This window comes from Choloepus didactylus, chromosome 8, assembly GCF_015220235.1.
Source record: "Choloepus didactylus isolate mChoDid1 chromosome 8, mChoDid1.pri, whole genome shotgun sequence".
In the NCBI taxonomy this organism is placed as follows: domain Eukaryota; kingdom Metazoa; phylum Chordata; class Mammalia; order Pilosa; family Megalonychidae; genus Choloepus; species Choloepus didactylus.
This window is the reverse complement of record NC_051314.1, coordinates 124,808,765-124,916,876: the sequence shown is the minus strand read 5'-3', so window position 1 is coordinate 124,916,876 and position 108,112 is coordinate 124,808,765. Positions and strand designations below refer to the sequence as shown.

The following is a 108,112-nucleotide window of genomic DNA, read 5'->3' as shown; positions in this document are numbered from 1 at the left end:
TTTCTTCTATTTCTTTCCAATCTTTGTCTGATTACTTCATCTACTTCATGTACTTGTTTTAAAATACCATTTTGATTTTTGTAACTTCCCCAATTTATATTTATAATGAATAACTCTCCTCTGAGCTCCAATTTCATCATACAGTTGCTTAGTAGACATTTCAATTTTCACACATCCAATGTTAAACAAATTTTTAAAAGGTGAAACCATCTCCCCCCAAAATGATCTAAAGACATGAACAAACTATTTCTAAGAAAATGAATACAAATTTATTACATGTAAAAGGTAACTAACTTTATATGTAATTAATGAAATGCAGAAAAGATTGAGATACCATTTTTTGCTCCTTAGAGTGGATATTTTAAAGTATAATAATACCCAGTGCTGGCAAGGATTTAGGGAATCTAGCATGTTTATACACTGTTGGTAGACATGAACTTTGGCACAAAATTTTTAGGTGGCAACATAATGTTATTCTATTACAAGTTATTAACATGCATATTGCTTAGTTGACCAATTCCATGTTGCCTATTTATCCTGTGACTGTAATTGCACAAGTATGCAAAGGGAAGGATGTTCCTGGGTCTCTACCCATCTAATCAGCCAGATCCCTAATTTGACATAGCCTTTGGCTTCTAGCTTTGGAGGCTAAATACCCGAATGTCTACTGATAGGGCACTTCTGGCCTCCCTAGGTTTGTATTCATCAGCAGTGATCATTAATCACATATGTGAGTATATTCAATCAATGTCAATAATAGAACTGTATCATTCATTTGGATTTATTGTGCTCATATCTATACATCTGTTTAAATATAATCAAGCATTCAGGATATAACTTGAGTTGAAAATTCTCTTCATGTGATTTAGATGTTGAAATATTGTGGGAGAGATGCATAAATCTCTACGTGTTGTTAAAAGGGCAAAATGCTACAATAATGTCAATTGCAAAATGTTAAATTTTTATACAAAAATAATCATTAAAATTTTATTTAAATAGCTTTTATTATAATGAAATAATTTTTATGCCAGTTTGGATATATTATGCCCCCCGGAACACCATGTTCTTTAAGGCAGTCTTGTGGGGGCCAATGTATTAGTGTTGATTAGGTTGGAATCTTTGGATTAGATTATTCCATGGTGATTTGACCCACCCAATTGTGGGTAATAACTTTAATTAGATTATTTGCATGGAGGTGTGGCCCCACCCATTCAGGGTGGATGTTGATTACTTTCCTGGAGTACTATAAAAATTGCCACACAGGCTGAGACACCTGCTGATACCGATGCTTAGACAAGCTTGGAGATGCTGACAGAAGGACATTTCGCTAGGAGATGAAGCCCAAAGTCTGCCCTGGGATATTCTAAGACAGGACCTCCAGGCACTTAGAGAGAAATGACCTGGGAGAAAGAACCAAGAACACACAGGAGCTGAGAGAGAAGCTGGAACATAACCCAGGATCAGCAGATGCCAGTCATGTGCCTTCCCAGCTAACAGAGGTTATCTGGATGCCAATGGCCTTTCTTCAGTGAAGGTATACTCATGATTATGCCTGGGTTTGGACACTTCTATGGCTATAGAACTGTAAATTTGTAACTTAACAAATACCCTTTATACAAGCCAATCCATTTCTGGTATTTTGCATAAAGGCATCATTAGCACACAGGAACAGTTTTTAAGACATCCTTTATTTTAAAATTGTAAAATTAATAGGGAAAGAGATTGACGTAAATTGCTAATGTTAAAAGGCAGTGCATAATGCATAATGAAGACATAATGCTGAGTGAAATAAGTCAGACACAAAAGGAGAGATATTGTATGATACCACTGATGTGAACTCTATGAAAAATGTAAAATAAGTGACTAAAATTGTAGGATATAGGGGACCTAGAGATAGTCAGCCCTAGGGAAGGGGAACAATAATCTAATAAAAACAGACAAGATATTGAAGGTGATCTTAATGATACAGGAATGCTCAGTTGTGACTCTGGTTCTTTTGGTACGGTAGGAGCATATTGGAAGGAAAGAAGTTAATTCAGGATATTTGTTTTTCCCATTGTTTTGCTTTGTTTATTTTTGGAAATGTTTTTTTTTATTTGATAAAGTTAATTTCCTTAAAATAAAAAAGAGATTGCAGTTCCTGGATAGATTTAATAAGTTCATTTGTAAACATTTTTACAAATGTAAATAATAACACAATTCTAATATTTTATTATGTTATAATGCTCATCTTTATAGAATAACTCTAACTATGTGGCATAATAATCTCTAAGAATGAAATAAGTTATTGGTTTAGTTATTTAATTTCTATTTAAGTCAAATTCTTTTAAGATAAAATGTATTTGGGAATTCTTCACATCATATGGTGATGCATTAGAGCAGAATATCAATGTTGCTACTTCAAAATTTCATAAGGCCAAAAATCTCAAAGTCTTTTAGAACAATATTCATGGTAAATCATTATGGATCCAGGGAGAATATTTTAATTAAAGACTATGAATAAGAAAGGGTTAAAGAAAAATGAAATTTCCCAAATTATCTTAAGTCTCTACTCCTCCTCAATTAAAAGCCATTGTTTATTTTGTGTGAAAAAAATGACAGCTTAGTGATAACAGGAACAATTGATCAGTCTAAATGCTGAGAATTATCGTTCCTATAGTGTAATGTCATTATTTTACATTTGACTCTGAAGGTTTATAATACATATCACAATTAAAAAATATCCTCAGACAAGATTACAGGTTTACTTTTGTATCATAGAAGTTATTCTATGATGACAGATACAGCCGAGTATCGACTTTAACATTTGGCCCATAAGTCATTGAGCCAAAAGATTTGCACCTGTAAGTATGTATAAAGGTACCTATTGCCTCTTTTGTAAGAGAGAGAAAAACCTAGAAATGACTGAAATGTCCTTCAGAAGCGATGGAATTATAAGCCAGGAAAAAAAAAATCTAAATAATAGAGTTAAGAAAATATGTTGATGATATAAAGATCATTTTCAAAACATAAAAGTATGTATCATATGATACTATTTGTATAGAAATGAATAGGCAATACATCATATATACTGCACCCATAGAGACCTAGAAAATATCTCAAAGCATATATAAGAAATCATTATGTCTGATAGACTTTAGAAAAGTGCATTTTAGATAGATGGGAAGATTTTTACTTCCGATATTCTTCTCATATTTTTAATCATAAAAATATTAATTTTACAATTTCTGAGGTAAGTAAATAAAAGACATATTATGACTGGGAAATATTATCAATTTATTATTAATAATATATCATTGCATCAAAATACTATACAATTGTTAATACTGATTATTGCTAATTGGACATAATTAACAAATAATTGGTTGCATTAATTAAAATTTACCATGTAATTATTCATTTAACTCATCCATTAAATAATTTCACTATTCTTATTTGTCAAATGCCATTAGATATTATTGAACATCTTAAATATGGGTGTTTAATAACATATGCATACATAATTTTGAAGCAATGTTTAATAAATCTATAAGCCTGTCAAATGCAGGATGCAGAAGAAATTGGACAATATGTGGAAATAATTAAAAGTCTCTTTGAAAATATATGCTTACACATGGAAGGTCTGGAAATGATGGAGTATTGGGTTTAGTAGGGAAACTTATTCTTCCTGAGCCCTGTGAATTTATATCAACTGAGGGCAATTTGGTCTTCTTAAGTATCTTTAAGGAAGGAGATGGCACAATACTATGTCTAAGTAACTCCCCTGAGAAACATTGCATTCAAAGGGGTAGTAGAAATTTCTTCTTCTGTCATTCAAATCAATTTCTTGATTCAATAAATTGATTGTCCATGAATGGTCAAAACGTTAATGATTTATGGGCTGACAGATTAAAGCAGCACGTTACTATGAAAGGAGACAAGGAATTAATTTAGATGTGATATTTTTACATAGGAGTAGCAGGTTAAAGGAGGATTACTCACTACAAATTCAAGCCACTCACCTCCTCAACAATCACAGTTTCCAGAATGTCTTTTGACTTTTTAAGTTTTTAACATAGGGCCTGCCATGTGTTCTCTGGTCTCCTAGCACTGGATTGGGTAATCTTATATATGGACTAGGTTATAGCAGAAAAGTGGCTCTTTTTAGTCTTTAACCCACCTTCACATTTTTTCCCACATAGTATTACATGGTGAAATTTTGATTTATAAAAGTCTTAACTGAGGAGGTCACTGCAGAATCCTATTGGTGAGTACAGTTATGCTTTTTCCATCCATCATGTTTCAATCCCAGAGAGCTAATTCATTTCCTTGACAGGAAACATGATTCATTCAAATTGTTCCAAAACTTGTACTGGAATTATTCAATTCAGTGGCTTTGATAGCCTTTGAACTTCCCAGCTTCCTGCAAATCTCAGAGACCTCATCCATGTCCCAGCTGTTATAGCACATCATCGTCCCCACTTCTCCTGGAACTTCACCTCCACACTCCCAGTGCACCTATTTTTGCATCTGCTACATTCAGGTCCTTTACTGTTCCTCTCGCAACCATTAGTCAAGACAGCAGTTGTTCAAGGTCACAAGAGCAAATAGAGAATTTCTATTCTTTAGATTACTTATCTATCCTTCAACGCATTTCTGGATCCATTCATGGTGCAATAGGAAAATGCTATTTCGTAGGCCTTTAAATGTAAATGTCAGCATTATAGTCTTCAAATTAAGCAATGACATAAACTCAGAAAAGCTAAGTATCACAATGCTGTATGCTATCTTTATTTTACAGCAGGTAATTTTTGTAGATGGCAATTTATATAATTTCCATGGAGTACACACAATTTAAATAACATATAAAACTTTTTTATATGGATGAGCTACATAATTTTCTCCCAAAGCCTAAGGTCAACAGGGAGGCTGGTAGTGGATATCTGAGCATGAATAGAACAAATGTAAGTAATTTAACATCTATTTCACACATACATGGAGTATAAAAAATTTTTAAGCACTATCTGAAACCTGACTGATACACATGTACTCAAATGGAAATTAAAATGTAGATATTTTCTATCATAAAATAACCTTTTTCTTGGTCTACAATACAAAAAAAGTTTCAGCTGCCTCCTGAAAGAATTTTCACCTACCAGCTGAAATAATTTCCGGATGAGAATATTTCAACTGTTATAATAACATATTCCACATGTTAAAAAAACTATGTAAAAACAAGAAGATATAAAAGAGAACCTCAATAGATATCTAGAGATGAAAACTACAAATGAGAATAAAAAAATATAGGGTATGGGATGCATAGCACAGCAGACATTGGAGAAGAAAATATTTTTGAAGTTGAATACATAGCAACAGAGACTATTCAAAATGAAACAAAAATTAAAGAATATTAAATGATCGCCAGTGAGCTGTGGGACAACATCAAGCAATCTAATATGTATGTTTTTGGCATCCCTAAAAAGTTAGAGGACATTTTAAGAAATAAGGGTTCAAAATTTTCTAAAAGTGATGAAAATGACAAACCCACAAATCCAAGAATGTCCACAAACACAAGCACAAGAAACATGAACAAAATTCCAACAAAAGTCATTATAATAAATTGCTCAAATCCAGTGATAAAGAGGAAATTTTAAAAACAGTTTGAGAAAAGGCAGTATGTACGGAGGAACAAAGATGAGGGTGTTTTGGAACTCTAGGTATCTGTGTGACACCTGAGACTCAGAGCCAGAGTTTGGCAGCTATGACCATTATCATAACCCCATACAGCAGCTGTTAAAGAAGCTGAAAAAGAGATGAGTTCAATTAGAAATATGAATGAAATGGACTTGGTAAGGACAAAGTTAAACCAGACTAAAGGGTAAAGGATGATTTGACTGTGTTCTAAAATTTTAAATTCTGTGTGAGACAAAAGGAAGAGATGTTCATTTCATGGAAAAATCTATATTTTCTGTAGCATACTATAGAATGTGACTTATGTATGGTCAGTTTATTCAAACACCATAATTGATAGGGAATCTTGAATAGAGAGTGAAATCTGATTTGGTTTCACAGGTGATTGTGAAGCCCCAGTACATCACAGAGAAATTTGAGCAGAGAATAAAAAAGAAATTGAAAAGCTCCCTAGAGGGACTTGGGAAAAATGTGGAAGTTTTGAACCTACCTGCCTGGGGAATTCCTCATGATCTCACAAGCGTTGGAGATTTTGGTAGGTGGAGCCGTCTTGAACTTGGGGCTTGCCTTTATGAAGCTTGTTACTGAAAAGGAGAGTGTGAGCTTAATTGTAATTTTTCCTTAGTGTCATGCCCAGAGAACCACTTTTGTTGCTTAGATGTAGCCTCTCTCTCTAGGACAACTTGGCAGGTTTACTTTTTGCCCTCCCTGCTCTGTGTGATAGGATTCTCAGGGGATGTTTTGATGTTTTGGGTGTTCTTCTTTACTTTTATATTTACATCCTTTACATCCTTCCTTTCTTTTTTTTTTTGGAGCAAGAAAATGTTCAAAAATGGATTGGGGTGGTGAATGCACAACTCTATGATGATAAGGTCAACTATTGATTGTACACAACTTTGGATGATTGCATTATAAGTGAATACATCTCAATAAAATTATATTAAAATAGACTAAATTATTCAACTTTATTGAACCCATCACCAGAGAATAGTGTACCATGTGACTGTTTATCTGAAAGTTGATTTCATCAACCATTTCAGTGCATTTAAGGATTGGAGTTGTAGTTATCCAAGAAGAATCTGTGTAAAGTCCTACTTCCTTAGGTTTTGACCCCTATGTTCTAAATGAAAAACTGAGAAGTTCTTATGTAACATTTATGAATGGAATGTCTGTCTGCCTAAACTAAAAGGGACAAAGAACAAACTGAAGGAAATAATCACTTCAAGGGCAAAACCATGGAAGCTGAGGTCTTGATTGAACACATCTTCTCGGATAATGTTAATGGGCCCACCCATGTGTGTGGAGAGGGTGAGTCTGCACCATTGCTAAGAGAGAGCAGCCTTCTGCTCCATTGTTCAGGAAGAGTGCTGCCAACCAATGCTCTGAAAGGGTGGAGCCTTTGACCAGATGATAGAGAGTCTGGAAAGCAGCCCAGCGCTCTGAGATGGTGGGGCCTGTGCCCCAGCATTTGTGCAGAACCATCCAGAAGCTTGGAGAGGGTGGAGCCTTCACTCAATTGTTCCAGGAGGACATGGCCACTGGGCCAGTTCTTGGAAGGGGTGGGGCTGTGATTCCATTAGGCTCGGAGGACAAAACATCATCCATAGATGACGCTCAGACTTAGAAATATAAAGGTGTATGTCCTGTTGGATTTCAAAATTGTTTGGGAGCCACAACCCCAGTTTTCCTTCCAATTTCACCCAATAGGAATGGGAATGTATATCCTATGTATGTCTCTCCATTTTAAATTAGAAGCAGATAACTTGATCACTAGGGTCCACAGACAGGGGAATTGACCCCAGAACAGACACCTGTATAACAGATTTTGATGAGCCTTTGTGCTAAGCACTGGTTCTGGATGCTTGAAATGACTTAAGGCTTTGGGGACATTGTGATTGAATGAATGCATTTAGCAGGTAGAAAGAAAGTGTTTTTATGGACCAGAGGGTGGGGTGGTGGTTTGAAGCTGTATGTACCCAGAAAAATATGGTTTTAAATCTAACCCATTCCTGTGGGAGTGAAACCACTATTAGTAGGGACTTTTGTTGAGGATATTTCAGTAGATTAAGGTCTTAATCCTCCATCAGTATGTGCCTTATTCCTATTATTGGAGTCCTTTATGAGAGAATGGAATTCAGACTGAGAGAGAGAAAGCCACAGAGGTAAGAAGTTGAACTTGGACGAGAAATGAGAAACCATGAGATGATGCCTTGTGCCTTGCCATGGGACAAAGGACTCCAGAATCACCATTACCAGCCCCAGAATGCCACATTCTTAGGGGAGAAAACAACACCTTAAGGATGCCTTGATTTTTTTCATTTTTCAGGGATGAAAACCATCAGCAAATAAATTCCCATTGTAAAGCTGAAACCAATCTATGGTATTTGCTTAGGCAGACTAAGAAACTAAAACTAGATTAAAATATTGTAGGTGATATGTATCACTAGTGTGGAGAGGTAGAAGACAAAGTGTTTGAAAAATCTGACTATATTACTAAGCAACTCTCTTCAAATAATGTTGGGATCCTCTCAGTAAGTCCACTTTCTCTAGCTATGTGATGGGCATCCTCAGTGATAAAGCTTTGTCATTTTCCTGAGTTGCTCCATTACTTTCCCTCAGGACTTTACTTAAACTTTGATCAATGAATTTGACCAGAACCCATGGATTAATACAGAATACAATATACAAAACACAGAGCTCAAATTTTTATTTGACTTTGTCTATAAAACTAGTTTAATGAGGAAGGATCAAATATCACTGATTCTTTCTACCACAAGAACCTATAATTCTATAAAATATAATTTTAATTAAATGTGAAGCAAATAACCAGAGTAAGATGAACAGAAAGGAAACATATTTTTGAGTGCCTAGTTTGTTTTCACATACATGATTCCATTTAATCCTTACTCTAATTTTTTGTTAGTCCTTAATCTATTACATGTTGATAGAGGTGAGAAAATTGTGACTAAGTGGACATTCTAATTGATCAAAATGAAAGGAAGTGTCAACCAGGAGAGGTACTTAGTGTGAATATTTTTCTGTCAGATCACAGAGATTTTTCAACTATGAGTTGCTGTCTCCAACGATAATGACGACACTTTATGTAACAGCAATTTTCATGGTTTTAGAAATGCATTTAATTCATGAAACATCTTGACTCTTTGTTTCCATATTATTGCTCATTTCATAGCAATGATGCAGCTTGAATATTAAACCTTTTGCCTTTGGGAAGGAACTTGTCCAAGTAATTTTTTTCTTGAATTCTTATCTGATCTCAGTAGAATCACACAGCATTTGGGAAGAAATATACAACCCAGTAAGCCAGCACTGGAAGCCGAGATTGAGAAGGTTTCCAAAGCCACCATGGCCTTGCCTTTGGTGCTCAGATATGTGGGTATGAAAGAAATCCACACACTGCAGAAAACCACCATGCTGAATGTGATCATTTTTGCCTCATTGAAAGTGTCTGGCAGCCTTCTGGCCAGAAAAGCAATTGTCAAGCTCATTAATGCCAGAAAACCCAAGTAACCCAGTACACAGTAGAAGGCGGTAGTGGATCCCTCATTACACTTAAGGATGATTTGTCCAAACTCAGATTGTGTGTCCATGTCGGGGAAAGGGGGAGAGGTTCCCAGCCAGAATGCACAGATACATATTTGTAAGAGGGAGCCAATATAGACTATAGCATTTGAGAACTGGGTCACCTTGGACATATGTAATGTGTTTCCTGGTTTGATGGCTTTGAAGGCCACAATGACAATGAAGGTCTTTGCTAAAACAGCAGAAACAGCCACAGAAAATATAACTACAAAGAATGTTTGTCTCAGAATACAAGTGACTGAGTTAGGCTGACCAATAAACATCAAGGAGGAGAGAAAACAAAACTTTAAGGTGACAAGTAGGAGGTAACTTAGATTTCGGTTATTTGCTCTGACAATGGGTGTGTCTTGATATCGAATAAAAAGTCCTAAAATCAGAGCTGTGAGGAGAGACAAACTAATGGCCATAGACACCAGAACAACTCCTAGGGAATCTTCATAAGACAAAAAAGTCATAATTTTAGGGTTGCATTGATCTCTCTGTTTATTTGGATATTGGTCTTCAGGACATTTGACACATTGATCCATATCTGAAAGGAACACAATTTTATTTATTACATTCCATCAAGCCATTGCCCTTACATGAGTACAAAACAAGTATTTATTGAACAAAACAATATGTGCATTTGGAATGCAATGTACCCATTTTTTTTTCATTGACCCAAAACATTTAAAATGAAGACCTTTCTTCATGGGTTAGGAATCATCTATTATGGATTTGAATCCATAGAAAATACAAAAAGGGGGACTTGAATTGAACACTGAAAGAGCTAAGAATTTACAAAATGATGCTGAAGGAAAAAAAAAGTGTAGGAAAAATGGTATTCAATAAGTTACAAAAGGAACAGGGAACATATTCTGAGGCTTCTAGGCTTTAACTATGGAAAGAACAGCAAATAAATGGTCTTAAAATTTTTGAGTATCTTTGATTAAGATACTATGGTAGGTACTTCATTTTAAGTTATAATTTGATTTTGATCACAATTTTATAAGGCATTTAGCACTACTTAAGTGTTTAGAGTAAAGCACAAAACAGAAAAAAGAAAAAAGAAAATTGCATTTTAAAGGGAAATGTTTTGAAATTTAAACATTAAAAAGTGAAATATAAATTTGTATTTATTATGGTAAGACTTCATCACTCTGAATGATACTCAAATATAGCACATTTTTAATCAGAGAAAAACAATTACATTTTCAATGTGTGTTTAAATTGCACAAAAATTTTATCAAAATAATTGAAGTAATGTTGACCATTTTAATGAGATTAATATCTTTTTTAAAAGACTGGTATGAATCAATTGATTTTTTTTCATTTTTATTGAGATTGTTCAGATACCATACAATTATCCAAAGATCCAAAGTGTACAATCACTTGCCCCTGGGTACTCTCATACAGCTGTGCATCCATCACCACACTTAATTTTTGTTCAATTTTTAGAAACTTTTCATTACTCCAGACAAGAAATAAAGTAAAAGATGAAAAAAGAAAAAAAGAAAAGGAAACTCTAATCCTCCCCTATCCCTAACCAACCCTCCTCAATTGTTGACTCGTAGTATTGGTATATTATATTTGTTACTGCTTATGAAAGAACGTTGAAATACTACTAACTGTAGTATATAGTTTGCAATAGGCATATATTTCTTCCCTATATGCCCCTCTATTATTAACTGCTAATTGTATTGTCATACATTTGTTCTGGTTCATGGAAGCGATTTCTAGTATTCGTACAGTTGATCATGGACATTGCCCACCATAGGATTCAGTTTTATACATTCCCATCTTTTGACCTCCAACTTTCCTTCTGGTGACATATATGACTCTGAGCGTCCCCTTTCCACCTCATTCACACACCATTCGGCACTGTTAGTTGTTCTCACATCTTGCTACCAACACCCCTGTTCATTTCCAAACATTTAAGTTCATCCTAGTTGAACATTCTGCTCATACTAAGCAAACACTCCCCATTCTTAAGCCTCGTCCTGTATCTTGGTACCTTATATTTCATGTCTATGAGTTTACATATTATAATTAGTTCCTATCAGTGAGACCCTGCAATAATTGTCCTTATGTGTCTGGCTTATTTCCCTCAGTATATTGCCCTCGAGGTTTTGTCATCAACCCATTTTTTTTTTAACATGGTTTTGTTCACTTACCATACATTCCATCCTAAGTAAATAATCGATGGTTCTCTGTATGGTCATATATTTATGTGTTCACCACCTTCACCACTATCTATATAAGGGCATCTTCATTTTTTCCACAAGGCAGGAGGGAGAGTCGAAGGTAGAGAAGCAAAAGAAAGAGGAAAAAAAATGACAGCTAGGAAGCAGCAAAAGAAAAATAACCTTAAATCAAAGTAGAGTAAAGAATCAGACAATACCACCAATGTCAACTGTCTAACATGCCTCCTCTATCCCCCTTCTTATCTACATTGACCTTGTTATATCACCTTTGTTACATTAAAGGAAGCACAATACAATGATTCTATTAGTTACAGTCCCTAGTTTATGTTGATTGCATCCCTCCCCCAATGCCTCCCCATTTTTAACACCTTGCAAGGTTGACATTTGCTTGTTCTCCCTCGTAAAAGAACATATTTGTACATTTTATCACAATTGTTGAATACTCTAGATTTCACCAGGTTACACAGTCCCAGTCTTTATCTTTCCTCCTTTTTTGTGGTGTCTCACATGCTCCCCACCTTCCTCTCTCAGCTGTATTCATAATTATCTTTGTTCAGTGTACTTACATTGTTGTGCTACCATTTCCCAAAATTGTGTTCCAAACCACGCACTCCTGTCTTCTATCACTCTGCAGTGCTTCCTTTAGTATTTCCTTTAGGGCGGGTGTCTTGTTCACAAAGTCTCTCATTGTCTGTTTGTCAGAAAATATTTTGAGCTCTCCCTCATATTTGAAGGACAGCTTTGCTGGATATAGGATTCTTGGTTGGTGGTTTTTCTCTTTCAGTATCTTAAATATATCACTCCACTTCCTTCTTGCCTCCATGGTTTCTGCTGAGAGATCCGCACGTAGTCTTATTAAGCTTCCTTTGTATGTAATGGATCACTTTTCTCTTGCTGCTTTCAGGATTCTCTCTTTGTCTTTGACATTTGATAATGTGATTATTAAGTGTCTTGGCGTAGGCCTATTCAGATCTCTTCTGTTTGGAGTACGCTGAGCTTCTTGGATCTGTAATTTTATGTCTTTCATAAAAGATGGGAAATTTTCATTAATTATTTCCTCTATTATTGCTTTTCCCCCTTTTCCCTTCTCTTCTCCTTCTGGGACACCAATGATATGTACATTATTGTACTTTGTTTCATCCTTGAGTTCCCGAAGATGTTGCTTGTATTTTTTATTCTTTTCTCCATCTGCTCCTTTGCATGTAGGCTTTCAGGTGTTTTGTTCTCCAGTCCCTGAGTGTTTTCTTCTGCCTCTTGAGATCTGCTGTTGTATGTTTCCATTGTGTCTTTCATCTCTTGTGTTGTGCCTTTCATTTCCATAGATTCTACTAGTTGTTTTTTTGAACTTTCAATTTCTGCCTTATATATGCCCAGTGTTGCCTTTACAGCCTCTATCTCTTTTGCAATATCTTCTCTAAACTTTTTGAATTGATTTAGCATTAGTTGTTTAAATTCCTGTATCTCAGTTGAAGTGTACGTTTGTTCCTTTGACTGGGCCATAACTTTGTTTTTCTTAGTGTAGGTTGTAATTTTCTGTTGTCTAGGCATGGTTTCCTTGGTTATCCAAATCAGTTTTTCCCAGACCAGAACAGGCTCAGGTCCCAGAGGGAAGAAATATTCAGTATCTGGTTTCCCTTAGGGTGTGTCTTAGAAAATTGCTCCACCCTGTGATACCTCAGGTCACTGTGCTTTTCTGCCCAGCAGGTGATGCCTGTTAGCCTATAACTCTTGACTGATGTGAGGAGGTATGGCCGTGTTCCCCCAGGCTCTGGGGTCTGGTTCTTAATGGAAAGAGCCCCACTCCTTTTCTCTTAGAGAAGACAGACCCCTCAGGTGGAGGTCATTAGCATTTCAATGGTCTCGCTCTCTGCTTGTGCTGTCTCCACCCTTCCCAGAGTCACAGCTCTGGAAACTGAAAGTGACTGGGGCTTTCTCCACTGAGCTGAAAAAGAAACAGATAGTCCCCTTCAGACCTAGTCCAAGGTGACCCTCCGGCTCTCCAAGGTCAGTCGTCACCCAAAGCCTCTGTTTTTTGGGGATTCATATCTGTAGTGAGCAGTTCACCCTTGCTGAGCTCTATTTGCTTGCTGGGAGAGAGCTTCTCTCTGGCACCACGAGGCTTTGCAGCTCAGGCTATGGGGGAGGGGATCTCGCAACTTGGATCCGCAGGTTTTACTTATGGATTTTATGCTGTGTTCTTGGGCATTCCTCCCAATTCAGGTTGGTGTATGATGAGTGGACGGTCTCGTTTGTCCCCCCGCAGTTATGTTGTTTCTGTTTTTTTGTTGTTGTTCCAGGAGGACTACTTAGCTTCCACTCCTCTCTATGCCGCCATCTTGCCCAGCCCCCATCAATTGATTTTTGATACAACCACTTGTGTTTATAAAATACTTGCTAGTATTTTATAAAAACTTACAATATTGGGTATTGGTGCCATACATTCTTCATCTTGCTTTCTTATGTATTCCTTTAGCATAAGCTTCTAGATACTGGGGATTCCAACAAGAGAACAGAGGAAATCTAAATTCATGATAGGGGTAAGGAGAAGCAGGATCACTGGACAGAGTTTATCAGTAGGAGGTTAAAGATGCATTAATAAGCATAGCTAAGAATATAAACCTGTGTGCCATAATTAGAAGTCTGACTTTAATTTAAAACATGTATGGAGAGCTCTTGTTGGAGTTTAAATAGAGTAATAACATTAGATTTGCATTTTTCAAAGATACTCTAGCTTTATTGCAGTACTTTGGATCTGAGAGAACATGACTAGAGGAAGACATTTAGGATTCTCTTTAACTATGGGGAAGCTATTTTTACCATTACAAAAATAGAGAATAGAAAGTGAGGAAAAAGCAGTTCCACATTGTTTACACTTGTCTGAGTTGGGAGCTTTAGTGAATGGACAGTGAGGCAATTCATTGAGGAATCAATGATGAGGAAGATTAGGGTAGGAGTGGACAAGGGGCACATTGGGTTGGAGGAAAATGAGGTGCTGTGTTGTTATTTGCTGCATCATCCCAATTGAGGTGTCTATACTTGGCTGAATCTCAAAAGGGAAATATAAACTGAAAATTTAGGAATGAACAGTCTGTAGAAGGTGGTTGAATTCCTGGAAATCAATCAAATATTAAGAGCCTTGGAAGTTAATTCTCTAAACCTTATTCTTCTTTGAATCTCTCTGAAATGCTAGAAATGTCTCCTGATTCAATAAAATTATGAGACAATCATGGAATGTGGAATAAAATATTCCCAGAAAAACATGTTCATAACCTACATCTTTTCCTGTGAGTGTGAGCCCATTTTAAAGTGAACCTCTTGGAAATGCTATTTTTATTTAAGATGTGGCCTCTGTGAATAAGGTTGGGCCTTAATTCATAATTACTGGAAGTTTTAGGTCACAAAGCCACATGAAGAAAGAAGGAGCTGGAAGTCAGCGGAACCTGGAGGTGGAAGAAAGGACTTTTCGACGTCCACTGCCATTCAGTGGGAAAGCCAGGGATCAAGGATCACAGGCAGCCAGACCCAGAATGCCACAGTCCTTGGGGAACTTGCTGGTGGCTTGATTTGGGCCTCTAGCCTCATAACCATGAGCCTTGCATTCCTGCTGTTTAACCCATTCCATTGTTTTTACTTTTTTTGCAGCTGTGAAACAAAAATAATTGGTAATAAAGCAAGTTTCCTATTTTAATTACCTCTGGTTTCTATAATTCAATTAGCTCATATCTAATCCAAGTTATTTATTACTATCCTTAAATCTCAATAGCCTCTGTAGTGGAAACAGAGATGCACTACCCAGATTCTATTCTGGATGGACTTGTCAGTAGCCTCAAGCTGTGAGCTCTTCCAGGTTTGTCTCAGTTGCAAAGAGTCACCTTCCTGGAGAGAAAACTCTTACCAGAGCAGCCCAGAGTAAATGACTTATTACAAAAGGACCATAATGTTCTGGACATTTTTGCCCACCACAGGACAACTCTGAAGGGCCATATATGTACCAATGTTCCTCCTGGAGTTGGCACAGGCTTTGTCAGAAATGCTTCACTGATTTACTCCCCTCCAACCCCTTCAATAGAACTGGGTCCTAGTAAATTTTCTGTATGCCAAACTTGATTTCAGCACCTGCTTCTAAAGAACCCAACTTGTGAAATTCCTCTAATTTCTGATTCTGTCTAATCCAGGTTCCATATTAGCCATACAATGGTTTTTAAGGTGAATCTTACCAAGACCCTGTTCTTACTGACTTCCAAGATCATCTCGCCTCTGTCTATGTATCTAATATTGAATAGAGACATTCCTCCACTCCTTCTTTCAGGCCTCTCAAAATTCATGTACTTTTCATTTACATGAAGCCTGTTTTTCTGCATGAGATTATGGGTAAATGTTTGTTCCTTGCCTGGAACTATTTCTGCTGTCCTTTTTAGAAGCTGGTTCTATTTCATCACTGACACCTCAGTTTAAATTAAATCTATATAAAAATGTCTTCTTTTAACACTCTTATCTACATTAGGTATCGCATGTTAATTCACTATCATAAGATTGCCATGGTTACTATCTGGCACATATCAAAATTTACAAGTACATATAAATGTTTTTTATGCATTTGATATTTACTGCCTTTAAAGGACTAGATGTTGCATGAAGGAAGACGTCATGTCTCTTTTGACAATTACTGTGTGCCCACATTTAACACAGTTACTACAGCTAGGGATTGCATAATGAATACTTATAAATGAATAAATATATTGGCATATGACTCTAAAATTTACTCTCCACTCTCTCAAATTATCCTAAGGAATTTTTTAATGCCAGAAAATCTGTATGCACGAGGAGACCTGAAGTGAGTTCAATCCATCTGCGAGAAACATTGTCAAAATTCTGAAAATAGTTTGCATTAAAAACGCCAATTGTGCATTGGACCAACTAATGCAAAGTTATTACCTGTAAGCTGTAGGACACATAAATCTGAAAATTAACTGCAATGCTGTCAGATAAAATTGATTAACACCACCAGAGGAGTAATTGAAATGGGGTGTTGATTCAGAGGTGGTCAGTGGAGGAAATCTCTTTCTCATGAGATTTTCTCAGAGAAGACACCCAAGTACAGGACTCACAGATGGGGAATCCTACAGAAGGGTTTGTCACACTTCCAAATCAGGAAGGCAATGGATAGTTTAGTGATCCAGTAAGAAGAAAAAGATACAGAGCCAAAAATAATAAATAGAAAATATGAATAAGATTAAAGAAGTAGGTACAAATGTGTCAGTAATGAAATTTTGCAATCCATTAGAATCTTTAAAACAACAAAATTTGCAAAATACACACCTAAAATATATGAAAGAAAATTTTTGGGATAGTGTTGAGGAAATTTGTATACTGAAACTCTATGTCATTATGATGCCATCCTTGCTCATAAAACAGCAATAAGGAATAAGCATTGCAGTCAGTAATAATAGAATATTAAAAGAGAAGGCAAAAAACAAAAACAAAAACAAAAAACACAAAACAACCAGTCTCATAAACAAATATTAATGGACCAGGATCAAAAGTAAATACAAAGTTCTGAGTGGAGAAAAGTCACACACCCACTTAACCTTAAGGTCCAGCTAATTGAAGGATTGCCCAGGAAAGTGATCAACACAAGATGAGGAAGCCTGAGAGCTCCATCTGTTATGTGAAGAAAAGATGTGCATGAAACCAGAGTTTGCTGTGAACTAAAGGTTGGGAGGTAAAAGTCATAACACCAAGACTATTGCTGGGTCAGTTTAGCTGCCAAATCTAAAACATCCTCAATATAATATTCTCAATATCACTATGGGGCAGAAACTCCACTTACACCTTCAGAAAATCTGGCTGTGGACCAGGGTTTAGGAGTCCAGGTAAAGGCAATTACAAAGTCACCTTCTAATGTACTTACAGGCACGCTGATTTAGTCTCAGCTTATTGAAGTTGTCCCAGTATCTTTTTTTCCATTGCTTCTGTAGAGAATTGTACTGTCAGCATAAAAATTGTCCTTTTATATGTGGTATTTTTGTTGTCTGAATGCTTTTAAAAGCTTTTTCTTTTTTCTTTTTGAGACTGTGCACTTAACAGTAGTCTCTCTTGGTAAGACATTTCCTTTATTAATCCTATTTAGAATATTCCAATTTCCATATAAATATTTAAGTATTTCATCAACTCACTAAAATATTCTCTTATTATTCCTTCTAATATTGAGGAAGTCAGCATCCTCTCCTTTTGAGTGTCCAGATTTTCTCATTCATCCAGCTCACCTATTAGCCTTTCATCACCTTGCCTATGGATAGTGGATCATGGGTAATTTTTTCAATTATTCTGGGCACCAAATCTCATTTCAGGGCTCTCCAATCTGGTGCTAATCTGCTTGTGGACTTTTCTTTTTAAATACTTTTATCTTTCATTTATATAAAAGCTTTTATGAAAATATATTTCAAGTATATATGATATTCTTTGAATATCTGAATTTAAAAATGTTTTATACAAAGTTATTTTATATTTTGTATTGGATTATTTCATGTCAGTTGTTGAGAATCCTGGGGGCTGATTTGAGGATGCTTTCTTCCAGAGAGAATTGACATTTGTTTTTATAGATACCCAGGAGGTGCCACCAACTTGAACCAATTCAGGAACCTTCCAGGTTCACCTGGAAGTCTACAAAGGTCCTCTGCAGCATGGCTTCAGTTACAGACCCTCCTATGGGAAGGGCTCCGGCTGCTGCACGGGACTCTGCAACCAGAACGGTTTGCTCATTTGATGTAGCAGACACATCAGGACGGAAGCTCAGCACTACAAGGGGAGGGGGTGCTGGGAAAACTGCCTCCCTCCCCTGCTATGGAGAAACTAAGGTGTGACGGACCCATCAAGAGAGGTTGTGAATGGCCTGTCTGCTAAAGGTGAATCAAGAAAAAGAGCAGAGATAGCCCCAGAGTACTGCTGAGGACCTCATTGATTTCCATAACCAGTTTGATGAGAATTTTTCAAAATTTACTGTTGAAGTTCCAAGGGTTAACCAAAGCCATCCTCAAGCCCTAACCATCTTTCTCTAGGCATCCTTGCTCACTATCCAAATTCAAGAAAAAAGGAGAAAAGATTGTAAGGACAGACTATTACTCAAATCTTCACAACAGCTACTTAGATTTTGGAAAATTCTAAAAAAAGAAAAACACGTGAAAGTTCTGTGCTAGGTGTTAATGAGTGGGATTCTACATGGAACTGTAATTTCTCTATTATTTTTCTGTAAATCTACAACTTCCTTCAAAAGAAGATTATGTATTTGAAAACTTCTATATTAATGGCTTAATTAAAACTGTTTACTAAAAGGAATAATCCTAATATTGACCTATTTATAAAGAGTAAATTGGAAAAGGAAAACTGTATGACATTATTTTTAAAATTTAAGACTTTTGAAAAAATATTTTTAAAAAGGGTATGGAAGATTCAGAAATTACAGGAACAATAAAGCTAGAGAATGATAAGCAAATGGCATAAAATTGACAGATTTAGAGGTGGGAATTGTTGACACCTGGGCTATTTTTTCTACAATTTCCTCAGGAATTTCTTGCTTTCCATTGGCTGATAGGTCAATAACAGATGTTGATATTTCAGGTTAGATTTGTTCCATGCTCCTTGACGTTCCCATACACTGATGAAAAAAAGGCAAAAAAAAAAAAAAAAATGTGTTTTTTTTACTTTCTCCTGATGCTCCTATAAACTCAGTGGAGAGAGACCTGCTGTGCAACCTAAGGATTAGCCTATTGTGTACTCTGGATAGTCTTTGTGAAACTCATTGAAATAAAAGGCATATGATTTGGTTACTATGTGTCTTCTAAAAACTACTGGTATGGCCAAGAGTGACAGGCTCATACCTTGCTTGAAAAATGCCCCTGGCTAAAACAAGCCAATACATCAGTTTGAACCCTAGAGAATAATGATACTGGTTGAATTTTGATGTATAACAACCATAAAAGTAGCTCTTCTAAAATTCAAGCCACAGCCATATGTAAGACTATATTCCAAGGGGCAGGGGAAGATGGTGGAGTGGTGAAGCAAAGATTTTTGTCTCTCCTCTAAAGCAGCTGGTAATTACCCAAGAACTATATGAAAGTGTTTTCAGGGTCTCCAGTAACCAGTCACATATGAGACGCAAGTTTGGAATTGGAGGAAAAGCTGAGATTCCAGTGAACATTGTGAGTTCCCCCAACCAGGGGTCTGGCATCCCTCTCACCCAGACCCCACAGACTATCTTGCTGCTGCCTCCCTAAAAGGAAAAAAAAAAAAAAACAAAAAAAAAACAACAATCTGCTGAGGACAAAAAGGTAGGCTCAACCCAGCCTCAACTGCAGAATTAATTAACAAATTAATTAACTAATTTTTGGAGCTGCAGGTTCTAAAGAAGGGCTGGGCTGTGAGAAGAGGGGGCACACAAAAGCAGGCACTCATTCCCAGGCTCCAAAAAAGCCCTTTTTTCTCCCTACATTTTGTCCCTTCTCCCTTCTCACTGACTCCTTATATTTTTGCATTTTAATAGCCCCTGGTGGGGGTGGAATTGAAGCTGTTGGAGAATAATTATCAGACAATAACCCAAAGTACATCTTTAAATGCTCTATTCTGACACTGACAAAACTTCCAGGCTGGGAAAAGACTTTTAAAAGGGACTCCTTTTTTTTTCTTTTTTCTTTTCTTTTTTTTTTAATCTAAAAGTAACATATGTGGTCATTTTCCATCAGAAAGCCCAAGTTGAACGACTAGGATAGGGTTGGGGGGAGACAGAGTACCCAGAATATCTCTGAATTCCAGATTCACTTCTGAAGATGGTCTCCACTCCTGTCTTTAATTGGCAACTCAGGCTGCCCAAGAATTTAGCTGGAGCTGCCCAAGGAGGAGAGGGAAGAAGGGAATAGTGCCCTTGAGAGACAATTGGATTTCCTAGGATTCAGAGAGTGGAGGGAGGTGCAGCTCAACTGGCAGCCCTCCTTCTGGAAACTCAGACCCTAGGGGCTGGAATTCAGATTCTGGCTTCAGTCAGCCACAGCCCTGACAGGATAAGAGTCATCAGGAGAACTAAAGAGCTGCAGGCTGGCAAGCACCACCTGCTGGACAGGTGAGGAAAAGCACCAACTCTAGAGGCCTCATAAGAGGCTCTCATTCTCAGGAAAAGTCCATACACACCCCATGAGACCTGGGCCTCTGTACACTGGGAAAATCTGAATGGGGTCAAACATATCTGAGGAGACCCTTTCGCAAAAAAGGCTACAAAGAGGCAGGGCAAGAAACAGAGAAAACAAGAGGTGAAAAATTCTGATCAACTAAATAGAACCTAAGTTAGAGGTCTACAATAAGTTGAACTGAACAACAGAGTTAGAGAACAAAGCCAATCAACAAGAAACCCTAGCTGAAAGAGAGAAAATGAACTCCAGAATAAACTAATCAAGAAAATCAGATGCCTAGATAACTTAACATAACAAACCATACTAGGAAACATTAAAATATGGGGCAGCCAAAGGGACAAACTAATAGTTCAACTGAGATACAGGAATTGAGGCAGCTAAGGCTAAATCAATTCAATGAACTGAAAGAAGATATAGCAAAAGAGATGAAGGATATAAAGAAGACACTGGATGACCATAAAGAAGAATTCATAAATTTGAAAAAAAAATTGGCAGAACTCATGGGAATGAAGGCCACAATGGAGGAGATGAAAAAGACACTGGAGGGACACAACGGTAGATTTGAACAGGCAGAGGAAAGGATCAGTGAACTGGAAGACAAGACATTTGAATTCATACACACAACTGAACAGATGGTGAAAGAAAAGGGAAAAATATGAGCAGGGACTTAGGGAACTGAGTGACAACATGAAACACATGAATATACATGTTATGGGTATCCCAGAGGGGGAAAAGAGGGGAAAAGGGGAAGAAAGAATAATGGAAGAAATATCCACTGAAAATTTCCCAATTCTTATAAAAGACAGAAATTTAGAGATTCAAGAAGTACAGAATACCCTAAACAGAATAGATCCCAATAGACCTACTCCAAAACACTTACTGATCAGATTGTCCAATGTCAAAGGCAAAGAGAATTCTGAAAGCAGCAAGAGAAAAGCAATCCATCACATACAAGGGAAGCTCAATAAGACTATGTATAGAGTTCTCTACAGAAACCACAGAGTTGAGAAGACAGTGGCATAGTATATTTAAGATACTGAAAGAGAAAAACTGCCAACCAAGAATTCTATATCTGGCAAAACTGTCCTTCAAAAATGACGGATAGATTAAAATATTTTCAGACAGACACTGAGAGAGTCTGTGAATAAGAGACCAGTGCTACAAGAAATACTAAAGGGAATGCTACACGCTGATAGGAAGACAAGAGAGAGAGAGTTGGAGAAGAGTACAGAATGAAGATTATCAGGAAAGGTAAAAGGAGAGAGAGGAAAAAATAAGATATGGCATATAAATTCTAAAAGACAAAATGGTAGAAAGAAGTACTGCCCTTACAGTAATAACACTAAGTGTAAATGGATTAAACTCCCCAATAAAAAGACACAGACTGGCAGAATGGACTTAAAAAAAAGGACCCATTTATATGCTGTCTTCAAGAAACTCACTTTAGACACAAGGACAAAAATAGACTGAAAGTGAAAGATTGGAAAAAGATATTTCATGCAAACAACAACCAGAAAAAAACAAAAATCAAAAAAAAATGGGAGTAGCTATAATATCAGACAAATTAGACCTCAAAAGTAAAAAAATTAAAAGAGACAAAGGAAGACACTATATATTAATAAAAGGGTCAATTCATCAAGAAAACATAACAATCATAAACATTTATGCACCAAGCCAGAATGCCCCAAAATTCATGAGGCAAACACCGAGATCCCTGAAAGGAAAAGTAGACGCCTCTACAATAATAATTGGAGACTTCAATACACCGCTTTCATCACTGGATAGAACATCTTGACAGAGGATCAATAAAGAAACAGAGATGTTGAATTGTACAATAAATGAACTAGACTTGAGAGACATTTATAGAACACTACACCCAACAACAGCAGGATACACTATTTTCTCAAGTGCTCATGGAACATTCTCTAGGATAGACCATATTTTGGGTCACAACACAAGTGTCAACAAATTTAAAAATATTTATATTATACAAAACACTGAGACCATAATGAAATGAAGTTGGAAATAAATAAAAGGCACAAGGTCGTAAAATCCACAAACATATGGAGGCTAAACAACACTCCTCTTAGAAAACCAGTGAGTAAAGGAGGAAATTACAAGAGAAATTAGTAAATACCTTGAGGCAAATGACAATAAAAAAACAACATATCAAAACTTATGGGGTGCAGCAAAGGCAGTGTTGAGGGAAATTTATTGCCTTAAATGCCTTTATTAAAAGAAAAGAGAGAGCAAAAATTGAAGAATTAACTGTTCACCTGGAGGAATTAGAGAAAGAACAGCAAACTAACACCAAGCAACAGAAGGGAAGAAATGACAAAGATCAGAGCAGAAATAAATGCAACTGAGAACAGGAAAACAATAGAGAGAATCAACAAAACCAGAAGTTGGTTCTTTGAGAAAATCAATAAAATTGATAGACTGCTGGCTAGGCTAACAGAAAAAAAAAAAAAAAAGGAAGAGAGTGGATGCAAATAAATGCAATCAGAAATGGGAAAGGAGACATAACTACTGACCCTCCAGAAATTAAGGAGATAATGAGAAGATAATATAAGCAACTATATGCTAATAAACTAGACAACTTAGACAAATGGACAACTTCCTGGAAAAGCAAAAACAACCAACATTGACCCAAGAAGAAATAGATGACCTCAACAAACCAATCACAAGTAAAGAAATTGAGTCAGTCAACAAAAAGTTCCCAAAAAGGAAAAGCCCAGGACCAGCTGGCTTCACATGTGAATTCTACCAAGCATTCAAGAAGAATTAGTACCAATCCTGCTCAAACTCTTCAAAAAATTGAAGAAGGGGGAAAGCTACCTAACATTCTATGAAGCCAAAATCACCTTATACCAAAATCAAAGATACTACAAAGAAAGAAAATTATAGACCAATCTCTTCAATGAATATAGATGCAAAAATTCTCAACAAAATATTGCAAATCAAATCCAGCAGCACATTAAAAGAATTATACATAAAAACCAGGTGGGATTTATTCTGGTTATGCAAGGCAGCTTCCACATGAGTAAATCAATTAATGTAATACATCACATCAATAAATCAAAACAGAAGAACTAAATGATCATCATGATAGATGCAGAAAGGGCATTTAACAAAATTCAACATCCTTTCTTGATGAAAACACTTCAAAGGATAGGAATAGAAGGAAACTTCTTCAATGTGATAAAGGTAATATATGAAAAACCCACAGCTAACATCATACTCAATGGGGAGAGACTGAAAGCTTTCCCTCTAAGATCAGGAACAAGACAGGGATGCCCACTGCCCACTGTCAGCACTGTTATTCAACATTGTGCTGCAAGTGCTAGCTAGAGCAATTAGGCAAGAAAAAGAAATAAAAGGCATCCAAACTGGAGAGGAAGAAGTAAAACTTTCACTATTTGCAGATGAAACGATCCTATAAGCAGAAAATCCAGAAAAATCTATAGCAAAGCTACTAGAACTAGTCAGTGAATACAGCATAGTGGTTGGGTATAAGATTAACATGCAAAAATCTGTAGTATACCTATACACAAGTAATGTGCAACAAGAAGAGGAAATCAAGAAAAAAATTCCATTTACAATGGCAAGCAAAAGAATCAAGTATTTAGGAATAAACTTAACCAAGGACACAAAAGACCTTTACACAGAAAACTATAAGAAACTACTAAAAGAAATCGAACAGGACCTAAAAAAAAAAAGGAAGAACATAGCATGTTCATGCATTAGAAGACTAAATATAGTTAAAATGGCATTTTACCTAAACTGATTTATAGATTCAATGCAATAACAATTAAAAACCCAACAACTTACTTTACAGAAATAGAAAAACCAGTAACCAAATTTATTTGGAAGGGCAAGGTGCCCCAAATAGCCAAAAATATCTTGAGAAAGAGGAACGAAATGGGAGGTCTCACACCGCCTGACATTGAGGCATATACAAAGCCACAGTGCTCAAAACAGCATGGAGGAGGGGCAAGATGGCGGCATAGAGAAGAGTGGAAGCTAAGTAGTCCCCCTGGAACAACTACAAAAAACCAGAAACAACTAGTAAATAATCCAGAATAACTGCAGGGGGACAAACGAGACCATCCACTCATCATACACCAACCTGAATTGGGAGGAATGCCTGAGAACACAGGATAAAATCTGTAAGTAAAACCTGTGGAACCAAGTCATGGGACCCCCGCCCCCATAGCCTGAGCTGCAAAGCCTCATGGTGCCAGAGAGAAGCTCTCTCCCAGCAAGTGAATATAGCTCAGCTGAGCTCCAACTGGGGTTTTAAGTAACGAGTGTGAACTGCTCACTACAGGTACACATCCCCAAAAAACAGACAGAGGCTTTGGGTGACAACTGACCTGGGAGAGCTGGAGGGTTGCCTTGGACTGGGTCTGTAGGGGACTATCTGTTTCTTTTTTGGCTCAGTGGAGAAAGCCCCAGTCATTTTCAGTTTCCAGGGCTGTGAAGTGGAGAAGGGTGGAGACAGCACAAGCAGAGAGAGAGACCATTGAAATGCTAATGACCTCCACCTGAGGGGTCTGTCTTGTCTAGGAGGAAAGGGGTGGGGCCCTTTCAATTCAGAACCAGACCCCAGAGCCTGGGGGAACATGGACACACCTCCTCACACCAGTCAAGAATTATAGGCTAACAGGCGTCACCTGCTGGGCAGAAAAGCACAGTGACCCGAGGCATCAAAGGGTGGAGCAATTTTCTAAGACACACCCTCAGGGAAACTAGATACTGAATATTTCTTCCCTGTGGGACCTGAGCCTGTTCTGGTCTGGGAAAACCGGATTTGGATAACCACGGAAACCATGCCTAGACAACAGAAAATTACAACCTACACTAAGAAAAACAAAGTTATGGCCCAGTCAAAGGAACAAACGTACACTTCAACTGAGATACAGGAATTTAAGCAACTAATGCTAAATCAAATAAAAAAGTTTAGAGAAGATATTGCAAAAGAGATAGAGGCTGTAAAGGAAGCACTGGGCATGTATACGGCAGAAATCAAAAGTTCAAAAAAACAACTAGTAGAATCTATGGAAATGAGAGGCACAACACAAGAAATGAAAGACACAATGGAAACATACAACAGCAGATCTCAAGAGGCAGAAGAAAACACTCAGGAACTGGAGAACAAAACACCTGAAAGCCTACACGCAAAGGAGCAGATGGAGAAAAGAATGAAAAAATATGAGCATTGTCTCTGGAAACTCAAGGATGAAACAAAGTACAATAATGTACATATCATTGTTGTCCCAGAATTAGAAGAGAAGGGAAAGGGGGCAGAAGCAATAATAGAGGAAATAATTAATGAAAATTTCCCATCTCTTATGAAAGACATAAAATTACAAATCCAAGAAGCACAGCATACTCCAAACAGAAGAGATATGAATAGGCCTACACCAAGACACTTAATAATCAGATTATCAAATGTCAAAGACAAAGAGAGGCCTCCGCCGCCGCTCCGTGGGCAGCTACTACTACTGCTGGGCTGGGCTGGGCTGGGCTGGACGGGTTGCGCCGGAGCTCGCCTGCACAGATCAGCTTCAAAGAGAGGAGAAAAGCCACGCTCCTCTGACCAAGCCGTACGAGCTAAGTGTGTCTGAAAAACACAGCCAGCCCTCCGATGGCCAGCAACAACACCGCCAGCATAGCACAAGCCAGGAAGCTGGTAGAACAGCTGAAGATGGAAGCCAACATAGATAGGATAAAGGTATCCAAGGCAGCTGCAGATTTGATGGCCTATTGTGAAGCTCATGCCAAGGAAGATCCCCTCCTGACTCCAGTTCCAGCTTCAGAAAACCCATTTAGGGAGAAGAAGTTCTTCTGTGCCATCCTTTAAGTCTTTAAGAGGCACCTGAAGAGCCTCAGGGCTCCTGGGACACTGATGTAGAGTTTTTAGCGAAGTGGACGCCTTTCTAGTCCACAGCATTTAAAGAGAGGGAGGAGAACCATCCTGGAAACTCCAGGCCATGCATGTTTAAAGAACTGGTCCCCTTTAGGAGACTGAAAGCTGATCCACATCATGAGTTAAAAGATCTGATATCTGCATAACTGCCTGGAGGAGGGGAATATGTAAAGTAAAATTGGTGTCACTTCTTTTCTGCTACCCCCCCCCCCAAAAAAAACCCTTATGTTTCTGCTTCATATTTAAGAAAATAAAAACTAAAACAGACAGCTGTACTGAATTAAGATATGTATGGCCTTCTTGGAATGAATATTGTCTTTAGAATACCCTGTGATAAACTAAATTGTCCAGTGTAGCCACAGTTTGGTTAAATGGCATTGATGTTTAGTCTTGTGCCTTTCTTTTCTTTTTTTCCTTTTCCTATCCCTCCTCTCCCAACCCTGCCCTCTCCCCCCATTAGACTAGTACAAAGATAAGGCTGGACTTGTCTGTAAGACCAAACTCCAAGGATGAGCATCCAAATGCTTAGGGAGATGTTCCTACGATGTCTCCTCATGGTAGTAAAAAAAGAAAATGCCAGTTTTCTGTGTGTTCTTATCACTATTCCTAACATTTGTATATGATAGCCTTGATTCTGCAAGTAAAAGTAAATAATGTGTTGTGACTGGTGCTTTCATATATTTGTGATAATTTTTGAGTAATACTGCATGAAATTGTCCCTATGTTACATCCATTCAGAAGTTTTGTTGTTTTATTGTAATGCTGGGAGAAGAAACTAGAGAGAAAAGAAGCTGGAGAGAAAAACTCAATATTTTGAAGACAGAGATTACTTCAGAGCCTTAGCCATGCCCAAAATATCTCCTAGATAACTACTGTGTAAATGCCTCTTCAAAATGTTTTTCAGAATCCAAACCATTTTGGTTTTATCCAGGATTCGGGGCAGCACAGATCCCACCAAGCATGAGAGGTGAAGAGTCACCATCATTGGGAAGTGCTTTTGCCAAAGTGTATAAGCAAGTTGCTTCTTCTTTCCCTGAATCACGGAAGTCCTAGATTGAAAGAACGCTTTCTGCTATTCTTAACAAGAAAACTGTAGCCCTCCTTTGTTGACGTGTCGGGAGAAGTAATCCCATGGCTCCAGAGAAGGCAACCAATTCTTAGAACTCCAGCAGATGAGCCACCACATCCGATTACCCACTGTTTGGGTAGCAGGTTCAGCCCCTGCGGCCACTCCTCCAGGAAAGGATTCCGGCTTTTTTCCACTGAGATGGTCTTTGTTTTTCACTCACCAAATTTTTCAATGGGGTCTTTTTGGTTTTGGTTTTGTTCTCCACCTTGTTTGTTAGTGTTTCTAAGTCTTTATTTGCAACTTCCTTGCAGCTAGACCTCTCTCTTCCTCGGCTATGATATTGAGAGTGCTTTTTCATTGCAGCTCATCAGTAATGATGATTCATCCATCAGTAATGGGGGGGAAAGGGGGTGCTGAAAGCCTTTATCACTTCTTTCTCTGTCGTTCTCAGTCAAGAGAGAGTCTTTTGTACATCCTCTTCTACCTTCCAAATGATTTTATTATCTTGTCTCTCTCCATTCTCTTCCTCCTATTTGTTTTATTTTGTTTTTAAGTATGGAGAGGGAGGGAAAGAGAAGATACGAGGACAGATTTTGAAACATTCTTAGTAAATGTTTCCTTAGCTCCTTTTAAGACATGCTGGTGAAAAGTATAATACATCCAATTAAAGCTCACGTCTGGGATGGAACAAAGGAGAGACTGAAACATTTGTGAAATGTGTGGCACTTATGTAAAGAGACTTCTGTTCAAACCTTAGGATTTTGCTACAGTCAGTGGGACGCTGATAAAGATTTAGTAGGAAAAACGACATTAAACAACAATATTGTACAATTAGCTTAGTAATACTGTGGAATCAGCTAAAACCTTAACACATTTTAAAAATGAGCCAAAACTTGAATATGTGGTCACATAAAAGCAAATGTGAATAAAGAACTCTTTAGTGGTGATTAAGGTGCCATTATAAACTCAGATGATTTTCATAATCCACACCATTTATTTTTTCTCAGAAGCACTTTTTCTATTCCCATGTAAATCTCGATCTTTGGAGCAATTAAAGTGGAATTAAAATTTTCAGGAAGCATTATGAGTCTGGTAATTAAAAGTTAAGGAAGTTCCAAACTGCATGTGAGCATATTTATAAAACAGAAGAAAAGGCATAAAATACACAGCCCATTTGAAATTAAATTTAAGGAAAATGGTTTGGCTTTTTTTAATAATTTCACATCCTACATTATGGCATCGTTATTGCATTATACTACCAGAGACTTTATATGAGTTTGGCTTACTGGTATTTTTTACTTATTAAGAGGAAAAGTCTTCTTTTGATTACTTATTTCTCTAAAGAGCTTTAATTCCTTTAGAAATTCAGCATTTTCACTAGCATAATTTTATCTTAAGGGGTAACTAATAGGAAAACTCAGCTTAATCATTCAAGGCCCTAATTCCTGTATATAATGTATGAATAGTAATGAAAATCTGCCATGGATTTAGTTAATAGATAGTAACAATAACCTACATAGTTAGAATGCGGATTCTATAAAGAAAAAATAATCTTGCATCATCCTCAGTATACTCCAGTTTCAAATGTTTTTATCCAACTTTAAACCAAATACTATTTAATTTAAATCAGAGGATCCAAATAAATACTTTGATCTGGGTCTGACTTTGCTAATAAAATTTAAAAGTGATTGCCTACAAAGAAAAATTTAACAATAAAAACCTTCTCTTTGTATATAATATATTCACATAAGCAATTTTGAGAAAACCAAGCATGCTGTCTTAGGGGATTTTTATACTTTTTTTTTTTTTTTAGTTTTTTTAAATTTTACTTTTGCTTCTAGCTGCTCCTGGTAATGGTGAATTGTTACATATACATTTTTCAGCCCAAGAACTGTTACAGTTTTCCTATTTAAAATCTATACAGTGTGGCTTTCAAGGAGGGAGATACAGAAATGTTAAAGCAGGAAAACCTGAATGTGATGTGCACATTTTCATCCCACATGGACAATGTATTTGTTTTAATAAATGGAATTTTCAGATTCAAAAAAAAAAAAAAAAAAAACAAAGACAAAGAGAGAATCCTGAAAGCAGCAAGAGAAAAGCGATCCATTACATACAAAGGAAGCTTAATAAGGCTATGTGCGGATCTCTCAGCTTCTGCTGAAGAGGCAAGAAGGAAGTGGTGTGATATATTTAAGATACTGAAAGAGAAAAACCACCAACCAAGAATCCTGTATCCAGCAAAGCTGTCCTTCGAATATGAGGGAGAGCTCAAAATATTTTCTGACAAACAGACAATGAGAGACTTTGTGAACAAGACATCTGTCCTACAGGAAATACTAAAGGGAGAACTACAGGTTGATAGAAGACAGGAGTGTGTGGTTTGGAACACAATTTGGGGAGATGGTAGCACAACAATGTAAGTACACTGAACAAAGGTAACTATGAATACGGTTGAGAGAGGAAGGTTGGGAGCATGTGAGACACCACAAGAAAGGAGGAAAGATAAAGACTGGGACTGTGTAACTTGGTGAAATCTAGAGTATTCAACAATTGTGATAAAATGTACAAATATGTTCTTTTACGAGGGAGAACAAGCAAATGTAAACCTTGAAAGGTGTTAAAAATGGGGAGGCACTGGGGGAGGGATGCAATCAACATAAATTAGAGATTGTAACTAATAAAAAGAAAAACAAAACAGCATGGTACTGCCATAAGGACAGATATATTGACCAATGGAAGTGAATTGAGTGTTCAGAAGTAGACCCTCACATCTACAGACAATTGATCTTTGATAAGGCAGTCAAGCCAAAGCAACTGGGACAGAGCAGCCTTTTCAATAAATGGTGTTTGGAGAACTGGATATCCATTTCCAAAAGAATGAAAGAGGATGTCTATCTCACACCCTACACAAAAATTAACTTGAAATGGATCAAAGACCTAAACATTGGCACCAAAACCATAAGACTCTTGGAAGAAAATGTAGGGCAATATCTTAAATATCTTGTTATAGGAGGTGGTTTCCTAGACTCACACCTAAGGCACGAGCAACCAAAGAACAAATAGAAAAATGGGATCTCCTCAAAATTAAACACTTTTGTACAGCAAAGGACTTTGTCAGGGAAGTAAAAAGTCAACCTACACAATGGGAGATGATATTTGGAAACTACATATGAGAAAAGGGTTTAATATCCCAAATATATAAAGGAATCCTACAACTCAACAACAGAAAGACAACCCAATTAAAGAATGGGCAAAGGACATGGACAGACACTTTTCTGAAGAGGAAATTCAAATGGCTCAAAAGCATATGAAAAAATGCTCAACTTCACTGGCTATCAGAGAAATGCAAATCAAAACCACAATGAGATATCATCTCACACCTACCAGAATGGCCATTATCCAAAAAACAGAAAATGACAAGTGCTGGAGAGGATGTGGAGAAAGAGGCACACTTATTCATTGTTGGTGGGAATGTAGAATGGGCAACCACTCTGGAAGACAGTGTGGAGTTTCCTCAGGAAGCTAAATATAGATTTGCCATATGACCCAGCTATTCCATTACTGGGTATATACTCAGAGGAACTGAAGCTTAATACACAAACAGACAATTGTAAACCAATGTTTATTGCAGCATTATTCACAATTGCCAAGAGATGGAAACAGCCCAAATGTCCATCAAAGGACAAGTGGATAAATAAACTGTGGTATATACACATGATGGAATATTATGCAGCTGTAAGACAGAACAAAGACATGGATCATGTAATAATGTGGATGAACCTTGAGGACATTATGCTGAGTGAAGTTAGCCAGAAACAAAAGGACAGATTCTGTATGGTCTCACTAATATGAACAGACATTAATGAACAAACTTTGGGAGTTAAATGCTGACAACACAGGTGACCAGGAGATAGAAAGAGGACAGAGATCGGCCATTTGATGCTGAAGGACTAAAGAATGTTTAAGATTGATTGCATAGATCCAGAAATAGATAGCATAATACTGTGTGATGGTAGCACAGTATTGTAAGTACACTGAACAAAGATGTCTGTGAGTAAAGCTGAAAGAGGTGGGATAGGAGAATGTATGACAACAGAGGTAAAGATAGATGATAAAGACTGGTACTGTATAATGTGGCAAAAAATGGAGTGGCCAATGACTGTTACTAAATATACAAATATAAAAATGTTTTTGCATGTGGGAAAGCAAATGAACGTCAAACACGTAGAAATTTGAAAAAGGGATAGTATTCAGGAAAAAACATAATCAAAGCAAACTGGAGTCTATGGTCAACAGTAACATTGTAATATACCTCCATTAAATGTAACAGAGGCAATATGCCAATGCTAAATGTATATGAGAGGGGGATATAGGGGAGTAATATGGGATTCTTGGTAGTGGTGTTATTTGCTGTCCTTAGTAGTATATTGTATTGTATGACACATTATTTTTCTTTTTATCATTTCTTCTTATTGCTAAAAAAAAAAAAAACAATTTTTCTTGTAGTAATCAGTATGTTCAAGTGCTGATTGTGGTGATAAATGTGCAACTTTATGATGATACTATGAACAACTGATTGTACACTGTGGATAAATGTATGGTATGTGAATATAACTCTATAAAATTGTAGGAAAATATATATATAGGAGTAAAAGTGTTGGAGAAAACATGGTGAGAGGGATGATGCCTCACCAATATGGACTAACTACAATGTGTAAACTCAGAATTGAATCTTAGAACATAGCCTAACGTGGACACAATAATTGTAATAGTCCCTAGATTGTAAGCTCTTACAGCAGTTAACTCTATCCCTAAATTGTAAGGCCTATCTCTAAACTTTGAGATGCTGATCCCCTAGCGTATAACCTGATTGGTCTCTGGAACAATGCATATCTCTGAGACACCTGAAACTCAGAGCTAGAGATCGGCAGATATGAATGTCAGTATTAGTGCATACAGCCACTGTCAAAAAAAAAAAAAAAAAAAAAAAAAGCTGAAAAAGAGCCCAGACTTCAATTAGTGATATGAATGAAGCAGGTCTGGTTAAGACCAGGGCAAGCCAGGCCAAAGGATAAAGGTTGAACCTGATTGTGTTTTAAAACTTCAACTTCCATATGAGACCAAGGGAATAGATATCTATTTGGAACAGGATCTAAATTTTCTAAACGGTACAACTCTACAGTCGATTTGTTCAAACACCACAATTGCATGGAACTTTGAATAGGAAGTGAGATACGGTAGGTTAGTATAGGCTGGAGTGAAATAGTGACACATCCTAGAGTAATTTGGGCAGATAATAAAAAATATATTTACAGCCTCCCCCTCCCCAGTCCTGAGGATCTGGGGGAAGGTGCAGATGTGTTGGACATCCTCACCTGGACTGGTGTTGAGGTTGTCACAAACATTGGGACTGGCGGTTTGATGTGCTGAGCCCTCAAGCATGGGACTTGCCCTTATGAAGCTCATTACCACAAAGGAGAGTCTAAACATGTATGTAATGGTGCCTAAGAGTCTCCCCCTGAGTACCTCTTTGTTGCTCAGATGTGGCCCTCTCTCTCTCTAACTGAGCCATCTCAACAGGTGAACTCGCTGTCCTCCCCTCTACGTGGGACCCGACTCCCAGGGGTGTAAATCTCCCTGGCAACTCAGAGTATGACTCCCGGGGATGAATGTGGACCCAGCATCGTGGGACTGAGAGTATCTTCTTGACCAAAAGGGGGATGCACAATGAGATGAAATAGTTTCAGTGGCTGAGAGATTCCAAATGGAGTCGAGAGGTCACTCTGGTGGACATTCTTATGCACTATATAGATAACACCTCTTAGGCTTTAATGTATTGGAACAGCTAGAATTAAATACCTGAAACTACCAAACTCCAACCCAGCAGTCTGGACTCCTGAAGACAATTATATAATAATGTAGATTACAAGGGGTGACAGTGTGATTGTGAAGACCTTGTGGATCACACCCCCTTTATCTAGTGTATGGATGAGTGGAGGAATGGGGATAAAAACTAAAGGACAAATGAGGTGGGATGGGGGGATGATTTGGGTGTTCTTTTTTCACTTTTATTTTTTATTCTTGTTCTGGTTCTTTCTGATATAAGGAAAATGTTCAGAGATAGATTGTGGTGATAAACGCATAACTATGTTATCATACTGTGGACAGTGGATTGTATATCATGGATGATTGTATGGTGTGTGAATGTATTTCAATAAAACTGAATTTAATAATAAAAAAAAAGAAATAAAGCATTAAAACAATAATAATAATAAAAAAAAAGCAACCAGCTTGCAAAAGGACTTTGGCATACAGCCTGCTCCTAAGTTTGAGACTGCCCAGTTGGTGGTGAATAACAACACCTACAATAATAAAAGCAGCAACTACTCCCAGGTAACTGGCAGATGCTGTAAGTACACATTGTGTCTGTTCTTCCTGGATGAATAAACTGTGGTTCATCTCAAAAAAAAAAAAAAAAAAAAAGGAAAAAGGAAAATAGTCTAAAATTCTTTAAGTCCAACTTTTTATAATCCTCTGTCAAGACAGGACCATAAGGCAAGCTTATAAAGAATATCTTAGAGGCAAAATAAAAAAATAAATCCCTTTTATCTCAAAAAAAAGGAAATATTTTAAATAACCCATTGTTAGTCAAACCTCCACAACTTAAAACATCAAAAAGGCTCAAAAATAAAAATCCCCTAAACCTAGCCTCTGAGCCCACCAAACCTATAGCAAATAAAAATATAAAAAGTAAAAAAATCCATGTCCCTTTTCTATAACAAACTTAAGACAGTGTAAAAAAAACAACTGAGGTTTCCAGAGGATGGCAGATTAAGAGAGAATGGGCAAAAAAAAACTCCATGAAAAATACTAGATAAAAGACAGAAAGTGCTCCAGAACACCAGATCCAGTGATGCACCAGCTGGACAAGATCTGCTAAATCCATAGTGTGATGGTTGGGTTCATGTGTCAACTTGGCCAGGTGATAGTACCCAGCTGTCTGGTCAAGCAAACACAATTGCCACAAGGACGTTTGTTGCTGGTTGATAAACCAACAGGCTGGTTTATTAAATTACCAGTCAATTAGATGCAGCTGTGACTGATGACTCACTGAAGGGTGTGCCATCCACACTGAGAGAATGCAATTGGCTGGATTTAATCCAATTAATCAGTTGAAGACTTATAAGCAAGAGAGATAGAGGACCTTCACTTCTTCTTCAGCTGCCCAGTGAAGTGTTTCCTGAGGAGTTTGTTGAAGTCGCCAATTTGTTTCCTGAGGAGTTCATTGAACACGTTTGTTGAAGATCCCAGTTCATTTCCTGAGGAGTTCATCGAAGTTCCCAGTTCATTTCCTGAGTTCACTGAACATCTTCATTGGAGTTGCCAGTTTGCTGACTGCCTTACAGAATATGGACTCGTGCATACGCACAGTTATGTGAGTCACTTTTATTCCTAGATATCTCTCATTGATTCTGTTTCCCTAGAGAACCCTAACTAATACACATAGGACCATGCACTTGGTGAAACCAGGAGTCTGCATTCTGAAACAAGTGAGTGAGCCTGCCAGAGAACCAGCAGCCACGCTGCAGTCTAGGGAAACCGGGAGTTGGCTTTGGAGATAGTTTTGTTTTAAAAACCCAAAAGCAGCTGCAGATCTGGCAGTGAGAGCTGCACAGTGAAGTGCAGCAGGAACTGCTTCCCCACAACCTGTGGGCATGCCTCAATATCCGGCATGGACTTAGGTTTCTGCACACCTACAGCTAATTGTCTTAGAGCTAGGAAGGTGGAGGTCAGTGAAAAGGGGAAAATAACCACGCCCCATACAGCCATCTTCCCAGCAGGCTGGTAACATTCCTGCCAGGCACTGCAGCCCAGAGCTGTGCCGCATAACCCAGCATGGTGAGAAGTGTTTCCAGCAACACACACACATGCCTCAATATCCAGCATGTATGATAGTCTTTTGCACACCTGCAGCTAATTGTCCTGAATTTAGGAAGGCAGAGGTGTGTGAAAAGGGGGAAATTAACATATTCCATGGAGCCACTCTTTCAGTGAGATGAATGAAAATGAGAACACAACATATGCAAACCTATGCAATGCAGCAATAGTAGTACTGAGGGGGAAATTCAAGGCTCTAAATGCATACTTTAAAAAGGAAAAAGGAGCAAAAATCAAAGAACTAATGGAGCAACTGAAGAAGCTAAAACTTCCCTTGGGGGACAGCAGAGCCCTAGGAGGGCATGGTTTGGAAGAGGGACCCACTTGAAAGTCACAGGGACCATACACCAATACCAGGGACTTGTGGGTCAGTGGCAGAAACAAACTGTGGCAAGACTGAACTGAAGATTTAGACTTCTGCAACAGCTTTAAATCTCCAGGAACACCTGGGAGTTTTGATTATTATAGCTGCACTCCCTTCCTAACCACTCAGACACATCCCAAATTCAGGGTGGGCAGCACCAACAACACATGGAAACTTGGTGCACCAATTGGACCCCCATAAGATTCAGATCCCCACTCAACACAAAGACAAAGTTGGGGAGAATTGGCTTGCGGGGAATAAGTAGCTTGTGGATGCCACCTGCTGGCTATTAGAGAAAGTGTACTCCACCAAGCAATAGATCTGACAAATTAGAGATAAGTGTTTGAATAAGTCAACATATCCTAAAAGAACCCTATCAAGTTAAGCAAGTGCCAAGAGGCCAAAAACAGAAAATTTTAAAGCACATGAAGAAACAAGAAGATATGGATAACCAAAACTCAAACACCCAAGTCAAAGGACCAGAGGAGACACAGTACTCAGAGTAATTAATCAAAGAACTAAATACAAACAATGAGAGCATGGCACAGGATATAAAGGCCATGAAGAAGACCCTAGAAGAGCATAAAGAAGAATTTGCAAGAGTAAATAAAAAAAATAGATGATCTTATGGAAATAAAAGAAACTGTTGACCAAATTAAAAAGATTCTGGATAATCACAGTACTAGATTAGAGGAAGCTGAACAGCAAATCAGTAACCTCAAAGAGGGCAGAACAAAAAGTGAAAGAACAAAAGAAAGAATGGGGAAAAACATTGAAAAAATCAAACTGGACCTCAGGGATATAATGGACCATATAAACGTCCAAATATTAGAGTCATTGGTGTTCCAGAAGGGGAAGAGAAGGGTAAAGGTCTAGGAAGAGTATTCAAAGAAATTGTTGGAGAAAACATACCAAACCTTCTAAACAACATAAATACACAAATCATAAATGCCCAGTGAACTCCAAACACAATGAATCTAAATAAACCCACTCCAAGACATATTCTGATTAGATTGTCAAATGCTGAAGAAAAGGGGAAAGTTATGAAAGCAGCAAGAGAAAATCAATTCACCAATTACAAAGGAAACAGCATAAGACTAAGTACTGAATACTCAGTGGCCACCATAAAGACGAGAAAGCAGTGGCATGACATTTAAGATTCTGAAAGAGAAAAATTGCCAATCGAGAATTCTTTATCCAGCAAAGCTCTCCTTCAAATTTGAGGGAGATCTTAAATTTTTCACAGACAAACAAATGTGAGAGAATTTTCTCACAAGAGACCTGCCCTACTTGAGATACTAAAGGGAACCCTTCCAACAGAGAAACAAAGAAAGAAGAGAGAGAGATGGAGAAAGGTTCAGTAATAAAGAGATTCAGTATGGGTACATTAAAGGACATTAAGAGAGGGGGAAAAGTATACTTGACAAACATAAATCAAAGGATAGGATGGCTGATTCAAGAAATGCCTTCACAGTAATAATACTGAATGTAATTGATTAAGCACCCCAATTAAAAAATATAGATTGGCAGAATTGATCAAAAAATATGAACTATCAATATGCTGCACACAAGAGACTCATCTTAGACATAGGGACACAAATAAATTGAAAGTGAAAGGATGGAAAAAATATTCCATGCAAGCTACAGCCAAAAGAAAGCAGGAGTAGCGATATTAATCTCAGATAAAACAGACTTTAAATGCAAGGATGTTATGAGAGACAAAGAAGACACTACACACTAATAAAAGGGACAATTCAACAAGAAGGAATAACAATCATAAATGTTTATACACCCAATCCAGGTGCCCCAAACTACATGAGACAAAAACTGGCAAAACTAAAGGAAGCAATTGGTGTTTCCACAATAATTGTGGGAGACTTCAATGCATCACTCTCTCCTATAGATAGATCAACCACACAGAAGTCCAATAAGGAAACTGAAAACCTAAACAATTTGATAAATGAATTTGAATTAACAGACATATGTAGAAAATTACATCCAAAACCACCAGGATACACATTTTTCTCTAGCATTCACAGAACTTTCTCCAGAATAGATCATATGCTGGGACATAAAACAAGCCTCAATAGATTAAAAAAAAAAATGAAGTTATTCAAAGCACATTCTCTGATCACACTGGAATACAATTAGAAGTTAATAACTATCAGAGACTTAGAAAATTCAAAAATACCTGGAGGATAAACAACACACTCCTAAACAATCAAAGGGTTAAAGAAGAAATAGCAAGAGAAATTTCTAAGTATATAGAGATGAATGAAAATGAGAACACAACATATCAAAACCTATGCAATGCAGCAATAGTAGTACTGAGGGGGAAATTCAAGGCTCTAAATGCATACTTTAAAAAGGAAAAAGGAGCAAAAATCAAAGAACTAATGGAGAAACTGAAGAAGCTAAAAAATGAACAGCAAACTAATCCTAAACCAAGTAGAAGAAAAGAAATAACAAGGATTAAAGCAGAAATAAATGACACAGAGAACAAAAAAACAACAGAGAGAATAAATAACATCAAATGTTGGTTCTTTGAGAAGATCAACAAGATTGACAAGCTAGACTGACAAAATCAAAAAGAGAGTAGAACCAAATAAAATACTGAATGAGAGAGGCAACATTACTGTGGATCCTGAAGAAATTAAAATTATAAGAGGGCACATGAACAACTGTATGCCAACAAACTAGGTAATGTAGAGGAAATGGACAATTTCCTGGAAACACATGAACAAGCTAGACTGACCAGAGAAGAAATAGAAGACCTCAACCAAACAATCACAAATAAAGAGATCCAATCAGTCATCAAAAAGCTTCCCACAAATAAATGCCCAGGGCCAGATGGCTTCATAGGGGAATTCTACCAAACTTTCCAAAAAGAACTGACACCAATCTCACTTAAACTCTTTCAAAACATTGAAGAAAATGGAGCACTACCTAACAGATTTTATGAAGCTAACGTCACGCTATTACCAAAACAAGGCAAAGATGCTACAAGAAAGGAAAACTACAGGCCTATCTCCCTAATGAATATAGATGCAAAAATTCTCAACAAAATACTTGCAAATTGAATCCAAAGACACATTAAAAAAAACATACACCATGACCAAGTGGGGTTCATTCTAGGCATGCAAGGATGGTTCAACATAAGAAAATCAATCAATATATTACAACACAGTAAAAAATCAAAAGAGAAAAATCAAATTATCATCTCAATAGATGCTGAAAAAGCATTCAACAAAATCCAACACCACTTCTTGATAGAAACACTTCAAAAGGTAGGAATTGTAGGAAATGTCCTCAATATGATAAAGAGCATATATGAGAAACCCACAGCCAGCATAGTACTCAATGGTGAGAGACTGAAAGCCTTCCCTCTAAGATCAGGAACAAGAGAAGGATGCAACATTGTGCTAAAAGTTCAAGCCAGGGCAATCTGGCAAGACAAAGAAATAAAAGGCAGGCAAATTTGAAAGGAAGAAGTAAAGCTGTCATTATTTGCATATGATATGATCTTATATCTGGAAAACCCTGAGAAATCGATGGCACAGCTACTAGAGCTAATAAACAAATTTAGCAAAATAGCAGGACAAAAGATTAATGCACATTAGTCAGTAATGTTTCTATATACTAGAAATGACTGAAATGAAGAGACACTCAAGAAAGAGAAAGCATTTTCAATAGCAACTAAAAAAATCAAGTACCTAGGAATAAACTTAACCAAAGATGTAAAAGACCTATACAAAGAAAACTACATAACTCTACTAAAAGAAATAGACAGGGACTTTAAAAGATGGAAAAATATTCCATGTTCATGGATAGGAAGGCTACATGTCATTAAGATGTCAATTCTACCCAAACTCATCTACAGATTCAATGCAATCCCAATCAAAATTCTAACAACCTACTTTGCAGCGTTGGAAAAGAGAGTTATCCAATTTATTTGGAAAGTACGACACCTCAAATTGCTAAAAACACTCTAAAAAAGAAAAATGAAGTGGGGGGACTAACACTCCCTGGCTTTGAAGCTTATTATAAAGCCACAATAGTCAAAACAGCGTGGTTCTGGCACAAAGATAGACATACTGATCAATGGAATCAAATTGAGAATTCAGAGATAGACCCCCAGATCTATTGTCAACTCATCTTTGATAAGGCCCCCAAAGCCACTGAACTGGGACATAGTCTTTTCAACAAATGGGGCTGGGAGAGTTGGATATCCATATCCAAAAGAATGAAAGAGGACCCCTACTTCACACCCTACACAAAAATTAACTCAAAATGGGTTAAAGACTTCTACATAAGAGACAGTATCATAAACCTCCTAGAAGATAATGCAGGGTAACATCTTCATGACCTTGTATTAGGAGGTCACTTCCTAGACCTTACACCCAAAGCACAAGCAACAAAAGAAAAAATAGATAAACGGGAACCCCACAAACTTAGAAGTTTCTGTACCTCAAAGGAATTTGTCAAAAAGGTGAAGAGGCAGCCAACTCAATGGGAAAAAAATCTTTGGAAACCATGTATCTGATAAAAGACTGATATCTTGTACATATAAAGAAATCCTACATTTCAATGATAATAGTACAGACAGCCCAACTATAAAATAGGTAAAAGATAAGAAAAGACAGTTCTCTGAAGAGGAAATACAAATGGCCAAAAAAACAGGTGAAAAAAATGTTCAGCTTCACTAGCTGTTAGAGAGATAAAAATTAAGACCACAATGAGATACCATCTCACACCAATTAGAACGGCTGCCATTAAACAAACAGGAAACTACAAACTCTAGAGAGGATGTGGAGAAATTGGAACTCATTCCTTGTTGGTGGGACTGTATAATGGTTCAGCCACTCTGGAAGACAGTCTGGCAGTTTCTTAGAAAACTAGATATAGAGTTACCCTTCGATCCAGCAATTGCACTTCTTGGTATATACCCAGAAGATCTGAATGCAGTGCCTCGAACAGACACCTGCTTGCCAATGTTCATAGCAGCAATATGCTCAATTGCCAAGAGATGGAAACAACCCAAATGTCCTTCAACAGATGAGTGGATAAATAAAATATGATATATAACCACGATGGAAAACTATGTGGCAGTAAGAAGGAACGATGTCATGAAACATGACAACATGGATGAACCTTGAAGACATAATGCAGAGCAAAATAAGCTGGGCACAAAAAGAGAAATATTATATGCTACCACTAATGTCAACATTGAAAAATGTAAAATAAATGGTTTATAATGTAGAATATAGGGGACCTAGTGATAGATAACAATTAGTGACAGGGAAACAATAACCTAATAAAAACAGATAAGTTATTGTGGGTAAATTTAATGTTCTGGGAATGCTCAGGAATGACTACGGTTTGTTAGTTTCTGGTGGGTATGGTAGGAACAAGTTCATAGAAATGTTGTTATCTTAGGTAATCTGTCTTTTATATTCCTTTGCTGGGTTATAGTCTATATAATTTCTTGGGGTAGAGTAGGAATATGTTGAAAGTAATGTAGTCATTTTAGGTTAGTTGTCTTTTTCTTATTCCCTTGTTTTGTTTTTTTTTGAAATTTTTTATTGTATGTTTTTTAAAAATTTTTTATATAGTTAATAGTTAATTTAAAAAAATGAAAAAACTATAAATGTAAAGTAGCCTGTTGTCTAAAAAAAAAAACTGAAAAACTTTCTGAAAACTCCAAATTTATAAAAATGTTCAAAAATCTAGTCTTAACTTTTAAGTTTACTTAAAAACATTCAAGTTATTCTTTCCTCCTGCTGCCCTTCTGAGGAAATGTGAAAAATCTGAGCAAAGGTCCAAGAACATGCAAATAAATTGCAAAGAAAAGAGCCCACATGATACAGGGCTGGAACTGAAGCAGTCCCTAGCACAAACCCTGTCTAAAACTATCAGAGGGAAAAACAAAATTTGAAAGCAAGGGACCATATAATTACTTGCCTACCAAAAAGGATTTAAAAATGTATTATTCAGCCTGTAAACATTTACCAATATAAACCCAGACTCTGAGGGGAAAAAAAAAAGTCCTATTAAAAACCTAGTTTATAGGACAGTCATCTTCATACATTTAAAAAAAAAAAAAAAAAAGAACTGCAACAAATGTCCTCAAAACCTCAAACACCTGTAAATAACTTTATAAATACTGACTTTTCTGCCTTTAACAACTGGGACCAGACTGCAGAGGAGGAGAGAGCAAGGAGGGACCAAAATGAGGCAAGGCTCATAGCTTTAACTTTAAAGGGTAATTAGCCACCTCAAGGTCACTCAGAGGCAGACGCCACCTGAAACCTGTCATCAATGGATAAAGACAAGGCATTGGAAAGGAGAGTGCCCCCAGGGACAAAAAAACAAAACAAAACAAAACAAAACAAAAAAAACTTTCAGGGCCCTGTCCATGGTGCAGGAAGCCAGAACACTGGGCCCAAGAGTACACTGAGCTCCCAAGGGGGAGTGAGGCCTCTCCAAAAGCCCTGTTGGCTGCCCCTAACCAGGATTAAAGGAGCCTGCAACAAATAATTCCCTGGATCTCACAAATAACGTCAAGATCATCAAGCCCCAGGTGTCTCTTGACATGGTGGATAAGCCTGTTAATTTTTAAAAATAAAATGGAAGCCACCTATTCTGTCTTACACTCTCACTCTGGCCCTCTTTCCTCTAAAACCTATCCCATAGTTGGAATAAATAAAAAGCCTCAGACTCAAGCTCAAATCCAAGTAATAAGCTGTCCACCAAAGCAAAAACATAAAAATACCATTGCAAGTACAGTAGCATTAAGTATAGCTGCAAAACGCCATAAAAATCAACAAAGGTCCATAAACAGTCTAGCAAAGTTTATTTTCTTCTCTTTGCTGCTCTGTGCTATCCTCATACTCCTTTTAACTCTTTTAATACTAATCTTGTATTTTTTTGCTCCTGGGACCCTGCCTCGTATGGCTCCTAGTAAATTTCATTGCAGAATTGTCCAGGCCACAATGAACCGTGCTGTCATTGATGTGATTCTCATTCAGGAAGCTCATCACTACCAGACTGCCACAAGATTATGGTAGGGACATCTCTACACCCCTGGTCAACAGGAATCAGATATGGAAAATGGATCCTTGCCCCAGGCCCCCAGCAAAATATAATAAAAGGAGTCTTCAATGTTAGGTCTGGGCCCTGGGACCCTCCCCTATTTCCCTGTTTTGCAAAACCAGGCTGCAGATCAGACCATGCCTCGCATTGCTGTCCCCTCCCTTTCCCCATTTTTGTGCCACTTTCTTTGTTCTCACCCATCACTGAACCCCCTCCCTTTCCCTCACAAATTTATTCCCTCCCTCACCTCTCCTGTTCAAAGCACAAACCAGGCATTGCCAAAGTTACAAGAAAAACTATGTGTAACCCCCATTGGCCAAAGTTCACATACCTTACACCATGTAACCTCCTGATTGGCAAAAAGCCCTATAAAAAGGAATCCCACAACCAACTGCATGCTTTCCCCTCGGAGCAGCCTTTCTGCTGGTGGGGACCATCCTGAGGCTTCTCTCAAATGAAACAATTCTTTGTTACCTGCCCAGATGGCTTTGTTGCCCATCTTTTGAACCAAACTACCTTACAGGAGATGTCTAAATTTCTTCATTTTTGCTTCTAAAAAAATCCAATATTTGTTTTAAAAAAAAAATTTCCTTGAGGGTTTTTAGATTCTCCTATTTTATCTAGTTAATTACAAAAAAAAGAAAATTTTTACAAATTTGCTCTATCATAGGGATCTTTAACTATTCAAAATGTAGATTTGATGGCAGCCTCCAAAACTGAACACAATACAGCACTGGAAAATTGGCTTTATTACAATTCCTTGCTGCACAGGGGCACATAACTGGCTAAAACAAAATTACAGTATTGCCCAACTGAAATACAATATTTAAGAAGTCTGATGGCAGCTAAAGGTCACAAAATGTTACTGTCTAAGCATCATCCCAGTTTCTAGATAAAAATGGCCTATTTCTGTTCACTTTATATATTTGATAATGTTTACTGATTGTCATTTACTTAAAATAAAGTGACCTGCTTAAGGCCTCCTTTGCTGTAATAATGTAAAGAAATTTTTAAACTTACATTTTGTCTAAAATTAAGCTTACTTAAACACAGTTAATAACAGTTACTTAAGGTACAATTCTTGGTTCTACACTTAAAGTAAATATATAAATATAATTAAAATGTGTTTGATGTCTGTCGTAGAAAAGGCCAAATTTTAAAAATAAGTGATTCTTGTATTTAATAAAACCAATATATCTCCTGACAATTTGATAATTGATTGTTAAAGGATTTATAACTTGTGTTGTCAGATATCAGTAATCCACCATAGGATTCACACAGGGCAAATAATAACAAGAAAAACAGGTTAATCAAACTCCAAAAAAGTTTACTGGCTAAGATCAACAATCTACTAGATTAAAATGGCCTCGAGCTTTACCACCAGGCTTGTTAAAACTTAGAGCAACCCCTGAAAGCAAACATAAGATCTGTCGCTTTGATCTTGGGTTTGACAATGCCCATGAATTTGGGTCTGACATGAGGTTCTGTGCCTGGTTTAACTAAATCTTCTCATAATCATGTTCAGTACTTAGAAGGGCCTCTCTCTTCCCTCAAAACCTTGAGATTTGAAAGACCTTTCAGAAGAAGTCTACCACCTTTATTGACCCAGAGTTTTTGTCTCCATAAAGCTGCTCAGGAAGAGAGGAGGGCTGTCACCTCACTGAGAGAGACCCTTTCACGTGCTTCTGATCACCCAGACAGCTGAAACAAACACAAAACCCAACTCAAGCAGATTCATACTTCCCCGTAAAGCCAATGCCACAAGTAGTCTAGACAATAGCTCCCACAAAAGACTTAAAATCTAACATTCCTTGAATATGTGATATTAGTAACAGATTCAAGTAAAGAAAAAATACTCTAACGAGCTAATTACTAATCTCATAGCCTACCTTGCTGTCCTATTTACAGTAATGGTGATTTCAATTACTTTAAAAATCACATTTTACTAAAAGAGAAACATACACTTTGTTAAAATTTATATATAGAATGCATAAAACAGATTAACGCAAGAAAAAGAAATCCTACAAAACTATGGCAATGCCTATAAATCTGGACCTGAGACCATATCTTGTGCCTTGTTTAACTAAATCTAACAATAATAAGTCAGCTCCAAGATATCATCACTAGTTCAAAATTGCTAGATTGTTTATAGTTTAAAAAACAATTAGGTGCTGTGATGATGACTTTAGGTAAAGAGATACATAGATGGTGAAAAAAAGATCTAGTTAATAGACCAAAAGCCTGACATTTACAGATAAAGACGGCAAGAGACAGGTCTAATGCCATTAAAATCATGTTAAAATACAAGTTCTCTCCAGTCCCAAAATTAGATATTTTTTTAAAGATGCCTTTATTCATAAAGATTTAATACACTGTTACAGTAATATAAAAATGCAATCAGACTGATTTAAAAAAACATGGCCCATAAGAGTGCTTTGTCACTGAGATTTAAAACAATTAAAACATTTAACACTAAGAGTTCAATCACTATCCATAAGAAATCTCATAAATAAGACTGACACAAGATAATGAACATGGGTGTCTTAGTCTCACATCTAAAATTTTTTTGTGAAAGATAAAACAATTACTAAAGGGCCCAAACTACCAAATAAATGTGATATTGCTTATGTGATTGAAACCCCCCCAAAAGGACACTGGAGGACTTAAAAAAAAAAAAACTTTTTATTAAAAGTTTAAGTTATCACTTTCCAGAATTAAGCTATTGCAACTTTTTTCGGTTATATTAGGTAAAATTTTATGAAAAGCCACAAAATAATGTGACTATCTAATCACTTAAAAACATAAGCTATGTATCACAACAGCTTATAAAATTAACGAATGACAAAAATTTGCACATTACTAATCAAAAACCTAATTTAATCTCTCACCACTAGTATGATATATTTAAAGGCAATGCCCCTAAAAAATATTAAATAAAATTTTAAATTCACCCTATTGCAATCCTGTAGATTTTACCATACACTTGCTATTTGTGTAAACAGCTGTAATCTGTCCCCAAAAAGGTAGAGACAACAATGAAAACAATTAAAAAATTGTCATGATGGTAATTTATGGTAACAAAAAGAGCATTGTAGGGGTAAATACAAATCAAAACACTCAATATTTAGTTCCCTCATACAAAAAAGGAAATCAGATAGCCTCCTTTCTTCACTCTTAGAGCATTTAGAAAACTTGACATTTTAAATCCTTTCTCAAACCTTTGAGGTGAACATAGATCATTTTAAAAGCTAGAGACATATGTAAACTTTACAACCCAAAGTGTCTTTCTCAAAGACCTGAGAGCCAACTCTCTGAAATGTAAATATTAATGATGAAAACCTTCTTATTTTCACATTTTAATGAAAGTTTAATCAAGGCATCTGGCTCCAAATTTTAAGTATTTTCATATCATAGATATATGAGAAGGTTTTTATTTCTTTGGATAGAGGCAACTGGCAAACACAAAGACCACCCCAATTACAAGGAAAATTGTTTTCTTCTTCTAACTTTGTAGAGATTTCTGTGTAAAAAAAAAAAAAAGTTGTTTTTAATTATACTTCCCCAAAACGATGCAACAGGGAAAGGAGGGAATATGTTTTAAATAAAAACTGCTGCAAGAGTCATCATAATTTTATAATGAAAAAGTATTGAATCATCCAGTAAATATTTATTTATTAATTTAACAATTGTTTAGGAGGTTTCTCCTATGAACTGCAAATGCTTCTCAAATACTGTGACTGTGGAGTACCAAATGATGAGTGATGTATCAGACATCATTGTCACTGGAGTTTGATGATTTTTAAAACCATCTAAATGCTATAAAAACATTTGACCCAAACTCTGATTTGACACAGACCTAGAATTTGTCTCAGCTGTCTTCCTTAGCGGCATAACTTTGTCAACTTATAAAATCTCTGAGAAGTTCAGTTTCTCCATTCACAAAATGGGCATTAAATAAATGTACTACACAGTTTTTGGTATATAAAAGGTGCTCAGTAAATGTTAGTTGGGGTTATACTGTAACAACAGCAAAGAAATTAGGGAAAAGTAGAAGGTGAAAAGAGAAGAACCTGCATGCAGTGCAGATTTCTGAAGACAGCAGAAATCAAGAAGTTAAAAGAAAGCATTGAGAACTGGTAGGTACACATATCCTTAGGATTGCTCAAGCCATTTCTCACTGTGTACCATTCCTACATTCAGAATAAGTAACAGAATCACCTGCCTGTTTTATTTGCAATCTCCCCATCTGGACAGGGAACACCATCATAACAACAAAATTGTTTCCCTTCATGAGTTGCTTTCCTGGATCCAAGTGAACACATTAGACTGCAAACAGCAGAGGGAGTCTGCTTAAGAGGGAAAAGAAGGGATAAAGCAGCTCCAAAAGCAAATTCAGTAATGACATATAGCTGGGAGATATTATTATAAGTCATAAGGGGTGAGCCAGTTTGAATGTATTATGTCCTCCAAAACGTCATTATCTTTGATGCAATCTTGTGTGGGCAGACATATTAGTGTTGATTAGATTGCAATTCTTTGATTGAGTGTTTCCAGGGAGATGCAACCCACCCAACTGTAGCTGAAAACTCTGATTGGATAATTTCCATGGAGGCGTGGCCCTGCCCATTCAGCATGGGCCTTGATTAGTTTACTAGATCACTATATAAGCTCAGACAGAAGGAGCAAGCTTGTTACAGCCAAGAGGGACACTTTGAAGAATGCACAGGAGCTGACAGAGGAACTACAGTTTATAGAGACATTTTGGAGATGGCCTTTGAAAGCAGACTTTAACTCCAGAGAAGCTAAAAGAGGACAAACACCCCAAGAGCAACTGAGAGTGATATTTTGGAGAGAAACTGCAGCCTAGAGATGAACGTCCTGGGAGAAAGCCATATTGAAACCAGAATTCCGGAGCAGATGCCAGCCACATGCTTTCCCAGCTAACAGAGGTTTTCCGGACACCATTGGCCATCCTCCAGTGAAGGTACCTGATTGTTGATGACTTACCTTGGACACTTTATGGCCTTAAGACTATAACTTTGTAACCAAATAAACCCACTTTATAAAAGCCAATCCATTTCTGGTATTTTGCATAATGAGCAGCATTAGCAACCCAGAACAAGGGGGTAAGATTGGTTACAAAATTTATGAGTTAGCAGAATTTCTGAGTACCAGAGAGCCATAATCAAGAATACTTGAACCTTTGGAAGAGGTTTAATTATCAATGTTCTCCCAGTGACCATTATATTCATCTCAAATAGGACTCAGAAAGGCCTAATCTTTCTGTCATAATAATGAGCAGGAATTAAGAAAAATGTGTGTATAACAGGTTAATTTAAATGTTCAAACAATCAAACTATTATGTCCAATTGCTGACTCAAATGTTTATCACAAAGCACTCATTTCCTTTTTTTCACATCAGTCATTCCTGCTGATCTATCTACTCTATAAAATTGCCGATGTTCATTTGTCTTGTTATGTGGACTACAGATCTATGTGACCATTACAAGGACATTGTGCTCAAAGCTTTCAAATAATTCAGAATACATAGTATTCAAAGTGATTCTGAGCCCAGGAATTTCCAATACCTGCTCTTAGAGCAAAAGTCAAATTAACTTGGGTCTCTGCCTAGTGGAATTCAAAGGAAGCTTATATTTTAATGCTACACACCAGGCATACGTCTTTTTAAAAATAACACTGTGGTGCCTGTTAAGATTCTTACCTCATTGTAGTATTCAGCCCACATTATCTGGTCATCATTTAAGGAAAAGTGCCAAACGTTGTGAAATTCAAAGATGAACTCTCCAACTTTTACTTGAGCTTCTGTATCATTCTGCAAAGACTGATCGTTCAAGATGTCAAACTTGGTTGATGAAATTCTCTCATTCACAACTTTCTCCTTAACAATAATTCTTTCAAGTTGATGTTTCTGCAGGAATTAATGGAGCTATAGGCAAAATAGAATTCCAAAATATGCAAGGTATTGAAAACTGAATGAACCTTATTCTCCAATTACCTTCTCTTCCTTTAAATATATGTTCCAAAAAAATTCTTCTGTGGTAGTTTATCAAACATGTATAAAGAGCTTAATATGTACCGACATTGTTGTATATGCTTAAATATATTAACTTACATAGTTCTTATAAAATCTATGAGTTAGTTATTAATATTATCCTCATTTTACAAATGAGCAATCTGAAATGCCCAAGGCCACAGAGTAGAAATTGTTGAAACCAGAATTCTCGAGTAATAGGTGCTAATTGTTAAAGGGCAACTGTAAATATGGATGAAAGTTTTTAACTATCTATAATAGCTGTTCAAGAGAAATATTCTTATTCTTTCAAAAACATAAATAACTTGAGGAATAAGATAAAGAAGGTTAATAAAAATAAGATTTTATATTATTTTTAAGAATATAAAGTGTAAGCCTTTGAAGTCATGTGCATTTTCAGGTTTCTGTTGTGCTAGAACAAAAGAAAATTTTTTTCATATACTGTAATATTGTGTGCTTCTGTAAAACCCAAAAGAATCAAGTAAAGAGATTTAGAAAAGATACGCATATTAGGGGAGGAGACATCAACATGGTGATGTAAACATCCACTGGAAAATTCTCCACTCTGAATCAAGTAATAAAAGGATATTCCCACTTTTTTGGATTTCTGTAGTATGATTGAGACTCCAGAAACACTGAATCAAAGAAAAAGAAAAACAAGCACCAAAATCAGGTAGGAGATTTGTATACGGACCTGCTACTCCGGACTCCTGTCCCTCATTTGTCCTTTGCAACTTGTGAGTCTCACCGAGGCAGCATGTCCCATGTTCCTCCTGCTGCAGATGCAGATCACAGAGCCACTCACAGCAGCGAGTTAGAGCCCCACACATAGCCAGGCACAGAGACCCAAGTCAGCACAGACTCACAGTAGAAAACAAGCAGCTGAGGAGTGCCACACACTAAAGTGCTCCCAAGGTAAAAGGAGTCTGCAGCTGAACTGTTGGTAAGAGGTGCACACACTCAGTCCAGATCCTTTTTGCTGGACCACCTAAACAGACTTTTCTTGATTGACACCACCAGGCTCCCTTGGGTGGGATGCCCCAATGGGGTAAAACTGGAAGCAAAAAAGGATCATGGAGCAATAAAAAATAAGGGAAAAATTGAAAAAAAAATAGCTGTTTATATTTACAAAAATCCTGCTGGGATTTAGTTCTAAAATTCCATTTACTTCTTATTTATAGTTTTTATTTGTCTGTTGAGAGCTCTTTCTGTTCATTTTAAGTGTGCTTGCTCTTTCCTCATGGACTAGCTTACAAACCTTATTCTGAAGTCTTCACCTAAAAATTCCAACATCTGGATCATTTCAAGTTTGGTGTTGAGAATTAGTCACATTTTCTTGACTCTGTGTGTTCAGTCATTTTGGGTAGTATCCTAGACATTTTGAATTACAAGATTTTTAAATCCTGTACAGGTATCCTCTGCAGATTTGTTGGGTTGATTTTAAGAGGCAGTTAACCCAGTAAGATTCAGACCACAAGCTCTGTCTGTTTTTTTCTGTGCTGGAGGGTCCAATATCAATTCAGTTTTCAAAGTTTTTTCTATACTGTTTGTGTTCACCCTTCACATGCCCCAATAAAGACTTAATGTGGGAATGGGATGTGGAAATCTGCCACTATCATAGTTCATTCTTGAAACCTTTGTTATGCCTCCTTGGGTCTGTTTTATATTCAGAAGATGGGGAAAGAGCTTCCTAGGACTTGTTTTGGTACATTCACAGACTTATGGAAGCTCTTTCTACAGTTTCCTCTTGTCTTGTAATTTTACCTACATTATCTGACTCCCAGGGCTTTCTGTTCTCATTTCTTCTTTCCAAAAAGATGAATTTCTATCAGAGTTTTAGATTCCCACAGTGCTTCACAGTTCTGTGCTGATGTAGTCATTTTTGGTTGATCCAGAGGTTTTTGTCAGTTCTTTGGAACTTTCTACGTAGATATTCATGTCATGTGTGAACAAGAAGTTTATTTCTTCCTTTCCAGTCTATATATCATGTATTTCCTTTGCTTGTCTTATTGCATTAGCTAGGATTTATGGTATGCTGTGGGATAGAGGTTTGAGAGAAGACATCCTTACCACCTAAGATATCAGGACATCCTTGTTCCTGATTTTAGGTGGAAAGCATCCATTTCTCACCATAAAGTATGATATTAGCTATAGTTTTTTTTTCATAGATGTTCTTTATCAAGAGGAGGAAGCCCCTCTCTATTCCTAGTTTACTGATAGTTTTTAAGCATGAATGGGTGTTAGATTGCATCAAATGCTTTTCCATCATCTATTAATATGATCATATAATTTTTCTACTTTAGACTGTGGTTATGATTGATTATATTAATTGATTTCCCAAACATAAGCCAACCTTGCATACCTGGAATAAATTCCACTTCTTCATGGTGTATGATTATTTTTATACCTTGTTGGATTTGATGTGCTCCTATTTTATTGATGATTTTTGATGATTTTTGGATGATTTTTGATATGATGATTTTTGTTCATGGGAGGGACCTTAGTTTTCTTTTCTTGTAATGGTCTTTATCTTGTTTTGGTGTTAGGGTAATATTGCCCTCAGAGAATGAATTATGATGTGCTCCATCTGCTTTTAATTTCAGAAGAAATTGTAGAGAATTGCTATCGTTTCTTCCTTATATGTTTGGTGGAATCCACCAGTGAAGCTATCTGAATCTGTTGCTTTTCTTTTTGGAAGACTAGTGATTTTGATTGAATTTTTCTAATACATTTGAACCTATTCAGATGATCTATTTCTCTTTGTGTGAGTTTTGGTAGATTGTGTCTTTCGTGGAATTGTTTTATTTTATATGAGTTATCAGATTTGGTGGACATAGAGATGTTCTTAAAATTCTGTTATTATCCCCTAATGTCATGGAACTGGTAGTGATATCCCCTCATTTCTCAAATTAATAATATGTGTCTGCTCTCATTTTTCTTTATTACCCTTAATAAGGGTTTACCAATTTTATTAATCTTTTCAAAAAATCAGTTATAATTTTATTGATTTTATGTAGTTTTTATGTTTTCAATTCATTGAGTTCTCATCTGATTTTTTGCAATTTACTACTTCTGCTTGCTTTTTGTTTATATTTCTTTTTTTCTATACTCTCCTAAATTTGAATTTTAGATTATTGATTTTAGACCATCTCCTTTTGTAATATATGCATTTAGTGCAATAAATTTCCTTCTAGTCCTCAAATTCACACTTCCCATTAAGGTTGATCAATGTATTTTTTATTTTAATATATTTCATAATGATTTTCAAATTCCTTTTTAGACTTGTACATACAATATTTTTTATTTAATACACAGCTATTTGGGGACTTTCCAGCTCTTTTCTTTTTTCATTTTTTTTTCATTTTTTTTTATTATTCATTTTATTGAGATATATTCACATACCACGCAGTCATACAAAACAAATCGTACATTTGATTGTTCACAGTACCATTACATAGTTGTACATTCATCACCAAAATCAATCCCCAACGCCCTCATTACCACACACACAAAAATAATCAGAATAATAATTAAAGTGAAAAGGAGCAACTAAAGTAAAAAAGAACACTGGGCGCTCTTGTCTGTTTGTTTGTTTCCTTCCCCCACCTTTCCACTCATCCATCCACAAACTAGACAAACGGGAGTGTGATCCCTATGGCCCCGCCAATCCCACTGTCCCCCCTCATAAGCCACATTTTTATACAATTGTCTTCAAGATTCATGGGTTCTGGGTTGTAGTTTGATAGTTTCAGGTATCCACCACCAGCTACCCCAATTCATTAGAACCTAAAAAGGGTTGTCTAAAGTGTGCGTAAGAGTGCCCACCAGAGTGACCTCTCGGCTCCTTTTGGAATCTCTCTGCCACTGAAGCTTATTTCATTTCCTTTCACATCCCCCCCAGCTCTCTTTCTGGTATTAATATTTAGTTTAGCTCCATTTTGATGAGATTGTATGATTTTTAAATATGATTTCTATTTTTAAAACCCCACTACTTGGTATGTACTTGGAAGAACTGAAAGCAAGAACATGAATAGACATTTGCACACTGGTGCTTGTGGCAGCAGTATTCACCATTTATGGAATGGAGGCAGCCTAGGCTACATCCATGGAAGGGCTAACTGTGGTGTATTCACACAATGGAATATTGAGTGGCTGCAAGAAGGAATGAAGTCCTGAAGCATGAAAGTAGTTGAATGAACTTGAAGACATTATGTTGAGTGAAATAAGCCAGAAATGAAAGGACAAATGTTATTAGGCCCCACTAAAATAAATTAACTATAATGAGCAAATGCTGAGAATTGAATTTGAGAACATGGATATCAGAGGATAGAACGTGGACAGAGATTGGGCAATCAATGATACAGGAGTGCAGAGTGTTCAATGAGGCTTGCTGTAAAGGTTCCCAGATTGTAAACTATTACAGCAGTCACATGTATTCCTGAGTTTAGACTGCTGGTGTTGCCAGATCCCAGTTGGCAGCCAAGGTGAGCTCTGGTGCAGGCTCATTTTCTTCTCTCAAGAAAGAATTCAAGGACAAGAGGAGTAGTAGCAAGCAGTAAAGTTTACTTGAAAAGCCGGCACGTACAGGGGAATAGCAAAGTTTGGTGTTACAGTTTGCTAATGCTGCCTTCTTGCAAAACACCAGAAATGGATTGGCTTTTATAAAGGGGCTTTATTTGGTTACACAGTTACAGTCTTAAGGCCATAAAGTGTCCAAGCTAAGGCATCAACCATTGGGTACCTTCACTGAAGGATGACCAATGGCATCTAGAAAGCCTCTGTTAGCTGGGAAGGCACATGGCTGGCATCTACTCCAGATTCTGGTTTCAAAAGGGCTTTCTCCCAGTACATTCCTCTCTAGGCTGCAGCTCCTCAAAAATGTCACTCTTAGTTGCTCTTGGGGCATTTGTCCTCTCTTAGCTTCTCCGGAGCAAAAGTCTGCTTTCAAAGGCCACCTCCAAAAAGGCCGCAGCTCCTCTCTCAGCTCCTTTGCATTCTTCAAAGTGTCCCTCTTGGCTGTAGCAAGCTCGCTCCTTCTGTCTGAGCTTATATAGTGCTCTAATAAACTAATCAAGGCCCATGCTGACTGGCCAGGGCCACACCTCTGTGGAAATTATCCAATCAGAGTTATCACCCACAGCTGGGTGGGTCAAATCTCCATGGAAACTCTCAAAGAATTACAATCTAATCAACACCAATACATCTGCCCACACAAGATTGCATCAAAGATAATGGTGTTTTGGGGGACTTAATACATTCAAACTGGCACAGTTGGTAAGAAGGAGCACATAAAGCTTGAGAGGTCAGTGCAGTGTGCCCCAAGAGAGGGACTGCACTAGGTTCAGCTGTGTCCAGGTTTTATATGTTAGCCTGTTTCTATGCTTTAGGCCAGGATCAGGGGTGGACATTTCCATTCTCCCCCACACTGGCTTAACCCCTCCTTTTCCTCCATCTGTCTATCTCAGCTGATTCTGGGAATTAGTGTCTGATTCTCCTATCCAGCCCCTCTTTTCTGCTCTCCATCTGGCTATCTCAACTATGGCTTGATGCTGACCCTCCTTTTGAGCTGACTGATGCCCCTGGCCTGCCCAGAGTACCCTATTCTAGCCTGCCTCACTAGTTAAGAGATGTTTATTTAGTATAAAATTTATATTTTCTGTAGCACACTTCCCAATATAACCTGTATAGTCAGTTTATTTAAACAACATTGTTGCATGGAACCTAGAGTGGGGAATGAGATCTTGTTATTCTGTACAGGTTAAAGTGATACCCCAATACACTCCAGAATATTTTGGGCAGAAAATAAAAAAGCTAAGCCTACTTATAATTCTACCTAAGAGTCATCCCCAGAGAACCTCTTTTGTTTCAGATGTGGCTTCTCTCTCTCATCCAACTCTGCAAATAAACTCACTACACCCCCTCCCCCCCAATATGAGACATGACTCCCAGGAGTGTAAGTTTCCCTGGAAATGTGGGACATGACTCCAGGGATGAGCCTGGCCCTGGCATCATGGGATTAAGAATGCCTTCTTGACCAAAAGTGGGGAAAAGAAATGAAACACAATAAAGTTTCAGTGGTGAAGAGATTTGAAGTAGAGTTGAGAGGTCAATTTGGAGGTTAATGTTAGATCCCAGATGAAGAAACTAACATGTAAAAGCAGTTTCTAACTCAGGGGCCCCACAGCTTATCTCACAAGAAAACAGGTGCCCCATAGACTAAAGAATGAAGGCTGTTTAAAGCTGTTCAAGGCCATCCCAGTGGCCCCTTAAAGGCGGGTAAGACAAGGTCAGAGATGCCCATGAAATAAACAACCAAGAAGGCCTGCTCTCCCTAGTTAGATAATGCAGCTGCTTTCCTAAAAAGAATATTGTCTCAGAATCCTAGCAACCAATCAGCCCAAAACTAGATGAGAGCTCACCCAGTCGAGGCACAGAACATCACAGCAGACACCGTACCCAACGTGGGTTCCTTTTTTCCCTTAAAGAATGCTGCTCTCAGATAGAGAGCGGGAGCCATTATCTTTTTCTTCTTTTCTGCTGGCTCCCACCTGTTTTCTTCCTCTAATAAATCTTAAACTTTATACTTGGACTTTGACTCGCTGCATTCATTGTATGAATTCTTGAATGGCTCCGAACCTAACAGTTAATACTTTCCATTATATAGATATTCCTTTTAAGTTTCTAGTGTATTAGAATAGCTGGAAGGAAACACCAGAATCTATTGAATGGTAATCCAGTAAACTTGATTCTTGATGATAATTGTATAACTATATAGCTTTTATCATGTGACCATGTGATAGTGAAAACCTGATGACTGACACTCCCTTTAACCAGTGTTTGGGCAGATGAGTAATAAAGTAATGACAAAAACATAAATAAAATAAGGGGGATAAGAGTTATGGGATGGTTTGGGTATTCTTTTATATTTTTATATTTTTCTTTATTTTGGAGTTATGAAAATGTTCTAAAATTGACTGTAGATACAAATGTACAACTATACGATGATACTGTGAACAACTGTATATGTTGGATGGATTATATGTGAGTATATCTCAATGGAATTGCGTTAAAGTGAACTATTGATCAACACAATAACATGGATGAATTTCACATGCACTATGCTAAATGAAAGCAGACAGAATCAAAGGCTACGTGCAGCATAGGACTCCATATATTTTGGCATTTTTTAGCAGGCAAGACCATAGAAACTGAGAAATAAAATTGTTGCCAGGGGTCCTGAGTAGGGGGAGCATTCGAGTACAAAGGGATTGCCTGAAGAAATCTGGGATGGGGTGACGGTAGGGTTCTGTATCTTGATTGTGTTGGTGGAGAGGAGACATGACATGACTCTCTGCATTTGTCAAAAGACAGTGAACTGTATATTATAAAGAATCAACTTTTCCGAGAAATTAATAATTAAATTTAAAAATCTTTAAATTTAAAATATCTTTTAAAATTTTCCTACTTGGGCCTGAAGCATTAGTGTATACTCTGCAGGAATCCAAAAGAATACTTGCTTTATAAATAAATAAATGAATGAATGAATGAATAAATAAATAAATAAAATACTTTTAACAAATGAAACCTGATAGACTTTACCAAAAGCAGCTGTGCATTAAGGATGTAAAGGGAGAAGAACCTTGATCATAATACTGCAGTGAGCTCCTTTATGGCTCTGAACTGCCATAGAAACTTTGGTCTGTTTCCACCCACCTCAGGGATACCACCTCCCACCTCAGGGCCCCCCTCAGCTGTGACTCCTCCCTACCCACAGAGAGCAGCCAGAAACAGTGACTGCCCATCTGTTTATCCCAGCCCTCTCAGTCTGCACCATGATTGGCAAGCAGGGGCAGCACTTCAAACAGCTTTCTTGCTTTGCAGGAGCTTCTACGTTAGCTCCGGCTGAAGCACCAGATGCTAAAGTGAGGATGGTGATTATCACTGGACTTCAAGAGGCTCAATTTGAGGCTCAGTGAAGAATTTATGGAAAAATTAAAGAATAAAACTTTGTTAGTCCTAAAGAAGGGGTGAAACTTGAAGCTTATATCAGAGTGCCGTCCTTCGTTGCTGGCAGAGTTATTGGAAAAGGAGGCAAAATGCTGAAGGAGCTCCAGAATTTTTCAAGTGCAGAAGTTTTTGTTCATTGTGACCAGATACCTGGTGTGAATGACCAAGTGGTTGTCAAAATAACTGGTCACTTTTATGCTTGCCATTTTGCCCAGAGAAAATTTCAGGAAATTCTGACTTAGGTAAAGCAGCACCAACAGCAGAAGGCTCTGCAAAGTGGACTGCCTCAATCAAGAGGGAGGTAAAGCCTCAGGACACAGCTCACCACAGAGGCAGATGCCAAACCAAAGACAGATGCTTAACCAACAGACAGGGGCTGAACCCCATCCGGAAACATATGCACGAGTTTTTACCGAGCCAGTCATTCCTTTGAGGACCTGGCAACTTGTGTATGACACCCAGCTTTAAAAAAAAAGTAAAATAAGGGGCATAGGAAAGAGAACAACTCTGTACTTTCCTTTTTTTTAATTCACACAGTGCAAAAATATTCTATTTTTTTTCTTAATGTTGTGCCAGTAATGCCAGAGATTGGTTTAATGATGCATTCACTAAATTATTCAAATAAATAAATAAAAATGCATTGCCCCTAAGTCCAATTGTCAAAATTGGATCAGAATAGAATTATCATAGGAACTTAAATGTTAAGCCATTAGCATAGAAAAACTGTTCTTGGCTTTATTTTTATCTAACACTAAAATGAATAACCTAAGGGAAATGCTGAATGGTATTGTCACGGGTATTAAACATGCATTTTTATTCTACTACCTCAAGTATCCAGTAATGCAATGAAAAACAATTTTTTTTGAAAACTTTACGTACTTATAAAGAAAAAAGTCCAAATTTTATTAAAAAAATAAAATTTCATCAGCTCCCAGCTACCAGGCAAATAACTGAGGAAAGAATTTTACTTCTGGCTGGTGACAGTAAACATAGAAAATAATTTCATGCTTTTTTCAAGGCTTTTCATAAAGTTATTCTTTGGAATATCCCATAAATGTTCAAAACAATGGAGCAGTGCCTATATTTGGAGAATAGCAATACCGTTTATTTTTGTTTATGGTAGGGAAAGTTTTTGATAGTACTTGTCCCAGTTTGGGTGTATTATGTCCTACCAAACACCATTATCTTTGATGCAATCTTGTGGGGACAGACATATTAGTGTTGATTAGGTTGGAATCCTTTGATTGAGTGATTCCATGGAGATGTGACTCAATCAACTGTGAGTGATTGGATAATTTCCATGGAGGTGTTAACCCACCCCTTCAGGATGGGTATTAATTAAATCACTGGAGTTGTATAAAAGAGTTCACAAACAGAAGGACCTCAGAGCAACTGAGAGTGACATTTTGAAGAGGAGCTGCAGCTAAGAGAGGACAAACTACCCCAAGAGCAGCATTTTGGAGAAAGCCATTTTGAAACGCAACCTGGGAGTAAGTAGATGCCAGCGATGTACCTTCTGAGAGTTGCCAATGGCCATCCATCAGTAAAGGTACCCTATTGTTTATGTCTTACCTTGTCATTTTATGGCCTTAAGACTGCAACTTTGTGTGGCAACCCGTGGCCTGAGAAAAACAGGCCTGCAGATCTTTGGTGCACAGCAGTCTGCATGACCTAGGCAGCTAAATGTTTAACCTATTGTCTTTCTAAGCCAGTAAATTTAAAAAAGGGTAAATTGACCTTAAAATGTAACTTTATGCAAGCAGGCAGGAAGTGAGAGGCTCTTGAGTCTCACAAAAAGAGCAAAATGTAATTGTTCAAGTGTTATTCTAGTCCTTCCTACACAACCCCCCAGGTCAGAATGACCTATTCCTGCATCTACGCTCCCCCCACCCTTAGGAAGGCCTTTGTCTTAAACCCTTATAAAAGGCCTTCTGTCCCTTTTGTATGGCTCGGTTGTCCTTTTTACATCGCTCAGTCGTGTTCCCTGTAAACGTGATGCCTGCCCGGTCTGAGAGAGCTGTCATGATCTTTCCACGACTTCTCACCCTGTAAGTAAGCCCTGAATAAAAGTTCATGTATCAGAAAATGCTTATTGTCTTCTTTGGCCTTTGCACTGGCATGGCCCTCATGGGCTATGACACTTTGTAACCAAATAACCCACCTTTAAAAAAGCCAATCCATTTCTGGTGTTTTGCAAAACAGCAGCATTAGCAAACCAAAACAGTTAGTGTTAATTCTTCTTGGAATGATGTAATAGAGCAAAGTCATGCAAGCGTATTTGGAATGGCTAGCTTAAACGGCTTCAGGAGACTTGAGTATTATTGTTTGGCTGTATGATTGAATGCATAAATGCTTTGTGCTTTTTTACTTTCACCACTTAAAGATAGTGCATCAATGAAGAGATGAAGCCCTAATGGACTTTAAACTGGCAAAAAGCAAGCTTCGGCTTGTCTTACAGGATGCTTACTTTGCCAATACACTTCAGCCAGTTGGTCTACACTTTGAGTAAGCCCCCAAATAAATGCTTTATGAGGACAACACAGGGGCAGTCAAAGACGGTGTGCCTGTTTTCAGAGGCAACACCAGGCTATATCTATGTGTGACAGGTACTGTCATGGGCCTCAATATGCTATTTTGAAGATTTTTAAAAAATGATAACAAATCAAGAAAAATGAAAGCCACCTAAGATATTTTACATTCAGTGAAGCAACATTTCTGTGTACTCTGCAATCAGGTTTGAAAATATGTCAAAAGGATGGACATATAGGACAACAATTTTTGGAATATATTTGAAAGACTGTGATAACACATTTGACCTCTGATACTGAACCCTGTTTGCCCAGGCCCTCATTGATGGCAAAGCCTGCTATGGACAAGTGTGTGGGTGAGGATGTTCTCTGTGGCCATGGGCTCTCCCAATTGTTTCTGTGTCACTTTGGTTCATGAGATGATCACAGTCATGTTGACACTGAACTGAAGGGCAGATATAATAACACTTTTATAAAATTAATTTTGCTTCATTGGTATTCCAAGATAAATTTCTACAGACTAGGTAAGTGTTTGTGAAGATTAGTATACCAGTTAGATATTTTGAAAATGGTTTGAAATGTTTTCTTACATACTTTCAGAAAACCAGTTTATTTTGTAGTTTTAGCCAAAAAGTGCCCTCTTTTTTGTCACTGAACTCACATGTCACTCATAATCTGTTTTCATACAATGAATTAAAATTGCTAAAAAATCATGGACAGGCTTTTATGGTTGGATTTCAGGTGAGAAGTATTTGAGCCAGAGCTCTTCCTTAGTGTTTGATTTTTCCAATATGTATTTTTTTAGTACACATAGTTGCTACATTTATATCTGCTGTTTTAAATTCTGTCATATTTCACTTCTAACTTTTTATTGTGGCAAGTTATGTCTTACTTTCAATTAGGCCTTGGCAATTTGAAGTATCTGGTAATAGCTAGGAAATAATTCTGTAATCAACTTTTGTGCTATGTATGGATCATTTCTCAGCTATAACATGTCCCCAACACAGCTTCATTTTCTAGAGGCCTTATGCAGAATAAAGGTTTTCATCATCAGGTGCAAAAAAAAAAAAAAAACCACAAAGACTGAGGGCTTGGCTGAGGGGACAAAAATCACAATTTTATGTTGTTCCTTCCTGCTCAGGCATTTCATTTTTTTCCTATCCAGGGAAGGAAAACTCATGAGAAACTGAAGCAGTGCAAAAGCCAAATGCAACGTCTCTCTGGGTCACACACTCAGAACTTTCCCATCACTGTGAAACATGCTTATTTCTTACTGATTTCAGAAGCAATTACACTGCAATCCTGCAGGAAAGAGCTATTTCACATTCTTCCCATTTCACCATTTTTTTTTTAAACACAACGTCTGAAGGGTTTTGAACCCCTGTGAAAATGTTATAATAGAATGCCATAGATGAGAAATTTTCTTGTAATCTTAACTGGTTTCTGCAATTTCCAGGGGAAGAGGCAGTAAATTTTTGGTTGAAGGGAAAATCAAGTGTCAGTGTTTTCAGGAAAAGGAAAAATATATGTCTTGTAAGGAGTGTCGGGTGTTGACTTAGAAATTAAAGGCAGGGAATGTTATTATAACTCAATGTTCCATCAGAAAAATAAGGAGAGAAAAAGAGTAACTTAAGGTAGATGAAAGTTCCTATATAAATGTTCTGTCTGACCTCAATCCTATAGAACCACAGCTTATGTATGTTTGTCTCCTGTGGGACCATTTGGAAGGAAAAATAGATGCATTGATTCATCAAGTGCCCTTTTCTGAGAAGTAAATGGAATTCTGAGAAGAAAATGGAATCATCATGAATATGAACTTGCTAAGTTGAACTGATAAAAAATGAGGAAGGAAAATCATGTTTCCTACTATTCTGCTACAGTATTTTAAAGATCATTCATGTTACTTTCATTGTACAAAAACACCTTTTAAATTTAGAATCATATTAGAAGTTTATAGTTAACTGCATAGCCCTATAAATCCTCTTCCCAGTATGTGATCAGCATTATATTTCAGAACTTTTGTCTGCTTGCTTTTATTTTTAACATGGAAAAATACTTCGATTTTTTTTTTTATTTTATTTTTCTCTTATTTCAGTCTCTTTGAAATGTTGCCAAGACCCTGGCCCTACCAAGATGGTGGAGTGAGATGCTCAAGGGCTCCATCCCCCACAGAAACTTTGAACAACCACTAAAAATTGGCAAAAACATCTTTCTCAAAACTCTGGAATATAATTAAAGAGTTGAAGTAATAGTTCTGAATCAAGGAAAAGGCAATTAAAAAATGGTAGGATGGAGAATAAGAACCCTTGCACATTGTGGGTGGGAAAATAAAACGGTGTAACCACTGTGGAAAACAGGTTATTTCTCAGATAACTATGTATAGAATTACCATATGATCCAACAATGCTACTTCTAGGTATATACCTAAAAGGACTGAAAGCAACTTCTTGACTAGATGTTTGCACACTGATGTTCATAAAGGCATTTTTCACAGCTGCCAAATGATGGAGGCTGCTCAAGTGTCCATCAACAGATGAATGGATAAACAAAATATGGTGTATATGCACAATGGAATATTATTCAGCTGAAAAAAGGAATGGAGTTCTGATACATGTGACAACATCAATAAACTCTGAAGATGTCATATTGAGTGAAATAAGCCAGACACAAAAGGAGAAATATTTTTTGATCTCACTGATATGAAATAATTACAATAAGCAAAGTCATAGTGAGAAACCAGAATATAGGTTTTCAGGAGCCGGGGTGGGCATAGGCAATGGGAAGTTAAGTCCTAAAATGTACAAGGCTCCTATAAGGAATGATGGGAATGTTCTGGTAATGGGTGGGGGTTAATTGAATGCTAATTAAACACAATTAACAGCATCAAAATATATATCTGAATATGATTAAAAGGAGAAATTTTAGATTGTATATATTGTACCAGAATAAAAATTTAAAGAATATCCATGGAACTTTACTACACAGTCAACCCTAAGTTAAACCATGGATGTTTTAACTAATAGTACAATAATAAAAATGTGTTATCATCAATTGTGACAGATATTCCACACCAATGCAAGGTGTTGGTGGTGAGGTGGTATATGTGAATCCTGGATTCTACATGTATTAGTTAGGGTTATCTAGGGAAACAGAACCAAAAAGAGACATCTATAAATAATAAGATTTTATAAAAGTGCCTCATGCAACCATGAACGCACTCCAAAATTCCATAGTGCAGGATGAATGAGTCCAAATTCTGTAGGGCAGGCAGCAACCTGGCAACTCCAATGAAGGTGTTCAATGAACTCCTCAGGAGACACTGGCTAGCCAAAAAAGAAGTGAAGGTCCTCTCTCTTTCTCCCTTAAAAGTCTTCAACTGATTGTATTAAATCCAGCTGATTGAATTCTCTCATTGTGGAAGACACACCCTTCATTGATGTAATCAGTAACAGATGCAGGAGCAATTGATTACAAAGGGGCCCACAGGAATTTTTTGTGTGTGGTGAAACTGTTCTATACAATGATTATGATGGTATTTACATGAGTATATGCATTTGTCAAGTTTCACAGAACTGTGCACTAAAAAAAAAAGTGAACTTTAAATTATACATTAAATCAAAGTGTGAAAAAAATAAAACAATAAAGCCTTCAGAAGAAAATATAGGAGAACATCTTCATGATTTTGGAATAGGTAGTTTTCTTAAATAGGACACAAAAACCACTAGCTTCAAATGAAATTTAAAAATTTCCACAGTAATTAAAATTAAGAATCTCTATCCATCAAATGCCACTCTTAAGAGAGTAGAAAAGCATCATTCAGCGTGGGAGAAGATATTAACAATTCACATCTCTACAAAGGACTCATATCCAGAATATATTAAAAGTTGCTACAGTTCAACAATTTAATAGAAAAATGGGCCAAAATCTTGAAGTACCTTTGATGATCTTCAAATGGTTAATGAGCAATTTGAAATTGCTCAACTTCATTAATCATTAAGGAAATGCAAATTAAACTCATAATTGGTTACAACAACACAAACAGTATAATGGTTAAAATGACAAATTCCTGATAATACCAAGCATTGGGGATGATGCAGAACAAACTGATATCTTATTCTTTGCTTGCGGGAGTGTAACTAATACATAAAATACAAGTACAAAATATTCCTAACAATACTATGCATAATAAACAAACACTGGAAAATACAGCATTAAAATGAGTAAATAAATGAGGTATATTTGCATGATGTAATTCAATAAGGCAACAAAAAGGAGAAACTACTATGCTCAACAGTATTACAGAGGAATGTCACAAATATATATATAAAACAAAAACTTCAGACACAAAATATTACATAATTTATGATTCCATTTATTTAAATTTCCAGAGAAGGAAAAACTAATTTATATTGTTACATGTCTGGATATTGGTTATGCTGGGGGATGCTAAAGCTTTGTTCTTTCCTTGATCTTGAAGACAATAGCTTGAGGGTGTTCAGTTTGTGGAATTTAAAGGACTGAACAATATGACTTAAGTTTGCCTGCATTTCTACTTCAAAAATAAGTTCAAAGTGTACTAAAAGAAATGGGAAAATAATTTTAAATTATCCAAAATGTTACAAGGGATCCTGGGAATATTGCATTCTGATTGCATCCTGTCTCCTGTCCAATTATAATTTTGCTGCGTTCAGCTCTCCTAGGTTGAGCAGCAGCAGGAATCACCAAGTCAACAGGGCCTTGGCAGTACAAGCAGGGGTTCACAGAGATACAGTTCATGCAAACCTTTCACTTCTCTCTGCCAGGTGAGACTTGATCTTCAGAGAGCTCTAGGACAAGGATTAAGCACAGTGAGTTCTAGAAAGCTCTTGACTTCCAAGTATATATATGAAGCTGGGGGTGAAAGAATGCTGCTCTCTGTGGGTCTGGCTTGACTCCTGGACTTCCAAAGATTTGGAGAAGAGTGTTGCCAATTGGGCTTCTCAGAAGCAAATGCTGAGACAGAATTGAGGGTCAAAATTATTATCAGGGAGAAACACCTCTTAAAGGAAGCTGGGGTGGGTAAGAGTTGAAGAAAGAAGTCAAACTGTGATGCAGGCCCCACAGAGCCTTGGTCACCTGGTGGGGAGCACTAAGGCAGCTGTTGGCTGTCGGCAGATTGCAATTGTTCTAACAATATCTTTCTAGTTTATAGAAGGGAATACTGAGTTATGCAAACCACATAGGGCGAAATAAATTATAGGGGAAAAAACACTCTTTACACTATCAAATCAGTAATTAAACACAAGAACAGACTCATTCATTTTTCTATACTCAAAACTGTGTTTGATGTTCAAGACAACTGTGAATCAATGAACATTTGAGCTGAGCGGCATGATGTAATGCAAACAAGAAATTCAAGCTGTTCTCTCAGTAGACAGCAATCATAAAAACTGATCCATCCATCCTCATTGGGTAATCAGAAACAAGTTTTCAGTCTGGGGATTAACTTTGGAAAAGTAGGCTTTGGGAGGAGGCTGAAATGACACTAATCATTTCAGTTAACCTGTCTCAGATAGGCATATTGCAGAGGGAAGTGGTAAAGACTTACCTTGAGCACATTTAAACAGATACCTACAGGAGTTCCATGACAGTTGGAACTGTACTGTTGGCTGGAGTGGGTTGATTGGCACAGGTTGGTACATAGATTAAAAAAAGAAGAAATAACACTGAGAGTTTGTGATAACAGTAATCAGGAGAGATAGCTATGCAGAGGGCTTAATAAAGTTTAGAAAGAGGTTAGTAAATTAAAGGGGGTGAGAAAGAGACCGATCAAGGAAAATTAGAAGCATTTAGTAAATGAAAAAATGATAAAAAAATATAATGAAATGGGTATATTTCCTTGGATAGTCTCCTGAACTTCCATTGGAGCACTCCAATCACCTAAGACATTGAGTACCCTCATAGAAGCACCTACTCTGAACATCGTGCTGAATTCTTTCCTGGATCAAAGCCTATTACTTCGTGTTCCTTTTCTTCAGGAAAATATTCTAACAGAATATGGCGTGATAAGATAAATAAGATAAATTACATTTGTCAGTGATCTCTGACTACTTCTTTAAACTATGACTCTTGAAACAGCTAAAATATATAGCTTTTTAAGAATACCATTTAGTGCCAGTTAATTCAAGAAATGTCAAACAAAGGAGGAAGAGAAAAAAAACTTTTTTTTATCAATAGTATTTTTCCTCATTTGTTTCCTTCTTCCTGTGAGGAAAAGAAGTTAGTAAAAAAAAAAAGAGAGAGAGAGAAAGAAAGAAAGCAAGTTCACAAGTGTCTAGAGTCTAGAGTAAAGAAGAATGGAAGTGAAATATCCTTAATTAATAATACTAACATTGTTTAATAATACATTGTTTAATAGCACAGAATTTTCACCTTTCTGTATTTGACTTTGACTTCATGATGATGTTGAACTAGGTGCTATCTCCATCATGGAATTCAGCTTGTTTCTTTCTTTTTAGATATAAAAAGGGATTTATATGTAGTAGAGTAGGCCTGCTCTATTACCCATGATATAAAATTATTTTCTTTGCCTATTTCCTCTACTTGGTGTTAGAAGAAACATGACACAAAGCAAAGTTGGACAAATTACTGATAGACCCAAAGAGAAGGATTATATTCAGAAAGAGCATCAGAAAGTTATTTTTGAGCAAGATAATCTGCTGAAGAAATTGAAGAGGGATCACATATCTTGAAGTCCTTTCTTTTCATAGCTGATTATGTACAAAGTATTATGGTACCACTGCTTCCCCAAAAGCGTCACAGTTTCTTATAATAATTTGCAGAGAAATAAAAGGGGCTCTCCAGTAAAATTGTTTATAAAAGTCAGAGAAATTTGAAATAAGATGGCACCATGTATTCTCCCTCTTTTTCTCTTGTCCAGTCTGCTATGATCTTTATTGCTATACTCAGATTTGTCAGGTAAGAGGATTTTGTACTTCTCTTCCAGTGTAGCTGACTATGCCACAATCTTTGTTTCTTTATCCCCCTTTCTGACAAATGAACTCCATATCTCTCATTTTAATTCTTCCTTTCCCATTTACACTGAAAACAATAGAGACTGTGTAAGTGTACTAAAAGTCAGTCATTATTTCCTCATGATGCCACTTTACTTTTGCCTTTGTAGCTTCCAAAAATGCCTGACTTGTCAATGGGGGGTATGGTCCCTGCCATACTGAAGATGATCAAGGACCCCACAAACTTCTACATTGGACGGCCACTGTGGTTCAGTCTTATAGGACTTTATGTTTCGGTTGTGTACGTAGTGCAAAGCACCTGGATACACCTGTACCAGGACTTCCAGTGCCATGGGAATATCTCTCAAGCTTGCCTAGCAGAGTGCTATGAAAACCACTTCACCACATCTGTAGTAGGAGTTTGGTATGTGGTTGGCTTCGTCTTTTCTTCCGTCTTCTTTGTGATGGAGTTTTCTGTCTCTCAGAGTCTTCATAAGCAGACCAAGAAGTTTAAGAAGCAATCTTTAGATGAAGAAAAGCCCAATGACACTATTGTTTTTAAAGAAGATCATGTAGAGGTGAAAAAGGAGATAATTTTTTACTTATCCCAGGAAAGGCCTCTGTTGGCAATGTATCTTGTCTACTTTCTGGTACAATTATCTATACAGGTGATATTCTTCGTCATCCTTCTTCACTATCACCTACCACTCATTAGAAAACCCATTTGGTGCAGTACCCACATGTGTTGTGGGCCCTATCCATGCGTGGTCATGGGGACACAGGAGAAGATGATGTCCATCATACTTCTGGCTACACTCTCAGTGGTTATCATGACTCTCTGTGTATTGTTCTTCCTGTACACCATTAATGCATACATACTCAAGGGGCGCACTCTGTCTGAGAAATACAAGAGTGCTGTGTAAGCCTGACATCAGCCCTGATTCTCATCAAATTTTACAATATATGGAATAAAGGCTTATTGTGGTCTTATATTGCAGCAAATCAGTTCATCCATATTTCCTGTCCCCAGAAGATTCCTTTCTTAGGAAAATAAAACTCGGAAGTTTTTATGAGCAATCAATTTATTTCCAAAGGGGAAAATTGGAATAGGCTTCAGAATATTCTAAAGTGTGGAATCTTCAGCCATTTTACTACAACTAGTTTTGATATCCCATTGCAATAAAATTTTAAGGGCTGTTCTTTACCATTTAATTGATTAGTAATTTAAAATTACGTTTAAGAGAATTTACATAATGAGAAAATTTTTTAGAGGAAGGGGTAGAATGGAAAATTAAAAATGTTCAAACACTATAGCTTCTCTGGTATACTAGTTACTACTGACATTGTCTTTAAAATAATATACTTCCTGCTTAAGGAAATCTCAATGTAAATGTTTATCAAAGAATGTTTATTCCAAATATTGTATATATGTCAAGAAGATAAATACATAGGAAAAAATGAAACAGTGTGTTCTCAGAACTTCAAAGGTAATGATTGACTTTAGACATGGATTAAGGGAGGGGGAAGAAAGAAAGCAAAAGAAGTAAATACAGGTAAAGCCTCTCACTAGTCTTCCTTCCTTTTAGAGAGCATTTCTTAAGATAAACAATCATAGAATTATCCCTGCTTCCTGACAACATCCATCTACAGCAAATCCCCAATTCCTTAAACTCCAAAAAATAAAAAATAAAAAAACACGCTCAAATCCTATAATAAATCCTTTCCAACACCTTCTTTCTGAGATACCCCAGAGTTCCCCTTGGTGTGCATTTTCTCCCTCTGCAAAGAGAAATAAACAATGTGGTTTAACTACAGATGTGTTCCTGGTAGTCTTAGGATGGATGACTTTGACAACAGGCAGCAAGGCAAGTTGAGACAGATTTAAGAATAGAGAGAATGTGTAAATTAAGCAAGGTAAGCTCTTGAGGCTTCAGTTCCCTCATTTGTAAAACAAGAACAATAGAAATAATTTTTTTTACATGGTTGGATTGAGGATGAAATGAAATAATACATGAGTATCCGTTAGTATATTCTGGCTGTAAAAAACAGAATACCTAAGTAAAATTGGCATTTAAAATAGGGGTCAACATTTCTATCACATAACAACTTTAGTCTTAGATGGCCCAAAGATTTGTTGAGTGCCTTGTAGATTTCAAGGAATTCAAACTCCTCCCACCTTTCTGCTCTAACTTCCCCACTGCGCTGTCAGTGCTATGTCCTGATGGTGCACACAGGTGTCTTCAAAAGCATGAAGAAAGGAGGAAAGCAGCCTGCCCTTGCATATCTCTGTTTAGGGCAAGAAGAACACACTTTTCCCGAATTTCTACCAGCAGACCTCCCCGTGTCTCCCTGAGAGGCTGTCTTGTGCAGTTAACAGCTTGGACTCCAGAGCTAAACTGCCTGGTCCTGGCTCTGCCCCTGACTACCTATGGGCCCTGGACAAATGACTTTGTCAATCTAAGTCTCAGCTTTTCACCTGCAAAATGGGAATAATATGGTATATTATATTATATTGTATTGTATAAGGTTTAAATAACAAATACATGTAAAGATCTTAGGATAGTGTCAGACCAACAGTAAGTGAGTGTAAGTGCTAACTCTCATGATGTACTGTGTCACATCAACATTCACACTTAAGCTGGGAAGGAAAATGTCTGTCCTTTTTAGCCTCTATCCAAGAAGGCAGGCTGGAATCACAAAGCAGAAATGGGAATGAAAAGGCTCCTGTCCAGGCTACCAATAGCATCTGCCACTAAACATAAGAGTTTTGAAGAGTCCTTGGCACAGGGAAAGATCTCAAAAAATAATTTCCATTATTTGCATAACATTCTGCCCTGATTGAGTGCCAACTACTCTGAAATAAATGATCATCTAATAAAAAGATCCCCAAATCCAACAACATTAATGTGTACCTTCCTTGCAAGGCCAGCTGCAATTTTACTCCACCCTAAAGACTCCTCAGACTCCAGTGACAACAATCAGATGCGGGAGGTTACACTACATATAGGACTGTTTGGGGCAGGGGTTTACTCCCATGGTGTGGAGGTACATTCTTTCCATGTGTTTATTTCCCATCTGTATATCATATTTTTGCGTGGTGTCTTATTCAAAGTTTTACTCATTTTTAACTGCATTATTTTTTCTTACTGAGTTCTGAGGGTTCTTTCCATATTCTGGATAAAAAATGTGTAATCAAATATGAGATTTGGAAATATTTTCTCGTAGTCTGTGACTTCTCTTTTCTTTCCCTTAATAGCATCATTTGAAGAGAAAATATTAATTGAATTCCTCCTTTTGAGGTTGCTGAGATGTAGAAAAGAACACAACTTTGGATTGCTTATACAATGATACCCAGGTTTTTTTTAAGTACAAAAATAAAGTTCCGTACTTAAAAGTTACATATACAGTTTTATACAGTTGTAAAAATTTCTAAAAGCACCCACTGTATTTCTTTGATCCTGTCTTTTCATCCATATGCACATTTATTAAGCATTTATTTTCCCCTAAAAAGCTACTTTTAAACCTAGACAATATACCTAACAGGTATTGTCACCTTAGATTCAAGAACATACAATAGTTGAGATAATTTTTTTTTTTTTACTTCAGTAATACCTTCTTCCTTATATACAACTTCTTCAGACTCTCCTATATTCCTAGTGATCTTGGAGTGGAAAACATGCCATATTATTGACATGATCCACTCTTTTCTATTATTTTTTTAGGGAACCACAAATACATAGTGCAGTTTTTTATTTGCCTCAGAGCAGTCTGAATGAATTAAGCCTGCATCCCAGGTCTTACATGTGTCTAATGTACTTGCAAGTGAAAATTAAAAGATTAAATCAAGCATTTGTTTTTTTTACCACAAAACCATTTTAAATGATTTTGATAGAAGCTAAGTTACGTAACTGCCTTGGCATCATAAAAGACCCAATTTGTCTTTCTTTTAATAGGCAACGTCTTTTTCAATGTTTAAAAAGTGCCTCTAGCAACAGTAACAGAACACTAAGAAATGTATGATAGAAAACAATTATGATGTATATAGAAATGTAATAAACATTTACTTCAAATAAATGCATGCTCATGTTCTGTATTTAAAGAATTGTATTGAGCAGTAACTGTATCTCAGTATTCAGTGGTATAATTTGTAAGTGCCATGAGGAAGAGATCGTATCTGTCTTGTTTATTTCTGCATTGCCAGCACCCAGCACAGTGCATGGTATATAGTGGGTGCTTCATATAGATTATTAAATGTACAGATGAATACATAGTGTGACTAAAAAAAACAGTGAATTTAACTGCATGCTAGCTCAAAGGCAAACATTGTACAGATCTGCTTTATAGACAATTTTATTATAGAATGCTAAAGGGAAATGACGGAACATCCAAAAAAATTCCTGCAGGAATGATAATTTTGCATATATGACAAAATATCACCATATATGCCAAAATGCAATATATTATCAAAGAATTCTGAAACTATCATTTCCATTTTGGATTAAGAATAATATAGCCCTAAGACAGGAGGTATTGGTCCACACACAGCAGCTGTCCAATGCTCTTTTCTCAGTTGAGATGCCTTATATAGAACCATAGGTAAACAAAATTTTGAGCCATTCCACTATTCCCACTGCTCTGATAACTGAGAAACAAGTTGTAGGTAATGTCTCTTGGTCTAATTGGTCAACTTCTATACCATCTACCACAAATGGAGGAAGCTCCAGGGCCTTCTGGTAATAATGGATTGCAAGATGAATCAGCACCAAATGGGGAAAGCCATGTCCCAAATTGTAAAATGATTCCAGGCAAGGCCCACGTAGGCTGAGGTATCGATTAAGAAAGGAAATGCCAGGTGCAATATGAGCATGTCTCCTTAACACATACTTCTGAGATGCCATGTGAATAGAGGTTAAGCCTATTCAGAGGCTATAGAGAGGTTTATGGGGATGGAAGCAAAAGGCTTGAACATCCTGTCCAAAAACATGCTTAGATCTATGAGATGAATGCATTGTGTCCATCTGAGACACAGAGGGCATGATTATCTGGTTTTTCAAAATTTAATGAAGACAGAAGCAATGATCTTGTACATCTTACAAGTGAATAGTAACTTGATTGAAAATGTTCCAGACCCAATTTTTATTGACATTTTCCATCACCATTATCCTGATATAGTTATATGCTTTCTGAAATTTTTGTCTAGAATTGCAGAAGAGAGCAAACAATTCTAGTTCATTGCATTTTTGCCTGTCATCATAAAATGAATAATATTCCAATGAAGAATCCACATGTAACTCAGCCTTTTGAAATTGGGATAGATCACGCAAGGAGTATATGGCCTTCAACAGAAGGTTCCACCAGTCATCTTCTGTCAAGACACTTATAAGTATAGCAAATACTGCTTTTGCATCACTATTTGCTGTCTCTTGATCTCTTGTTCATTGTTGTCTGATATTTTGCACCTTGACATTTTAATTTGTTAAAGATGAGTCTCTCCAGATTTGGAACTTGATATCAAACAGAATTGGGCTCTATTCATTGTTACCATTAAAAGCATGACCAACATGGTAAGTAAGGTATGCACATAACCACACATTTTGCCTTGTGAAAACAACAGAGAAGAACAATGAAGCAGTAACTTCAATTACAGCTATGTAGCATTTGCATCCTGTGCTAAAGCATCTGGATCATTCATTGATTCCAGAGCTTCCAGACTTTCTCAGATAGACCTGGCTGCTGCTGAAGAGTAAAATTTGAAATTCTTGCATCCTAATGGAGGGGAGCCAGATCAACCACTTGCCATAGCTTTCTGCAACAAGATCCATATAGCCTAAGACCTTTAAACATTCTGCATGTCAAAGCCAAAGTAATGCAACACTGTATCTTTTCAGAGCAGATTAGTGCACTAAGGAGGGGAAGTGCAGAATGATATTCACCATCATCCATAAAATGTACAAGACAGACCATCAGTTTCACTGTGATATCTACTGGCACTCCATCAGGTGTACCGCAGGTGATAATGTCACAAGCTTTATTCTTTTCTGCAGGGTTTTTTTTCTTTTTTTTTTTTCACCAGCACAGTACCATAAAAATATGTAATTACCTCCAGAGATTTTTCATAAGGCTTTTTGAAATGTAGAACTCAGCTGCTCTGTCAACATCAAGGCCTTGGTGTTTTGAAAGCTTTTTCGATAATGTTAATAACTAAAGTGAGTTCATTGGGTTCATTGTAACTCTGCCATATCTCTAGCCAATTGTATAAAATATTTTTCATCATATGTAGACAAAAGGTTTGAAATGTGTCTAGAACCATCCATTGCCATTTTATGATCTCCCATCTGTTCATAAAGGCTCCCACAGGTAACAGACATAAGTAATTTCATGTCTAAGGGCTTTTGTATAGCAAAAAATAGCCTGCTTAAAATTGTCTTGCTCTAGAGACATTTCTGACATTATAGCCCATTCTTCTGTGTCACTGTGGTTTAAACGTGCAGCATCACGTTTTGATTTATTTGCAATCATTTATCCATGTCACCTATGATGGTTAGATTTATGTGTCAACTTGGCCAGGTGATGGTGCCCAGGTGTCTGTCTCCACTGGCCTAACCGTTACTGCAAGGATATTTGTGGGTGGGTAATAAACCAGAAAGCTGGTTTATTAAATCACCGGTCAATTGATTACTCCTGTGACTGATTACATCAATAAAGGGTGTGTCTTCCACAATGAGAGGATTCAGTCATCTGGATTTAATCCAATCTGTTGAAGACTTTTAAGGAAGAGATAGAGAGACAGGACCTTCACTTCTTCTTCAGCTAGCCAGCAAAGCATTTCCTGAGTTCATTGAACACCTTCATCGGAGTTGCCTGTTTGCTGCCTGAGGAGTTCATCCAACACCTTTATCTGAGTTGCCAGTTTGCTGCCTGCCCTACAGAATTTGGACTTGTGCATCCCCACAGTTGCGTGACACTTATATAAAATCTTATATTTACAGATATCTCCTATTGATTCTGTCTCCCTAGAGAACCTTAACTAATATATCACCTTTATCCTCATATATCATGGCAAGAGTAGAGAATGGCTCATAAGCCAGAGGAGCTTGTCTTATGATTTCCATGTATTTCAAAATCTCCTCCTTGCATTTTCCTCAAGCAAAGTGAATGTTGACTGAACCCATGAGACCACTCAGAGCTCTGGAAAGTTTACTTCAAGACCATTTCTCTTTCATTATTTTCTTACTTTCATAACTGAGAACCATCTCCAATACAAACACATCATCAGTAGTGGGTTGTTCAGGTGTTTCTACCTCCTCTTCCTCTTCTTTCTCTTCTTCCTCTTCCTCTTCATTCTCAGAAAGCATGGAAGCAAAGGCCTGGCTCCATCTGACATTTCTCCTTCATTCACATCCTTGTTTTGAGATTTGGTAGAGTCAATCCCCGATGATAATGGAAATTCAGTCATTGGATTTTCTTCAAGTGATAACTTTCCTTTTTCCTGAAGACTTTTCTTCTCATAGGTTTCTCTTTCTTCTCTATAACTTCTGTACTCCTCAAAGTAGATTTTGCCTTCCAGGGAATCTGCAGGGTCCGACCATGTAGTACTGGAAATCATGACAGGGCTCAGGTATATTTTTTAAGTCTTTTCTTCCCCGATGATGACTGATGATGTGATAAAAAGGTTCCTACTGCTAAGGCTCCTTTTGTGGCTTTATTTTTGAGGAGACACCATGATGCGAGGGGAAGATGTTTCAGATCATCTTAATGATTAACAAAGAGTGGATTCTTCAGAAAGAAGTGAACAATAAGAATAAAGAAGATGCAAAAGTCCTGAGACCGTTAATCTGGGTGAAAGTATTCAGATGGTTGATTACAAATGGTATAAAACTCTAAGCACCCAGATTTTGGTCTCTAATGCCATGCTCTGACAGAAGAAATCAGGGTATGTTGAAGAAATGGATGATTCCAGAATTGGGGCAGAAAACATGGAAGATGAGCCTAAAACATGTTAGAGTTCCAGAAAGTAAGAAAGTGCTTAAATAAAAAGCCCCAATGATGTGAGTATGTCAGAGAGACATAAGAGCCAACCAAAAGAGCTCCCAATGGGCAAAGCTGTACCAACATGAACAACAAAATAAATAATGTAGTACTGGATTGTAATCCAAAGTATAAAATAAATGTCCATGAATCTCTATTGATATAAATAAACAACTGAATAAATAAATTAATGGGACGGAATAGACAAATCTCTCCTATAGAACAATTCCAAATAATATATACAGATACTCCATCCTTGAGCAGGTGGAAAAAAAAATTCCCATTTGTTATGTGTGCACAATGCATAGTGGCTTCCTCCAAAAAAGCTCCAGTAAGGAACAGGAGAGAAAAGACTAACTTAAGAGTGGGCAGATCTGATAAACACTACTTTAGACATGATCAAGATTAACAACAGTAGTGATAAGTCATATCAATGGTATGTACCTGTGATATGCTGAGAACGGCACTTTACCTCTTTGGTCTACTTCCCCAAAACTCATAACCCTGGTCTAATCATGAGGCAAGCATCAGACTAATCCCAGTTGAAGGATGTTGTGCTTCATGTTCAATTATCTTTTCTTCAGCAATGTCAAATCTGCTCTAATGATATCCTACATATTTTTCGTGTATATCTTGAAACTGAACTTGGGTCTTTCTATATGTTCCATTGTATCTTCTCTATATGCTCTTGTTTTATGTTGCTGTCTTGAAAATATGGAATATATTTAAAATAGTATTTTTAGTTTCCTGGTCTACTAATTCTATTATCTGTATTATTTCTGGCTCTGATTCCATTGATTAATTTTTTTCCTCATCATATGCATGCGTGCTAAACTTTTATTAGTGCCAGATACTATAAATTTTATATTCTTGGATATTGAATATTTTTGTATCATTTAAATAATTTTGATCTTTGTACTGGGATAAAATTAAATTAATTTGAGGACAGCTTGGTCTATGTAAGGCTTTCTTTTAGGCTGTATTAGGCATGATTATTGCTCCTGGAATATTCTCCTATTATCAAAATCTACTCTTCCTTGAGGATTGACTTTGAGTCCTACTTCTTCCATGAGACTTTAACTTATCATAATCTCCTTCTCTTTTACAGTCATGGCAATGATTTTGGTTCTAGCTCTTCGGAACCTATAAACTGTCTTGCAGTGTGTTATAACAAGAAAATATATTTGGAAAAGAGCAGGAAATTGGAATAAAAAATATTTTTCTATCATGTACAAGCTGGATGACTTAGAGCAGGTCTTTTATCCTCTCTGGTCCTAATCTTGGCAATATGTAAAATGTTGAGCTACTATCAAGAGCCTCTTTGAGTTTCTTACATAATTTCCAGCAACCTGGTTTATCTCATGGACGCCAGGGAAGACCGGAAGCCAGCATCCATATATACCATTCCCAGGCTCTTTCTATATTTATTCTTTATAAGTGAAAAGCACAGGTTTGGTTTTACTTTGATTCCATAGTCTCCCTAGTATCTACGACTTTGAAATGCAGAAGATCTCTGCATCAACATTACTGAATCCTGCTTCAACAGCATTTCTCCAGCTTCTGGGGTTTTGCCTTAACCCTCAGTTCCCAACATTTGGAAATTGGATAGTTTCTATTAATGGCAAGCAGAGGCATAATCCAGAAAGGAGTGACTAATACAGTGATAGAATTTAGATGTGGAAAGAGTCTGGAATAGCATATCACAATCCTTATTTTCTGCCTGAAAAATCTAACTCCCTGAAAGATGAAGTCACTGACCTAACATTTCACTAGAGGCAGTGTAGAAGGTGGGGAGCAGGGGATAAGGTTTCTTGATAAAAAATTGGGGAATTTTGTCTACATTTCTGGTATCTGCCAAATCATTTAAAATTTCTAGATTTCAAGTTCTTAATTTATAAAGAAAAAATAATAATGCCTTCCTAAATCAAAATAGCTACTGAGTTATTCCATTACTTTTATCTGTCACCTCCATGTCTAGCTAGTGGTAAGTGACAAATTTAAAAAAAGAATGTAGATCTCATGACTTTTATTTCTTTTTCTATTGTGTCTCTCAAATCAATTTAAGGATAAAGATAAATGCCTTTTTTTTTTTTTTTTTTTACTTTATTTGTGTCCTATCATGTATTTCTTAATTTCCTTCCCTTCATTTTTACTGGGCAATTTTGTTCACTAAATTCACACTCTACCACTTAGTTTCCAGATGCTAAAAAGAAGCTTAATTTTTACCTTTAGATTATATGTTCTCTTGAGTGGAGAGATGAAAGTAAAAGAAAGAAAATGTTTTTTGTGTCTTTTAAATAAACATTCTGTTCTTTTCTCCACAGAGGAAGCTATACCCCAGCAAGTCTCTCTGTTCCAGTTGTCCCCTGTTGAAGAAACCATTTCCCAACACCTAGAATTACTCTGGTAGGTGAAAAGAAATATAATTAGAAGTCTCAACAACAATGGTGTTAGTTATAACTCTGTGTCTTTTATTCATAGGTAAAGCTCTTTAGAAGCAGAAATGCTTACAGGTTTACTGAAAATTGATCTCTTAGAGTCATGTATGAGTTCAGCATATGAGGAGACAGGAAATGCACCATGTATGAGAGGATCAGACTTTAACTAAAGCAATATGAGTTGATATGTCCTGAAGCACATTTCGCAGAGGAACCTTTATTTCCTACCAACCTATCAGTTGAGTGATGTTCTTACCACATCATGGAGTAGCCTTTAGTGGTCCTACCCTAAAAGGTCCAGGTGTAGCTCTGTGTGTCTCTAACAGTCAAGGACACCTCAGCATAGTCACTGGACACAGGTCTGGAAGGAACAGGACATGCCATACTTAGGTTCTGATTTACAGAATCATGTGGAAGGTAGAGAATTAGAGCATTGGGTGTTGCCTCAAAGCACAGAGCTTGCACATTCAAGAGTCATTATAAAGGCATAGAACAGAAATAGAAAATCCCCATCCAGGACTAGGAAAACACATACTAGCAAACATAATGGGAGCAGTGGCAAACTTTAGTGTACCACTCAAACTTTAGCAACATAATGACTGTGCCTCTTAGAATTTATTTTAACACTGTGCTGAAACTGATGCAAGAGTTGACACTTCTAACAGGGCCTGTGATTTCCACTATCACTTTGGTCTCTTTATTTCTCCCTGTCACCTTCAGGTAAATATTATAGTCCTTAGGAAGTTACTGCCCTTGGGTTTTGTACCTGGCTCCAATTAGAATTGTGACTGTGGATGAAAACTGTGTTTGGAATATTCCAGTTCACTAGAGTGAGGCAGCTGCACATGGCAAGTAGGAGGCCAGGAGACAGTTCAGAGTGGGAATTCCAACCTCTTCCTTCAAGTGTCAACAAGTTCTGTCTGGGTAATGCCTAAATTTCAAATTAATGCCTGGGGATTAATAAAGAATGAATTCAAAAGGCCATACAAGTTAAAGGCTAAAAATTTGTTTGAACCATCAAACTTAAGACATGCAATTATTGAGTAAATTCAGTCAAACAATGGTCATTCCTATACATAGAAAAATCTGGCAAACACTTATTAGACTAAATGATTCAACCTTACTGAATCAATCCCCAGAGAATATTGTACCACATGACAGTTTAACTGAAAATTGATCCAGTCTGGCCAGCATCCCAGTGCTCTGAGAGGGTAGGGCCTGTCCACAGTGATTGCAGAGAATCGGGTCACCATCCAGGTGTTTGGAGAGGGTAGAGCCGTCACCCCAGTGTTTAGGGAGAATTTGGCCACTGTCAGGCTCTTGGAAGGTGTGGACCTGTTGCTCCATCAGGCTAAGAGGAAAAGCATCATGTGATAGATGACTCTCAGACCCAGAAATTTAATGGAGTATGTCCTACTGGGTTTCAGAATTGCTTGGAACCCATGACTTCTGTTTCCCTTCCAGTGTCTCCCTACAGGAATTGGAGTGTTTATCCTATTCATGTCCCTCCATTGTATATGAAAAGCAGATAACTTGCTCTCTAGGTTTCTTAGCTCCACAGATGAAGGGGGCTTTGCCCCAGGACAGACCACACCTGTGACAGCTTTTGATGAGACTTTGTACTAAGCCTTGTTTCTGAATTGACTTAAGGCTTCTAGGATGTTTTGATGAAATGAGTGCATTTTTCATGTAGAAAGTACATGTCTTTTTAGGGCCAGAGAGTAGAGTGTGGTGGTTTGAAGGTGTATCCACCCCAGAAAAATATGTTTTTAAATCTAACCCAGTCCTGAGGAAGTGAACCCATTATAATCAGGAACATTTGAGGAGGATACTTCGGTAAGTTATGAACTTAACTCTCAATCAGCATGAGTCTTAATCCTATTACTGGAGTCCTTTATGAGAAAATGACATTGAGACTTTGAGAGAGAGAGAAAGCCACAGGAGGCAAGAAGCTGAACCTGGAAGAGAAAAGAGAAACCATGAGACGAGTCCTTGTTCTTTTCATGTGACAAACAAAGGACTCCAGAATCACTGGCAGGCATCCACAGAATGTCACACTCTTAGGAGAGACAGCAGTGAGGATGCCTCAATTTTGCCATTTTTCAGGAGTCAAAACCATGAGCAAAGAAATTCCCATTGTTTAAGTTGAACCATTCCATGGTATTTGCCTGGGCAGCCTGAGATACTAAAATAGTAATTTAACATAATGTAGGTGGTATCATGTTTCATTAGTGAGGAGAGGTAGAAGACAAAGTGTTTGAAAAATCTGTCTATATTAGAAAGCAACTCTCTTTAAATAAGTGTGGGATCCTATGTCAGTAAGTCCAGTTTCTCTAGCTATGTGATGGACACCCTCAGTGATAAGGCTCCGTCTTTTCCCTGAGTTGCTCCATTTGTCTCCCTCAGGAATTTACCTAAGCTTTGAACTATGAGATTCACCAGAGCCCATGGAAGAGGACAGAATATTATTTTCATAGCTCAGAGATCAAATTTTTATATCATTTCCTCTATAAAAGTAGTTCAGTGAGGGAGAATCAGAGATCACTGATGTTTTCTACCACTAGAACCTATAATTCTGTAAACATTAATTTTTACTTACATATGAAGCAAATAAAAACCAGAGTAAGATGAAGAGAAAGGAAACACATTTTTGAGTGCCCATTATTATTTCTTTTAATCATTTTTATATCCTTGTCTGAACTGTTAATTTACTACATGTTGTTAGAGATATGAAAATTGTGATTCAACGAAACACTAATTGAACAAAATGAAATTCAGCATCGGCCTGGAGTGGTGCTAAATTTGAACATTTTTCTCTCTGAATGCAGAGCTTTTATGCACTATGAAGTGCTGTCTCCAACAATAATGGTACTCCTTCTTAAAAGAGTCATTATCATTGTTTTACTGAAATGCATTTATCTCATGCTACATCTTGAATTTTTGTTTTATTATTGGCTGTTTCATAGCAATGATGCAGTTTAAACATTAGTTGCTTTGCCTTTGGGAAGGGATTTTTCCAAGTAATTTTTTTTTCTTGAATTCCTATCTGATCTCAATAGAATCACATAGATTTGGGGAAGAAATATACAACCCAATAAGCCAGCACTGGAAGCCAAGATTGAAAATGTTTCCAAAACCACCATTGCTTTGCCTTTGGTGTTCAGGTAGGTGGGTATGAAAGAAATCCACACACTGCAGAAAACCACCATGCTGAATGTGATCACATTTGCTTCATTGAAAGTGTCTGGCAGCCATCTGGCCAGGAAAGCAATTGTCAAGCTCAGTAATGCCAGAAAGCCCAAGTAACCCAGAACACAGTAGAAGGCAGTAGTGAACCCCTCATTACACTGAAGGATGATTTGACCAAAGTCAGATTGTGTGTCTGTGTCGGGGAAAGGGGGACAGGTTCCCAGCCAGAATGCACAGATATAAACTTGTATGAGGGAGCCAGTATAGACTATAGCATTTGAGAATTGGGTCACCTTCCATACATGTAATGTGTTTCCTGGGTTGATGGCTTTGAAGGCCACAACTACAATGAAGGTCTTTGCTAAAACAGCAGAAACAGCCACAGAAAATATAACCCCAAAGAATGTTTGTCTCAGGATGCAGGTTACTGAGTTGGGCTGACCAATAAATGTCAAGGAGGAGAGGAAACAGAGCATAAGGCAACAAAGTGAAGGTAACTTCGATTTCAGTACTTTGATCTGATAATGGAAGTGTCTCGATAGTGAATAAATAGTCCTAAAATCAGAGCAGTGAGGAAAGAGAAAGTAAGGGCCGTAGAGACCAGAACAACTCCTAGGGAATCTTCATGAGACAAAAAATTTATAATTTTCGGGAGTCTTCGATCTCTCTGTTTATTTGGACATTTGTCTTAAGGACAATTGACACATTGATTCATATCTGAAAGGGATAGAGCTTGGTTTATCACATTCCATCAACCCATTCCCCTTATATGGGTAAAAAACAAATATATCTTGAACAGAAACATATGCAAATTGTGAATGCAATGTACCCAATTTCATACCTTGAACCAAAACATTTAAAAATTAAGACCTTCCTTCATGAGTTAGGAATCATCCATTATACATTTGAATCCATAAAAATACATAAAGGGGGAGTTGAATGGAACTCTGAAAGAGCCAAGAATTTAGAAAATGATGTTGAAGGAAAAACACACTGCATGAAAAGGGGCATTTGATAAGTTTATGAAAGGAAGAGGGAATATATTCTGAGGATTCTAGGCTTTACTTTTGGAAAGAATAGCAAATAAATGGTGCAAACATTTATGAGTTCTATGTTTCAGGAACTACGGTATGTGCTTCTTTTAAGTTATAATTTGATTTTGATAATTTTACAAGGGTTTTGCATTATTTTAGTGTTTACATTAAAGAAGAAAACTGAAAGGAAGAAAAGAAGACATTATATTTTTTAGAGGCAATTATTTTGAAGAACTTTCAAACTGAAAACAGTGAAATGTAAATTTGTTTCCGTTATGCTTTGAAGGAGATTCAAATATGGCTCATTTTTAATCAGAAAGATAACTATATATTCAATGTGGGCTTAAATGCTACAAAAATGTTACCAAAAATATTGAAGAAATACCGATAATTTTAATGAAGTTAATGCCTATTTTGAAAGAGTGATATGAAGTATATCTCTTTAGGAGCAACAACTTATGTACCATCATTTAAAAAATTACTAGTATAGGGTGTGAGTGCCATACATTCTCCATCTTGCTTTCTTACATATTCCTTCAGCATAAACATCAAGACACTGGGGTTTCCAACAAAAGAACACAGGAAATCTAACTTCTGGCAGGGGGAAGGTGGAGCAGGATTAGTAGACAGAGTATATCAATGGAAAGTGATAGATGCTTTAATAGGCACAGAAGAAATACAAGGAGCTAATGAAAAGGCTGTGTGCCATAATAACAAGTCTGACATTACATAAAAAGATGCATGGAGAGCTCTGGTTGGAGTGTAAATTGAGTAGTAATATCAGATTTGCATTTTTGAAAGAACATTCTAGCTTCATTGGAGTCCTTTGGATCTGAGACAGCGTGACTAGAGGAAGATATTTAAAGATGTTCTTTAAATGTAGGGAAGGTATTTTCTATTGCAAAAATAAAGAATGGAGAGTGAGGAAAAAGCAGTTACACATTATTTATAGTTGTCTGACTTGGGAACCTTAGTGAATGGACAGTGCAGCAAATCACTGATGAATCAATGATGAGGAAGAGCAGGGTAGGAGTGGACAAGAGGCACATTGGATTGGTAGAAAATGAGGTGCTGTGTTGTTGGTATTGGCTGCATCATCACAATTGAGATGCTTATAATTAGGTGGATCTCCGAACAAAAACGTAAGTGAAAATTTAGGAATCATTGATCTGTAGAAGGTAGTTGAAGTCCTGGAAATCAATCAGATATTATGAGCCTTTGAAGTTAATTCCCTAAACCTTATTCTTCTTTGAATCCCTCCAAAATGCTAGCAATATCTCTTAATCCAATAAAATTATAAGAGAATTGTAGTAGGTAGAATTATATACACAAAGCAAAAAACATCTTCTTAATATATGTCCATTCCTTTGGGTGTGAATCCATTGTAAAGAAGACCTTTAGAAGATGTTATTTTAAAGTATGGCCCAAAAGAATGAGGTTGGCCTTAATACTTAATTATTGGAAGCTTCAGATTACAAAGCCACATAGAGGAAGAAGCAGCTGGAAGTCAAGGGAACCTGGAGGTGAAAGAAAGGATATCCTGATGTCCATTGCCATGTGATGGGAAAGCCAAGGACCAAGGATAGCAGGCAGCCAGCTCCAGAATGCCACAGTCTTTGGGGAGATATCATCACCTTGCTCATGTCTTGATTTGAGCTTCTAGCCTCAAAATCATGAGCCGTAAATTCCCACTGTTCAAGCTAACCCATTGTATGTATTTGTTTTGCAGCTGTGAAACTAAAACAATTGGTAATAAAGCAAGTATTCTATTTTAATTGCCCCTGCTTCTGTCTCTCAATTAGCTCAAATCCAATTCAAGTTATTTGTTACTCTTCTTAACCCTCAACAACAACTGTGGTGGAAACAGAGATGTGCTATCTAGAATACACTTCAGGATAGCTTGTCAGTAGCCTCCAGCTGTCAGCTTTTCCAGATGTGTCTTAGCTGCAAAGAGTCACCTTCCTGGAGAGAACCCTCTTACCAGAGCAGCCCAGAGTAAATGGCTATTTCAGCCATTTTGACCCACCACAGGACAACTCTGATGGGCCATACATGTTTCAAAGGTCCTCCTGAAGTTGGCACAGGCTTTGTCAGAAATCCATCACTGCTTGTCTCCCCTCCACCCCTGTTCAGCAGACATGAATACCTACTAAATTTTCCAAATGCCAAACTTGGTCTCAGCATCTGCTTTCAAAGAACCCAACCTGTGAAATTCCCATAAAATCTGATTCTGTCCAATTCAGTTTCCATATTGCAACAAAGTTGTTTTTAATGTGAATCTTAGCAAGACCCTGTCTTTCTACTGCCAAGATCATCTGGCCCATGCCCACATCTCTAATATTGAAGAGAGCCATTCCCTAATTCCCTTCCATTGGGCCTATTAAAACTCACATTCTTTCAGTTTGCATTAAGCTTGTTTTCCTGACTCAAATTCTTGGTATATGTCTGTTCCTTTCCAGGAACTATTTTTACTGTGCTTTTCAGAATCTACCTCCATTTCATCACTGAGTCCTCAGCTTACATATCGACTACATAGAAATGTCTTCCTTGACCACCCTATCTAAATTAGGTATCCAATGTTAATTCTCTATCCTATGATGCCCTTTTTTTTTCTTTCTGGAACATATCAAAATTTACAAGTACATACAAATGTTTTTGTTGCATTCAATATTTACCTCCTTCAGACGACTAAATGCTGCATGAAGAAAGAAGCCATGGCCATGTCTCTTTTGACAGTTATGATAAGTAAGTAGGCATAAGATGTTAATACTCACTCTCCACTCACTTTTGTTAACCTAAGGAACTTTTTAATGGAGGAAAAACTGTATGGACAAGGAAACTAGAAGTGAGTTCAATCCATCCTTCAGATATATTTTCAGAAAATTCTGAAAAGAGTGTGCATTAAAAAAAGATTGGGAGTTTGACCAACTGTCCCAAAGTGACTTGTAAGCTGTGTAAGCTATATAAATATGAAAATTAGCCATAAGGCAGCTAGATAAAATTAACACCATCAGAGAAGATGGTAAAATGGGATGTTGTCCCAGAAGTGGTTAATGGAGGAAATTTCATTCTTATGAGAGTTTCTCAGAAGACAAAAATTGACAGACAGATTGGGAATCCTACAGAAGGGTTTCTCACATTTCCAAATCAGAGAGATAATGAATATGCTAGTGATATATTTGGGAGGAAAAGAAGCAAACACTTAAAATAATAAATAGAAAATACAAATAAGAGTACAAAGGTAAGTTCAAATGTGTCAGAAATCCAATTCTGTAAATCCATTTGTACTTTAAAACTACAAAATTTACAAAATCCACACCTAAAATATAATGACAAAAAACAGTGGGAAATAATGGTGAAGAAATTTTTATATTGAAATTCTCAGTCAGTATCATGCCGTCTTTGTGCCAAAGGACAGCAATTACTAATAAGAATTACAATCAAGAATAAATATATTATTAAAAGAGAAAGCTCAAAAGATCAGAAGAGACACAGCACCTAGAGCAGCTACTCAAAGAACTAAAGATGAACAATGAGACCATAGTACGGGATACAAAGGATATCAAGAAGACCCTAGAAGAGCATAAAGAAGACATTGCAAGACTAAATAAAAAAATGGATGATCTTATGGAAATTAAAGAAACTGTTGACCAAATTAAAAAGATTCTGGACACTCATAGTACAAGACTAGAGGAAGTTGAACAACGAATCAGTGACTTGGAAGATGACAGAATGGAAAATGAAAGCATAAAAGAAAGAATGGGGAAAAAAATTGAAAAAATCGAAATGGACCTCAGGGATATGATAGATGATATGAAACGTCTGAATATAAGACTCATTGGTGTCCCAGAAGGGGAAGAAAAGGGTAAAGGTCTAGGAAGAGTATTCAAAGAAATTGTTGGGGAAAACTTCCCAAATCTTCTAAACACCATAAATGCACAAATCATAAATGCTCAACGAACTCCAAATAGAATAAATCCAAATAAACCCACTCCGAGACATATTCTGATCACACTGTCAAACACAGAAGAGAAGGAGCAAGTTCTGAAAGCAGCAAGAGAAAAGCAATTCACCACATACAAAGGAAACAGCATAAGACTAAGTAGTGACTACTCAGCAGCCACCATGGAGGCAAGAAGGCAGTGGCACGATATATTTAAAATTCTGAGTGAGAAAAATTTCCAGCCAAGAATACTTTATCCAGCAAAGCTCTCCTTCAAATTTGAGGGAGAGCTTAAATTTTTCACAGACAAACAAATGCTGAGAGAATTTGCTAACAAGAGACCTGCCCTACTGGAGATACTAAAGGGAGCCCTACAGACAGAGAAACAAAGAAAGGACAGAGAGACTTGGAGAAAGGTTCAGTACTAAAGAGATTCAGTATGGGTACAATGCAGGATATTAATAGACAGAGGGGAAAAATATGACAAACATAAACCAAAGGACAAGATGGCTGATTCAAGAAATGCCTTCACGGTTATAACGTTGAATGTAAATGGATTAAACTCCCCAATTAAAAGATATAGATTCGCAGAATGGATCAAAAAAAATGAACCATCAATATGTTGCATACAAGAGACTCATCTTAGACACAGGGACACAAAGAAACTGAAAGTGAAAGGATGGAAAAAAATATTTCATGCAAGCTACAGCCAAAAGAAAGCAGGTGTAGCAATATTAATCTCAGATAAAATAGACTTCAAATGCAGGGATGTTTTGAGAGACAAAGAAGGCCACTACATACTAATAAAAGGGGCAATTCAACAAGAAGAAATAACAATCGTAAATGTCTATGCACCCAATCAAGGTGCCACAAAATACATGAGAGAAACACTGGCAAAACTAAAGGAATCAATTGATGTTTCCACAATAATTGTGGAAGACTTCAACACATCACTCTCTCCTATAGATAGATCAACCAGACAGAAGACCAATAAGGAAATTGAAAACCTAAACAATCTGATAAATGAATTAGATTTAACAGACATATACAGGACATTACATCCCAAATCACCAGGATACACATACGTTTCTAGTGCTCACGGAACTTTCTCCAGAATAGATCATATGCTGGGACATAAAACAAGCCTCAATAAATTTAAAAAGATTGAAATTATTCAAAGCACATTCTCTGACCACAATGGAATACAATTAGAAGTCAATAACCATCAGAGACTTAGAAAATTCACAAATACCTGGAGGTTAAACAACACACTCCTAAACAATCAGTGGGTTAAAGAAGAAATAGCAAGAGAAATTGCTAAATATATAGAGACGAATGAAAATGAGAACACAACATACCAAAACCTATGGGATGCAGCAAAAGCAGTGCTAAGGGGGAAATTTATAGCACTAAACGCATATATTAAAAAGGAAGAAAGAGCCAAAATCAAAGAACTAATGGATCAACTGAACAAGCTAGAAAATGAACAGCAAACCAATCCTAAACCAAGTAGAAGAAAAGAAATAACAAGGATTAAAGCAGAAATAAATGACATAGAGAACAAAAAAACAATAGAGAGGATAAATATCACCAAAAGTTGGTTCTTTGAGAAGATCAACAAGATTGACAAGCCCCTAGCTAGAATGACAAAATCAAAAAGAGAGAAGACCCATATAAGCAAAATAATGAATGAAAAAGGTGACATAACTGCAGATCCTGAAGAAATTAAAAAAATTATAAGAGGATATTATGAACAACTGTATGGCAACAAACTGGATAATGTAGAAGAAATGGACAATTTCCTGGAAACATATGAACAACCTAGACTGACCAGAGAAGAAATAGAAGACCTCAACCAACCCATCACAAGCAAAGAGATCCAATCAGTCATCAAAAATCTTCCCACAAATAAATGCCCAGGGCCAGATGGCTTCACAGGGGAATTCTACCAAACTTTCCAGAAAGAACTGACACCAATCTTACTCAAACTCTTTCAAAACATTGAAGAAAATGGAACACTACCTAACTCATTTTATGAAGCTAACATCAATCTAATACCAAAACCAGGCAAAGATGCTACAAAAAAGGAAAACTACCGGCCAATCTCCCTAATGAATATAGATGCAAAAATCCTCAACAAAATACTTGCAAATCGAATCCAAAGACACATTAAAAAAATCATACACCATGACCAAGTGGGGTTCATTCCAGGCATGCAAGGATGGTTCAACATAAGAAAATCAATCAATGTATTACAACACATTAACAAGTCAAAAGGGAAAAATCTATTGATCATCTCAATAGATGCTGAAAAAGCATTTGACAAAATCCAACATCCCTTTTTGATAAAAACACTTCAAAAGGTAGGAATTGAAGGAAACTTCCTCAACATGATAAAGAGCATATATGAAAAACCCACAGCCAGCATAGTACTCAACAGTGAGAGACTGAAAGCCTTCCCTCTAAGATCAGGAACAAGACAAGGATGCCCGCTATCACCACTGTTATTCAACATTGTGCTGGAAGTGCTAGCCAGGGCAATCCGGCAAGACAAAGAAATAAGAGGCATCCAAATTGGAAAAGAAGAAGTAAAACTGTCATTGTTTGCAGATGATATGATCTTATATCTAGAAAACCCTGAGAAATCGACGATACAGCTACTAGAGCTAATAAACAAATTTAGCAAAGTAGCGGGATACAAGATTAATGCACATAAGTCAGTAATGTTTCTATATGCTAGAAATGAACAAACTGAAGAGACACTCAAGAAAAAGATACCATTTTCAATAGCAACTAAAAAAATCAAGTACCTAGGAATAAACTTAACCAAAGATGTAAAAGACCTTTACAAAGAAAACTACATAACTCTACTAAAAGAAATAGAAGGGGACCTTAAAAGATGGAAAAATATTCCATGTTCATGGATAGGAAGACTAAATGTCATTAAGATGTCAATTCTACCCAAACTCATCTACAGATTCAATGCAATCCCAATCAAAATTCCAACAACCTACTTTGCAGACTTGGAAAAGCTAGTTATCAAATTTATTTGGAAAGGGAAGATGCCTCGAATTGCTAAAGACACTCTAAAAAAGAAAAACGAAGTGGGAGGACTTACACTCCCTGACTTTGAAGCTTATTATAAAGCCACAGTTGCCAAAACAGCATGGTACTGGCACAAAGATAGACATATAGATCAATGGAATCGAATTGAGAATTCAGAGATAGACCCTCAGATCTATGGCTGACTGATCTTTGATAAGGCCCCCAAAGTCACTGAACTGAGTCATAATGGTCTTTTCAACAAATGGGGCTGGGAGAGTTGGATATCCATATCCAAAAGAATGAAAGAGGACCCCTACCTCACCCCCTACACAAAAATTAACTCAAAATGGACCAAAGATCTCAATATAAAAGAAAGTACCATAAAACTCCTAGAAGAGAATGTAGGAAAACATCTTCAAGACCTTGTATTAGGCGGCCACTTCCTAGACTTTACACCCAAAGCACAAGCAACAAAAGAGAAAATAGATAAATGGGAACTCCTCAAGCTTAGAAGTTTCTGCACCTCAAAGGAATTTCTCAAAAAGGTAAAGAGGCAGCCAACTCAATGGGAAAAAATTTTTGGAAACCATGTATCTGACAAAAGACTGATATCTTGCATATATAAAGAAATCCTACAACTCAGTGACAATAGTACAGACCGCCCAATTATAAAATGGGCAAAAGATATGAAAAGACAGTTCTCTGAAGAGGAAATACAAATGGCCAAGAAACACATGAAAAAATGTTCAGCTTCACTAGCTATTAGAGAGATGCAAATTAAGACCACAATGAGATACCATCTAACACCGGTTAGAATGGCTGCCATTAAACAAACAGGAAACTACAAATGCTGGAGGGGATGTGGAGAAATTGGAACTCTTATTCATTGTTGGTGGGACTGTATACTGGTTCAGCCACTCTGGAAGTCAGTCTGGCAGTTCCTTAGAAAACAAGATATAGAGTTACCATTCGATCCAGCGATTGCACTTTTCGGTATATACCCAGAAGATCAGAAAGCAGTGACACGAACAGATATCTGCACGCCAATGTTCATAGCAGCATTATTCACAATTGCCAAGAGATGGAAACAACCCAAATGTCCTTCAACAGATGAGTGGATAAATAAAATGTGGTATATACACACGATGAAGACATAATGCTGAGCGAAATAAGCCAGGCACAAAAAGAGAAATATTATATGCTACCACTAATGTGAACTTTGAAAAATGTAAAACAAATGGTTTATAATGTAGAATGTAGGGGAACTAGCAATTGAGAGCAATTAAGGAAGGGGGAACAATAATCCAAGAAGAACAGATAAGCTATTTAACGTTCTGGGGATGCCCAGCAATGACTATGGTCTGTTAATTTCTGATGGATATAGTAGGAACAAGTTCACAGAAATGTTGCTATATTAGGTAACTTTCTTGGGGTAAAGTAGGAACATGTTGGAAGTTAAGCAGTTATCTTAGGTTAGTTGTCTTTTTCTTACTCCCTTGTTATGGTCTCTTTGAAATGTTCTTTTATTGTATGTTTGTTTTCTTTTTAACTTTTTTTCATACAGTTGATTTAAAAAAGAAGGGAAAGTTAAAAAAAAAAAAAGAAAAATAAGGAAAAAAAAAGATGTAGTGCCCCCTTGCGGAGCCTGTGGAGAATGCAGGGGTATTCGCCTACCCCACCTCCATGGTTGCTAACATGACAACAGACATAGGGGACTGGTGGTTTGATGGGTTGAGCCCTCTACCATAAGTTTTACCCTTGGGAAGACGGTTGCTGAAAAGGAGAGGCTAGGCCTCCCTATATTTGTGCCTAAGAGTCTCCTCCTGAATGCCTCTTTGTTGCTCAGATGTGGCCCTCCCTCTCTGGCTAAGCCAACTTGAAAGGTGAAATCACTGCCCTCCCCTCTACGTGGGATCAGACACCCAGGGGAGTGAATCTCCCTGGCAACGTGGAATATGACTCCCGGGGAGGAATGTAGACCCGGCATCGTGGGACGGAGAACATCTTCTTGACCAAAAGGGGAATGTGAAAGGAAATGAAATAAGCTTCAGTGGCAGAGAGATTCCAAAAGGAGCCGAGAGGTCACTCTGGTGGGCACTCTTACGCACACTTTAGACAACCCTTTTTAGGTTCTAAAGAATTGAGGTAGCTGGTGATGGATACCTGAAACTATCAAACTACAACCCAGAACCCATGAATCTCGAAGACAGTTGTATAAAAATGTAGCTTATGAGGGGTGACAAGGGGATTGGGAAAGCCATAAGGACCACACTCCACTTCGTCTAGTTTATGGATGGATGAGTAGAAAAATAGGGGAAGGAAACAAACAGACAAAGGTACCCAGTGTTCTTTTTTACTTCAATTGCTCTTTTTCACTCTAATTATTATTCTTGTTATTTTTGTGTGTGTGCTAATGAAGGTGTCAGGGATTGATTTAGGTGATGAATGTACAACTATGTAATGGTACTGTAAACAATCGAAAGTACGATTTGTTTTGTATGACTGCGTGGTATGTGAATATATCTCAATAAAATGAATATTAAAAAAAAAAAAAAAGAGAGAAAAGAGGGAGAGGCTCTCAAACCAGCCACGGTGCTGAGTGACTCTGATTTAATGTGCCAATCACTCTGATTTAATGCTAGAAACTCAACAGCCCTAGCAGGACAGCAATAGGCAAAGTTGCTGTGTAGCTACTTGCTCTTTTGTCTTATGATCTTTCTCATTTATTTTAAATTTATTTTATCTTGCTCTGTTGTTTGCAATTTTACAAGCAACCTTAAATCCTTTTGCAACAAGGCTGGGTATAAATAAATAAAGCAGAGAAATAAAAAAAAAAAAAAAAAGATTACAATACATAAAAGAAGAAATAAGTGTGACTCATAAACATAAGGAAATTCAAAATAAATAGAAAAAAACATTAATAAATGAAACCAATTGGCATATATTTATCCATAGCTACCCCCCTACTGGTAAGGAGGAAGTAAACAGTTTCCCATGCAATACCGACTGTTTTCGGAGAAAGTGATACACTTCTAAATGGCAATTTTGCAATTCCAGATTAAACCTTACAAACATGAAAACATTTGATGTGGAAATGCCACTACTAGGAAAACATATGAAGGAAACTATCATGGATAAGCAGAAAGAGTTTTTAACACAATATGAAGTGACATGATCTTTATAATGGGGGAACTAAAAACAACCTAAATGTCTAACTACAAGAAATCAGTAAAATACTTTTGCATAAAGAATATTGTGTTGCCTTGAAGATGGTTTTAAACCAGAATACCTGATCATGAATGGAAAATATTCATAATAAATCATACAGTAAAAGAGTATAAAACATTTTATGAATAAAATCCTCATTTCATCAATATATTGATGGTGATCTACAATAATATGTAAAGAAAGAGTGAATGCGAACACCAATAAATATTAACAGTCATTCTCCCTGACTGGTAAGATTATACATTATCATTATCTTTATCTTGGTGTTCTCTCCATTTTAAATTTTTCAAAAAGGAAATTTTATTACACAAAGACAATTCTTACATTATCAATAAGTTATATTCAAGAGGAAAAAGCATAATTAAACAACATTTCTAAGAAATCACATACCTTCTCAATAAGCATAAAGACAATTTTGTGTGGCACTCATTATTATGTTTTTAAGTTTAACTTTAGAGCCAAAATTCTTTACTTACCTGAGGGACACTGTAGAGACTGAGGATTCTGGAACTCTGGGTTGATATTCCTGCTGAAACTTCTCCTATTACACCCATCAGTTTGTCTCCCTTCACAGCCCTGCAATTACAATTAGGAACCGAAGGACTCTCTCCTGAAAGCAAAGACATAGAACCCTCTATGGCTTTCATCTCAGTAAAGTCAACATTGAAGAGCCAGAATACCAGAGACATATTGAATAATATAGTAGGATCCTTGTTGATTTGTTCAACAGGAAAAACCATGGCCAGGAGATGCTGGTAATGCTTCGTATAAACCCTAGAATGAAAACAAGAAAGGACAGGTTTTGTCTGTTTTTTTCTTAATTTCTTAAAAGCATAAGGTTTATGCAAAGAAAACACATGATAATCTAAGAAAAAGGAGAAATTAGGAATATGCCCTATGTTGTATAATGTTGGGAAATTTGGTGCCTGGAATATCATATTGGGCCAGTTTTGGTTTTTCAATGTACAGCTTAAGTGTGAGAAAGTAATGCAAGGGAATCAAGGAAACTGAAAAATGACACCTTGAAATTCAAAGTATCAAGTATTCCTGACCTAGAGAACAGGATATATTTCAGGAAAATATTCTATAAAAATATTTTGTCATACTCAACATATGTAAATGAAAAAAAAATCTCAATACAATACCCTAAATTCCTTTTACAATGAAAAATAATACCAACTGTGGGTTTTGTTTAAATGTTGTTTTCATATTTTCTTTCTTTTATGTTGAAAATGGCTTAGCTGAAGTCACACTTACGCAAGATCCTGACGGAATCTACTGAACTTATGTTTAAAGCCAAATTTGCTTCTCTTGTCACCATCAGACACTTTCAAAGAAAAGAGCCCACCAATAATGAAGTCCCCATCTTGATAGTAGCCTGGATAAGCATATGTATTTAGTGAATGCATAGGATTGTGTTCCTGGGATACAGAGAAGAGAACAAACAGCAGAGAAAAAACAGCAGGTAATTTCATATTAATATTAAGGTAATTGATGAAATCTCAGAAATACATTATATTAGGAATTTTTGCCATAAAAGGAACAGTTCTTAAAGTACTTGCTCAGACTGGGCTCAGAACAAGTGACTCTACAATTAACGTGGGGCAGGTTCATAAAGCATTAAATTAGCGTTGCTGCAAAAGCACTAGTAGGTAACCGTTCCTTTGCTTACAGGCAGGTGGTTGCTCTGCACCTGCTCAAACTTCAATTCACTTCCCGTTCACGCAGAGTCCATGTGGATCTCCAAGGGGTGACCAAAGTCCAATTCTGCACCTGGTATCCTGATTATAATAAGAAAATCACTTAATTGAAAACAAATTACAAGTCTAATGAAAACAATTAGGGATTTTGTGATCTCAGAAGGTTAAGGATTATTAGGAATTCCAAAGGGATGTTCTTATTTGAAGTCCATAGACTACTATCCTGGAGATGGTCCTCCATGTGTCAGGAGCCTTGTCTGGACAGTGTTTCCATTATTACAAATGTTTACTGAGGTAGGAGTTCACAGATCTCAGGAAGAGGGGAGAAAAGTGTAGAGTTCAGTAAAGATGCTTCACTGTGCCTTCAATCATTTAAGGCCTATATAATCCCAGAGAAAAGAATTATTCAGGTTTTATCTCTGAAAAAATGAAGTCAAAGCCCTTTCATTAGGCAATATCATTTCTGATAATTTCTCAAAATGACTTATTTCATTTTTCGTGTATAATGCTGTCCTTTACTTCTTATAAGACTTAAAGTTAAAACGCATAAAAAACACACTTCAATTTCTGCTACTGAGCACAGTGGATTTCCCGCATTCTGTTTGACTTATAATAGGCCCTGTTCCTGCCCTACAACCCAGAACTAGAGAGTGTCTTCTTGTGCTCTCTGGGTCCATGCTAATGCTCCATTCTGTGTTTCATGCTGTCTTGAGACTAGAGCAGACAAAAGCAATGGAAAAAGAATCAGTAAACACCCCACCACTTTGAAGGTGATTCAAATTCCACCATTCTTCCCCAATCTCCCTGCTATTATTTTCTATTGAGAAAACTCAAAGAGCTCCCCCATGCATTCTGTCCAGGTTTTATAATTGCAGTCAGTGGGAAAGATGGAGAGAGTGTACTTCCTCCATCTTACCTGGAATTGTAACTTCTTGTCTGTTCTATGTGTTTAATTTTTCAAAATACATCTTATCCAGTATTTCTATGTCTAAAGCAGGAGAGGAAATAGCCCAAAGCTAATCAGTCTGACATCTTAATCAGACTGATTACTCCTTAACTCTCTGCCACATCTCTGATCTCATACCAGTTACAACAAGAAGGGAACATCTCTGCTTGGTCACTGTTTCTCTCAGCATGCGCCAATGTGGTCAATACTCAATTGAAAGGAAGAATGGAGTGTCTCCATTGCAGAGAGTGTGATGCTCCTATGGTTTCATGGATGATAGTATTCCATGGCTATTGTAACAGAAGAAAGGGTTGGAGGAGTGGTTTTTCTACTGCCACATAATACAGTAGTGTTTCAGCAAAGAAATTGTACTCTAGGTTTGTAGTTTATAAAGATACTATGTTGGTTATGACAGCAAAGAGCAAGGACAGATGTCCTTCCAATGTTGTTGTGGGAAAATTTGCTTATTTTCCTGTCCTACATGATAAAGCTTATGTTATGTACCAATTCACAATTCAACTCTTAGTTAACAGATTTTTTCCATTTTATTTTCTGACAATATGTTGACTGTAAGATTATGATTTTTATTACTATTGTTAAGAATTTTCTGTGTTGAATTATTCATATTTTTAGCACCAAGAATATTTAAGAGAGAAATAGTTTTCTGTTAGCATTAAAAAAATACTGCTTAACCCAGCAAAAGGAATAGATTTGATGCTGCCATGCGATTACAAACTGTACTAAGTACATGTGTTTTTGCAATAAAACCTCTGATAGACACTTCAGGCAATTTATTTTCAGAAGGAAGTGTTAGAAATTTCAGCTGCAGTTCCTTAGAGAAAAGCTGCTGTAAGAAAAGGAAATGAATCTTTGCATGCCACAGATGAGGCTATAGATTTACATCATGTTCAATACTTTTTGTCCAGTTTCTAACGGAAGATCATTTTTGCAGTTAACACAAGACTATAAATGGTCAGCATCAGTGTCATAGTTAGTTTTCTTACATCAAATCTTATCCCAATGAAGTAGAGACTGCCCTTCTATACTGTCATTTTATTCATAAAGTCTCTTCTCCCCTGTTCTGGTTTGCTAATGCCAGAATGCAAAACACCAGAAATGGATTGGCTTTTATAAAAGGAGGTTTTTTTGGTTACACAGTTACAGTCTCAAGGCCATAAAGTGTCCAGGTAATGTATCGAAAATTGGGTACCTTCACTGGAGGATGGCCAATGGTGTCCGTTAAACCTCTGTTAGCTGGAAAGGCACGTGGCTGGCAGCTGCTCCAAAGTTCTGGCTTCAAAATGGCTTTCTCCCAGGACGTTCCTCTCTAAGCTATGATTCCTCAAAAATGTCACTCTTAGTTGCTCTTGGGGTATTTGTCCTCTCTTAGCTTTTCTGGAGCAAAAGTCTGCTTTCAATAGCCATCTTCAAACTGTCTCTCATCTGCAGCTCCTGTGCTTTCTTCAAAGTGTCCCTCTTGGCTGTAGCTCCTCTTCAAAAGATTGCACTAAGTTCCTTCTGCTTGCCAGCTCATTTATATGGTTCCAGTGATTTAATTTAGACCCACCCTGAGTGGGTGGGCCAACACTTCCATGGAAATTTTCCAGAGTCATCACCCACAGCTGGGTGGGGTGTATTCCAAAGAAACACTCAAAGAATTACAATCTAATTAACACTGATATGTCTGCCCACACAAGATTACATCAAAGATAATGGCATTTGCGGGACAAAATACATTCAAACTGGCACATTCTCTTTTTTTTGTTTTTTTGTTTGTTTGTTTGTTTGTTTGTTTTTGTTAGCCAAGCCAGTGGTCTATCAATTTTATTGATTTTCTCAAAGAACCAACTTCTGGTTTTGTTGATTCTCTCTATTGTTTTCCTGGTTTCAGTTGCATTTATTTCTGCTCTAATCTTTGTTATTTCTTCCCTTCTATTTGCTTTGGGGTTAGTTTGCTGTTCTTTCTCTAATTCCTCCAGGTGAACAGTTAACTCTTCAATTTTTGCTCTCTCTTCTCTTTTATTATAGACATTTAGGGCAATAAATTTCCCTCTCAGCACTGCCTTTGCTGCATCCCATAAGTTTTGATAAGTTGTGTTTTCATTGCCATTTGCCTCAAGATATTTACTAATTTCTCTTGTAATTTCTTCCTTTACCCACTGGTTTTCTAAGAGAGTATTGTTTAGCCTCCATATGTTTGTGAATTTTATGACCTTCTGCCTTTTATTTATCTCTAACTTCATTCCATTATGTTCTGAGAAAGTGTTTTGCATAATATCAATATTTTTGAATTTGTTGAGACTTGCTTTGTGACCCAACATGTGGTCTATCCTAGAGAATGTTCCATAAGCACTTGAGAAAAATGTATATCCTGCTGTTGTTGGCTGTAGTGTTCTATAAATGCCTGTCAAGTCTAGTTCATTTATCATACAATTCAACATCTCCATTTCTTTAGTGATCCTCTGTCTAGATTTTCTATCCATTGATGAGAGTGGTGTATTGAAGTCTCCAACTATTATTATAGAGGTGTCTACTTCTCCTCTCAGTGATCTCAGTGTTTGCATCATGAATTTCAGGGCATTCTGGCTTTGTGCATAAACATTTATGATTGTTATGTTTTCTTGATGAATTGACCCTTTTATTAATATATAGTGCCCTTCTTTGTCTCTTTTAATTGTTTTATTTTTGAAGTCTAATTTGTCTGATATTAATATAACTACTCCCACTTTTTTCTGACTGTTGTTTGTGTGAAATATATTTTTCCAACCTTTCACTTTCAGTCTATTTTTTCCTTGTGTCTAAAGTGAGTTTCTTATAGACAGCATATAGATAGGTCCCATTTTTTAATCCATTCTGCCAGTCTGTGTCTTTTTATTGGGGAGTTTAATCCATTTATATTTAGTGTTATTACTATAAGGGCAGTACTTTCTACTACCATTTTGTCTTTTGGAATTTATATGTCATATCTTATTTTTTCCTCTCTCTCCTTTTACCTTTCCTGATAATCTTTATTTCTGCACTCTTCTCCAACTCCCTCTCTCCTGTCTTTTTCTATCAGCCTGTAGCACTCCCTTTAGTATTTCTTGCAGCATTTGTCTCTTATTCACAAACTCTCTCAGTGTCTGTTGGTCTTTAAATGTTTTAATCTTGCCCTCATTTTTGAAGGAAAGTTTTGCCAGATATAGAATTCTTGGTTGGCAGTTTTTCTCTTTCAATATCTTAAACATATCATGCCACTGTCTTCTTGCTCCATGGTTTCTGTGGAGAAATCTGTACATAGTCTTGTCAACCTTCCCTTGTATGTAATGGCTTGCTTTTCTCTTGCTGCTTTCAGAATCTTCTCTTTGTCTTTGATATTGGACAATCTGATCAGTAAGTGTCTTGGAGTAGGTCTATTGGGATCTATTCTGTTTGGGGTATGCTGTACTTCTTGAATCTCTAATTTTCTGTTTTTTATAAGAGTTGGGAATTTTTCAGTGAATATTTCTTCTATTACTCTTTCTGCCCCTTTTCCCCTCTCTTCTCCTTCCGGAATACCCATAACACATATATTTATGTGTTTATGTGTCACTCAGCTCCCTAAGACCCTGCTCATATTTTTCCATTTTTTTCACCATCTGTTCTTTTGTGTGTATGAATTCAAATGTCTTGTCTTCCAGTTCAGTGATCCTTTCTTCTGCCTGTTCAAATCTACTGTTGTGTCCCTCCATTGTGTATTTTGTCTCCATTGTGGCCTTCATTCCCATGAGTTCTGCCATTTGTTTTTTTAAGTTTATGAATTCTTCTTTATGGCCATCCAGTGTCTTCTTTATATCCTTCATCTCTTTTGCTATATCTTCCTTCAGTTCATTGAATTTATTTAGCGTTAGTTGCCTCAACTCCTGTATCTTGGTTGAACTATTAGTTTGTTGCTTTGGCTGGTCCATATTTTCATGCTTCCTGGTATGACTTATTATCATAAGTTGTCTAAGCATCTGATTTTCTTGATTAGTTTATTCTGCAGCTTGTTTTCTATCTTTTACCTAGGGGTTTCTTGTTAGTTGGCTTTGTTCTCTGGCCTCTGTTATCCAATTCAACTTATTCTACACCTCTAACTTAGGTTCTACTTAGATGATCAGAATTTTTCACTTCTTGTTTTTTTCTGTTTCTTGCCCTGACTCTATGTAGCCTTTTTGTGAGAGGGTCTCCTCAGATATGGTCAACTCTTGCCAGATTTTCCCAGTCTAGAGAGGCCCAGGTCTCATGGGGAGGGTATGGAGTTTTCCCGAAAATGAGACCCTCCTATGAGGCCTTTAGAATCAGTGCTTTTCCTCTCCTGTCCAGAAGGTGGCACTTGCCAGCCTGCAGCTCCCTCCCCGCCAATGTGAGGAGGTACAGAGCCTTTAGTTCTCCTGGTGACTCTGATCCTGTCGGGGGCATGGTTGACCGAAGCCAGAATCTGAATTCCAGTCCTTGGGGTCTGAGTTCCCAGAAGGAGGACTGCCAGTTGAGCTGGACCTCCCTCCACTCTCCCAATCCTAGAAACTCCAGTTGTCTCTCAGGGGCACTATTCCCTTCTCCCCTCTCCTCTTTGGGGCATCTCCAGCTAGATTCCTTGGTCAGCCTGAGTTGCCAATAAAAGATGGGGGTGGAGACCTTCTTCAGAAGTGAATCTGGAACTCAAAGATGCTGTGGGAACTCTGTCTCTCCCCAAGCCAAGCCTAGTCCCTCAACTTGGGGTTTCCGATAGAAAATAATGACATACGTTACTTTTAGATTAAAAAAATAGAAAAGAAAAACAAGAAAAAGAAAAAAGAAAAAAAAAAGGATACTTTTAAAAAAGTCTTTCCCCAGCCTGGAAGTTTTGTCAGTGTCAGAATAGAGCATTTAAAGATGTACTTTGGGCTATTTGGGCTATTGTCTGATAATTAATCTCCAACAGCTTCAATTTCACCCCTGCCAGGGGCTATTGAAATGCAAAAAGATAAAGAATCAGTGAGAAGCCAGAAGGGACAAAATGTAGGGATAAAAAAATGGCTTTTTTAGAACCTGAGAATGGGTGCCCACTTTTATGTGCCCCCCCTTCTCAGAGCCCAGCCCTTCTTTAGCACCCCCAGCTCCAAAAATTAGTTAATTAATTAGTTAATTCTGCAGTTGAGGCTGGGTTGAGTCCCCCTTCTTGCCCTCAGCAGATTGTTGTTTTCTGGATCTTTTTTCCTTTCAGGGAGCCAGCAGCAAGACAGTCTGTGAGGTCTGGCTGGTGAGGGGCACCAGACCCCTGATCCAGGGAACTTACAATGTTCGCTGTGAACTAAGCTTTTCCTCCAATTCCAAACTTGTGTCTGATGTGTGACTGGTTACTGGAGACCCTGAAAACAGTTTGATATAGTTCTTGGATAATTGCCAGCTGCTCTAGGGGAGAGACAAAATTCTGCACCTCACCACTCTGCCATCTTGCCCTGCCCTCTACCCATAAAGTTTTGAAGAGTCTTTAGCACAGAGAAAGAGCTCAACAAATATTTTCCATTATTTCCATAACATTCTGCCCTGATCAAGTGGCACACTCATCTGAAATAAATCATAATCTAATAAAAAGCTCCCCAAATCCAACATTAATATACTCCTTCCTCACATGGCCAGCCACAATCTGACTTCACCCCACAGACTCCATGGACTTGAGTGCCTACAATCAGAGGCAGGAGGTTATACTACACTAAGAGGGTTTGGGGCAGGGGCTTACTCCCAGGGTGTGGAGGTGTGTTTTTTTCACGTGCTTACTTTCCATCTGTATATTTTCTAGTGTCTAGTTCAAATGTTTTGCCTATATTTAACTGCATTGTTTCTTTCCCTATTATTGAGCTCTGATACTTCTTTTCATACTCTGGATAAAAGCCCTATAATAAGATAGGAAATTTGGAAATAGTTTCTCTTTTCATTCAAATGGCATCCTTTGAAGAGAAAATATTAACTGAAATCCTCCTTTTGAGGCTGCTGAAATGTTCAGAATGCAAGCAACTTTAGATTGCCTATATGACGATACTCAGGTATATCTTAACTCTATGCTCCCCAACGTGATGCCTGGTAATATGGTAAAAGGGCTCTTACTGCTCAGGCTCTTTATGTGACTTTATTGTTGAGGAGACACATGATATGAGAGAAGCTGCTGTGGGTCTTCTTAATGATGGAGAAAGAGTAGGATAATTCAGAAGGAAGTGAACTGTAACAATAAAGAGGGTGAAAACATCTTAGAATAATTAAACTCATTGAAAGTGTTCAGATGGTTAATTACAAGTGGCATAAAATGCTTAGCACCCAGGTCTTGGTTTCTGTGAAGGTTAGGTTCATGTGTCAACTTGGCCAGGTGATGGTGTCCAGGTGCCTGGTCAAGCAATCACTGGCCTAACCATTACTGCAAGGACATTTGTGGTAGGTTAATAAACCAGAAAACTGGTTTATTAAATCATCAATCAATTAACAGCAGCTGTTACTGAGTACATCAATGAAGGATGTGTCTTCTGCAATGAGAGAATTCAATCAGCTGGATTTAATCCAATCAGTTCAAAATTTTAAGGGAGAAGAGAGACTTCACTTATTCTTTGGCTAGCAGCAAACCATTGCCTGAGGAGTTCATCAAACATGTTCATCAGGGTTGCCAGTTTGCTGCCTGCCCTATGGAATTTGGAGTCATGCATCCCCACAGTTGCATGTGACACTTATAAATTCTTATATTTACAGATATCTCTTGTTGATTTTGTTTCCCTAGAGAACCCTAACTAATGCAGCTTGTTACCAGGAGTGGTTATTGAGAAACAAAATCTTAAATGGCCATTTACAATTGGTTTTCTACTCTGATTAGATTCAGAGGTGCTAGTGACTCCATTTCTAATAATCAAGAAGGCACTGACAGTCCATGGCATGAGTTGGCAATGGAGAAAGGCAAAATATCAACATTTTATTCACCTAATCATATTCTTGTATGAAGCAAGGCTCTGGGTGACAGGGTTTTTGATACCTTAACAGAGTTTTGCAGAGTTAAGGGGTATAATGATGTTGGTTGGTTGCTCTTAGATACGTTGGATAAAGTTATAAGAGAAAGGGATAAGCTAAAGGCTTAAAATTTGAAACATAAGTGCTGTATGACAGATGTAAAAGTTTCTCTGTGCTCTGAAAGAAAATCTTATTTCCTGTGGCCACAAACTTGAGATTTCCGAAAAACAGACCCAGAGTCTCATCGTGAGAGTAGCAGATTTACAATGTAAACTAAAATCTCAACCTCACAGGGTATCTGCTGTTAAAGTAAAGACATTGATTCAAAAAGAATGGGATCCTGAATCTTGGGATGGGGGCATATGGATTGATAATAATGGTAGTGAGGACACTGGAACCCTGGATTCTGCTGAGTCTTTGCTAGATATACCTGTACTTGTCTGCCCTGAGGAAACAGCCCCCTCCACTTCCAGTCTGCCCTGAGAAGACAGCTACCTAAGCTCCAGCCTGCTTTGAGGAAACAGCTTTCCAACTTTCAGACTGCCCTAAGGAGCCTGCCATCCAACCCCACCTAAAGAGATTAACCCTTCAGTTCCTGCTAAACCTATAATCACCTCCCCTGAGGAGGAAGACCTCGCTCCTCTGTCTGGAGGGATTAATCTTGTTTCACAAGATGAAACTGCAATGGAATGTCCTGAAGTAAATGGCTTGAGGGATACTTCTAATTCTTTTCATGAGCAGCACCCACCACCAGTCTTTGCTTCAAGACCTATGACTAGACTGAAGTCCCAACAGGTGCCTAAGGGTGAGGTATAAAGTGTGACCCATGAGGAAGTGTACTATACTCCAAAAGAATTGTATGAAATTTCAATCTTATGTAGACAGAAATCAGGGGAATGTGTGTGGGAATGGATATCAAGGGTGTAGGATAATAGTGGAAGGAGTATACAGTTGGATCAGGCTGAATTTAGTGATATGGGCCCACTAAACAGAGATTCTGCATTCAATGTTGTAGCCTGAGGAGCTGGAAAGGGCATTAATAGTTTGGCTGGTTGGCTGAAACATGGATCAAAAGGTGGCTGACATTACCTGAGGTTAAAATGCCAGAACTGCCCTGGTATAACATAGAGGAGGGGATTCAAAGGCTTAGAGAGACTGGAATGTTATAGATTGAGATTTATCGTGGAAGATCTACTCACACACCCCTGGAATGTCCAGAGGACACACCTTTTACCAGGACTGTGAGGAATAAATTTGTGAGACTAGCTCCATCATCCCTGAAGGGCTCTGTAGTTGCCTGTCTCTGTAGGTCAGATATCACCGTGGGAACTGCTGTCTCTAGCTGGAATCCTTAAACACAGTGGGGATAATCAGATCCTGAGTTGGAAGAAGCCACATGGCCATGGTTAATTGCCAAACACAAGGTGGACATGGCTATCATAATGGAAAGCAGACTCAAGGCAACAGGCAAAAAAAATCTCACTCTCAGAGACTTATGGCATTGGCTAGTAGATCTTGGAGTACCTATTAGCAAAATAGATGGGCAGTCTACTAGATTCTTGTTTGATCTGTATAAGCAGAAGAATTCTAGGTCAAGCAAACAAAAGTCTAACTACAAATACAGAGTAACAGCCCCTTAATCAACTTCAAGACGAGAAAGTTTACACACCCAGAGCCCCTTGAATGAGGGGAGGGACAGGCACCCTTGAGGAAGGACCATGTTACACTGTGAAAAATGTATACTGTTAATCTTCCTCCTAGTCTTACCCAGGGGAACCTATGGCCTTTTACCAGAGTAACTGTGCATTGGAGAAAAGGAAATGATCAGATATTTGGGGGGTTACTAGACACTGGTTCAGAAGTGACATTAATTCCAGGGGACCCAAAATGCCATTCTGGTCCAACATTGAGTCCGAGTTGGGGTTTATGGAGTTGATCAGGTGATTGATGCAGTTTTAGCTCAGGTCCATCTCACAGTGGGTCCAGTGGGTCCCTGGACCCATTCTGTGGTTATTTCCCCAGTTCCAGAATGCATAATTGGAATAGACATACTCAGCATCTGGCAGAATCCTCACATTGATTCCCTGAATCATGGAATGAGAGATATTATGGTCAGAAATGTGGAGAGGAATCCACTAGAACTGGCCCTGCCTAGCAAAATAGGAAACCAGAAGCAATACCTGATTCCTGGAGGGATTGCAGAGATAAATGCCACTGTTAAGGACTTGAAGGATGAAGGGGTGGTGATTCCCACCATATCCCCATTCAACTCTCCTATTTGGCCTGTTCAGAAAACAGATGGGTCTTGGAAGATGACAGTGGATTATCATAAGCTTAACCAGGTGGTGACTCCAATTGCAGCTTCTGTTTCAGATGTGGTATCATTGATTGAGCAAATCAACACATCCCCTGGTGCCTGGTATACAGTTATTGATCTGGCAAATGCTTTTTTCTCAATTGCTGTCAGTAAGGACCACCAGAAACAGTTTGCATTCAGCTGGCAAGGCCAGCAGTTTATATTCACTGTGCTACCTCAGTGTAATATCAGCTCTCCAAGCCCTATGTCATAATATTGTCCACAGGGATCTTGATCATTTCTCCCTCCCACAAGGCATCACACTCGTCCATTGTATTGATGATATCATGTTGATTGGAACTGATGAGCAAGAAATAGAAACTACTCTAGATTTATTGGTGAAGTATTTGCATATCAGAAGATGGGAGATAAATCCAACAAAAATACAGGGGCTTTCCACCTCAGTAAAATTTCTAGGTGTCCAGTGGTGTGGGGCATGTCAAGATATCCCTTCTAAGGTGAATGATAAGCTGTTGCATCTCATCCCTCCTTTGACCAAAACAGAGGCACAATGCCTAGTTGGCCTCTTTGGATTTTGGAGACACATTCCCCATTTAGGTGTGCTACTCTGGCCCATTTACCGAGTGACCAGAAAATCTTCTAGTTTTGAGTGGGGACCAGAACAAGATGAGGCTCTGCGACAGGTTCAGGCTGCTGTGCAAGCTGCTCTGCCACTTGGGCCATATGATCCAGCTGACCCAATGGTGCTTGAAGTGTCAGTGGCAAATAGAGATGCTGTTTGAAGCCTTTGGCAGAATCCTATTAGAAACTCACAATGCAGGCCCTTAGGATTTTGGAGTAAAGCTTTACCATCCTCTGCAGATAACTAGTCTCCATTCAAGAAACAGCTTTTTGCCTGCTATTGGGCCTTAGTAGAAACAGAATGCTTAACCATGGGCCACCAAGTTACCATGAGACATGAGTTACCTATCATGAACTGGGTGTTGTCCACCCTACCAAGCCACAAATTTGGGCATGCACAGCAGCACTCCATCATAAAATGGAAATGGTATATATGAGATCGAGCTCAAGCAGGTCCTAAAGGCACAAGTAAGTTAGATGAGGAAGTGGCCCAAATGCCCATAGCCCCCACTCCTTCCACCTTACCTTCGGTTTCCCAGCCCACAGCTGTGGCATCCTGGGGAGTTCCTTACAATCAGTTGACTGAGGAAGAGAATATTCAGGCCTGGTTTACAGATGGTTCTGCACCAAATGCAGGCACCACTCGAAAGTGGACAGCTGCAGCACTGCAGCCCCTTTCTGGGATGTCCCTGAAGGACAGTGGTGAGGGAAAATTCTCCCAGTGGGCAGAACTTCGAGTAGTGCACTTGATTGTTCACTTCACTTGGAAGGATAACTGGCCAGAGGTGTGTTTGTGTACTGATTCATGGGCTGTTGGTAATGGTTTGGCTAGATATTCAGGGACTTGGAAGGAAAACGATTGGAAAATTGGTGACAAAGAAGTCTGGGGAAGAGGTATGTGGATAGATTTTTCTAAGTGGGCAAAAAAACATGAGGATATTTGTGTCCCGTGTGAATGTTCACAGAGGGTGATTTCAGCAGAGGAAGATTTTAATAATCAAGTGGATAAGATGACCTGTTTAGTGGATACCAGTCAGCCTCTTTCCACAGCCACTCCTGGCATTGCCCAATGGGCTCATGAACAAAGTAGACATGGGGTATGGATGGAGGTTATGCATGTGCTCAGCAACATGGACTTCCATGCACCAAGGCCAACCTGGCCATAGCCACAGCTGAGTAACCAATCTGCCAGCAGCAGAGACCCACACTCAGTCTCCAATATGGCACCATTCCCCAAGGTGATCAGCCTGCTACCTGATGGCAGGTTGATTACATTGGACCACTTCCATCATGGAAGGGGCAGTGATTTGTTCTCACAGGAATAGACACATACTCTGGATATAGGTTTGCCTTCCCTGCATGCAATGCTTCTGCCAAAACTACCATCCATGGACTTGTGGAATGCCTTAATCCATCATTGTGGCACTCTGCATAGCATTGCTTCTGACCAAGGAACCCACTTCACAGCAAGTGAAGTGAAGGAATGGGCACTCTTGGAATTCTCTGGTCTTACCATGTTCCCATCATCCAGAGGCAGCTGGGATGATAGAATGGTGGAATGGCCTATTGAAGACTCAATTATGGTGCCAACTAGGTGGCAATACCTTGCAGGGGTGGGGCAGTGTTCTCCAGGAGGCTGTGTATGCTCTGAATCAGCATCCATTCTATGGTGCTGTTTCTCCCATAGCCAGGATTCACGGGTCCAGGAATCAAGAGGTATAAATAGGAGTGGCACCACTTGCTATAACTCCTAGTGATCCACTAGGAAAATTTTTGCTTCCCATCACTGCAACCTTAAGCTCTTCTGGTCTACAAGTCTTTGTTCCAAAAGGAGGAGCTCTTCCACCAGGGGACACAACAATAATTCCATTGAACTGGAAGTTAAGACTGCCACCTGGACACTTTGGGCTTCTCATGCCTCTGAATCAACAGGAAAGGAAGGAGATTACTGTACTGACTGGGGTGATTGATCCTGACTATCAAGGGGAAGTAGCACTGCAACTACACAATGGAGGTGAAGAAGAGTTTTTCTGGAATACAGCAGATCCCTTAGGGCATCTCTTAGTACTACCATGCCCTGTGATTAAAGTCAATGGAAAACTGCAACAACTCAATCAGGCAGGATTGCCAATAGCCAAGAAACTTCGGGAATGAAGGTTTGGGTCACCCCACCAGGCAAAGAACCATGACGAGCTAAAGTGCTTGCTGAGGGTAAAGGCAACATGGAATGGGTAGTGGAAGAAGGTAGTGATAAATGTGAACTATAACCATGTGACCAGCTACAGAAATCAGGACTATGATGGCATGAATATTTCCTCCTTGTTTTGTTATGAGTATATTTGTATTTGTTCATAAAGCAAATACCTTTGTTTTCTTCTCTATCTTATCCCCTTATCCTATGACATAAGCTGTATTGTTAATTTCACTGTATTTAAGAGTCAGAGTCACCCAAGGACATGCACCCTATTCTGGAGAGATATAGTTCATTTCTGATTGTATGCAGGACAGCTGAGTATGGTTAGGTGCAATCTATGTGCGTTATTGTTCTCTACTTAGAGATAAAGTATGGTTTAATGTGATGAGTATAACTGCCAAGTTGACAAGGGGTGGACTGTGATGGTTAGGTTCATGTGTCAACTTGGCCAGGTGATGGTACCCAGGTGTCTGGTCAAGCAAGCACTGGCCTAACCATTACTGCAAGGACATTTGTGGCTGGTTAATAAACCAAAGGCTGGTTTATTAAATCATCAGTCAATTGGCTGCAACCATGACTGATTGTATCAATGAAGGATGTGTCTTCTGCAATGAGAGAATTCAGTCAGCTGGATATTATCCAATCAGTTGAAGACTTTTAAGGGAGAAGAGAGAGAGCCTTCAGTTCTTCTTCAGTTAGCCAGTGAAGCATTGCCGGAGGAGTTCATCAAACACCTTCATTAGAGTTTCCAGTTTGCTGCCTACCCTACAGAATTTGGACTCATGCATCCCCACAGTTGCGTGGGACACTTTTATAAAATCTTATATTTACAGATATCTCTTGTTGATTCTATTTCCCTAGAGACAGTATTAGTTAGAGAACACTAACTAATACAGTTTCCAATGCACTTCTCTAATAACAGCAATCAAGGCCCCTTAGAGAAATGGGTGGTTCTAGAACTGGGACAGAAAACATGCAAGATGAGCCTAGAACACCATAAAGTGCTAGAAAGTAAGAAAGTGCTCAAATAAAGAGCCACACTGATGGGCAAATGTCAAAGGGATAAAGGAGCCAATGAAAAGAGCTCCAAGTGACCAAAGCTGTGAGCAACAAAATAAATAATGTAGAATTGGATTATAACCCAAACTATAAAATAGATATCCATGATTCTGTATTGATATAAATAAATGATTGGATAAATAAATTAATAAGGGAAAATAGGCAAACCTCCCATGAGGATGAATTACAAACAATATATGTGGATACTCTTGTCCTCAAGGAGGTGGAGCATAAGTCCCATCTGAAGTGTAGGCTGTACCGTCCAAGATGGCCCAGAATGAAAAGGGAGAGAAAAGCCTCAATTTACAGTGGGCAAACCCAACAAACACTATCTAAGACATGTGATCAAGTTTAACACCAGCAGTGATGTTTCATTTCAATGGTATATACCTTTCTTGTGATGCGATGACAATAGCACTTTGCCTCTGTGGCCTTCTCCCTAAAACCCATAACCTCCATCAAAGCATGAAACAAACATAAGACTGATACCAATTGAAGGACATTCTACAAAATACTTGACCTGACCACAACTCCTCAAAACTGTCCAGGTCATTGAAACAAGGGAAGTCTGAGAAACTATCACAGCCAAGGATTCTGGATGGGATCCTGGCACAGAACAAGAAAAAGGAAATTTGAATAAAGTGTGGATTCAGTTAACATTAATGTATAATGTGACAAATGTACTGTGCTTATGTAAGATGATAATAACTGGGGAAATAGATATGGGGCATATGGTAACTCTTTAAACTACCTTCACATTTTTTTTGTAAATGTGAAACTATTCTAAAACAAAAA

At 37.5% G+C, this 108,112-nt stretch overlaps 2 protein-coding genes across 2 annotated transcripts; one reads left to right on the top strand and one right to left on the bottom strand.

Moving 5' to 3' along the window:
* Window positions 1-8,879: 8,879 nt before the first annotated feature.
* Window positions 8,880-92,989, bottom strand: LOC119542921 (vomeronasal type-2 receptor 26-like). The gene is given in 5 exon segments (XM_037847504.1): window positions 8,880-9,799; window positions 47,253-47,376; window positions 48,753-48,977; window positions 91,994-92,288; window positions 92,772-92,989. Coding segments are annotated over 5 exon segments (1,782 nt in total).
* LOC119543190 (guanine nucleotide-binding protein G(I)/G(S)/G(O) subunit gamma-2) lies at window positions 26,113-27,991 on the top strand. The gene has a single exon (XM_037847902.1). The coding sequence runs from the start codon at window positions 26,283-26,285 to the stop codon at window positions 26,496-26,498; it is 216 nt and encodes a 71-aa protein (XP_037703830.1). The 5' UTR covers window positions 26,113-26,282; the 3' UTR covers window positions 26,499-27,991.
* Window positions 92,990-108,112: the final 15,123 nt, after the last annotated feature.

Coding starts and splice junctions, on each gene's coding strand:
- LOC119543190 (XM_037847902.1), top strand. CDS start 26,283: ATGGCCAGCAACAACACCGCCAGCATAGCACAAGCCAGGAAGCTGGTA.